The sequence below is a fragment of the Empidonax traillii genome, unplaced genomic scaffold (genome assembly GCF_003031625.1).
Source record: "Empidonax traillii isolate 1590-97213 ecotype Southwest subspecies unplaced genomic scaffold, ASM303162v1 scaffold575:size619451, whole genome shotgun sequence".
Taxonomy (NCBI): Eukaryota; Metazoa; Chordata; class Aves; order Passeriformes; family Tyrannidae; genus Empidonax; species Empidonax traillii.
In genome coordinates this window covers 463,080-595,443 of record NW_020955768.1, presented here as the reverse complement: position 1 = coordinate 595,443, position 132,364 = coordinate 463,080, and the positions used below count along the sequence as shown (strand labels likewise).

At 49.8% G+C, this 132,364-nt stretch overlaps 5 protein-coding genes across 7 annotated transcripts; 2 read left to right on the top strand and 3 right to left on the bottom strand.

The window, feature by feature from the left end:
* Positions 1-11,676: 11,676 nt before the first annotated feature.
* KCNS1 (potassium voltage-gated channel modifier subfamily S member 1) lies at positions 11,677-22,996 on the top strand. Of its 3 annotated transcripts, none has more exons than XM_027898034.1 (4): positions 11,677-12,561; positions 16,680-16,821; positions 17,101-18,093; positions 22,521-22,996. In XM_027898034.1, exons 3-4 carry the CDS (start codon positions 17,128-17,130, stop codon positions 22,977-22,979), a joined length of 1,425 nt encoding a protein of 474 aa, XP_027753835.1. In that variant the 5' UTR covers positions 11,677-12,561; positions 16,680-16,821; positions 17,101-17,127; the 3' UTR covers positions 22,980-22,996. The 3 variants fall into 3 exon arrangements, with proteins under 3 accessions (XP_027753835.1, XP_027753837.1, XP_027753836.1); XM_027898036.1 differs by lacking the exon at positions 11,677-12,561 and adding an exon at positions 12,935-12,988; XM_027898035.1 differs by lacking the exon at positions 11,677-12,561 and adding an exon at positions 13,968-14,238.
* A 4,810-nt stretch (positions 22,997-27,806) lies between these two features.
* Positions 27,807-71,285, bottom strand: STK4 (serine/threonine kinase 4). The gene is made up of 11 exons (XM_027898033.1): positions 71,179-71,285; positions 68,727-68,807; positions 67,744-67,872; positions 65,754-65,868; positions 65,047-65,211; positions 64,479-64,646; positions 63,803-63,940; positions 63,004-63,132; positions 61,409-61,595; positions 48,188-48,345; positions 27,807-30,952 (listed from the first exon to the last, which is right to left on the bottom strand). Exons 1-11 carry the CDS (start codon positions 71,208-71,210, stop codon positions 30,794-30,796), a joined length of 1,461 nt encoding a protein of 486 aa, XP_027753834.1. The 5' UTR covers positions 71,211-71,285; the 3' UTR covers positions 27,807-30,793.
* On the top strand, positions 71,179-74,822 carry TOMM34 (translocase of outer mitochondrial membrane 34). Its single transcript, XM_027898037.1, has 7 exons — positions 71,179-71,461; positions 71,574-71,673; positions 71,761-71,913; positions 72,470-72,630; positions 72,890-73,034; positions 73,136-73,262; positions 73,783-74,822. The coding sequence occupies exons 1-7, from the start codon at positions 71,209-71,211 to the stop codon at positions 73,879-73,881; spliced, it is 1,038 nt and encodes a 345-aa protein (XP_027753838.1). The 5' UTR covers positions 71,179-71,208; the 3' UTR covers positions 73,882-74,822.
* A 2,368-nt stretch (positions 74,823-77,190) lies between these two features.
* Positions 77,191-88,223, bottom strand: PABPC1L (poly(A) binding protein cytoplasmic 1 like). Its single transcript, XM_027898045.1, has 16 exons — positions 88,182-88,223; positions 87,170-87,381; positions 86,247-86,440; positions 85,596-85,711; positions 84,707-84,846; positions 83,810-83,904; positions 83,436-83,573; positions 82,919-83,014; positions 82,100-82,366; positions 81,509-81,599; positions 81,078-81,206; positions 79,937-80,070; positions 79,495-79,588; positions 78,695-78,825; positions 78,017-78,100; positions 77,191-77,481 (listed from the first exon to the last, which is right to left on the bottom strand). Exons 2-15 carry the CDS (start codon positions 87,360-87,362, stop codon positions 78,023-78,025), a joined length of 1,896 nt encoding a protein of 631 aa, XP_027753846.1. The 5' UTR covers positions 87,363-87,381; positions 88,182-88,223; the 3' UTR covers positions 77,191-77,481; positions 78,017-78,022.
* A 1,827-nt stretch (positions 88,224-90,050) lies between these two features.
* YWHAB (tyrosine 3-monooxygenase/tryptophan 5-monooxygenase activation protein beta) lies at positions 90,051-96,396 on the bottom strand. The gene is made up of 5 exons (XM_027898039.1): positions 96,066-96,396; positions 94,980-95,103; positions 93,838-94,001; positions 92,423-92,518; positions 90,051-91,953 (listed from the first exon to the last, which is right to left on the bottom strand). The coding sequence occupies exons 1-5, from the start codon at positions 96,357-96,359 to the stop codon at positions 91,897-91,899; spliced, it is 735 nt and encodes a 244-aa protein (XP_027753840.1). The 5' UTR covers positions 96,360-96,396; the 3' UTR covers positions 90,051-91,896.
* Positions 96,397-132,364: the final 35,968 nt, after the last annotated feature.

Genomic DNA, 132,364 nt, shown 5'->3' with positions numbered 1-132,364 from the left:
TGCTCCCTCTTGTCCTGAGGAAGGTACGGGGCCGTTCCGTGCAGGTGGGCACCCCTCGACCGCCCGGGGGGCTGGAGCTCTGTGGGGATGGTGTGGGACAGGGAGCCCATTCTGAGATTGTGCCCCCTGATGGAGCTGAGAGAGACACGGGAGAGGAGATGGAAATCGATATGGGATTGGATAGTGAGGAAAGGATGGAGATAGATCTGGAGGAGGATGTGCAGGGAGAGATGGAGAGGACACAGGAGGAGATGGACATTGAGCAGGAGGATGAAGAGGAGGACATGGTGTTGGGATGAAGACCCCCAGCAGCAGGACAGGCCCATCCTGGCCATGCCCTGCCCCAGGGACAGGGGGTCACCTGCCGCCAGGCTGGGGCTGGGCTGGGTGGCCCCGCTCAGGGACACGGTGCCCCGTGCCCGGGATTCTGGTGGCACAACCCCCACCCCCAACCTGCCCTGCGCCTGCTTTGGGCCACACAAGCCCCGTGCCAGCGCCTGGGGCCCGGCTCCCATCCCCAGCCGGGTTCAGGCCTGGCGCCAGAGTCCCGCTGTGCCCAGCGTGTGCCAGGCTGGGGGCACAGGGAACACCCAGCAGGGCCTGACTGCACTGACCGTGCTGCTTGTTCTCTTCCAGGAATGACAGAGATGGAGGACGTGGATGTCACTCTTCTGTACACGTGTTTTAGATTTTGTTTTGTAATGCCTCTGTAAATACGTTTCATCAACTGTTGTTTTTATGAGGATTTTTAGGATGTAAACTTGCTGTTTTTCAAAAAGTTCTTCTCTTATAAATACGCTTCATGGTTCATCATTTTTGCTGCTCTTCTGTAAATAAGTAGTCTTTGTATTTCACAGCCCAGCTTTCTTTGCATTTGTTTTCAGCACAGTGTTTGTAAAGTTGTGGCTTCACCTGCTTTGGGTTCCCAGGGCTGGAGGGGTCTGAGGGTGCTGGCATGGCCTCCCCAGGGCTGGGGGTACCTGTGCACAGGGGGGTCCCACTGACACAGGTCACACTCTGCTTTCATTTGCTTTGCACGCTCTTGGTACCAGGAGAGGCAAATCCCAGCGGTTCCTGTTCCGTAGGATCCCAGCTGGGACCTGGGCAGGGCCTGGTCCTGCAGAGCCTCATTAATGTCTCTTCACTAGGTGGCACCAGACACCGGCGCTCTGGAGGGTGCTCTGGGCTGCGGGCACCCCCTTCTCCTGGGCACCCCGGGGTGCTGGAGGTGTCCTGGAGGGGAGCAGAGAATCCTCAGCCATGAGCTGGGGAAGGCAGGGTTGGATGGAGGGGGGGATTGACAGATGAAGGTCATCATCAGGCTGAAAGCATTGCATCACCTGGTGGGGGACATGGGCTGCTTTGCAGGGCACGAGCTGTTCCCTGGGCACTCTGTGCTCCTTTCTAAGGCTAGGGGACCCGGAGCTATTGGTCTCATCCTTTGCATCCCCCCGGAATACGAACCGGAGAGCCTGGCCCTGGCTGGGAAAATGCGGCATCTGCCTCAGCATTCTCAGCATCCAACAGCTCAGGCCTTGCTGCCTCAGGAGGAGGCTCAGAGAGGGGTTTTCATGTAGAAGAGCACGAGCCATATGGAATAGAGACTGCTCTGAGGGACCCTGGGGCCATGGGTGCTGCACATGCAGCAGAGAGCAGCACGGGGCCTGCAGGCAATCCTGTGCCCACAAATGCCCGACTCCTGCTTACTCCAGGGGAGTTTACAACAGAAAGAGTTCAGACTTTTACCCCCTGCTATGAATAAAGCACTGCTGAATATGCTTCAGATGGATTTCTTCCCCTCCATCTTCTCTGCAGCTTCATCCAAGCCTTGTTCCTTAGTCTTTTTTCCTCCCTTGGAGGAACAGGTCCAAGCCCCACCTCAGCTGGATCTTGGCATCAAATGGGAGCACAGCATTGTCCTCTCCAGCCCCAACAGCAGCTGAATGCCAAAGGATTGCTTAAAAATTAATCCAATGCTTGTATTTCTCATTAAAAGTGCTAAATTGTTGGTGCACAGCCCAGAAAGTCTGTTTGGGTTGGCTATATCTTCTGCTGGTTATTTAATAAATGACTTTACAAAGAGCTAAATGCAGCCACAGAGTTAACAGGGAAATTGGACAATAATTAACAGACATCCAGGAAGTTAACGTGGCCCATGAAGACTTGAGAATGGAAAGCTGAAAAGGAAGCAGCACAGGGAGATGCCCACCGTGCCCTGGATGGAAAGTGGCGGCTCCAGAGGCTGGGGCAGTGCAATGGTGGGGGGCTCAGGGGCTGCCCAGAGCATCTACGGGTGATATTGGGCTCTTGCTGCTCCTCACCCCTCCTGGTTACAAAATCAGGGGCTGCCCCAGCTGCTCTTCGCCGGAATGGGGAGTGTTTGGCTGCAGGAGTTTCCCCTCCCAGGGACATTCCCAGAGCTTGCTTCCAGCACAGCTTGGTTACCTGCCAGCCCCACAAATGCCACAGAAGGGCTCCAGGAACCCCTTACACAAGGTGAGGGGGCCATTGACCCATCGGTGGGAAATGGAGCAACTTCCCATTGCCCAAGGGCAGTTAAAACAGTTTTGCCTGCAGGCTGGGGAAAGAGGGGTGAGTGTGTGCAGCATTTCCTTGGAAGGCAGGAACAGATGGAGGGCTGAACGCTGGTGGAACCTTTGCCCTCCAGACAAGGAATGGTGCAGGTGACCCCCAAAGATCATTCCTGGGAAGGCACACGCAGCCTCAGGCTGATCTGGATTGTGCTGGAAGGTTTGGTTTGCAGGTGCACGTGCAAGCAAAGTACAGAGGGCAAACCCACTGAATAGACCCCCAGAAGGGAACAGGGCACGGCCACCACAATGGTTTCTCCTGCAGAAGGATCCTTGCCCAGGAGAGAGCAGCTGCACTGTCTCCAGCATGCCTGGGGAATGATGCCCTGGACCATCTTCCCTTGGCCCTCTCAGCCCCAGCTATTGAACAATCCCCTTTGTGTCTTGTGCAAAAGCCTTCCAGAACGCACAACGCAACAGGCGGAGGGAAAAAAGTACAAACATCCTGTTGCCCACGCCCATCGTCCCGGAGGGTTTAAATGTCCGTGTGCCACAGCTCTCACACTCACACCTCTCAGGGACACGGCAGCATGAGGTCGGTGGCCGCTCTCCTCCTGGTGGGGATGCTCATCCTCTGGGCAGAACTGCCAACAGGTATGGGACGTCCCAGGGTAAGGGACAGGGAGGAAAAGCTCAGGGGCTGGGAAGGAGTCATGTTTACAAGGATCCTGTGGGAGGGGAAGGGAGAGGAGAGGGGTCTTTGCTGGGCAGCATCTCCCCAGGGCCCCTCAGCTGCCCTGGAGCAAACAAGTCCCTCCTGTTGCAGGCAGCGCCTGGTCCTGCCCACCCGTCCGCATCACCTGCGCGCTGCACAACCCGCCCAACCGGTGCTTCAGCCACCGGCAGTGCCCCCGCTTCAAGAGGTGCTGCCCCACCTTCTGCGGCAGGAAATGCATCTCGAAACCATCCGGCACGCACATCGGTAGGAGCTCAGGAGCCCCCCTGCCTGTGCCCAGCTCCCGGGGAGCAAAGGGGGTGGGATGATGATGGGCAGGGGGCTGTGACCAGCTGCCCCAACCTTCTTTCTCTCCCTTTCACCAGTGTGAGCTCCTGCTCCCAGGACAGATCGAGGGCCATCTCAGCATCCCCACGCCACCTCCGGCCCCAGGCCATGCTCAGGCCCCAGGATCACTCCATGACAGCTGCTGTGCAGTGCTATGTGCTACCTGCTTGCCCTCTCCCTCTGCCTCTCCACTGCTGTTTTACCAAATAAAAGGCTTGTCTCAGAGGTGCCTGTGGTGTGTGACTCCTTTCCCCACCTCCTCCTGCCCCTCTCTGGGCCCATCCTGGCATACAGCCCCATTGCTGAATTTCACTCCAGAATTTCTGCCCTTGGAGGAGAATGAAAACATTCTGGCTACACACCCACAGTGTGGTTAGGGACTGGCTTCAGGGAGAAAATCCATCCAGGGGCACACAGACCCAAGTGGTGCTGAACCCTGAGCTGGTGGGGAAAATTCAGCTGAGGAAACTTGCTTGGGAAAGCCTCAAGCCACAGCTCCAAGGGGTTCTTGTCATTTTTGTGCAGCTGAGTGCCGGGGATAAAAATTCAGGAAATGCCAAGAAATATCATCAAGAGAGAGCACGTGCAGCCTGAGGGACCTGCCGGCCTCTGCCCAGCCCTCTGCCTGGGGAGTGCTGTGGGGTGAGAGGGGCAGAACCCCAGCGCTCCCCCAGCCATCCCCACTCCCAGGATGGGGCTGGCAGCCACTGCAGAGCAGCCTGATTGCACCTCCCGCCATCATCAGTCACAGATCACAGCCCTCCTCCCCCGTCAGGACCAGCTATTATCAGCTATTAAGCAGGCTTTTCCATACAGCTGGCTAATTTGATAATGCTGCAATTATCTTGGTTTGTTAACAAGATTAAATTGCTAATTGGTTTGATTAAGCGCAGAGCTCCAGGCATGGGGTGTCTCCCAGCACAGCCCGATGGATGCCGTGCCCAGGGCAGCAGCTCCTCTGCACAGACAAGGGCAAGGCAGCAGGGGCTCATCCTCCCAAAAACTGCTGCGTGGGGCCTCCAGATCTCCATGTGACAGCCTGGAGGGGTCCCTCTTCCTGCTCTGAGAGAGTCAGCTTTGCCCATGTCACCCACTGTCACCCAGGGATCCATCAGCATCACAGGGGCAGCCTTGCTCCACACAGTGCACTTTGTTCCACTCTGAAATGTAGACAGGGAAGAGGAGGGAGAAGTCAGGTCTTACCCAGAGCACAGCAGAACATCTTCAATATTTTCTTGGAGCCTCTCCCTGCATGTTATGCTCTGGCTCAGGAGACTGGGTGGTTGGGGTCTGAATACAGAACAGTTTGGTGCACAAGAGTGATGCGAGACCTTTTCAAGAGATGATTCAAACCAGCCTATATAAGAATTACTACAGCTTTGACAACCTTTGAAAAGAGAGGCCTAGCCCAGGAGTGGAAAGCTGTAGACCCAGCAGGACTACACAGCAGCAATCACATCAGTTCCAGAGGGGAAAATGCCCTCGGGCTGAGCGAATCCACTCAGCAGTGGCTCTGCCCGTGGTCAGTGCTGTGCACAGCTCTCATCGTTCCTGCTGAGGAGCAGCAGTATTCCAGGTAGGAAAAAGAGTTAATGCCATTCTGCTTCCCATAAAATAAATAAATATACACCTCTGCAGAAAAATAAACCATCCTCACACTGCTGAAGGTCAACAGATGTATGAATTCACTCTGTGCTTTCTTCTGGGGGATGATTCATGCAGACCCAGCTCCTCACCTGGCCCAAGACACCCTCCAGTGGCAGCGAGAGGGTGGTCAGGGCCAGAGCTGTCTCATGCCAGCTGATGCCCTCCAGCATTTTCTTTCTGAAGACACAGGGATGCCTTTTTCCTTGGCTTACTTGGCCAGGGTGCACCACTAACCATTCCCAGTGCCCTCCCACCCTCCTCAGCGATGGGCAACACGCACCACCAGCCCCTGCCATGCTGGGAGGGCAGCGGGGGAGCCACACCCTGGGATTGCACAGTGGAGGGAGGCTGTGTCTGCCCCCGGGAAGCCTTTGAGCCAGGCTGGGAGCTGTCCCTTCTGCCTGGCTCTGGCACATCACCCCGGCCATGCAGTGCACACAGCCCCCTGTGAGGTGGGGGGGTCTGACAGGGGATGGGACCACTGTGATTTCTCTCCTGCCTGAAGTGCTGCCAAACGTCACAAGCTGCTTGTGACGAAGCCCTTCAGCCTGGCACAGGCCAGCTCTGCGTGACCCACGACAGCCAAGAGGCAGCAGAGCTGTGCTGAGCCATTTGGCTCCATCCCCCCTTCATCCCACCAGGAATCCTCAGCAGGCTGCTCTCTGCTGCAGCCACACACGGTTGCACACCCAGGAAGCCTGTCAGATGCTGGCAGGACTTCCCTGAGCCAGGGAGCCAAAAGGAAGGCAAAAAAGATGAGGCACTGACAGCACCCTGTAGCTGAGGGAGATCCTTGCGTGCCAGGAGTCCTCGTCCCCAGGAAGAAAGAGAGAAAAGGAGACAGAAACCTCTTCTCTCTGCAGCAAGCTGTGCTGCATGGAGGCACACGTGAGGGCTCAGCAGGAGACTGGCAGCTGCACAGGCAGGGCAGCCCATCTCCAGCACCCCTGCCCTCTCTGTAGCCCCATCTCTCAGGGGGGCACTCCCTCTGCAGTCCATCAGAGAGGCTGATGACTGCATTCAGCCAAGCAGCTGGGATGTTCCACAAATACCAGCTCTGGCAAAGGCTGGCAAAGTGCTTGGAAACTCACAGTTTGCAGAGAGCAAAGCATCTCCCATGGGCACCGGCCCTGCACCAGCCCCTGCTCACACACAGACCCCAGCTCAGAGCCCACACGTGCTCAGGGCCATAAACTCACCATCACCCCCCAAATCCACCAGCACAGGCATAGGGGTACCTGCCCACTCCTTCCCAAGTGGAGTCACTCATCTGCAGAGAGCCCCTCCCCGCCGAACCCAACACCTCCCTGAAGCGAAGTGTGGACCAGAAGGGTGGGCTATTTCTGCTGTAGGGCAGCCCAAGGAGCTCCTGCCACACCCCAGCTCCAGCTGCGGAGGGGAAGCCATTTCCCAGCTCCCTCAGGTCCCACCAGCAGCACTGCAGGGGGAATTCCTGTCTCTTCAGCCCTGCCTGTGCCAAGGCACACACAGATGCTCCTTTCCCCGACACTATGTAGGTTAATAACATGCAATGCGATGGCAAGACACGGGGAACCGCAACACGATGTCAATATTTAGCTTTTACACGTTTGGCTAATTAGAGAGCAACCTGTGATTCCCTCGGAAGGAGGCACGGCTGCTTCGCCCCCCCTCTCCCTCCCTCCCCTCCTGCCTGTTCCCCGTTCAGATGGGATAAACGTCAGCTCATTATTTCTGGAGTTCGCTGGTCGCAAACGGTCTGTCCCAAAATGCTATTCCCAGGCACTGGATGTCAGAAATCATTATACTAAATAAAGCCTCATGAATGATTCATGAGGCTGGGTTTCACATTAATCAGGGAGAGCTGGGCACAGGCAGCAGACCCGCCGTGCCACGCTCCCGCACAGCCCGGTCAACGGGAAGGTTTGGACCTTCAAGGCCCAAATCAGAGACGTGGTGGCAATCAGAGGAAGACCCTGGCCCCAGCACGATCAGAGCCTGACCCAGCAGGGGCCAAAAGAGGCAGCAGGCCATTGCCCAAATACCTTTCTGCTTCAGGAGCTCCTGTGACTCGATCACGTTAATGAGCCCAGGGCAGGCGGCTGCTCTGAGCACCCTGAGATGCACGACTGCTTTCCACGTGAGCCCTGGTGCCCAGTACAGGGCTGGGCCAGTGCTTGGGACTCATGTACTGACTCCCTGGCTCCGTGCACCATGGCCTCTAAAAATAGAAAAATGTTTTCCCAAAATGTCATTGGGAGGCTCCTTCCAGGGCCCAGGCAAATGGGGCTTCTGCCTGGATCCCACGCTGCATCCCAGCACAGGCTGCTCACCAAAAGGTATCTACTTGGAACACAAATGCTTCTTCCACTGCTCCAAGACTTTGGAAAGAAGGTAGATGTCTCCCCTCTCGGTATTTAAAAAGGCAAGCCCTGAACTTTGTGGACCAATCAAAGAACAAGGAGTGCCCTCAACACAGCAGTTTGTGGAAGGAGGTGATGAAATGTATTCATTTTGCAGGAAAAAGTGCCCATGCCCCTCCCAGCCATCCAGGCTCAGCCAGCGAGCTCTCATCCACCTGCATCCTGCATCTTTGGCTTCTCCTCCGCTGCTTCCTCAAAGATTCCTAGAAAAAAACCCCTAAAAACTACAAAAATATGGTGACAAGCAGCCAGGCCAGCTGTACAGCAGGGAAAAATCCACAGCCAGCCCTGCAAACCTGGGCTCTGACATGGAGACAGCAGTGATTCTCCATGCAGCAGCAGAGGAATATCTATCAGGAGGCCGAGGAGCCGTCAGACATCCCTGCCCCCCCCTCTGTGGCTCTGCAGCCTTCCCAGGGCTGGCAGTGAGTCACCAGCCCTGACCCACGGCAGGGCTGAGCTGCTGCCAAGGGCACCTGGGGGAGTGAGGGGGTCCTGTGCCAGCCTGGGCCCCCAGAGCCACCCTGCAAAATAACTGTAGTGATAATTCACCAGCTTTCCCTTGAAATTTTCAGCTGGGCGGGGACTGAAGGGCCCCAAACCCATCGGCCCCTCTCTGGTAGAGATGCAAAGCCTCAGGGCAGGTTTGCTGCCCTGCTTCCACCAGTGCCAGGCCCTCACCTGGGTTTGCTGTAGGATGAAATCATCCACAGGATCAGGTCAGTCTCAGGGAAATGGCACCTCCCTTTGTCCTTGCCCCCTCTGTTAATTACTGCTCCATCCTGCCTGGACACACCAGCAGGAATCAGAGGCCACCCCTCGCTCCCTCGGTGGCCGTGGCTGTGCACATCTATCAAAAGCAAAATGCAGGGCAAGTGTCTGCACTGCACGAGCCTGTGGAGAGTCAAAGCTCGCTGCACTCTTGGTTACCCACATTATTCAACCTGCAATATTGTAAGGTTTAATTACAATTAAAGTTGTGCTCCATCTTCACGTGTCTCTCTCCTGGCGGAGGAGTGAGCCCGTGCTGCCTGTGCAAGTGTGGGTATGAGGATTGTTTTTTGTGGCTTTCTCTGTACTGGTAAATGAAATGTGCTTGGGCTGACCGGCACCAAAGCTGGGTGTCAGGGAACAGAGCAAGTCCTGCTATTGACTTTTCCTCTGACACCACACTGCCCTTCTGCCAACACCCCTGCCCGTGACAGCTCCTAGCCCTGCTGGGAATGGTCTGGAAAGGGCTGCCTGGCCCATGGGAATCCCTGGCCTGGGATATTCCAGCAGATTAATGATGAGCCTGGGAATGGCCCTTGGTTTTGTTGAATTCAGTTTTGGGGTTGTGTCCTGGGTGTTGGAGGACAGTGGAACAACCTGTGTCAGAGACAGAGCAGAGGGAAGGGATGCAGCACGTGGAGATTGCAAGCTGCTGTAAAATGGAGGCTCGAGGCAGGTGGGAGCCCTCCAGGTAGTAAATCACTGCTCTGAAGTGCCTGACCTTACACTGCAGCATCTCCCTGCTCCATCTCTGGAGGCTCTCCATCTGTATAAAATATAGCCCCCACTGCAGTACGACTTTCCTGGTTTCCTCATGTTTCCAGTTACAGCTTCAGAGTCCAACCGCAAGCCAAGGTCTCCAGCAAGTTCAGGAATGTTCATTAATCTCTCCTGGCTCAGGCACCCAGTGGGCTCAGTAAAACTCCAGTCCAGGAGAGTTCCAGGCTGTCAGAGGCATGGGCTGTTGCAGGCCATCCACCATAATCCTACCCCATGCCTGCTGCAGATGGATGGCAATGAGTCACCTTACTGCAGGGGGCTGGATGTGCAGGTGTATGCAAGGGCTCCAGAGAATGAATGAGGCTGGGTAAATAACTTCCAGCATGAAACAGGCTGATATCCCCCCGGCAGCAGCACCTACAGACACCCTGTGTGGCTCTGGGAGGAAGATGGGGGTTGTAGGGAGAGGATCCCCCAGAGTTTGTGTCCCCAGTCTTCTCCTCCTGCTTAGAGGATGCTGCCATCACAGCTGGGCTTTCCCTCCCCGTCACTCCATGGGCTGGCTCCAGAGAGAGGCATGGGAATGGGGACAGCTGATGGCACAGGAGTGGGAGTAGCCAATGGCATGGGAAGGAGAAGCCCAAACCCCTCCAGTTGGAGCAACCCCCTCCCAGAGCTCGGGGGATAAACACACCAGCGAGCACAGAGAGACTGCTGGGGAAAGCCCATGGATTTAGTATTAAGTCTTTGCCGCTGAGAAACACAAGACCAGGCTTTTGCATCTGCCCTAATTTAGCTCTTTCCCTCTGGAAAGGACTATTTGTGAAATGCTTTGTGCTCATGTCCCCGGCATTAATCAGCCCCCGTCAGCCGCTGGCTCCACGGATCCACCCCGAGCTTGCAGGTGCTCCGCTCTCTCCCACCCTCCCACGTGGCAGGTACCCAGCAGCTCTGGCCTTTCTCAAGAGGTATCCAAGGGGCTTGAAAAGTGCTTGAAGAGTTTTTTTTTTTTTCTCCTTTAATTAAAGGAGCTCTGCAGACATGCTACATTAATATATATTTTCTGCTATTTTTTAATTTATTGCTACATCAGCTATTTAAAAAAAAAAAAAAGGCAGAAAGAAGAAAGGAAAAGGGAGCTGCCACAAGCTGAGCGCCTTTTGGGATGACTCACTGCAGCACTGAAATGGCTGCTGGCTTCAGCCTCACCCTGCCTCTGAGATTCCCTCCCAGACTGCAGGAGGGACCACGGCAAGAGGTGTCGGCCCCATCCCCGCGTGGAGAATTGGCCGTGTGGTTATCGACACAACCCGCCCCGGGCTTCGAGGGGCGGAGACCTGCCTTCCTCAGGAGAGGGAGATGGGGGAAGATGTGAAAGGAAGAGATGGCGAGGCGTTTCCAGCTGACCTGATTTTCTGCTGGTTCCCATCTCCACATCACTGACAGTTAGCTCAGGAGGGCGGTGGGGGCATGGGGCTGGCCTGTGCCACAGGGAGCTGTGCCCTCCCAGGGCAGTGGCAAACCCAGCTGTGCCGAGGAAGGGCCCTTACAGCTGGGAAAGAGCCTTAAAATGTGAGTCTTCCTTTCCTGCCACAGCTTGCCAGTGTCAGTGCAAAGTCAGGTCAACAAGCTCTGGTCAGCTCATGGCAGAGTCGGGCTTTTTGCCTCCGAGTTCGTGCAGAAAAAGGAAAATTCACCTCAGGTGCCATTGATGCTGCAGCCAAGTCCCCTCTGAAGGATTCTGTGATGCCAAGCACAAACCTGCACAGGGCCTCTGCAGCCTGGGAGGTGAACTTCCCTCTTCTTCAGCTGCTTCCAGCCAGGGCTTTGACCTGCAGCAGGAGACATGGAGGTGTCTCCCCTCCCTTCTCCCAGAGTGATCCCTCCAGCCTGAGGGCAGTAGGGGCACAGCCCCAGCAACTCCCTGCCGTGCTTCCCACTCAAACTACAGCTGCTCCACATGGCCCAGGGACACTCAGCAAACCTCCTGGTGCTGGGAGAGCTGATTCTGGGGGACAGGGTTCAGACCTACTCCGTGGCAGAGCATAAGTGGGGCTCTGGTGCAGGCACAAAGTGCCGGATGGAGTGGGCGCCCTTGCAGTGCCAGGCACGGCTCCTTCCCTGAAAAATGGCTGGATGAGAACTATTTTCAGAAGGGAAAAGCAAATTCACCCTGATCACCGTATGTCAGTGACAGGCGGAGAAAGCCCCACGTGGGAGCCAGCCCTCCTCCCACCCTGTGGGCTGCACCCCCCTGTCAGCCGGGCTTGCATCTGCCTGGAGCAGACAAAGATGGGCATGTTTATCTTGCAGCTTCCAGGGATGCTCAGCCATCCCTAATTGCCATAAAAATAAATGCTTTTTTGCTTCATATCACAGAACAGAGGAATTTCCCCCTTTTTTTCCCTTTTTTTTTTTTTTTTTTGTTTCTTTTCTGAGGCCTCCCTCAAAGTCATCCCTTCCCCCTCCCTCCGCTGCTTCTTTCCCATGTAAACAAGCACAGGCACACACAGTCTGACACATCACACACATGGAGACACGCTGATGGCCCTGCAGCGGCCAGCGCTGCCTGGCACAGGGACAGGGCTGGCAGCACACGCGGGAGGCGGGCGTGCGGGCCGAGGGGGAGGATGCTCGCCACCAAAAAGAGCTCTCAGTCCGCCTCGTGCAAGCCCGGAGAAGGCTGAGAGCCCACGGGCTCCAGCCCCTCGGACTGGAATCAGCGAGCCGATGATGGGATGCAGAGGGGGGTGTGAAGTCTCGCCCCGGTGCGAGCCGCCTGTCTGACACAGCTGCTCTGCGCTGGCTGCCGGAGCAATGAGCCATCGCTGCGGGGACATGCAGCCCCGGCCGTCACCCCGGGAAGGTCTCTTTCCCATCCTCTCCTTCCCGTCTCCCTGCTCCAGCAGCTGACTTCTGGGGGAGTTGGTGTGTTCGCAGCGCTCCCCAGGCCGTCTGGGGATGGCCCCGGGCGGCGGCGGCAGCTCGCTGACCTGAAACCCAGCGTGTGCCATGCCCGGGACTCGCTGCTTTCACTCACCTCCCAGGGAGCCTTTAAAGAGACACTGGGGAGCTCAGCAAGCCAGGGAGGCTCTTCCCTGGGGGGCTGCCCCGGTGCCCTACACACCGCCCATTCCAAGGAGCAAGATGGAGCTGGATCGCGTGGAGGGAGACTGCGAGGGCAGGGGGGCATAGTCTGCCCAGAGCAGGGTGGCACCGCTGCTGGGGCCCTGCTCGGCCTGAACGCCCTCGGCACGGGACCGCCCGGGACTCCCCAGCTCGGGGGGCTCGGCCCCAAAGGCAGCGCTCGCCTCTTGGGCAGCTTCGCAAAGAACCGGGGTAGCCCAGGCCGAGTGGGGCCGGTACCCCCACCGCGGCTCCCGCAGCCAACCCGTGAGCTCTCCCGGCTGCCAAGGACTTCCAGCAGGTAAGAAAGACATCGGGACAGGCAGGGGTACCCCACGCCTGGTCCATATTCCCGGCTCGGCTCCGCTTGACAGCCGCGGCGCTCCTGAAATGCCAAAATCAGGTACCCGCTCCTGTGATCCGGGTGGGCTCCTCCGGGCATCCTCAGCCCTCTGCCCTGCGCAGATCTCGGGGCCGCCGCGGAGGAACCGGGGGGAAGGTGGCAGAGGCATCCGGGACCGGGGGCTGGGAACCGGGAGTGGGGGACCGGGATCGCCCGCACTGCTCCCGCGCCGCGGTGCCGGCGGGCGGGCGGGGGGCGGCACCGGGAGGGGCGGCGGGCGGGACCCCCCCGGGCCCCGCGGAGCCTCTGCCGCCGCCGCCGGCCCCGCAGGGCTCTGGGCTCCGCGCCGGGCGCGCTCGCTGCGGCGGGGGCGGCGCCGAGGCAGGTGAGCGGCGGAGCGGGCCGGGCCCCGACACCGGGGAGCTGCGGGCACCGGCAGCGCGGGCACCGCGGCACCGGCACCTGGGGCGGGCGGGGGAGAGGGCAGTGGCATCCCCCGGGGCGGGGCGGGGGACCCGCGGCACCGGCATCCCGGGGAGTTGCAGGCGCCGACATCGCTGGCATCCCGGGGCGCGGCGAGGACCGTGAGATCGGTAACACGGGGACCGGGGCACCGGCATCCCGGGAACGCGGGGTACCGGCATCCCCGGGCACCGCAGGGATCGGCACCCTGGGGCGCGGCGGGGACCCGGGGCACCGGCATGCCGGGGTGAGAGGGCAGCTGGAGCAGCGGCACGCAGGGATGAGCGGGGAAGCGAGGCACCGACATCCCGGGGTAAGCAGGGAGCCGCCGTGCCAGCACCCGCATCCCGGGATGCTGTTGGGACCCAGGGCGCAGGGACACTCCACGTCCCTCTGCGGACGGGTGTAGGGGAGTCCCTCTCCCCGGAGCTGCATCTCTCCCTCCCCACGGAAGGAGCATGGTGCGGGGTTCCCTCTGGAGAGCTGTGCACCCGCTGCGTGAGACCTGGGAGCGGAGGCTGGCACAGGGCAGGGATCATCTACAGCCGGCGCTGAGCTGCCCGCTGGCAGCAGACAACCGAGCTGTTGGTAATCACCCCCTCTTGCACCCCAGGCGAGCAGGGAGTCCCCCCGTCATGTCCATCCCCAGCCCTGGGCATTTTGGTGGCCTCTCATCCTACAGCAGCAGCTTACACTCCGCCTGCAGGGAGCAGCCAGCAGTGGGAATCCCCCTTCCATCCTCCCCACTGCCTGCCTGGTAAACCCTCACCGCCCAAGACAGGGCTTGGTCTTGAGCACATTCAGGCTGATGTGCACAGGGACGCTCAGAAATGGGGGCAGGGCTCTGCAGGGGCAATTTTGGATGACCCAGTGCATGGGGACACCACCCTACAGGAGCTGGGCGGTCACCCAGCCCCAGCACACCTTCAGGTACCCAGCGTTGGACCCCCAGCCCCACCCCGGCCCCATGGACATCCCGCACAGGATCTCCTCAGTGGTTTACAGCCACCACCCTGGCACACCTGGGACGTGCAGGGTCACAAGCCCGGGCTGACAGGGCATTTAGGTCTGGGCTACAGGGCGAAGGATAAAGGATTCCTCCTCCTCTACGAATTTCTAATGGTTCCTCTGAGACAAGCCACACGACCCCCTGCTGGGAAGCCTCACTGAGCTGTAAGTACAGGGTTTTTTTATTTGAACTGTTAATCTAAATCCACTGTACCTGGTTGGAAAAGACCCTGTGTGCAATACTCCCTGCACTTGCTGCCTCCTCGCTTGAATGTCTATTAGCACCTTCCTTCCCACTCCCTTGGGTCCCCTCTGACAGGTAGAATAAATATACATAACTTCCATCTGAAAGCCTTTGAGAAAAGAAATATGTTGTCAAGGGAAACTCTTCTAGCATTTCTTATAGATATGCTTGATCTGGTTTTATATTTTTTTTTTTTTACTGTCATAAATGCATGTATCAGACATTTTTCTTCTCCACAACACAGATATTCAATTGAACGCCCAACACCCAGCTCACACTGGGCTTGTGTAATTCTGATGGTTGTCTCAAAATAGCTTACAATATATTTCAACATTTATCAGAGAGAGACTGGCTTTATCTGTTCCATTTTTCTGATAATTCGTGGAAATTTTGGGTTAACTAAAGGAAAATTTTGCAAATTCACTTTGTTCCAGACAGACACATTTGTATTCTCTCTCTGTTGTGCTTTAAAATCAAAAATCACCCAACCTTCCTAAAGTGAGCTTCTGTTTCCCGGCTGATATCCCTGCAAGTGTGAGGGGGGAGCACAGCGAGGGACATCACATCGGGTCTCAGTTCAAACCCCAGTTTTGTTCCAAAGCTGAGCTTAGCTGGTCGTGAAACAAGTAGGCAACAGCCATAAAACTATTAATTGCTGCTTTAAGATTCCTGGATGAAAGCTGCACGTGGGCAGAAATAATTTGTTCTATTCAGAAGCGAACATCAGAAGGGAGCAGCTCTGGTGGTTCGTGACCCTTCTCCTCACTCTGCTTCTGGCACAGGAGGGATGGAGGGGCTTGCCTGGGGTACAAAGGCTTGCAGGGTCCTGACACCCACCTTTTTCTTTTGAGCTGGGAGAGAGGTGGGAGCTGGCTCCCTCCTGGCCCCCAGGGTTTGGCACAGCTCACCCAGAGCCACAGCTGTGCACTGGGGATGGTCCTTGCCGAGCTGGAGCATCGCTCCGGGCTTGTCCTGCTGTCCTGGGCTGCCCTATGCCTCAGCCCAGCCCCCCAAAAACACCTTGCCTTTGATTTTGGTGGCATTTGGCCTGACCTCTCAGAGTGGCTGCTCTATAGGGAGAGTGGGGAGACAGTCTGAGGCTGGTTTGGGGACAAGCTGGATCCCACAGAGCACCCCCAGGGCCCCGTCTGTGTGTGTTTGTAGCCTGAATGCATGAGCATCCTTCTGGAAGGAACCTGGATTAGTCATCCACACCCCACAGATGGGCTGTGTGATGTCTTCTCTGGGAAAGCTAATCTGTCACTGAAATTCCAGTTTATCCCTGAAAAGGAGTGTTTACATCCCTTTTTCTCCCTTGCTTTTTTCTGAAGCACTGAAAGAGTTCTCCTCCTTCCCTCCCCTTTCAAGACAATGAGTCCATTAAGCTCTGAGGTTTATCACGTTGCCTCCTCCAGCCCTGGTGTAATGGAAGCGCTGGCCTTGTGGTGCAAAGCTGTGTGTTTAAGGAGCCCTGGTTGGGAGGTGCAGTGGAGTTAGCAGATGCCTTTGCCAGGCTATTTCACGCAAATCTGGCATTTGCTGCACCCACAGCCCCGCTCAGCTTGAAAACAAACCTCTGGGGTTTAACCACCACTCGGTTACCTGCCTCTAAAAGTTTGAAAAATTCTGTGCGTGGCAGAGGACAGGAAAATCCCTCAACCAAGAGAGCAACGCAGTGTCCCTCAGCACCCACCATCCCATCCCAGGAGAAGGGGACCCCATGAGTACAGGGCTGCTCTGTGCATCCCCAGGTGTTCTGATGAATAAGGGAGGTGAAAAAAAAATCTGATTTCAAGGTGATACAGAAAGATCACAAACCTTTTATTTGCCCTTTTTTTTGCTCCCAGTCAAGACAGGTAAATGCATCTGAAGGTGTGGGAATGCTGCTCTTTCTTAGATGCTATAACTGCTTCTCATTAGAAAATGGAATTTCTGCTGCACGGAAAAGCCCAGCTCCCCAAAACTTATAAATTCCTAAAACACAATAGAAATCAAAACTTTGGGTTTTTATTTCCCCGCTGACATACAGACTTTTATTCAGGCATCGATGATTCTGAATCACGCTTTTGTTATGTTTCAACATTATAAAAATAATATTAATATTTTACATGACAGGACACACAAGAGGAAACAAAACAGGCAGTTGAATTGTTTTGACACTTCTTCCTCTGAAATTCTCCCTAAAACTGACACCTTCTGTGACAATACTTTGATTTCGGCAAAACCGCCTGTGCTGCTGGGAGAATTGCACCATCTGAGGACTTTTTGACCGGGTCTAATTAGCAGCGGAGGTAGTGGGGCTACAAAACACTTGGGCAGAATCACAGCAGCGGTGGTTTGATGAGGTCTAATTTTTCCTCAGGGATGCTTTTTGGGGGATAAATCCTCTCTCCGGTGACTAATTACCTGTTTGAACAAGGAGAGCCCCATGGAGGAGGTGCTGGAGGTGCAGTGAACTGCCTTCTTTTGGCATTAACGACCTGCAAAGGGAGAAACTTCAAGAGGTAAACAAAGCAAGGAATAGTTTCACCTGCAAAAAGTCATTGGTTGCTTCTTTTTTCTTTTCTCTTTTTTTTCTTTTCTTTTTTTTTTTTCTTTTTTCTTTTTTTTAGCTTCCATACCACAGAAGAACAACGGTCTAAAGCTGTTTCTCTCCCCTCCCCTCGGTCCTCACTTTCCAAAATTCCAACATCCCTCCTCACTCCCCGGGGTGCTCCCGGCCCCGCCTCACCCACACCGGGGGCAGCCCTGCGTCCCCTCCAGCCCCGCCGTCTCCTCCACAGGTGGAACCAGCTCCTGCTCTGCTGATCATGGTCAACAAGACCTTAAATTACTGGGGTCCCAGTTTTGAGGAGGACGTTATCAACATCAACGTGGGGGGTCTGAGGAGGCGGCTCAGCTCCAGTGCCCTCTCCAAGTTCCCTGACACGCGCCTGGGGCGCCTGCTCTCCTGCGACTCGGAGGAGTCCATCCTGCAGCTCTGCGATGACTACGACGTGAGCGCCAGGGAGTTCTACTTCGACAGAAACCCCGGCTTCTTCCTCTACGTCCTCCACTTCTACCAGACGGGGAAGCTGCACGTCATGGAGGAGCTGTGCGTCTTCTCCTTCTGCCAGGAGATCGAGTACTGGGGCATCAACGAGTTCTTCCTGGACTCCTGCTGCAGCTACCGCTACCACGAGCGCAAGCTGGAGAGCCGGCACCACAACTGGGACGAGGAGAGCGAGGTCAGCAGTGTGGACACGTCCCCCGACGAGATCTCTGACATCAACCACGACCTGCTGCGCTACAGCACGCTGCGCTGCGGCAACCTGCGCAAGCGGCTCTGGCTCACCATGGAGAACCCCGGCTACTCCATCCCCAGCAAGCTCTTCAGCTTCGTGTCCATCAGCGTGGTGCTGGTTTCCATTGCCACCATGTGCATCCACAGCATGCCCGAGTACCAGGAGGTGGACGAGAACGGCAACGTGCTCGACGAGCCCATCCTGCACAAGCTGGAGTATTTCTGCATCTCCTGGTTCACCTTCGAAGTGTCCTCCCGCCTCCTGCTCTCCCCCAACCCCAGGAAGTTCTTCAAGCACCCGCTGAACCTGATTGACATTGTCTCGGTGTTGCCCTTCTACTTCACCCTGCTGGTGGACGTGACCATGGGCAGTGACTCCGAGCTGGGCAACCTGGGCAAGGTGGTGCAGGTGTTCCGCCTCATGAGGATATTCCGAGTGCTGAAGCTGGCTCGGCACTCCACTGGACTGAGGTCACTGGGGGCCACCCTGAAGGTAAACTGGCTCTCTGTCTCCTTTTCTACTCCTTTAGTCTCTGGGGAAGGAGGACACCCCTGGTATGGCCAGGGGATATGGAAGTCCCCTTTCCCACTGGGCTCCCAGCTCTGGGTGGTGCCTGGCAAGCTTCCTTAGGGGGGTGGGCTGGGCTGTTGGTGCGTCTGCTAAAGCAAACAAGTGTGAGGAGCACTGCATGAGTCCTCGTTTCACACACACCCATCCAGCCCGGTTTGCTCCATGCAGAAATCTGCTTCCAGGGACTCGGCCATCCCACCATGGCGTGAGGGCCTCATTGCCCAGCACTGGAATGGACTCAGCCATGTGTGGGTGGATGGGGATGTCCCCCCAGAAACGAGTCTGTGCCCAGTTGGGCTGCAAATGACCTGCTGAGCAGGTACCAGGCCGGGCAGCAGCTGCTGGGTCTGCCAGCACCAGTGTTTGGGGTCAGAGCTGCTCCTGTCCCTAGTCTGGGACAAGGGGGAGCCTCCTAAGAGCAGGCTGCCAGCTGACTGTTGGTGTCTGCCCATCTAGGGAGACACAGAGATCCTGGTCCAGGGGAGCTGACACTTGGATGCTCCCGGATTCAGTGAGGTTGGGACTGGCACATGGGTAAGCATGTGTGGCACAGAGCAGCAATAGAAAAGCCAAGGGTGAGCTGCAGAGCCCAGGACAAGCAGCCCCAGGCAGGGTCTGTGCTCTCAGCACAGCCCTCAGCAGAGCCTGGGCCCCTCAGAGTGATGGAAAACTCAGCATGTAGGGCTGGGGAAAGCCGGACCCAGGACCACACTGTCCTGGGGAGGAAGGGTTGGATGAGGAGATGCTGAGACAGGACTCAGGCATGCTGGGAGGTGGCACCCCTGCAGGTCTGGTGAGAGGGTGCACATCCTCCATAACATGCCCCAAGGCTGTGTTTCTCCAAACCCCCTCCACAGCACCCCCAGCCTCTTTAGACAGACCAAAGGCAGCTTGAAATCTGTCACGAAATTGTCACCATCCCGGTGCTGCAGCCAGACCTGCATCGCTGCAGCTCAGCAGGGTGGCACAGACCAGCCTCCACATGGTTCTGCTCCTAACAGAGCCTGAAATTCAACCAAAGGGACACTCTTCCTACTGCCTGGCATGGGACAGAGCTGCAGCTCCTGGTGCTGCTGCCTCTGAAGGGCCATCACAGGGATGAGTGGCTGGGGACACCCTGTTTTCACTGCTGCAGCAGTGGCAGAGCCAGCATGGGGTGTCCTGGCATCGGCAGGACTCGGCTGCCAGGGTTGGACCCATTCCTGTGGCTGAGTCATGGAGAAAAGCAAACCCTGAGTGTGGCTGGTGTTGAGGATGGGCAGCAGGAAAGGTCTTCTGCACAGCTTCTGCTGTGGAGCGAGATCAGCCCAGCCCAGCCCAGCACTGATCCTGCAGAGCCCACAGAGCATCAAAATATTCCTGGGGAGAGTTGTTTGAAATGAAGGTGCCTCAAGTCCTACCTGCGTGGTGCTTCCCAACACTCTCCTCGGAAGAGCCCTGACAAGCGACAAGCACCGTGTAAAACCGCCGGTGAGATCTGCAGGAACCCGCACACGTCCGGGCTCCATCTGAGCGTGAACAGCAGGCTGCAGCACAGCAGGGGCTGAGGGGCTCATCTGCATATTATTAAGCAGCAGACGAGATCCGGGGAGCCGGCAGCGTCCCGGCCTCGGCTTCTGAATCAGCCAGTGACGTGCTGGAAAGCGCCGCTTCCCGGGGACTCCGGAGCCAGCTGCAAACGGGGATGAGCGGAGACACAGATCTGACGCAGCAGCTTGGCGCGGTGATTTACTGGGCACATAAATTACGACGTCTCGTTAATCATAATTTACTTCCTATCGCAAGAGCAGAAATGGGGAGCGGAGCGGTGAAGGCTGTTAACAGCCAGGAAGTGGGAGTGATGGCTCTGGCGAGCTGTGTGATTGTTCCCCTGCCACGAAAGTGCTAGCGGAGGGAATTCTGCCATTTGTGCATCACGAGCCCTGAACCATCCTCAGATTGCTTGAGGCCTGATCCAGGGTCTGTTTAATTTGAAGAGAGGCTCCCTATGTGTCTCTGCTCTCCCTCCCTGCTGTGCAGGACATCCATTAAAACTATTGCAGCTCCGTGGGTGTGGGTTTGGAGTCTGGCTCCCACTGGCAGTCAATAGGTGTTGGGCCCTGGGTAATTACAGCATCTGCAGGGATCCACAGGAGCTGCTGGCTGTTCCCTCAGGAGCCTAAATACACAAACAGGTTGGAAGAGCCAGAGCTGCCCGACCCTGGACAGCAGATGCATCACCCTGCTGCTACCACGGGCCATCTCTGCTCGGTCTCCACACTGGTATCTCTGGCCAGGCTCAGGCTGGGGGCTTCCATTCCAATTGTCTTGTTCTGTACTGCAGGAAAAATGTGCATTCAGCAGGACCCTGGAGAGATTGCTGCTGGGGGGGCTTTTTGTTGGAGCCTTGTATTCCTGAGCATCACCTCACCCGAGCCTGGCTACTTGCTAAGCCTGGATCCCACCTGAACCGTGGGCAGACCTGCATCCCACCCAAACCCCATCTGCAGCTGCCTTCCCCCTCAACCAATGGGCAAACCAGAAGCTTTGCAGATAAATGGCTGCAAAGAGGTGGCAGCCAGTGCCAGCTGGGAGATTCCTGGAGCCTCCTTTTTGCTGCAAGCCCCGACCTTGCTTGTAAATTGAAGCAGCAGGAGCTATTGAGCTGCCTGACTTCCCCCTCCAACACGTCCCAGGGCCAGAACCAGTCCTCTTTAAAAATGTACGAGGTTATTCGGCGCTGCTGCTGCCCCGCTGGGATGCACAGACCTGCTGTGAAGCCCCAACCAGGAGCAGGTCCCTCATGCCAAGTGATACCTCCCTGAAACTCAGTGGCTCTGAGCCGTTTGGCCTCCTCCAGGGGCTCCCTGGGAGCTGCTCCAGGGCATTTGCCCCGTGTTAGGTGAGGGAGGAGGAGGAGGTGGTGGTTATTTCCCCTCGGTATTACTGGCATTAACTGAGCAGCTTTTGCCAGCAGTCTAAACAAAGTCTCCTCAGTCCCTGACATGAATCCACCTCCCTTAGGTCTTGTCTTGACCACAGAAGCCTTTTCCCACATCTGTGCTGTTTGCTTTGCTCACGTTGTTTCCCTTAGTCATTATGTGGTCTCCAATAAAGCATTCTCTGCCTGTTAGGAGACTGGGAAAAAATCCTCACCATCAAAGCTCTGCTTTCTTTTCCCGAAAAGATGAAGAGCAAGCTGGCAGGTCAGCGGGCAGAAACATCCAAGAAATTCACTTGTGACAGCCAAAAAGTGCGTGGACAAACCACGCTGGGAGGATGGTGCTGGCAGTCTGTCCCCTGGAAGTTCCCTTCCTTGTCCTGCAACTGCACACTGCCTCTTCCCCCCTGCGCTTCTGGCACGGGTTTATATTTTGCTCAGATATTAAGAATACTCAAAGAAAGATTGTGGCACAAAGGTTTTAGTTTGAAACCAGAGGAGTGATGGCTTCTTCAAGGAGCACTGCACACCCCTGCTGTCAGCCTGTCTCCCCAGGCCCTGCACACCCACCTGAGAGCTTTGGGTGTCCCACGGCTCCATGAGGGGTCTGGGGCTCATCAAGCTGGGGATTGGAACACCCTGTTGGATGGGTGCCAAGACCAGCCCATGCTGGTGCTGGATGGATCCCTGCACTGACCAGATGACCAGGGCTGCTTGGATCCACGTCAGCTCTGAGGTTCACTTGTAGTCTCCCATGGAAGGGCAGCAAAATCAGAAAGCAATGTAATTATCATCACAGAAACAACGATTTCTGCAAGAAAACCACCCTGCACGTGTGTAGCGAAGGGTTATGTGGATGCTGGGACTGTCAGTGGTGGGGGGATACAGCAGGGACAGGGCCCTGGGGCTCTGGCTGTGGGGTCCCTGGGGAGCCTGGGGCTGAGACCCTGGGGAGAGCTGAGCTGAGCCTCAGCAGAGGCCACGTCTTCCCTGCGAGCACTGCCAGCGGCTCGGGAAGGTACAAATTGCTTCTCTTAGCGGCTGCCTAATAGGTGGTTTCTGGGGACCTGCCAAGATAAAAAGGAAATGTGATAAATATTGTTAGCTGAGATCAGGTTGGAGGGAGTGCTGGGTATCCCTGGCTGGGGAGCACAGCCGTCCCTCCTGGCACTTGCAGGCTGGTGGAGTGCAGAGAGGTGGCTCTGGGTGCCAGGAGTGACTCCCAACTGCACCACCCGCTCCAGGCGTGGGTCACCCACACACCTCCCAGCCCGTCCCAGCCCACCCCTACAGCGGGACAGCCCAGGGCAGAGATGGACAGAGGCACGGAGATCCACGCAGGGCTGTATTTGCACTGTGGGGTCCCCGTGCCCTGGCTGGGGATGGGTGTGGCGGCTCCCACCGACCGCTGCTCTGCTTTGCCTTCCAGCACAGCTACCGGGAGGTGGGGATCCTGCTGCTCTACCTGGCCGTGGGGGTCTCTGTCTTCTCTGGAGTGGCCTACACTGCCGAGAAGGAGGAAGACGTCGGCTTTGACACCATCCCCGCGTGCTGGTGGTGGGGCACGGTCAGCATGACCACCGTGGGCTACGGCGACGTGGTGCCCGTCACGGTGGCGGGGAAGCTGGCTGCCTCGGGCTGCATCCTGGGGGGCATCCTGGTCGTGGCGCTGCCCATCACCATCATCTTCAACAAGTTCTCCCACTTCTACCGCAAGCAGAAGGCGCTGGAGGCGGCCGTGAGGAACAGCGGCAAGAAGGACCGCGAGGAGGTGGAGAGCGTCTCCAGCCGCGACCGGGAGGACTCGGAGGCCCTGAGCGAGACCTCCCTGGGCAGGGGCAGCCCTGACCGCCGTGGCCTCACCCCCGGCACCCACCCCAGCCCCTGACCCACCCCCCGTGGCACTGGGGCACGCGGGACCCGCTCGCTCGCGGCGAGCACGGCGCGGCTGCTGCACCGGGCGCGGCGGAGGAGCTGGGCTGCACCTCGGCTGGCATCGCCCCGGCCCTGCCAAGGACAGGAGGGGATGCAGGAGATGCCCAGTGGGTGCTGGCTGCTTCCAGCCCCTGGGATGCAGTGGCTGGGCCTGCCTGGATGTGTTTCAGCCTTCACCCTGCTCCCCTCCCCGGCTGCAAACGGAGGCTCTGGTGCTGGACATACTCCTGCCAAGAGGGGAGGGAGGAAAAAGAAATACAGGTGACCCCTTACCAGGCACTGCCCCAGCTGGGTAGAGGGGGATTCTCCTCTGCCACGAGGTTGTGTGTTGTCCAGGGTGAGGCTAAATAGCTCAAGGGTGAGGCAGTTCCTGACCAGGCTGGCTGCCCCTGCAGGTCCTCTGCCAGGTCAGCAGCAACTCCAGCCCCAGCCTTGTCCTACCCCCGGCTGGAAACAGCCTCAGAAGGCTCAACTGGCCCCCCAGCCATAAAGGAAACGGGGTTGGAAATGAGTCTGTATAAGGGGAGAGGTGGTATCAGCTCAGGGTGAGCCCCACTGTCCTCAGTCCCTGCAGTGGGGTCGACTGGACCTCACCTTCCTTCCAGCTGGGGTTTATCTGCTCGCCTGTCCTGCCACTGCTGGGATCCCCAGGGATCTGGGACATGGCACAGCCAGGAGTGCTGTCCATGCAGGGGGCACCAGCCAGGGATGAGAAGGCAGAAGGGACATTGTCCTCTGGGGCAGGAGCAGCTGAAGGGGATCAAGCTGGGGGACCTGAGGAGCCATCCCCAGTGGGGCTCTCCTGTGCCACGGGAGCCCAGGGGCTGCAGCAGGCCATGGTGGGGCAGAAGGGACAACCAAAGCCTGGGTTTGGCACACAGCCTGTTCCCCCTGACCACAGCCCCCAGCCTGGCCTCATTCTGCCTCTTCCTTCCTTGCCTCAGGGCCAGGCAGGGCAGGAGGGCTGGAAAGAGTGGGGGGTCACACTGCCCTGGGTGTCCTCGCTGTCCCCCTAGGGAGCTGAGCTCTTGGGGGGCTGATTCACTCCCCTTCCCTCTGCCAGAGGGGGCACCCCCTTGTCCGTGGGACAGAGGAGACCTTGCACTGCTCCTTGGTGACCAAGCACCTCACAACAGGGCAGGGAGGTCCACCTGGAGCACCAGACTGCCCTCCTGCCTGGACCCCCAGCCCACCTGAGCACATCTGGGGCTGCTCCCAGCACAGCATCAATTCCTTGTGGAGTCTTTCCTTGCCCCCATGGTTCTCTGTTCGGAAATCGTGCAGCTCTGTCCTGCACAGAGGAACACACCCAGCAATGCCCGTTCTGAGCAGGGCAAATGTGCATCCTGCAATCCCCAAATCGGCTCCAAACCACGCTGGAGGCTGCAGGGTGACCCTGGGTACCTGGGTTTGCTGCTGGCTGTCCTGGCTGGGTGTCGGCACAGCCGCAGTTGCTGATGCTGGATCTGCTGATCACGGGCAAGAAAAGCCAAACCAACACCAGTGCAGGCCCAGCCTTCCTGAACCCCTCAGGGAGGGTCCCCGAGGAACAGTGGTGTGGGATAGCAGGGTGTTCACGCTTCTGGCATCATCAAGTCTTCCAGTATCGATGGTTTGTGGTCTGCTCTGCGCTCAGTCCTGCCGTGAGCTGGGACTGGGGACCGGCTCCCGCTGCACTGTTACTTGAATAAAGGAAGGAGTTTCCCCTTCTCACCATAAATATTCCAGTAGCAAAACGTATTAAAATGTGAAATTACATCTACTAATGAAAAAAGCATTATGCAAATAATTAGGAGCATGTAAATTGATTTTATATCTATGCATGGGATGCATACTGTATATTTTATTAAAGACCTCAGTGACCTGCTGGGGACTCTGGTTTCTGTTTCGTGGCAGCTGCCCATCCTGATGCTGGGTGTGGCTCTGAAGTGAGGGGGTATCTCTGGGCTGTTGCTCTGCAAAGGCTGGCTGGGGAGGGCAGGACTTACCACTGCTCTTCCTGTGTCAGGTGCATTCCTCTGCTGGGTGTGATAGGAGCCAGGGGTAAAAACAGAATTTAATCTCTATTCCTTTGAGAGCTTTTCCATTAAAAAAAATCAAAATCCACAAGCTGCTGGTTGTTCCAAGGGGCTATAAGCAAGGACATCCTTCGGGCCCCTCTGGGGCAGCAGCTCTCGGAGGGGGCCGCTGCACAAGAGCTCCGAGATCGGGTTTGGGGAAGCCATGAGAGAGATGTTTTCTTTTTTTAGCCTCCTGCACCCTGCGAAGACATTAGGATTTGTATGGCTCTGAGTAACTGCACTGGGAAAATCCTCCCACTGCTGTGCAGGCAGATCTAGCGGAGCTGGAGCTGTGCAGAGCAGGGAAGAGCCGGGTGCAGGAAGGTGCCCAGCAGCAGTGGGTGAGCACAGCCCACGCTCCCGCTGCAGAGACACGGCTGTGCTGCCAGCACGGGGCTGGCTTACTATTTCTAAGGCAAGGAGGAAACTCGTGTTCTCTCGCTAATCCCTCATCAGTTTTCCTGAGTTGACTGCCTTTTTCATTTGGTACAGTGGGTAAATCAATTACACACTTTATCAGGTTATTCCTACCGAGCTGCTTTCCACATTCACAAAATGACTGATGAAAGCATGACTCTCCTGCCTCCAGGGAATGGTGATTAAGGAGTGACCTTATTAAGCTGTTTAATGCAGCCGAGAATTAGACAACTCTCCTCAAAGAGACAAAGTAAACTTCATTACTTCTGCTGGAAACTTCTTTTCCTTTGCCAGCCCTAAGCACCGAGACTACCCTGAGCACGGTCTGTGCACTCGGGAGGTTTTGAAGGGTTTGATCTGTAGGAAGGGAAGGCTCCTCACTGACACGTTTCTGGGATCTCTCCTGCTCACAGGTTCCTACAGCCCTGCTGACCTCAGTCAAAATGCAAGCTGAGTGCTTGAGCACACTGCTTGATGTGTTAAACCAGTGCTACTGGTATCTGCACTGTGTAAGGAGATCAGTAAAGACAAACAGTGCAGTAATTCTACTTTTTGTTTTACAAAGCAATGCTAAAACACTTCCTGCTGGTAGAGGTTTACCTGAACCACAGCTGTTAACTCGGTTACAGGAAACACAGAGTCTCGAGGCTTCCATTCCAAGCGTCTGAGAAAGCCAAAAGAACAGCCTCGAAGGCACGGAACTGAATGAACCAGATATGCCTAGACAGGCCAAACCACTTCTGGGAACGAAAACCACAGGTCAGATGTGCAGGGAGGCACAAAACCAGTGATGTTCACATCATGTGCATGTTCACACCCAGACCTCGAGTCTGGTGAGAGCAGAGGGGGAAAACTTTTTCAGGACCATCCCCTGTGTGGTGAAGCAGTGAAGGCCCAGGGCTTGTGAGCCCCTCGGGCTGAGGAAAGCCCACCCCCCAGCTCAGCCATCTGATGTCTGTGCAGAGGTAAGAAGCTGCTGTGACCACTCAGGGTGGGACTCAGGGCTCCCTCCACTTCCAGCACCCCGTTGATTTGAGGAGTGACAACCTAGAGGGGAGCAGAACAGACTGTCCTTCAGAGTTGGAACTGTTCTCAAGTTTATAAACACACTGGCTACCTTCCTGGGCTCTTAAATTAAAGGCCAATTAACTTTCAGTCTAGAAAGAGGTGATGGCTGTTTCCTGGTTTGACCCTTCAGGATTTTGCCAGAGTGATTAGCGCAATGAGAAGCTGTCAGCGCTCGAGGCAGGGCTGGCAGCCAACGCTCAGAGCGTTTATCCAAGCTCACACTCCTCTGGCCTGTGCACAGGAGGAAATGGGACAAAATGAGGGTGTAGGAAATGAGTAGCTGGGCATTCAGGACACTGGCACAGCAGCCCCTGCACTTTAGTGCTGATAATTGTTAATAAGTGCTGATCCTACAGGTTTAGTGGAGAGTTGACTTTTCCCCTTACTGGGGAGAAAAACCTGGCTGAACATCAGTCCCAGCGCTCAGGCACCTGTCAGTGTTGGTTTTGTTCCTTATTTGCAGCTAATATTTGTGCAGCAGGTGCAGAGCTGCCGCTCCATGGTATGGCAGCACTGGGAACACAACCCTGCCTTTGTTCTGGGGCTCCACAATGTCCTGGTAGCATTGCTGAGGATATGGGAGAGCTCCAGGCTTTCCCAGTTACTAGAAATGCCTGCAGCCTCCCTCCCTTTGATTTCCACGCTCCTTCCCAGCATTTAAAAGCTCCCATCTATTTTGTTTCTTCCGGGATTGCTAACCAGAGCTGACTCCTGAATGAATTCTGTCTCTGCTCCCGTTAGTCATCCCCCCAGGACAGATTTAGTAACTGCTCAGGGAAACCACGTCGAAGCCAACAGTTCACCATGGGAAGGCAGCACCCACTCACTGTCAGCTTCATCTTTTTCTGAGCTAGAAAGCTCCAAGTGAGCCAGAATTGGGAGTGAGCCTCCAGCCTCACCTGTTGTGTAGGAAGGTGGATAAATTGATCTGTACCCAGTCCCAAACCTGACTGCAGGCTCAGGGAAGTTGCTGCAGGGACAGCAAGGACCTACAGCAGAGTTCAGCACCCCCATCTGCCAGAGCACAACTCTCCTGCATGACTGGGGCTGCAGGCAGGGCTGCCCATGCTCCTTGTTCCAAAATGTTTGTCTGACATGTTTACTGCCTGTGTTCCTGAAAGCTTGTACTCTCCTCCAGAATGTTGCATAACACTGGCTGACTGGAGGTACATCGTGTTTAAACTCACCCTGATAAGCAATAAACACACCAAAGCATTTTAATGCACAAACATGAGTCATGACACTACCTGAGGCTTTCAGGTAGGGACAGTTTATTTGCCCCTTGGAACAAATAAGGCAAGATGTTCGAGAAAGATCAAATAAAATCTCCTGTATCAAACTGAGAGGAATGCAATAAAAGTTACTATTTCATACATATACAAACTAAAGACCCAACACTATTATATACAAACAGCCAGATCTTACAAAATAGCATTTCAAGTCAGCAGTTTATGCCAGTGTCGCTAATTTCTTTGTTACAAAAAAAGTTAAAGCTACAAACTTCACATTTGTAAGTCTCACATGACTGACATCATCAGTATCTCTGGGTTTTAGAAGCAAAGAGAACAGTTTGTCCAGAACCCTTTCAGCAATGCAGATGGAACCAAGGAGCACACAAATGTAGCTTCACAATTAAACAAGTTTTTTTTTGCTCAAAAACTTTGTCAGAACAGCCTTCCCTTATGTCACCAGCCTTGGTCTTAGCCTGGAGGGACTCTGAGGAGTGAACAGGTACTGTCCTTCCAGACCCTCTACAAAGGGACCAAAAAGGAAAATATTTTCTCAAACAGACTGAAAATCAGTGAAGAGAAAATAATTCCCCTGCACTACAGCTCTAAGTGCAAGAAACATCATTAAGTCTCAGCCACTGCAAGCATTTAAGAAAGGTTCAAAGACAGTTAAGCCATTGGACCAGTTTTACTTATTTTGGTTCATGTGCTATACTTTAAGACAATCGTGTCAGCAAAGCAGAGTATTTCAAGAGTGCTTACATTCAGTTACAGCAGTCACAGGTTGCATATTCTGTAAATAGACACCACCCCGTGGTGTTTCACCTAAAACCTGGGAGTTCTAATGCCCTCTGATCACTACAAAGTTACCTACACAGTGCAGAAGTAAAACTCCTCCCAGCAGACCCCGTTTGATCCCCATCACACACACACAGTGCACAGTTTACCATGTCACCTGTCTGTGTGCCCATCACACCAGAGGTGCTGGGCCAGACCCGTCCCAGTGACTGATACAAGACCCAGCACTGACCAGAGAACTCCCTCCTCAGCTGGGGGAGTTTCTCGGATGCAAAGTGTTGCTCATAATAAAGCCAAGATCGTATTGCACAGATTCCAAGGAGCACGGTCTGAGCCCTGATGTTCCCCAGTTCCTGGGACTATCAAACTGCTGGTTACCCCAAGATGTGCTGCTCCTTCAGCACCCTACATACACTGCTCACTGACTCCCTTTTCCTCAGGGGCAGCTTGCTGACCTCCAAAACTGCTGCGACCCCAGTGCACACCAGACAGAGACAAACTGATGCAACCAGACCTGCAGAGGGTGAGAATGGCTTGGTTCCTTTCACAGCTACGGAGCAGACCTGTCAGCACAGCCAAGAGTCTGCTCTAAGGGGAGAACAAGACCCCCCAGAGGCACGAAATGAACACTTCACCTCTCTAGCAGCACTTGATCCAGGAGACATGGCTGTTTTATTATCTGGGTGATGTACCAAGGCCTGTTTCAGAAGATCGACAGGGAAACTGTTCCCTCCATCAGAGCAAAATGAAAATAAATTGGTAGAAATACTTGCTCTGTCCAAACATTTCATCACATGCTGGGAACACCTAAAACTCCAGAGCTCTGCTGTTACAGCCCACGGGGCAGAGGCACTGCTCAGTCTCTGCCCTGCAAGGAGGCTCTTTGCTGCTTCTGTTTTGCTCTCCCCTCTCTGGTGGGAGCTGATTGCACCATCCTCACAGCGATTGTACACGCTGGGGCATCGCCACTGATTGACCTTAACTGGGCAGGAATAGCAGGGAAATAAAAAACAAAACCAAAACAAAACAACAAACAAACACAGGAGCATCCAGAGGAACTGGAAGAGATTGAACCTCTTCCAGCAAGACATCAGTAATTGTTTTCTCATCCAGATCACCTCCGCCTCGGCTCCACCACCATAAACGCACATCTTTGTTAATTCAACAGTCTTTACTTTCAGTTCAGCTCTCCTGATGTGCTAAACCTTGCAGAAATGTGAAGGATTGCAAAATCAAGTTTTTATTCGAGCGTCTAAAGATGTAAATTTGAAATGAAGCCCATAAAATATTTCACAAGCTGTGGAGACTTTTAAGTCCTCTCAGACACAGCTGAAGTACCCAGTTCCTGAGAGTATTCCTTCCAACCATTCAAGTGCTGTTTCCTTTCCTCAGCACTCCATTGTCAGCAGGGTCTCCCTGAAGGACATTTCCAGACAGACAGACAAAGGGGAATCACTGCTGGCTTTTGGTTTTAAGTGGGTGTGGATTTTAAGTGACAGAATGTAACTTCTTATGGAGGCACAACATGCTTCATCTACTCATATAATTTCATAAGGGACACAAAAAGAGGACAAAACTGAGGTCTTGAAGAAACCACACTTGCTTAAAGCACACAGTGTAAGGCATGGGGCTTATTACAGGCATTTTAAAAACTGAGATTTCCTTCCTAAAGGCTGGAACAGTTTGTACAAGTTCTCACCTGCTCTCTTCAGTGACCTAAAACTTATCAGTACCTTAACAGTAGAAAAAGACAGTTAACAGCTTGAAATTGAGTCTGTGCATTCACAAAGAAAAACAAAACCAAAAACCCCACAAGAGATGCAGCCGTTAAAATACCACAATCCGCATTAACTGAAACCAAAACGGACTCCTGGAAGTTCAGCTGAAAAGAGAGTGAGCCAACTTTCCTCAGCCTATTTCTACCTGTTCCTCTGGTTTAAAAACAATCCTCCTAAAAAACAGTAACAGAACTCCTCCGCAGCAATGTCTGAAATCCCTGTCTAACATTTAAACACAGCGCCAGGATCCTGCACGTCACGGCATTCCTGAGTTCACCAAGGTGCTATGGGGAAAATAAACGAGCAGAAGGATTGCCCTCTACTTTGCTAGCATATTTCAATAGAAATCGATCTGTTCAGTAGTCATAAAAGCAAGGAGCTGATTGTTTGAGGCTGGAAGAACGTGCTACCCGTGGCTCAGAAGTTCTGCTGCCGCCGCTTCTTGGCTTCGATGGCGTCGAGGATCGGCTGCCGCTTGGACTGGTACTTCTGGCGGATCTCCTCGATCTCCTGCTCCATCATGGGGTCCAGGGCCGAGAGCCTCCTCTGGAGCTCATCCACGCTCCACGTCTTCAGCTGAGCAGGAGACAAAAGCAGGACAGACAGCGGTGTCAGCGCAGCCGCCACCCCCAGGTCTGCAGGGATCCCCACGGGCACCACGCACCTTCCAGCGGGAAGGGGTGGGAGAGCTCTGCTCCTGCCCGCTGCTCTCACTGAGGCTGGATGAGCCTGGGGACACTGGGCTGCTTCTGCTCGTTTTGCAGGTACATTACATGCTCTGTTTAGTGGCAGTGTGAGCGTATAAACAACCAGCGAAATGTTTCCCCCGCTGAGCCGTTTTCCTAACGCTTCATTTTGCAGGCTGAGAGCAGAAATACTGCACTGAGATGGAAGGGCAGCAAAGTTCCCTTCCCCTCCCCTCTCCCTGCAACTAAACTTCCTTCTGCTAAATGACAAAAGGAGACAGAAGGGAACAGAAATCAGAAAGTACAAAGTTGACAAAAGTTGCATTTGAATAGAAAAGCACTTCTGTACAATCAGGCTGAGGCTCAGTCAGGGTGAGGGGCCAGGCAGCAATCCCAGAGCACAAGCACACACACCAGGTCTTTTTGGGTCAGCCTCTTTCTGACACAGTATGCAAGTACAATTTGTATTTTCCTGCACATGTGAAGATGTCAGACTACTCTGGACAATCTCCCTCTCCCTGAATTCCCTCTCTGCCTGACCTTAGTTTAACCAGATCTCTTGTCCATGCCAATTTGCTGAGAACTGGCACAGAGGAGTTTTACTGTGTGATTAGAGATGCCAAGTGTGGCCTGGACAGTCTAGATTGTCCACAGCTACAGCCTTTTGGGACAATGTTAAAATATATGGACACTGGAAGTGCTTCAGATGTTCACTTAAGCACCAGCCCTTTTCCCATCCAAAACCAAGTGACCATCAGAAACACACAGGAGACACTGTTTCACAGCCACTGCAGCAGGGCAGGGATGACTGTGCAGCACCTGCCATCACTGAGCACCTGCTGTGGATGCTAAGGACATGCAAAACAATTTGGGGATTTTTGTGCACACAGAACTGTCAATTTTTTTTTTTTTTACTTTCAACAAATGTCTTAACTGAGTGACTTATCTTTTTATTTCAGTTACATGCAAGTGGTGCTGTCCTGGTTTAGCTGTTAATTAGTCAGCTGTCATGGTTATTCTTCAAACCACTTCTGAACCAAAACACTCAGTGAAATGTTTGCTGCCTACTACAAGGCAACAAATGAAAGTTTAATGGCAGTTTGCATCAGTTCCTTAAAAATAATACTAACATACAGAAATCTTGATCCCTCTTCTTGAGGTGGAAGAGATACCAGTCTCCAAACCACAAAGTCACCTGCTAGCTGATCTCTCACATGGTCTTTTGTAGTTCTTTAGATCATGAATTCACTTTAATAATCCAGGCACACGTGAAACACAACCTTTCTGCTGAGGATATACAGTCTTTGGGCCTCTCCAATCAGGCAACTGTTCATTAGAAAGACAAAGCACTTCCTCTGCAAAGATATACATTATTTATACACATTAATGCAACTTTACCAGGCAGCAGTTTAAGTTGATGCATGGCATCAGTTGCCTTTTCACACTAATTTATTATGGAGCAGGTGATTACTCAACATTCCCCTTCCTCACAGTCCAGGGAATTGAAGAGCCAAACGAAAATGCAAAACAGAAGAAAATATTAATTCAAGTACTGAACACATATCCTGAGCAGCTGCAGTGGAGCAAAGGGCTGTCAGCTCCCCCAGCATACCCAGTGCTGGACTGCTGAAAGAGAGCACTGCAACACATCTAAAACACCTTGATCAAGGCTTAGGCCAACTGTTAAATGCCAGAAATCGTCCTAGGGCTCCAATCTTCCAGGGATGCCCTTGGAGCCTTCTCCACCACGTCCCAGAGCGCTGGGTGCTGCTTAGAGCCCAGAAACCAAGTGCCAGAGCTGGCAGAGCAGAGGGCAGGGCAGCTGCACAGCCACGGCCTCTCCATCTGAGGAGGTGGCACTAAGAAAACCCTGCCCTGCTGCTGCTCTGGAACACGATGGAGCATCTTGGGACACCCTCGGTGGGGACTGACACACAGAGCCTTCCTGCTGACTGAGAGAGCCGCCTGCCAAGGGACACGACGCCTGTGACAGCTCCCGGGACCGCGCTTGTCAGGACAGATGGCAAACAGCATGCAGGATGCTGGAGTGCTGCTAAGTCTGGAGTGGGCAAAAGCCCACAGATAGATATTAATATGAGCAAACTGGGAAGTGCGTTCCCTGCGCAGACGCAGAGCAAAGCTGCTGCTCGGGGAGCTGGTCACGGGTTAACCAGCACAGGGGTGCTGGGGGTGGCAAGGCAAGGCAGTGCAGAGATCTGGGAGCACAGGAACAGCCTGTGTGCAGAGCTCTGTGCTGGGGAGGACGAGCTAAGCACGGAGCCTTCCCCTGGAACAGCGGCAGCCTGGCTGTGAATGCCACGCTGCTGCTCCTGGAAGAGGCAGAGAAGCCAAAGGGCAGCCCTGCTAAAAGGTCCAGAACGTGAGTGCTCAGCACAGATGAGCTGAGGAGACACTGCCAGCAGCCAGTGGCTGATGAGAGCCACACACCCACGCAGTGCAGAGGGCACCCAGCCCTCTGCTCCTGCCCTGCTGCAGGCTGTGACAGCCCAGCCCAGGCCATTACTCAGCTCATCCTTCCACTCACACACACAGCTTTAGAATTTAGAAAAAAAAGAAAGAGAAAAAGGAAAAGAGAGCTGTTTAAAATGTGCCAGCCTCCATTTCACTGTAAGCCAATGCCACAGCCAGACTTTCTGTCAGCGATGAAGTTGCAGACTCCAGTGTCTGTGTCTCTGCAGTGCCACACTCCTGGGACACCCACATTATTCTCTTCGTGAAACGCCAGCAGCGAAATAAGACAAGAAGGACAAGGACAGCATCTCATGACAGACGGTTACTCGGGGTAAAGTCTCAGTGCTGAGCAGCTGCAATTAGAGCTGGTTTTAGCCACGGGCTCAGTCCCACTCCTCTCCTCACTTCTCAGCAATTCCTCTGCTGTGAGAAGTCTGAGTGTCTCTGTAAAAGCTATCTATTTTTGTCCACACTGGTCAAATACTTAAGACAAAGTTTAAAAGGAAGGAATCTCATTTCAGATGTAAAGACAGATATAAAATACTTGTTCTAAGGTTGGTCAAACACACCTCTCAAAACAGAGAGGAGGCAGCGCAGTGAAACCATTCCAGCAAGGTTGTATGTGCAGAAAGCTAAATATTCACCATTTAACCAGTTGTATTTTGACTCAAGGTTTAGAGAATGACCCTAACCCTGTAAAAATGCCCAACTAAAGGCAAATGTCAGAGGTGCAAGTGTTCACCTGAAAGCCTCTCAGCCCTAGATGTGCTATTGCTCTTCAGACAACACTGACAGCAATGTCTCGTTTTAATATGCTGATGATTTCTACTGTATAATTCAGAAGGACATACATAATCATATCCTTTGGAAGGACATACATAATTACATCCTTTGGAAGGACATAACCTACAGCCTTGCCATGCATGCACAGCAATGATGGACAAACCAGGGAGCACATCATTTGAAATACAGTTTCTTCCTCAAGGAGAAGACTTGTAAGCTATTCATGACATCCCTCTGTCAGCATTTCAGACAGATTTGCAGACAACTACCCCTCTGAATAATGTTCAACTCAGCAAACTGCTTCTGAGTTGCCTTCCTTTCAAATAAGAATTTTAAAAAGAGGGACCCTCCCCTCCCCCAAACACTTGCAATTCTTAGAGTCAGGTGAAGTGTCACAGCAACATGATATTCTACTGAATGTAAATGAACCCAAGCAGCAAAAGGAGAATAAATAAAAGCCACAGGTTTGATATTCAAGGGCACCATGATCTGAACTTTATCCTGCTCTGTCCTAAGCAGGAAGCAGTCTAAAACCCTGCCACAGTATTTTTAAACAGACCATGCCAGATTTCTTATTTACAGAAAACAAAAAAATCCCTTGTAAAACTCAAAGCCTGGAGAATTAACTCAGCCCCTGCCCTGTCCCCACAAAACCCAAACAAACAACCCAAGCAGTAAAACCTTCCTGAATTAGAAGCTGATGCAAATGATTTACTACAGGTCCTCCTGGTACCCACAGTCCTCACCCTGAAGAGCATCCCTGCTGGTTTGCCTACAGCAAGGGCTGCAGCTCGACCAGTTTGGGACTTGGCACATTCCTCTGGTCCCTCAGCAGCCCTTCAGCAGCACAAGGTCACCACTGCCTGGACCAGGCTGCACTACTGACATAAATATGGTCATCCACTAACCCCTGGGTCACTTCAGCTATCATTCTTATTTGCTCCTCTAGCAAAAACACTGCCAGCAAAATCCTCTTGCTGCATGAATTATGAGCATCAAACAGAGAGGAGCTGTTTCCCAGCAGCTTTCACACGTTTCTCCCCCAACAAAGGGTCTCAGTAAAGCTCCAGCTCACTGACTGCACAGGAATCAAAAAACATTACCTGGGGGCAAGTGGGAAAGCATGTTCCTCCTGAAACCTTCTTTTGACTTGCTGACACTGAATCTGATCCCTGGATTTAGCACAAAGCCTTTTCCTTGCATGTCTGCGACGTTTCAAGCTATCTGGGCTCTGCTTTCAGATGCTGTCTTTGAAGTCCTGGAGCTTGTGCCAGACAGGAACCCTCCATCCCCAGGGAGGGGATGCAGTTGTTCTGCCACCACTTCTCAAACGTGCAGATACTTCTGGAGCATGTATGACACTGATGGGATGAGGTGAAAGCACCTGAACAGCTTTGCAGGGGGAAGATGTTTTCCCAGTCTTGGCACTACAGCCAGTCCTAGAAACAAAATTAGGAAGTTGTTCTCTCCTTCCCCAGCTCTCTAGTCACATCCCTCGACCATAACTGCTCTGAGTTTGAACACTTGTCTTCCACATGCTCAGAGTATTTTCCGAATATCCTCCCACTGTTACCCCCAGTTGGCTTTTCAGTAAGGAAACACCCAGCTGCAGCAATCCCTCTCCCTGCCTTTCACCCAGATATTCCAGGTGGCATTTACTGCTCAACACAACTTGATGTCAAACTTTTAAGTTTTAAATAGCCCTTAGAAAAACTGGCTTCAGCAATTATCACTTCATAAGGGGGCAGTGGGAGTTTGAAGACTAAAATACAGAAGTAATAAAATTGCAGCTTCCCACGCTACACAGGGAAATAAATTCTTAGTAGAAAAGATATGAGCTAGATGGGAACTGGAGAAAAAAAACAAATTAATTGTCTATTTAGCAGAGCTTTTATTGTTATAACTTCCTTTTCTGCCTAGTTTTATGCTGCAATCTAACAGTTCTTGACTGCGTGCCCGGTGATCAAAGTCCCCCAAGGAAACTCATCAATCATATCAGTAGGGAGCACAAACTCATCATTTGCTGTGTATATTTAGAGAGGCAAACTCTAAGCATGGCTTGAGAAGGGGTTTTATCCAAATCGAGATACCCAAGCTATGCTAAACATTAAATGCCAAACAGGAATTTGCTGTTGGAGAGCATGAAAAATATTTCCCCTGTGACACAGTAACAACAGGCTACTCTGGAAAAACAAAACCAGAACAACCAGCTGGGACTGCAGTTGTATGGAAGCCCCTCACAGGAGGCTATGGATGATCACAGCCCACAGCAGAAGTGGCTTTGTATCAGAGACAAGTGAAAAAGAATTCCTACACAGGGTCTGTTAAGTGTTCAGATGTCCTTTGGGAAGGGAGGCTCTTCACAGAAGAGACTAATTAAACTCTTGCTTCCCTTGACCTTGGCTATCAGCGCTGCTATCAAGATGCTTCCCTTCTGATAAAACCAAGGGCACACTCGTGCTTCCTCCTCCAGGATCCTGCCAGATCAGCCTGTGCATCCACCTCAGCTTCTGAACTCTTCTCCTGTCACCTCCCCGAGCAGAGTTTTATTTCTGGGAGGTGATCACCCATCGGGTACCACTTGCCACGACTATTTGTAGCAACCACCCCTGAGCAGGGCTCAGCCTGCGGCACATGGCAGCGCACGGGCGCCGAGAGGACCACGAGCTGGGGAGAGGTGCCATCTCAGGGATTCATAAATGTGAGCTCTGACAAGTCTAAGGGCTGAGATTATTCTGGAATTAGCATTCTGCAACTTTCAGGCTGGTTAAGCACGGTATCAATTCAATGCTCATATCAAATACACTCTGAGGGAGCACATTACTCAATAGTACTACGCACTTTTTTTTTTTTTTTTAAACCAGCAAAAAAAAAAGTATTCCATTTCTCTGGCCAAAATTAAACGTGGAAGGTGATTTCTCATGCTAAGCAGACTTTAGGTCTTGAGGATGGTGATATAAATTGGTGTTGGAATAGCATGCCATTTTTTTCCCATAGCATTTTTCCTGAAATGCTGCCTCGATACCGCCTGGCATCCTTTCAATCACTGATCTAAAAATTAAGTGCCTTGTTCTCATTTATGTTTCCAGCATAAGGAAGCCCTGATGTAATGTATGAGCAGGCATTAACTATTTATTCACTTTAAGCTGTCAAATGCAAAGGACACGAGAACCCAAGAACCTACAGGCACTTTCTGCCCACTTTTTTCTCATGACTGTCAGGTCCCTACAACTCCACAGATCTGCCAGGCAGTCGTTCCACAGAGGGGCTGCAGTCAATCAGAATAAGCCCCTGTGCCTACACAAATACTAATTATCTTGATTCCCCCCTCCCTCTTTTGGCATCAGCACATCAGTGAAGTTTCTCACTGTTATGAAAGCAGAGGATGAAATGCACTCACCGTGGGATTTCATGCAAGATTCAAAATACAGATATTAAACTTTCAAAAGATTTGAAAAATAAGTCTCAGCAGCACAAGCTTCTGCTTTTAATGCATCTTAATTATTTAGGCAATGTACTAGCAAAACACATCCTGGGCTGCAGCCTCCAGCACAAGTCAAAACAGCACCATGGCCAGAAACTCCCAAAGAGAAAGAACAGGATGTGTGATGAGCGCACATGTGGAGACAGGGGTTTCAGGCCACCTCATCTGAACACCACATGGCTCTCCAGAAATAAAAAATATATTTTAATAGAGGGTTATATCAGAGGAGACCCAGGGCTCCTCAGATGAGCTGTTTCTGTAGCTCTACCTTACTTGCACAGGTGTGCAGTTTTATGGCTAAAGATCTTACTGCTACAACACCAGTGAGGATCTCAAATAATTTTCCATGGAGCCCTGCTTATTTGATTAAAATACAGGGGCATGACACCAGACCATTTGATTTGTATTGTCCCTACAGAATTACCTCCACCCATAATGTTTGGTCCTGCTGGTTCAGCAAGGACCTTCCTCAAGTGTTCTTTGAGCAGAGAACTCCTGTGGCTGCTCTGGAAGAGACACACACACACACTTTGGGCACACAGCTGCTCCTTCCCCAGCTCAGAGGCATCTTTGCCTTCTCACCCCCCCTACAGTTTGGAAGTTCCCCCTCCCTTTATTCCTTGAAACGAGGGAGCAGCTTTGCTGTTGCCAAGACGTCAGAAAATTCCCAGTTTTGGAGGATTCCAGCCAACATTCAGCTCTCCCTGGCTACCCAGCCAGAACTGTGCAGTGCTTATGCAGGGTGATTACCACGGGACAGGGATTGCAGTGGGAACAGCACAGCCTGCATCCCTGGGCTGCTCTTGGCCAAAACCTGCACTTCAGTAACTCTCACTGTAATCCTTCAAAGGCTCAGGGAAGTTTTGATGTCACAGCCAGCACAGGCACAGAACCACTGCAGGCTGTCACTACCTCAGCACGGTGCTGACGTTGTATTAAGGAAGAAAACCCATCCAAAGCTCTACTCACTGATTTGAGTGGTGAGTGGTCATTAAAAAAAAAAAGACCAATTCATTTTAATCTTCTAAGATCCAAGATGAAATTTCCTTTTTTTAGCCTTAGTGTCAATTATGCGTATGAATAACGCCATTCACTTCCAAAATCATCCCAAGTACTGTACACACTCAATCTAAACAAAGGGAATGACAAATTGTGTCAGTGCTGTTCTGCAGCACTGAACTTCAAGAAGTCCAAACCTTAAAATCCTTTAGGGACTCAGAAAGTGGATGACTAATCCTGCAACCACAAAGACAAGTTATCTCACTGTTTTTTTTTTTCCCCCCAGTAACTGAATTACAAACCAAGATAAAAGGTCAGCCTGTCTGAACAAGCAAGCAAAAAAAAAGTAAAGCAAAGGAGCATCACTTGCTTTTAAAAAGCACTTGCTTGCCAGAGGTTTGATTAAGAAAAAAGACAGCAGAGGGTTTTTTTCCTTCTCTAAGTGATTATGCTTTAATTTTCTTAAGTAAGAGTATTAAAATACCTCTGAACATGCTAAAATAAATCATGTCATCGGGCTTTGAGGATCTGGCTAGCTGCACAACTCAATTGTAAAGGCTGACCAGTGTGGGGGTTTTCCTTTTTTTTTTTTTGTTTAAAGGAAAGCAATCTGTCAGAAAATGCTGATTCCTTAACCCAAATAATTTTTTTTCACAGATCCGAAAGGTTTCACTAAGTTCTGCCAGGAAGGGTACATGTGTCTGTAATGCAGATTCCTTCCAGTCCCCCCTACCCTTTCCCTCTCTCTCCCCTGCTCCTCAGGGCTCTGCTTGCTGAAGGACTGACAATAAATTTCTTTATTCAGGATCACTTATCCCAAATAAAGAACAACAACCAAAGAAGTAAGAATACCTGAACTAGGAGTGAATCATCCACATGACACTGCCCAGCACGAAACACAAATGGAACTGAAGTGGTAACCGATTAGTTAACACTAAAGCAGTCCATGAATGCTGCCTTCATTAATGATGTGGAGTAAGAAGCTTCTTACTGGTGTCTCAGCATCATTAACACATCAGAAGAATTCACACACTCAAATCTGCAATGCACAGTGAAGGCTTAAAACACACAGTTTCACATTCAAAGCCTTAAGAACTACATCATCCATGGCAAGGAGCCATGACAGTTTTAAATAACTTGGGCCTATTTATATTAACACTTACGAGTATTAAACATTATTCAATAAATGTTTTTAATTTCAGCTTTTAGTCTCCCATTTGTCTCTGACTCCAGGAGTGCTGCTGAAGGGGATTTGTTTCCAGGAAGACCCCACCAATTGTGTACCCAAAAGTGTTGCAAAACCTTGGTCCAACACTGCTCTGCCACTGGGGAAAGGGGGCAACAGCTGCAGATTGAAGGCAAAGAAGACAGGAGAGAGAATTAAAAGCTTTCTGGGGAAAGACTGAACTACAGAGATTTCCGGGGCATTCTGAAAAAAACCCCAACAGCTGCATGCCCATGCAGTCATCTTAAAAACCAGGGGCATGTGTTTAATATTTCAGAGACAAATATTTTTTGGGACAGTCCCCCAGTGAACCATCTCCATAAAATCCACGCCTCACAAAGCTGCACACTTTTGCTATGAAAGGTTTTCCCAGCTGTTCACTGTTACTTGGGAATCCATTTATAACAATCCTGCACGGTGGCAAGGCACAAAACAGGCAGGAATTAAACACTTAATTTTGGGGATAATAATCCTTTCAGACTGTATCAGTCTACATGTGTTAAGCTGCTCTTTCTCCCTCTTCTTGCAGGTCAGAGCTTTGACTCTGAATAACAGGATGGTTTGTGTTGGAAGGGAACTTACAGACCACCAGGGGCAGGGACACCTTCCACTACCCCAGGCTGCTCCAACCAGCTACACTGGCAGTGAGAAACGCTGGGATGTTTCTGCAGGTTTGACAGTAGCAGAAGAAGAGGGGGCACAAAGGCAAATGCACCAGGTCCAGCAGGCAGAGCTGAGATGACAGAGCAGCTGTAAGAGGCTCCTCCAGCAAAGAGTCTCCAAAAGGAGCCTTTTTTGATACAGATGAGAAAAAACCTGGACAAGCTTGTCTTTTTAAGCTACATTACCCTTTAAAACATTTGTACTGACAGATGAGTTGGAAGAAGATTTTAGAAGCGTTTCAAATAGATCTGGTTTGAGCAGGAGTGTTCCTCCTTTAGGGGAGACGCCGTGCCAAGAACACATCCAGCCCTGAAAACTGATCTCAAGGCATAACAAGGCTCCAACAGGTTTTCTAAAGAATACAGTATGCTCAGAGATAATTTTTCCAGCATCACACCTTCGATTACTAACTCCTCTTCCCTTTCTCCCAAAGCAGAAATGCACGCTGCAGCCTGACCCTAAACATAGAGTGGAACAAATCCAACGATCACAGACCCTGGATGGTGTTCTGTTGGTCACTTAGCTCATCCACAAAACTTTCAGTCAGTGCCTCAGCTGATTAAATGCTGCAGCAGGAAAGGGGCCTCACAGATAGTCCAGGATGTTGAGTTTACAAGTCTGAGTATACTCTGATATAAAGCCGCTTTCAGGTTACGTTATTTCAGTCTCCATTAAGGGCTGTGACCTCAGCAATTCAACACAAACGACAGCAACTCAGTTTACTTCCCACTCACTGCAAGTTTCATCTAAAAGCCTCGTGTCACAGAAGGCCTGCTACGTACAAAAATACAGCAAAAAACGAAAATCTGACAGCAAGTTGCGGCAGTAAGTGCTTTGCAATCCATGTCAGCTTGCACCAAAGTGAAAGCAGGTGGTGAGCAATGACCCTGTTACCAAATGCAAGAGAGCAGGAATCTATTCTCTTCCCCAGCAAGATACAAGAGTCACGTCACTGAGCTACCTTTGTCGATTTTAAATATTGCTAACTAATTTTAAAACCAAATGTGGTATATCTTCGGGGGGGTTTTGTTGTTGTTGTTGTTGTCAGAAAGGGATTTTGGAAAGGTTTATAAAACCTACACACAGAGAGTTTGCTGTAAACCACGTTGGTTTGCAGTAAGGTTCAGAGTGTCTTCCTCATGCAAATGTCACAGAAGATTCAAGACCACTTCACAAACAATAAAAGAGAGGAGCAAGCTGTTCCTGGGCTTATTTTTAAAATAACTGTATGTTTGACTACCAGGTGACAAAATGAACCATTTGTCCTTAATAAAGATGTCATAAGTTAAAAGTATTTGCTGGGAAGAACATCCTCAATATGCTGAAAAGGTAATGCTTAAAAGAGACACAAACAATTAACAGAGCTTTAAAAATTCTTGGCAGATGGCTGAAGGAAAAAAAAGGAAATCCATTCAAGGGACATCAGGGCTATGAATCAAGACAGGTGACATTTAAAACCAATGAATAAAACATCACAAAAACCTGCCTCTTTTTATAAATCCTACTTCACAGTGGAATTACATCCAGATATTACACTTCTAGATCTTCCTCCATAAGCAGGAGATACCATGGGGGTACGATTCAGGTTTGAAAGTTAATACTTGTCTACCCTGGACTGCCTTCTGCTGTCAGAAAAATGGTCTTCCTATTTATTTGAGTCTGTTGCTCTCTCTCCCATAAAAAAAAAAAAAAAAAAGTTACAGCCCTTAATGCTCTCCCACAGAAAGAAACCTTTATTTTAGGTTCAGCACAGCAGAAACAAGTTTTCTTGCTTCCCACCTAGGAATATGCCCTACTTCCATAGGGCTAGACAGGGATATCTGTCAGCCACCCCAGATCTGGCTTTTTCTCTCAAACTGATGAATGCCCCAGCAAATAAGTTCACTTTATGTTCAGAGCAGGACTATTGGAAGCAATCAGTGCCTGAGAAGTAATTTTTATTCCAGCCACCAGTGGGAAAAAGGAGAGCTCATGATAGATGAAGGGCAGAAACATTTGGACAGAGAACTCCCTGAGGATTCACTCAAAGTGTTTGTTTTAGTCTTGGAAAAATGTTATTGAGACAAGCTCTACTTTAACCAAACTTCTTTTCCTTCTATGCAAAACTGTACATATTCAAATGAATTTTTGGAACAATCAATCTTTATTCATCACACAAGGGTCAGAGAAACTTGCTCTCCTTGAAAATAAAGAATGTATTGGAAGTTTCATAATAATTCACTAGAAGTCTCACGATTATTTGCTTTTCAATAATGCCATTTAAATGACCTACAAATGTGCACACTCTAAAAAAGCTTTTTTTTTTTTGCTCCCATCCATGCAGACAGACTTTCTGGAGTCTCAGTAACCAGCTCAGATTATTCACTTGAGTAATCTGGATGGGAGAAAGGAGGAACAGGAAGATTAGTGTGGAGGGGCCTGCATCTGACACCTTTAACACACTGCTGAAAAGAGAGAAGTTAAAAGAAGGATCATAGCAGAGTCAGGAAACACTATAAAATGATAAGCTATAAAAAGTCACACACCAGCAGCTCACCCATATAATATAAGTACTTCTAGCATCTGCCTTAGCCCTGCATCCTCAGCATGCCTTCTTCCTACTGCTAGCAAAGACCCAAAGACCAATTCCAACAAAATGAGAGTCAATTATTCAGTCTGCCATCATTTTCAAAGCCGGCAACTGCACACAAAATACTCTCAAGTTTTTAATCGATTGAACTTTTAGAAGGACAAAAGGTAGTAAAGCTATAAAGCATCAATATTAGATTGCTAATAAATGCTATCCAAATGGATGTTCAAAGAAACCAAAGACATTGAATGTTCCAGGTACTGGCAGACAACAAGCTGCTCACAAGATAAATGACACCTCCACAGAGAGAATACAATAAATTAGAGACTCTGGTCATTGTAAAGCAGAACGTGTTTACTGTTATTGATAAGCAATAAATCACCTGCCCTCTAACAGTTCCTCCCTATAAATAACTTCCAGTGAAAGAAACAGATGGTTCCAGTATGCAGCCATTCCTCAGCACAGCCCTGAGCAGGGAGAAGGAATGTGCTGGGCTGATGGTGCCCATTTTTACCTGCAGTTGTTCTGGAGTGGTGTCTGGAGGAGCAGTGGGGCAACGAGAGGGACATAACACCGAGCACCTGAGCTCCAGCTGTCACTGCTGCTGGGCCATGCAGGGCTGGGCAGCACATGGGGCACAGTGGAATCATCACTGCACATCCCTGCTTTGGGCTCCAGCCCACAGGATCCATCCTGGCTGGATCCTTCCTGCCTGGGCCACTCCTCACGTGCCAGGCAGACTCGGATCTGCAGGCACTGTCAGGCTGATCTACCCCCAGACTCAAAAATACAGCATGATCCTGACTGTGCAGCCCTGACAAAAGTGGTAGCTGGTCAGCACTTGCATTCTTCCCCCCAATTAGAGGCAATTAACACCTCTGCTAATCCTTCCTTTGCCCTGGAAAAACTTCAGAAACCACAGTTCTATTGTTTGCAGGACAGTCTTCCCCAGCAGTAGAGAAACAGAGGTGACACTGTGCACTGAAAAGTGATAAAGTCTGTTTTGGAACCAAGGGAAATCACAGCAATCTTTCCTGTCCAAAGGAATTCCATCAGCAGCCAAAGAGACACTGCTCAGAAGGAGCTAAAAGGACGAGCTGGTGCAGGGAATGGCACTCACAGCATGGAGACACGAGAGCTGGACACAGGTTCACTCCCAGCAGACTGCAGTGTGGTGACACTGTGAACAAAGGCCCTGGCAGCAGCCACCTTCCACAGCCCTTCCACTGAAATCTGAGACACTGCCTGAGTCTACTCCTTCCACCTCTGCAAACCCTGACACTCACAAGGGCGTTTGTTAATTTTCTTTTTGCAAGGAAAACGGTTCTGCTCCCGAGTTTTTTCTGCTTCAGAGAACCTGTGAAGGCAGATCCTCTTCGCTGAGCCCAGGAGTGAGAAGGAAAGACCAGAATTACAGCTGTTGATAACTGCAGGAAAGGGAAAAGTCTGACTCACCAAGCCCTCGCAGATCCAAGCAAATCAAGGTCTTCCCGAAGGAAGCAGCATGTTTCTCAGGAAAGACACAAACCTTGTTTCAATGTCAGCTTCCTCCCCAGAGCTGCAGCAGCAGGGTGGAGACTGCCAGTGCAGAAAACAACTGCTGCTGGTGGCGGCTCTCCACCGAGATCCTGCAGGGGAATGGCACTGCCTTCCTTCAACAGCCCAGCTCCCACCTGCTGCTCTGCCAGGGAAGCACCAAGAGCAGCTCACACACTGGAGAAGTGACTGCAGCAATCCAGCTCTTGACAGGCTGCCTTACACAGGGCAGGAATGGCTGGCAGATGCACAGGGGCTGGAATCAAAGAGGCCTTGGAGCAAACGGTTTCTGCTCTACGTGGAAAGATCTGATGTCCTGCAGTGCCATTGCTCTGGTCTCTGTTAGAGGGTCAGGTCCTGTTTGACTTCACATCCAAAACGTGCCCCCAAGGATACCTGACCAGCAAAGACTCACTGATATATAAAAAATTACGACTTAGAGTTACAGTAAAACCTAAGGTTAATAGAGGTGTTAAAAACGCAGCAGTTGCATCATGGGGGCAAAATTTGAGACTGGGGCTCTACTGCCACTGATTTTCACCAGTGAAACCACACTCATGAAATCAAACTGAAAAGGTTTCAGCGTTATCACAGCTCCCATAAGCCAGGAGTGGCTGGCACCTGCTAATTTGTTAACAAAACAGGCTTTTAATGAAAGGATTAGCTTTGTAATACAAAGCAGTGGTGACTGGCTGATCCACAGATGTGTGCTGCTACAACAGCTTTGGCAAGACTGAATAGCAGGGCCAGAATAAAAAACAAGTGATCCCAGTTTAGCCACAAGTGGTATTAGAACACTGACCTGCTCAGAGCAGTTAAAAGGCTTTTAAAATAAGAATAAGTGAAGAGTTTGTTGTGTCTAAGGGCAGGAAACACTGCACAACTCATTTTCCCTTATGTTACAGTAGTACTGAAAGACTAAAGTGAAAAAAGGTAGGGCATTGTCTAAACAAATCTTCTAGCATTATTAAGTCTGTGCAACAGCATGTGACTAATGTTCACTGGCAAAATTAAATTCAACTACAAAAATTCTGAGATCTGATTATGGCAATTAGGAATTCTCCATACAATGCAGCCTGCCCATTAACAGCCTACCCCTGCAGCAGTTTCCTGTTAAGAGTTTATTATATTTTACCTAAAAGCAAGCATTTTTGCCCATAATTAGTATCCCTTCCACCCCATGTTAAACAAATCAGAATGTTGTTGAAAACACTGTCTGCAATCAAGCAGGGCTTAAACCTTTAGAGATCCTTGTTCAAGCGTGAGTGGGGATAAACATTTACAGCATCAGGCACTGACTAATCAGTTAATAACAACTTCTACCTCAGAAATCCAAGGCTGGAAATACTCTGGGTTAGTGCCATCTCTGACCACAACCAGGACACAGCCAGAGCATCACATCTGGGAGGAATGGAGTTCACCAGCCCTGCAGTGGACGGGGTTGACTCAGTCTAACCCTTATCCAACGTGACATTGCCATTGTGATATAAATAGTGTCTTATTTGCCTGCTTCAGAGGAACAATGTTAGTCAAGAAAAGGTCAAATGGTTTTGCCACAGGGAAAAAGAGAAAAAAATCTTTTGTATTTTAATATTGCCCTTTTTTTTTTTTTTTTTTTTTTTTTTTTTTGGAGGACAGGAGACTCCAGGTGCTGCTCACATAGGAGGGAGAGGAATACAGAAGAGAAGGCACATTTATCCAGTCTCCAGCAGCACAAAGCAACAATATTTCAATCATTTCTTAAGGCCCAGAGGAACTAGTATTTACCCAGCATCTCACTGATCTCATCTCTACTTGGAAACCTGCAAACTCTATAAAAAAAGGCCGCTCAGACCTGCCTGTTTTGACAATGCAGAAGTAACTTACAGCTGCAGGCAGGGCTGGGACAGATGTCCTGGATACACCCAGCGAATGCATTTTTTTTCTTATTCCACAATGCTCATTTGCATTGATGATCTCAATTAATAAATCATTAATAAACACGAATTTAACTCACACCTAGATATCAAACTGATCAATTTTTGGGCGAATGGGAAAAAATACAAGATTTTAAGCCTTTGAATGCATCACACACCGTGAGCTTGCTGCTACAAACCCTCAGATAAGGGCTATGCAAACACCCACATTATTTGTTAAGTAATTTTCCAGTAATTTGCTTTCAAGCAATTTTCTTATCCTACAGAAAATAAAGCAGCTCTGTTCCAAAATTTACATGCAAGGCAGGTTGGTGTATTCGTGTGCAGCTGAACTAGAGAAATGCACACAGCTGGGAAGCGAGATTTCTACAAATTATTACAGGAAGGTGACCCAAAGGCCGATTTATTGCTCACTTTTATTGCTTCCAGCACACTGCTAACCTGTGCACACGGCAGTGCTGCAGTACTAGTGGAAATCAGTAAGCAGGGCCACGTGTGCCAAGCAACTGCTTTGCGTGTTCGAAAAATATTGGCAGGTGCCGTTTGCTGGGGTGGCACCGACCCTTCCTCGTGGTATCCATGCTCCCTGGGTGCACCCTGCACCCACCCACAGCTCCCAGGGTGCACGGTGGAATAATAATAACAACACATCACCCTCCGTGGAAATACACTGCTAAACCTGTTATCAACCACATCAGAAAGGAAAATAATTACAGCAAGTTTCCCCTTGGGCCACCTTCTGCAGACAACAAAAGACTTCTAAAGATCCCCCAAACCAGCCCATCTTTCCTGGGAAATACCACACACTGGAAAACAATTATTTATCATTAGATTAAGGTGCAGGCAGGTAAGGTGAGTGAGATAAATGAAGCACCTGAGTCGACTGGAAATGTGTTTGGCCCAGACCCTGCGACACACAGGCAGCGTGAGGACTTCTGAAAAGTTCATGAACATTCTGAGCGTGCCAGTCTTAGTTAGGGAGACTGAAAAATTAAGGATTTGAAAGAGAAATTAAAAGACCAGCTTGATGTTTATCTATTAAAACAAAACCCAGCGCCACAGCTTGAGAAAAACGAGGGAATTCAGTGGTTCTAACACTGTTCTTTGTCAGGCATTACACATTGAGGATTTGCATTTTCCAACTACCATCTGGATTTTTTTTTTTAATTTTTTTTTTTTATTTTAAATGCATAATGGGGAAGTAAAGCAAGACAGCTTGTACCCTCACGTCCTCAGGCAGTTTTGTTCGTTTTGTTTGCTTTTAACCAGGGGAAGTACAGAGACAATGACTGGTTATGATTACTGAGAAATACCTAAAGAAAACGAGGTTTTCAAAATGCCCCATCCAAATGCATTAGCCATTAGAACCTCCTCAAGTTTCCATTAGTCTGTCAAAACAAGAAATAATCTTATAGCAGCTCTGACTAAAAATTCTTAAAAGATTGTCACACCGATTGAATTTCAAAGGATAGACTTACAAATTCGTAGTCTCCATCCTGTGGTACTTTCCAATCAGATGAATTTTTTGTCTGGCCAGACACATTCTTCCCAAAGCTATTGATTTGATTCTCCTTCTCCTTCTGCTCAAAATATTCCAGGAATGATGGTTTGGCTGGCTGCATGGTTTCATCCCTCCCTGGAAATATGAAACATAACAATAAAAGAGTTGTTTTGAAAAATGCAGTTTTGGTTATACGGCCCTACATCACGCCCAAAAGTGATTTAATTTTTTTTAGCACGCGCTAAATCACACAGTACTGCTGAAGCACTTGCTAAAATACTATTTTCCAGCAGCTTTTCAATCATAAAACTGACTGTACAGTGGGAAAACTGGAGAAGGGAAGCTGAAAGCCCAGCACACAACAGATTGCAACGCTGGAGGCCTTGGCCTCTAGACCTGCAATCCATCATCACAGCACGCTGCCAGGTAACACGATGCCCTGAGTGCTGAACTGAACTGAACTGCTGCCCACGAGACAGGCTGGGCTCCTCCATCCCAGCCACGTTCCATGCACTGCAAAAACGAGCCGAGTTTTACAGGCAGAAGCTCACCTTTATATTCATGAACAGAACGGGACAAAAACGAGGCTTTCCAAGACCACAAACACCTTATAAATACCACATAACTTGCCTTGGGTAGAAGTGGTCAAGTTCCACACTGTGCAGAAAGGCTTAATCAGCTGACAAAGCTTTTTTTCTTCTTTTTATAAGTAGGAAGTTTTCAACTTTGCTGCTCTAGTTTTCTTTTCAGAAATTAATTCTCCTGAATCCACTTTCCTAGTGGATTGCTCAAGTAAGCCAGATATACTGATTAACCTCTCCATTCTAGGCTGTGTTTAAGAAACTTGGGGTAATAAGAAACAAGTAAGAGTATGAAGAGAGACAGAGGAGTCAAAATAACCCTGTAAACGTGAATACTTTGACTTTTAAAACCAGGTCTCACAAGCCTCCCAAGCACCATTCTCAAGGAGCTCACCCAACCCGATGGGAGAAGCAAGGATGTGGCCAAGAGCACATGGCTTTAGCACAACTGACATTGTTCTAATTTGCCTAAATTATTCTTTACAACAAGCAGGAGTTAAAAGAGAAGGGAGAATGCTGGTGATCCATGAAGAGCTAATAAAACCACATTCTCACAGGGCCCACGAGTAGGTTGGGTAGCTGGTGGGATTAGGGATATGAGCAATTTATTCTTCTTCCTTTAGCTGTTACACCATCCAGCCCCCTGCTCATGTGATTCAAGAACCACTGCATACAAATAAATCTATCAATCCATTCAGCAAACAGGTTTCCATCACTGCAGGGTCACAAGTCCCCAGAGCAGAGCAGCTCCCCAGGGCTGTGTGGAGAAAGCAGAGGTGGCTCCAGCCGTGGAGTGGAGGCAGCACAAGAGGGAAGGAAGCGATGAAACACGAGAGGATGGAAATGCTGATTTCTAGCACAGACAGCAAAAACAAAACCCCAACACGGGAAGAAAACATGACATTTAACTTCACAGCAAGTCAAGATCAAAAGGCTTTCAGTATCTCCAAAGGAAGATTTCTTCACTAGTGCAACCAGTGGCAAACTGGTCAGTCCTGTGAGATACAGCACTGCTAATATCTTGTGAGGAGTCCCAATCCAAAGGAAGAAGCTGTCTTGCACAGCAAACATGCTTTAACAGGGCTGCAAGACAAGGCCATGACAGCTGCAAACACAGCTAAAGGCTGCTCCCAGCTTAATGCCACTGCACTGCTCTTGATGACAAAATGCTTCACCAGAACCTGGGAGCACCATGCAAGCAAGCACTGAAACCCAGGAAATGGTTTTGTTCTGCTAAGACAAGGTTCTCCAGACACTGCAATAGGTTACTCATACTTGAAACATATGTTGTAGGCGATACAGAAACCACCATTTTCAGAAAGCAGGGTCAGGACTAGAGTTAACAGAGAACAGCATCAGAATAGCCTGGTTCTGGGCTGGGGAAATAAGTTCACTGCTGAATGCCATACGTTTGAAATAAATATCATCTGTCAGGCAGGCAATCAACCAAATTTTAGAGCTTCAGACAAACACACAGGGGGATGTTCTGTGATGGGTTGGTGGGGTCTGTGCAGTGCTCTCTCCTACAGGAGTCTGTACACAAGGCAGGCTGCGACAAGGCAGTCCTCTCTAAGGATACTCAGCAGTGCTTTTCTCTTGAAAAAATATTAGCTACTCTGGAAAGCCATTAAGATTTAATCACTGAATATTACTCTTGCACATAAAATTGCCATCCAGTGATCCAGAAGTTCCCTGGCAGATTCTGTCTGATCCCCAGACAAGCATATGAATTCCTTGGTCCGCTCCGAGATACTTTAAGGAAATTATTTGTCCACAGACACGTTAAACACAGAATAAATTTCTGCAAAGTATGAGAAATCTTGGCAGGATATCTGGGTTGTGATACTGAGAGAAGTGTGGTTCTACACTGAACCCGAAATGTCACGATGCATTTTGAAAAAGCCCTGCATGGCGCTGCCTCTCCAGGGTCAGCTAAAAGCTCCAGCATGAACTGAAGTGCTGATACTTTTGCACCATGACAAGTGGAGCAGAGACAAATTATTCCACCCCTGGCAGCAGTTTCCCCTTTTCTAAAAAACAAAACCAAAAAAACCTCATCGGAGAGAATTAGATCAAGAAGGACACCTTCAGACCAGCAGCGTGAAGGTCAGGCAGGGAAGTGGAGAACAGATCTGCTGTTGGGAATAATTACTGTAATACAATCACAATCCAATTACTGCTGAGTGATAAAACATTTATTTAGAATGAAGTAAACACACCCCTTGTGCTCTGCTGCAGCTCAGCCTCTTTGAAGCAGGAGGTAAGTTATTATGGACAATCACGGTAACGTTTAACACCGACTAATTTTGCAGAAATACAGGAACTCATAACTACCCAGGCTAATCTACACACAGCTCACTGACAGCCAGTCTGGGTCTTGGTAATTCAGACTTCCTAGGGGGAAAAAATGAAAATCTAAATCATGATTGTACTCTCTGTTTTGAAAACCATTGTTTGTAGCACAGGTGGCTTTGAAAGCAAATGTTTCACTCCAATGATATTGGCTTATTCAGTGCTTTCTTTTCATTTTCTTAAAGACTGTTCACTCATAAGAGGGCTTAATTCAGAGTGTCAGTTAAAACAATCGTGCTCATTTCCCCACATCTTGTGTTTTAACAGGAACTGCAATATTTGCATTTGGCCTCGTTGAATTTCCTTAGATTTGCACAGTCCCACCTCACCAGCCTGTCAAGGACCCTCTGGATGGCATCCCTCCCCTCCAGAGTGTCAACTTGGTGCTGCCAGTGATAAATGGAAGAAAAGGGAAAATTATGTACCTACAGATGCTTTTCTTGCTGCCCTTGATGTCCCTGGCCATACTTATTTCTATCAGGGTTTTAGCTTCCCCAGATCCCTGTCTGCTCAATCTCTCTGTATTTCTCCCAGGCCACCTATCATTGCTTCTACCCTCTGTAGGCTTCCTTTTTGTGTTTGAGTTTGTCCAGGAGCCCCTTGTTCACCCACACGGGCATTTTTGCCTGACTCCCTCTACGTTGGGATGCACTGCTCCTGAGCTTGCAAGATGTGATCCTTGGATATTAACCAGCTTTCTGGGGCCCCTTTTCCCTCCAGGACTTTATCCCATGGAACACTACCGAGCTGATCCCTGAAGAGGCCAAAATCTGCCCCCCTCAAGTGCAGGGCAATGAGTTTGCTGCGTGACCTCCTCGCTCCCCCCAGGAAAAGCAGGAGAGGAACGGTGCTAACTGCAGGAAGAGCAGCTTGGCTGAACACGGGGAAGAAAGTGTCACAACAGGGATGGTTGTGCAACAGAGTGGGGCTGGAGTGACTGTGCAAGGCCTTGAGCAAGCAGAGCTGACATTGCACTTGCCCCAGCCATCACACAGGGACTCAGCCTGATGATCTCCAGAGGTCCCTGCCCAAACCAGCGCCTCTGCAGCTCATGCTCTCCACACACCCACTGTCAGACACCTCTAACCCTGCAGTCACCTTAGGCCTTGCAAACACAAACAACATTCGGCCACCAATTTCAGAGCGTTTTGTCACCAATCTGAGCACATTTCTATGCATCGACATGTAGCACTGCGTCGTCACTCAGCGGCGCTTTGTTTTTTTGAAGTGATATAAAATAGAGAGATTGCTAACTGACAAAAAATGGGAAAGGAAAGAAAATATAAGAGGAGAAGTGGCTGGAATAGAAATACAGATCTAAGATATCTGAAATTTTAGTTGCTGCTCTGATCTCAGTAGGGGTGCATATGCAGTAAGACCAACAGAACCGTTCCTGGAGACAGAAAGACATTACACCAAATCAATTATCATCCCAGCACGACTGAAATTCTTTCTGTCAATCTTAGCACTTAACAGCAGTGTCATCTTCCCAAAGATGATCTGCTATTAATTCAACACAGGAGTCACACCGCTATATCTTTAAAATTTTGGTAACAGGCAGTTGAAGACAAAAATCGATCACTGCTATTTGCAGCAGAAGATGCCGCTGAAAGATGACACCACACCAAACGGGTCCGTGCCAAAAAGCATTTAACTTCCTAATTTTATAGGGTTAGACTAAAATATGAACATTTGACAGAAAGTGAGATCACAACTGTGGCAGAGAAGAGCCTTTTATGAGAAGGTCACCCTGCGGTGACAAGAAAGGCTTCACTCTGCATCTATTTTGGAATCTAAAGAGTTGCTTTATAAGGACGAGCCACGAGAGCTCCCCGGAGCCATTAAGGGCCTATCATTTAGATACGCAGTCATCTTTTAGGAGCTATATTAATTACACAAATGGAACACCACAGCTCTGCTGGGGCTGGTCCAGCTGACTGCAGAATTGCAGGTTCGGGGGAGCTGTGCAGAGCCACAGGCACTGGGAGGGCCTCCGAGAGCTCAGCCCGTCCTGTGAAGAACAGAAGCCCTCCTGGAAAACCCACAAGTGCTGCCTGGTACAAAGTCATGTTCAGAAAGGATAAAGACATCAGTATTGTTGTGAGAACAGCAGAAGGTGCCAAAGAATGCCCTAAGTTGCGCACAACAAATATCCACGTGGGTTTTGATTTTTGAAGGAATACCATGCTAAGCTGACTATGATTTCACTAACAGTGGCACAAACAGCCCAGACAAGCCAAAAGACAACCAACAGGTACAGGCAGGGCTCTGCAAGAAGCCAGTGAGGTGACATCAGCAACAGCCAGTACTGGATCCTCTCCTCTGCCAGGCTACAGCAAGGGCAGGGTGTAAGGAAAAACCTGAACAACACCTGCTCCTTTCCAAAAAATGTGACCTTTCTGAATAGTGGAGGGAATGGAAGAGGTCAGTTTTAGTGGCTGACTGCAGCACACAGACCTCCTCACATCGAGCAAAAGATGACAAAGAAGGTGTGCAGAGCCTCCAAGCCATTTGCCTTTCCATATGATGCTGCAGAGAAAGCACAATGATAAAGAAGAAACAGCCCAGTCAATCAAACCAGCAAGAGATTTACTTTTTATTCCCAGCAGTAAAGAATATCCCTGAAACCAGATCATTCACTATCATCTAGTCCCAGAAATCAAAGGACTCATTTCGTTGATTTTGTCAAATTAGCTCTCACAATTGAAAATTTTCAGAAGCTTATGAGCTTCAAAGGACGCCTTCAGAAAGAAAGTGGGATTTACAAAGTCCTTCTATCTATCTGAACAGGCTTGCTGAGTAATGAAACTAAAATTCCTGCTTTTCTCTAAAATTATTCTTCTCTACTCAGACTCGACATCAGAAGAATCCTTGTTTTATTATTCTTTCCTCTCGAAAGGGATTGCTATGATCTACCTAGGGTGAATATTCTAGAGTCACAAAGCTTGCCATGAGAGAGTAAGATAACCTAAGGAACACATTTTGTGTGCTCTTTACTCAAGTCAGTTTATACAGTTAATACTTAAATACCTATTCTTGAAGCCACAATGACAGATTTCCTCCCTATACCACAAAAAATCCCAGCTGGGGTTATAGCTGAGAACGGGCAGGGGCATCATGCTACAAACTATTTTACAAAGATAATGTGAATCAGTAACAATGAAGTGATCAACTACTACATTAGCAAATACCAAAATAAACCGTGATTTGTCAAGATTTCACAGCAATCTTTAGAAAGACAACTGGCCCCAGCTGTGGAGAATATTTGTGTGGATGACAATGGGGCACCAGGAGCAACAAAACAAAAAAATGTTTAAGTTGACTGGTGCTCAGGAAGTTGCAACCCCTGTGAGCAGGAACTCAAAGCAGCTCTGCAGAGGCAGGGAAGAGCACTCTGAAGGAAGCAGAGCCATCACTGCCTTTATTCAGACACAGTGACAGAAAGGATCCCCTGGGACAAGCAGCACTGCCTTCTGCTATTGTGTATAAGATTATAGAGTCCCTTTCACAGAGGGATCAGGATCTATTGTGCAGCAATTGGTTTGCTTTGTCCTCGCTGTTGACAGCCCTGCTGCTCTCCCCGAGTTCGAAACCCTCTCATTTCCAGTCAGAAGTTCATGGGTAGCCGGTGCATATTCACCTGCTCTTAAATAAGGCTCAGCTTTTCGGCATTCCAACCACCATCCCCTACACTGTTCACCTTCTCTCCTTGCCTTAAATTTATTTTCAATTCTCATATCCAGTGACATCTTTCATTTTAGTGGTCTAAATAAGCACAGATTGTCCACTGACATCTCACATAACAGCCTTAGTCCCCGGCAGTCTCGGTAAGTTGCTGTCTGCTTTAGATTCAATTATGTAACCAAGACTGAAAATACATATTTAGGAGGCACAAAACAGTGCCTGATGATTATGTGCAAGCAACACTTCATTAATATTAAATTTCAATTGGAATCGTGCGTTATTCGCTCTGGGCTGTTTCTTAGAGATCACAGATGAACTTTAGCAGCTGGGCAGCATAATTTGTACAGCATCAACAGGACTGAGTCATTCTGAGCAGCAGAGCAGAGAGATGTCAAATTATTCAACCAGAGCAAAAACTGCTCCATCATTAATAAGTTCACCCCGTGGCAAGAGAAGCTGAGATTTCCTCACATTAAAAGCAGACCACATAACACTTCCTATCTCCTGAAGCTTATGAGGACAAGTCTCCCCATAATTATGGCCTATCTCAAACTAAATCAAACCAGAGCATTCCTGACAGGTTCTGCTGTTAAGAAGAAACTCCTAAATGGCCATAAAAATCAACATTAGGTATCCTAAATCTCTTAACAAATAAGATATGACAGTCATTAAGGAGAAGAGTACCAACACTCATCCAAAGCTGTAGCACATACAGTTGAGAACCCTTTCAGAAAAAGGGGAGGAAATCCTCACAGCCATAAAAACTCTTTAAGACCAGGTTACCTCCTCTGGGATCTCTTTTACATAAAATCTCAGACACAATTATAAATATATAGCAGTTTTCCTCCTCCATCACAAAAGCTCAGAGGACACCTTATGTCTTTCACCTCATTAGCCTGAATTGTTAATTCAGTCCAGCAAACACAGGGTGTGACAGTGGTGAGATGTGAAGGTGCATCAATGAAGAAGTGAACATTTCACATTCTGCATCATCTGGTTCAGGTTCTGATGAATCCTGATGTGAAACAACCCCACCAACAGGGGGTCCAGCAGGTCCAGCACCCGTGGGTAACAGCTCAGGCTTCCCAGATGCCACAGAACCAAGTGAGCACTTCCTAACTTCCTTCCTATTCATAATCCAGAAACTCATTTGCTTATCTAGAGAGAACAGAAAACAACATTGCAATGAACATTTCACTCCCCCCTTCCCCCGAAGCTTGAAAATCTGCTGGTAAAAACAAATTTGGTTTGGAACTTTTGCAACGAAGGAATTTCAGATTTTACAGTTTTCCCTATTCCCGCTCAGGAGGGAAGCTTTCTCCAGCATTTACTTTGATCCAGCAGGGAGTGAGTTTATTCTTAAAAGAGACAGGTAGGTTATATTTCTCTGTATGTGCAAATGCATGGGACAGAGATGTACTTACTAAGTGATTTACTACTCCTTTGTCTCTTGGTTGGGTCTCCTGAAGCACATTGCCTCCTGCATGGACTCTGTAAGTCACATTTCCCAATTCCCATCTTCTCTAAGACAATGTTTCTGTCCAGAAGAAAAAAAAAAAAATCCCCCCACTTTCTATCTATGCCCCACCATCACAAACACAGGAGTGCTCAATAATAAAGTGTTAGAAACAGCAAGAACAGCTGTTAAACACATACATCCTTGCTCTAAGTCTCAGAAAATATAAAAATTAACAGATGGTTAACTTTGTCTCAGTGTTAAAGCTCTGTCAATTATGCAGGCCAACCAAAGGTGGACAAACATCCCACTTAGACCCTGGACTTTAATTCTCTTCGTGCTTCAGTCTGAGCCACTATTTCAATTACCAGAGCCAGTACTCAAACAAAAACCCAACAGCATTGCTCAAAAATGCTGTCTGCATGTCCACCCAGCTTAACAGTCTGCAACAAACCCTGCAGCCACCGTTTATGTCAAGTTTGCCAGCAAGGCTGCCATTAAAAGTCAAAAAAAATAACAGAGCTGCAAGACTCATCTGTGAAGATTTGTGTTCTCCACACCTCAAGAGTGGCAGTATGATGATTCTTTCAGTTTGAGAACGATTTAATCAATGCAGGAGTTTCTATAAGCAGCGTGTTATTTAAATGCATAATGCTAAGAGTGTTTTATGGTCCAATTATGCCTAAATGGACCAACTTACTTTAAACACAGGACCGTACCACTGGACATGAATAACATTAAGTAGCGGGAAGCTGCTGCAAAGAGCTATTGTCTACAGAGAAAGTCAGAGGCAACACACAGCCGGTGTCTCTGACGTACACCTGATGTAAATCCTGAGCAGCCGAGGAGCTGCTCTCTGCAGGACCTGCATCAGCACTTTGGATAACATGCAACTGCACTTTTCTGGACAACTAATGATATTACAGCATCTACAGCCACCTCAGCCACACACCAGGAACACTTTACTCAATTACAATATTAATGCAATTGCATAAACCTTCTGCCACCCATGCTCAGTCTGCTGCTCACGTTACAGCTTTTACAGTCACTGCTTTACATGAAAAATCTCAGTTTAATTTGTGGGGAAAAAACTGTTTCCTGAGTCTTGGCAGTAATGTTTCTCTGGCTTAGGTTTAAGTGTCACCCACTGGCTGTCTCACAAAGCCACCAAGACTAACAAGCTTACTCTGAATCATTTTTCTAATAGGAAATTGCTAAGTTTGCCTCTTAGCTCATTTAATTTGCTAATGAAACTCAATTTCTCCTCAAAAGGGGAAATGCTTTCTTAAAAGGACACAACCACGCTCAGCAGTGTGGGCATGGTAAAAACATAACAAAACCAAACCAGCCAAGCTGTGTTACAAGAATGAAGCCTAGAAATGTTTAAACACTCACAAACTATTACCTGCACATTATGTTATCAAGGTAGATGGCAACAGGGCTGTGAAAGCTTCTGCTCCACCTCTGCACCAGCTGCTTCACTGAACAGAAACCCCACACCCACAATCCTTCCATCATCTCCAGATCCCTCGTTCATCTCCACCCGAAAACCAGACAGCCCAGCTCACAGCACTGCTGGCAGTTCTAAATTCTCCAGTGTCATTTTATTTCATGCTTAAACAAGCAAGAGGCACTTTAATACAGAAAATAGGACAGACTATAGTACCAGATCCTATTTTGCTTGGATCTGATCATATTGCAGTGTCCAAGGAAGGCAACATGTTCATCTGCTTTATTATAAAATTACGTTCCACTCTTTAAACCGAAGAGACAAACCCATGCCAAGCCTCCCCTACCTAAAGACCTACAGGAAATAAAGCAGAAAAAGCATAAATAGCACAGAATGCAGCACTGTTTACTTGTATTATACATTCGCTCTCAGGAAAAACTTAAAGAAGATGATTCCAGACATATTAACAGTTATTCCAGCTCTGGAGCACGATGGAAACGCCTGTTATCACAAATCACTGCACAAATCACATAAACTTCAGTTATGCCCAAAGTTTTTCCTGGAATAGTTTGACTGCAATCCATAACTAATCTGCTGGCCATCGATTCAGAACTAAAATGTGTCGCGGCACGATTTAGGATCTGCGGTTCCAGGCAATCACTTGAGTGCTTTCAAAGCGCGTCACAGAAATGTCACTGTGACATTTTTAATGCTGCCCGAGTATTTATATTGAGTGCCCCAGAATAAAGCCAAGCAAATGAAAGAATTTAAGCAAACACAATTACGGCTCAATCGACTGCAAAACAAAACTTCCCCTGCGATGGGGAAGAGGGGAATTTAAGAACGTTTTTCCTCTGAGCCTTAGAAGTCACGGATTGATTTATGCAAGAATCACTTTGAAGTCTATTGGAAGTTGTTTGCGCTTTCAAGGCTATTGGAAGTTGTTTGCTAGAGATTTCTAAAACAATCCTATCTGTAAAACATTGAAATACGATGCTCTAAACACTTTTTACGGTAAAAAGAAATACAACCAAACAAAAAAACTAGTTCAGATACAGATTTATGGTTTTTTAATTAGAAGGAAGGGCTTAGAACACAAACTCAGAAACCTGCAGTTGAACAGCCCAAGACACCTAGGGAAGCTAAATTCTCCTAGTAATGCCATCAATCAGAAGTTTTTTATTGACTTAAAATAGGCTCTATTGTGAGTCATAACACAAGCTGCCAAAAGAAAATATAGATGTCTTTTTAAAATATGCATCAATAAAGCTTCTTCAAACTCAGTGGTTTCCAAACAGTGTTATTACATTTATGTTTAAGATTACAAAAAGAATTTGCTCCAGAGGGTTCTGCAGCAGGCTGATGAGCTTTAGGGCTAAATCCATTTAACTGAACGTTATGAATATGGAAATGGAAAGCTGAAAAATGGAGCTATAGGCAATTCTCACAAAGGGCAAGCTGCTCAGAGACACTGCCTAGCAGTGCATCCCAAAAACAAAGAGAGCTGCTCTGTGCAGCAGCCAGCATTTCAGAGTTATCCTACCAAGGAAGGAGGAGAATGAGGTGTTAAAGACCACTTTCATTAAATCAGATTTCCTGGAATCAAGCTACAAGTTATTAAAATGCAGCAGAACCTGGAGCAGAGAGTGCTGAGGGCAGCTGGGGTTTATCAGACATGGCTCTGTGAAGCCCATGGACATGGAAGTGGTCCCTGTGTCAGCCACCACCCGCACCCAGGACCTCCCAACGCTCCCTCCAGCTGCTCGAACCCCTCTGCCCACACACCCCCAGCCCTGAATGTGCTACACGGCAGCAGCTGAAGGAACAGGGTGGTTTTAGGAAGCCTTGAAGTCCAAGGAGGGTTTAAAATAAAAACTCGAGTTTCCTTCCAGTCACGGAGATCTCGAGGTGCGGGAGCTTGTTGTGGAGCTCCCTCTCGAGGTTAGAGACGACCCTGAAGTAAAGGGATTGCTACATCCTCATCACTGATTCTGCTCAGAACCAGAGCATGTCCTTGCAAGAGATACTATCAAAGGCATCTCCTCCGAGCTCTGTACTTCACAGACAGCGTCAGGTGCTTCTGAGTTACAAGCCCTGCAGTCTTAGGAAGATAAGCACGTGTCAAACACAGGGAGATAAACTCAGAGACACTTCATTTACACAGCGCTGGCAGCCAGTGCAGGAGCACCAGACAGCAAAACCCCCGAGAATGCGAGCCATGAAACGGAACAATACCCACTGATGAGGAGAAAATAACAGTGCTGGCTGCTTGTAAAGAAACTGCAGCTTCACCAGGTTTATTTAATACTGTTCAAATGTCCCTTTCTTGGGATGACAGTTCTAAGCATCCATCCATCCATCCATCTGTCCTTGCTAGACTGACCTTGTTCCACAGCACCTGACAGCACTACCCCGTTGCCTTTGTTGCCACAAGCTGCCACATGGGCTGACACCTCTGGGGTTTAATGTCATGAATCAATACTTGCCAGAGTCTGGAAAACTCTTTAAAGGAATTCTGCTGAAATTTCACTCTTGAATCCAGTATCAGAGGGCCCCCACAGGGAAGAAGCTTTCAACACAGAAATTCCTGAGGAAAGGATTTCTCCAAACTCCTGTCGAGAATTTTTTTCCTCTATCACTTGAGCTAAAGGTCCAAAATCAGACTGCCAAGGAAGTCTTTGGGAGCAGTGCAAGAGACAAAAGAACAAGCCTTGCCTGTGATGGTCATATTTTAGTGCTGCTGAGCCCCTGCTCAGCACTTTCCTCAGTCCTTGAGCAAACATTCATGCTGGCCAGCTGAGTCATCCCTGACTACTCTGCCTCAGGACTGGGAGGCTAACAAACCTGTGGGAATGGATTTCTATGAGAAACCAAAATTCAGAAGAGATTCCTCTTCTTCTAGTCATACTTTTCCAGGAAGGCTCTCTCTGCCATTTCTTTAACCAAAGAAACATTTTCACCTCTTTTCCAGCTCAAGCTGTAAGGTCTTCCACAGACTATCAGTCACATCATGTTAAATCTTACATCCTAAGACAAGGTTTGTAGCTTTAGTAAGCTCTCCTGTTTTAGGGCACAACTTGAAATGTCTCAAACAGCAACACACAGCTCATTCCATTGTCCTCAGTGATTAAAGTAACACTAACAAACACACCACTCGAGAGAGATGCCAGCTCCTCCCACTGCATGTCCTGTTGTGCTTGAAACCTGAAAGATATTTGCCATTTCATAAATCTTCATTGGATGCATCAGTCCTGAAACAGACTTGCTGCTTTCAGATGCCAGGTTACAGCCAGATCATCTTCTAAAGCAGCACATGCTTTTTGGATTAACCCTCTACTAGAGTCCCCCTCCTCTTTATTCTGTGAGAAATACAAAACAAGCAAGAAAGAACTGACCAAAAAAACCCACCCATCTAGAATCAGATCTTACTCAATCAGCACAGAAACTTCTGGAAATTGTGCACAACTCATCAGCTATACCAAGTGCAAGACTAAAAAGAATGAAACTCGGACCCTGAAAGGTTTCTCTACTGCCAGAGGGCATTGACCTAAACGTTTTAGCTCCCTACAACCAAAAGTCACAAGCTACCAAAAACATCAAAGCAGGTTGGGAATATATATAATAGCCCACATGAAATCTTAAGGAATATCTTACAAGTCAGAGATGTTTCCTTACTTTTCATGGTGCCCTCCTCCTCTTCCTCTTCTGTGTTTATGACCATTGTACCCAGCTGGGACTCCAAGGTGCCATCGTGCTCTATCATGGTGTTGGCTCCATCACTCATGGTGTTCACAGCTCTTATGGTTCCTGTTTCATCTCCACTCGCCCTCACCATGGTGCCTGAATCGGTTTCATCTTCCTCCTGTACAAAGATGCCATCAATACATATTTTACACATGGTGGTGAAGTCCCATGAGGAATGTCTGTATCCGAGGACACTGGCAGGTCTCACTGATTCAGAGGTTTTTACACACACACACAAAGCCACATTTGGTTTATGCACTTAATTCTCTCCCTGTCATCTCCAAACAGGTAATGAAAAGTGTTCATACTTTTCTGCCAGCGTGACAAATAAGAGAACAGATAAAATAACCCAGCAGAAGCTCCTCAGTGCAAGTTGTATCTCGTTTTCTCATTTCTGACCTGGTGATGCGTCTGCACGAGTAGATTACAACACTCATTCGGTCATTAGTGTTTTTATTCACGCTGCCAGTTCTAAGAGCTGACCTCAAACCACTATCTCAAGTGCTACAGTTCACTGAGGAGTCACCATTTAATGACAGCAACAGGTCTAAGTTGGAGGAGTACGTGGCACACGCTCTTCTGCTCGCAGACATGGAGCAGAGAAGCTTTGGGAAAACACACAGACCGACAGAGACGACTCAGCTCTGCCACCCAGACACCATCCCTCAGCAAGGTGACCCCAGACCAGTCACAAATGCAGAAGGGAGCGGGGACAATACTCAGGGCAGGGACAATACTCGTAGAGTCGACATCATGGCAACATGACCAATAAAGTTACATCCACACTGAATAAATACACAGCCCCAGACTGGAAAACCAGACGAAGAATGTGTTCAGCACAGACACTGTGGACCATGCTGCTCGAGTCTAACCCTGCTCAGGGCTGGCTCACACTGCCTGGTGTGGCCCATTTCATTTGTTCAGGCTGAAGCAGGCAGAGGCTCAAAAAAAAACAGCTTTCAACATGCTTTCCAAATTCACATGCTGTAACCACCGAGACAAGGAGCTGAACTGCAATTCACAGCAATCCCCTGAACACTTGCCATGCCCTCACCTCAGGCTTCTGCCGGTTGCTCTTGTGGAGAAGAAAGTTTCTATAAGGGAGGTTCTAAAGCACAACAATAGTAAAACAACACGACATACTTATATCATAGTGCGTCACAGATGATACCATCATTTCATACTAGCAGAGCAGTTTAAGACCTGGATCCACAATAAAAAATTCTTATTATTGCATAAATAATCTAATCCAACTGGGAAGATGTATCAAGTCTTCTGCATACAGTTCTTTGTAGCCCTACTCAATCACAGGTCTGTGAGGCAGACAGTAAGCCTCACATGCTGCCTTTCCCACCCAAATATAGATTGAGCATCAGGTTAAACAGTCATAAAGCAGAAAACTCCAGAACTAAGTCAAATCCACTGGCAATCGAACAAAATATTGCAAAACCAAAAACCAGAGCAGCTAAGCCTTATGAAAGCAGTAAGAGTTTGGACTTTGTACACTGTTACAATTAAACACTCACTGAATTTTCTTCATCCTCTTGATCCAGTTCACGCTGCTGAGCCTCCTGACGTTTCAGCTTGATGTCCATCGCTTCGTTAATCAGGTCCCTCAGAATCGACACTCCCTTGGCACTTTTAACGAATGGGTGCTGAGAAGTGTTTTAAAAAACAAATAAGCACTGCATCCGAAGCAAGGTGTAACAGTAAAACACTATTACTGTGGCCTACTTCAAATCAAATTGAGGTTTAACTAGAAACATTACTGAAATAACAATCCAGTCCTTGTGTCTGGCACAGGAAGGACACAGCCCACCCTCCAAACAAGCTCACGCTCCAAAGGCACTGCTACTGTGAGACCTTGGGCTCTTTCTTCCCCCCACAACTCTGCTTACTTCTTTCCTTAGCAGCTCAGCTGTCAAGAACCAATTAGACAGACCATTTCCACGCCTAGACCATTCTGAGTAACCACTTTCCTTTTGCCTCCCCTGGTCAGTGTTTTAAGAGGCAGTTTCTTGGCAGTGCTGGTGAGAATTCGAAAGCAAAACCAAACCAAACAAAACCAACATCAGACTCCAAAAGCCAAAACAATAAAAACAACCCAGAGAAGGCAAAGGAAGTTGAAGTTAGACTGGTTCTCAGAGAAGAAGTGAAAAGCTGAAGTTGAGCGTAAGATTTTTAAAAACTGAGATGTTAAAGAGTAAAATCTGTAGCGAATAGGAGCGGCAAGAAAGGAAACCAACACCCCAACAGCCACACAGCACTGCCTACCCTGGCAAGGCTTCTCTAGAGCTTATGATGTTCTTGTAAGAAAAGGCAGACCTGCAGGAGCTGTGTTGCAGTGGCACGCTGCTCCGGGCTCTTCACGAGACACTGTTTGACAAAGTCAGTAAAGCTGTCTGACCACAGCTCTGGCTTCCGGAAGGTTGGAGGTGGATTGGTGGGAATCATGAAAATTGCCTGAGAGCACAAGAACATTCCGGATTTCCAACCGAAGCTTAAGACTTTCCAACAGTGCAACATAAACACGCCCAAACACACTAAAGGACGATGGACATTTTTGAGTTTGCTGCTTCTGAGGAGCTTTTTGCCGATATTACACACAAATCTGCTCAGAGGGATCAAGGAGCAAGAAAACAGACTTTTCTCACTAGGTGCTTACATCTGGCTGAGCCAGTATGTGCTCCAAAAGGTGTGAATATGCTAACTTTACATCTTAAAAAATTGTGCTTGCATTAAAAAAAAGAATCCAGCTGAAAATACATTTCTTCACACCCAGCCCTGAGTTTCACCTGTCTTAAAAGGAGAGGATTGTGATTTTTTTTTTTCTTCCCACACAGATTCTTCCTGACAAAGACCCGTTTTTCATTTAATAAACACTACAAAAAACTGGCAGAAAACAAACAACTTGCACTAAATGAAAAGCAAATGGCATGCTGATACGTTACTCAGCCAGCTATAACAGCAAACCCTTTCCACAGGGCAATACAGTCCTTACCCTCATGGGATGAATATCTGCATATGGTGGCTTGCCTTCAGCCATTTCTATTGCAGTGATTCCCAGAGACCAGATGTCTGCCACACAATTATACCCAATTTCCTGAATCACTTCTGGAGCCATCCAAAATGGGGTGCCTATAACTGTGTTCCGCTTGGCCATGGTGTCCTGAGAAGAGGAGAGGGATAAAGGGCCAGACAGTGGCAACTGTATTAGCCACAAACACTCATTAGTGAATTATCACCCTAATTATCTTGCACACACGCACATTATTAGGCTCAGCAAGACTGGGATCTGGAGGGCTGCAAAGGGGAATTAAAATGTCCTCACAGAAGTTAAAAATATCCTGAAGAAAACAGCAAATACTATTGCAAGCCATTACTTAGGTACCACAGCTTCCACTGAGCAAGCTCTGCTCTAATCTGTACTAGTTTACAATCTCATTATGCTGATGTAAAATGCTAAACAACAGCTACAAGCAGTTTCTCAGTCTCCACAAGCCCATCACACTCACACACAGATTAAAAAGACAAACTGAAGTGCACACAACCCTCTTGGTTTTACTTACTGTAAGTTGTCCTGCCACTCCAAAGTCTGCAAGTTTAGCGTGTCCCTCTGTATTTAGCAATATATTTCCAGCTTTGATGTCCCTGTGTATTTTCCTCATAAAATGCAGGTACTCGAGTCCTTTCAGTGTTGACTGCACTATTGTGGCAATTTCCTCCTCTGTGAGCTAAAGAAGAGAAGAGTTACTGCCAACCTGTCAGTGCTGAGGCACAGCACTGTTGTGCTTTGGTCTGTATGTTACTGAGATTCACTAATTGCCATTTAATTGCTTTCATTAAAGGATGCCACACTGATGGGGAATTAGTTTATGACTAAGTTTGCATTGTGTAGCAAATTAGATTACAACCAGCATACACATACACACCTACCGTGTTTCACACACCATGACCTTTTCCCAATTTGTATTTCCCATCCCGCAACAACAAAAGCAAGGCAAAGTGGAGTCTTGCTTGGAATCAGTCTGGCTTTTCAGGAAAGCCAACACACCAAAATCTGCTCCTCTGACTAAATTATCCAGACAACCAAAACTCAATCAGTGTAATCGCCCTTTCCCATTTCCAGAGGGACAAAGGGCCCGCATCTCGAGCGGTGGCAAATGGTTGTCAGGCATTGAACACGGTGAGAATTATGCCCAAACTGCTCAGTTTGCTCGAGCTGCTGGACACCCACACTCCCCATCCACACATTCCAAGGAGAGAGAGGACGTACAGTTTTATTTCGTAACCGAATAATGTCAGACACGGATCCAGCGCCGCAGTACTCCATGACTATCCACAAGTCCGTGTTCTTAAAATAGCTGCCGTAATATTTCACCACATGAGGACTATGAAATGTGGAAAAAAAGAAGAAAACAAAGGGTAAAATGCCAGTAATCAGCACCACTAAATAAGCACAAGGCACTGCAGAACCTCTAAGGATGTTTTAGAAGCTCAGCGCTGAAATGCCACTGAAACCCTGAGCAAAAGTGTTCCAAGCCACCCTGAACCCACACAGGGCTGCCACAGTCCTGCCAAGCCTGTTTCCACTGCTCATATGACCTGCCAGTAAGTCACTTCAGGGAGCTGAACTGTCAGACAACAAATCCTACGGAAATGAGGAGCGATTAGCCTTCAGTTTAACTCCCTGGACAGGGTTACCACAGGGTCAGTGCTGGGGCAAGCAGGAAGGCAGGACAAGGGAATGGGAAACAAGCCACAGCAGTCCCTGGTAAAGCTGCTGCAGAGCATTTGCAACCAAATGGAAACATTTAATAAAGTCCACAGTTCGTTGGAAAACAGCTACCATATTCATTAGAAGAAATGTTCCCCCACTGCCACATGCACCTGTTTGTTTCTACAGTTTAGCCCAGGATATATTTTAGGATCTCAGTACAACTGTCTCTCTGAGAGCTATCTGGCTGCACAAAAAAAAACCAAACAATCTAGTCAAGTACATTGGTCTGAAAAACCATCTGTTCTCTGGAAAAGGTAAAGCTGAACTAACAGAAGGAAGGTCCCTGATTTTATGGCAATGGAACTAAAGTGTATTTAATCTGTTCTCTGCTGAACATTTTCTAATGAAAAACTAAGAACTAGCAGGTTAGTCCCACTGCACAGTGTCCCATTATGCTTGCACAGAAAATGTGATGCTCCAGTGATTCACTCCCTCTGCTGTTCACAACCGTAAGGTCTCATTTTAGGCCTTAAGATATTAATATTTAATTTAAGAGACACCTAGTAATGCTTTCCAAGTTACACAGTAAAATTTTTCACAAGAAATTTCTATTCAAGCTACATTTTGTTGTCTGCCCCCAGTCACCTTCATTTAAAGACAGGGAGAGTGGACTGCAATAAAGTGACTGGGACCACAGTTTTATACTGCTCATGTAATTTATTTTAAATGGTTTTCCATGCCTCAAGTCCTTCAAAGCAGTGTTTTTTAAGGCCAGATTCATAACACCAGAAGAAACGAGTGTATTTTAAACTTTCAGCTTCGGGCACACTTTGAGAGGGTCTTCCCTACCCACAGGCTCTTCATTAGCTAAGTCCCTGCAGCATCTTTTCCCATAAAAACATGCAGAGACAGCCCGGAGAGCCAACCATCAGCCCATCAGCAGAGCTGCAGCAAGTTATTCTGGGGATGCTCAGATCAGCTGGCCCTGCACTGGAGCCTGCACAGGCAGAAAGCAGCCGGGAAGGACAGTCCTGCCCCCCAAGCAGGTGACGGCACGAAGGTCGTGCCCATGCAAGAGCAGCCATGCGTTAGCGGCTCTCATCCACGTGCCCCTTAAAAACCAAACCAAACCAAACAAAACCTTCTTCTAACACTGTTCTACGCCTTGTTTAGAAGCCACCCCCACCCCCTGTGGATGCAGGAGCTGCTGTTTGGCACACAATCAAGTTACCACTGTTCAACAAGCGGCGGTGCACGGGCAGAACCGCAGCGACTGCTCACGCGCTCGGCTCCTGGCTGGGCAGCAAGGGCAGGGTTATCCCACTCGGTGCTCTCTTGTTGCAAGCTGAATTTTTGTTGTCTTACCTTTGCACTACCCAAATGGCCAGTTAACATGGCTCAGCTGATACGAGGTAACTTGATTGTTCAAGTCCGGCCTTTTAAAAAACATCGAAGGCAACATCACGGCTTTTATTTGACTGAGCGCCACACGACAGACGACACTTTTCCCTGCACCCCGATGGAGGGTTCTGCAGCACACACTTACCTGTCACATTGCTGCATTATGGATATTTCCTTTATAATCTCCTGCAGGTCAGATTCCACAGGAACTTGTTTAATGGCAACAACTTGACCCGTTTCTTTGTGAATGGCTTTGAACACGCTGCCATAGGAACTGGGGAACCAAATATAAAACAAAGGCTGAAATGCACTAACGTTTTAAAAATGCAAATGTTATGGCTTTGCTTTTTGCAAGTGTAACCATCAAGTAAAACACATCCTTCTGTTAAAAATATTTTGTGTTTTAATGTAAACAATCACTCCGCTAGTTTCTAAACACTGTAATACAAACAAGTCTCGGCACACTGAGATGGTGAGAAAAGAGTCAACCATCACTACACTGGCCATAGCTTTGGACTGGCCTTTTGCACAAATCCAGCAAATAAAATTCTCTCTTTCCAGCATACAGTACAATCTGAGCACCAGTATGAACTACAGCTCTGGTCAGAGAGGTTTGCTTGTTCTTGTCAGATATTATCATTCTTATTTGCAGCTTCCTTCATACAGCAGCCAGGCAGATTTATAACTCAGTTTTTCCAAATGAACTGCTTAAGGCAGCAAACATGCCACTCACGGACTGTTCCCGTGCTGCTCTGCCTCACCAAGTGGCACAATGCCACTGAAGTTCACCTTCCACCAAGTAGATCTTCCACAAGCAGTACCCAGGACCAACTGCAAAACCTCTTTAGTTCCCACAGGATTCAGTCAACTCCAGGCTGGCATTTTTCAACACTGCTTCAACTCCCTATTCCTGAGCCATAAGCTACTGTTTGGATTAAGACATCACACTCTTGGGAAACAAATTCTTTATCCTGTTACTAACCAAATACCATCACTCTGTTAGTACATACCTTTGCAGAAATAGGCTCACAACAAAAATGAAAGAGCAGAGACCACTGAACACACCCCCATCACACAGATCTATCCTTAGAGATGTGTACTTTGCGCCCACTGGAACAGAACACGTACCCTTCTCCAAGCTTCTCCAGTACATCAAATACTTCTTCAGGCTGTTTGGTTAAACTGTCTTCATCTAACTTCTTCAGCTGCCTGCATGGGCAAGAAGAGAGAAATTATGGCACTTCATTTTATGGCAGCTTGGGCTTTGCTGAAACAGAAGAATAAACAGCACAACTTAAACGTACAAAAGGCTTGGTGTGAAGTAAAATGATTATGAAGCAAGTTTATTTCACCTGACAAGAAGAGTGAATGTTATTAGCATCCCACAGTAAAAATGGACTGGGAATTACAAAGAACAGAATGTTCTACAGCTCCTCTTGATAGAAATGCATTCCAGGATCTCTGTGCTGCTGGTCATATCCCAGCACAGTACAGCAGAGCCTAACAGCTATTGAACATACCTGCTAAACCTCAATATCTGGAATGAAAGGATACCTACCAAGGGCAAGCAAAGGGAACATCATCTTCCCTGATGCTAAGAGGATGTGTGGGATACATTTGTTGGGAGATAGGAGGCAATACTGATCTCACCTGTACATTTTTAACATCAGAAGTTCAGCTCTTAACTTTCTGGGCCTGGATATATATACTAGGAAAATTCTATCAGGAAAAAAGGAAAGAGGAAACTGTATCTGACTCCTGCAGTATCTTAATGCCATGCCTCTTAAATGTATTGCTAATAAGAGTCAGCTGAAATATGTTCTGAGGAAAAAAACCCCATGCCATGTACTGTGATCCTTCACTTGGCCCCCTTCTCACCCCGTACAGCTTTTAGGGAGATTCCACGCACAAAGCAACAAGATCAATCATATTTGTTTCTGTCCACATGGAGAGCTGTTCACCAAACCTTCTGAAACACCCAAGGACTACATAACAAAAAGTATTTTATTGTCGATGATACAGTGTTCAACTGCCCACAAACAAGCTCTTTCCACACGAACTAAAAAAAAATAAAACATCTGAAACAACAACAGAACACGCAACAAAAACCCCTCCAATCTCCCCAAACCAGCTCATACGAGTTTTTGAAACACAGAAACTTATGAGACTCAGAGCTCTCAGTACTGACTGCTCTCACAGTGATCAGTGTTTAAAAAGTGAAATACACCTGGATGCCCGCAACTGTAAATTACTCCTGAAAGCTCCAACCGCTACTGTTAAATATCAAGAGTCCAGTCACAGGCATACTAATTTTTAAACTAAGTATATCACTTTTCCCCCCAATTTCTTCAGAAGCAGAGGGAGAAACCGCTCACTGATCCCCAGCTATTATTAAGTTTATGTACAAAAGCCACACGGGGGGAGCAGCTCGCACATGGAGCACATACAATGGCTTCCTGCAGCAAAGGAAACATTATATAGAAGCAGACTCAGGAAGTGGTGAAATACTGAAAGTAGTCACTAGCTTCCCTGCACAGATAAGCATTAAACAGAATGCTACTTGCCCTTGTGAAAACAGGCAGGGAAGAAGGTGTGGGAAGAGGGGAAGGGAAATAATACATGCATCAGCAACCACATAAGCCTCATTTCCAAAGCGCCCAAAAAGTGGTGATGTGAGTGGCAGACCCCTCTTGCTGAAGTTGAGGCCTAAATTCTATTTACATTAAAGCGAAAAAAACCCACGGCTTTTAACACAGCCAGGCACGATAACCAGACAACCACCGTGCCTGCAGCAACAACCTAATTTCTGCTACAGACCAGGAGCCGAATCAGTGGTTCGTGCAGAGCACTCGCTGCTGTCAGACTCACGCTGCCTTCCCTCCTGGGTGTTTATACAACGCGGACCGAACAGCAACGCAAACCAACCTCACCTCTGCTGTTATTCAGATCTAATCTGAATCACCCGCCAGCTAAGCACGGGCATATGCAACAACATGAGCAAAACCCAGCTTTTGTTTTTTAACAGCAGGTCGCTGTCCGTTTAACGAACCGAGCCAATCTCACCGAGGAGCAGCGCCCGCAGCTTCCTTTGTTCGCTGCCGATTCCCCGGGCCGCAGCTGCGAGCCGCTGATAGGGTTCTGACAGGGACGCTCCATCCGAGCTGCCGCCGATCCCCGGCTCTCCCCGCGCAGCCCGGCCCGGCCTGGCGCTCCGAGATAGGCGGCTCATGGAGCTCAGCCCAAGCCCCGGGATGCTCCGGGCCCGGCGGGGCGGCGGCGGTGCCAGGGCAGGGCAGCCACAGAGCCGCACGGAACTCACCCGGACACAGACGAGGAGCAGAGCCAAGCGCCCGCCGGCACAGGTGGGCACAGCTCGGTCCAGCCGCGGCCACCCGCAGTTAGAGCATCCTCCCCAGGTCAGCACTTTAAGCCTTTTCCCCACCACCTGCGCCCGGTGCTGTCCCAGCACCTGCCGAAGCCACCGACCCCCGCGGCCCCTCCGGCCGGCTCGGTGCCCCGCTCGGAGCGGCCCCGCTCCCGAGGCCGGAGCATCCCCGGCGGGGGCTCGCCCCGCGCTTACCGCCGCGGGTTCCGCAGCTGCACCGTCTCCATGTCGGCGAGTCGGCGGTCCCGGCGCTCCGTCCCTCAGCGCTCCATGGCTCCCCGCCCCGCCGCCGCTTCCGCCCGCCGCCGGATGCCGCGGGGAGCGCCCGCCCCGGCCCGCCGAGGGCGCGCCTTCCCCGGCGCGATGGCCGCGTCCCCCGGAGCGCTGCGCCGGGCCGGCAACGAGGAGTTCCGCCGCGGGCAGTACGGCCCGGCCGCCGCGCTCTACACGCGGGCGCTGCAGCAGCTCGAGGCCTCAGGTACGGGCGGGGAGGGGAGGGGAGGGTAAGGGTGGGAGGACCTGGCTCGATGCCGGCCGGATCCCCCTGGATCCCCGCTGGATGCCGGCTCTATCCCGGCTCTCCCGCGCAGGGGATGCCGCCGCCGAGGAGCGCAGCGTGCTGCTCTCCAACCGCGCCGCCTGCCACCTCAAGGACGGCGCCTGCAGCCTGTGCGTGGCCGATTGCTCCAGGTGAGCGGGGCCGGGCTCGCCCCGGGCCGGGGGGCGCTCGGCGGGGCGGCCGCCCCGGCTCACCCCGCTGTGCCCCCTCTGCCGCAGCGCCCTCGAGCTGGTCCCGTTCGGGATCAAGCCCCTCCTGAGGCGGGCGGCGGCCTACGAGGCTCTGGAGAGGTACGCGCTGGCCTACGTGGACTACAAGACGGCGCTGCAGGTGGACTGCTCCGTGCAGGCGGCGCACGATGGGGTCAACAGGTAACACCGGCAGGATCGGGGTACGGCAAGCTGGGCCCCAGCTTGAGTGAAGCAAGGCCTAGCCACCCTCCCTCTGTCTACCTGAGCCCATAGGTCCTTTCAGGATGCTGGCTGAAGGTTGGAAATTATTCCTCTGGGACTGTCTCTGCTCTGCTCAGTGTCTGGTCTAAGGGAAATAATAAACTACAAGCTCTAGTGCCCTATCCTTTAAGCCCCCCAATGCTGACTGCATTTACAGGCTGCTGTAGTCCTGTTTGCTTTGTGGTGCTTTCTGTTTCAATTCTTGGCTTGCCAGACCGAGGAGTGAATTGCGTGTCTCTTACTCACCCGAGCACTGACAGCCTCAGCCCTTGTCCTGTGATATTTTTAGCCCTGCTGACCCAAAGATCTTTTCATAAATGCCCTGTCTGTAGAAGGAACCTAGTTGAGATGCATGTAAAAAGATCGGGGGAGAGGTGCTGTCCTTGGTACACAAGCTGGGTTAAAAAGTGACCCTGCTGGCTATCGTGTGGCCCATCCAGCCATCAGCCGGGGTGACTGGGAGCGTCTCTTCCAGGATGACTAAAGCCCTGCTGGAGAAGGATGGTGTGAACTGGCGTCAGAAGCTGCCGCCAATCCCCACAGTGCCTGTTTCTGCCCAGACGAGGTGGAGCGCTCCTTCTCCCGGAGCCCCTGGGGCAAACGCTCCTCCTGCAGCTGCACCACAGGGAAAACCAGGTGGGAGCGTGTCCTTGGGCTGGGCACAGAGCCCTGCAGCTCACCAGGGTGATGGCCAAGACAGCTGCCACACCTGCTCGGTGTGTCTGCAGCTGGGGCTGGGGCCTGGAGAGACCCAGGCCAGGTTCTGCCACAGCCCTTTTGGTTGATTCTGGTCCCTTTGATGTCTCACCTCTGGTATGGGGGTGTTTGTTTTCTGGGAGGCTGTGATGTTCTTGTTGGTTTTATGGTGTTCTGTGTCCTTTCACACTGTTTCCAGACCAGACCGCTGCTGGCATGGAGAGAGCTCGAACTCTGAAGGAAGAAGGAAACGAACTCGTAAAGAAAGGAAACCATAAAAGAGCGGTTGAGAAGTACACTGAGAGTTTAAAGCTCCACCAGGAATGCGCAACTTACACCAACAGGTACCGCTCAGCTCTTGTGCTTCCCTGGGACCTGCTCTGTGTGCTGCAGCAGTGGGTGCTGTCCTCAGCCAGAGGTCTCTAGCCAGGTGTCTGTTCTGCAGAGCTCTCTGTTACCTGACCCTGAAGCGATACCAGGAGGCAGCACAGGACTGCACAGAAGCTCTCAAGTTAGATCCTAAGAACGTGAAGGCACTCTACAGGCGTGCTCAAGCGTTTAAAGAACTGAAGGTAAGTCAGCCGTTTTTGAAGGGCTTTAGGCTAGGACTAGATAGATGCCTGTTTGTGCATGATCAGAGCCATAGGTGCCCTTTGGAACTTGTTTCTGTGCTAAACAACATCTGCCAACAGATAGCTGAGACCTGTATGGACTGAGAGGGCATTTTCTTTCACATCCGTATTTGGATCTCATGAGTTTTTCCACATCAGGTCCCGTTCCTAGAGATGCTGAAAGCAGCTGTGTGTTGTGTTGAGCTTTATCTTTTTGTGTCATGAGAAGTTCAGGAGACAGTACTGGACTATGCAGTGCACTGGTCTTGGAGTCAGAATCCACCTGAGTCATGAAATTATCTTCTCAGCCCTAGTCTAAGCATGTTTTAGAACAGCTACATCAGTGCCAGTGCTTGAGCAGTTACAGAGGGGGAGTCACAGGCTTACTTGTGGTGCCTTTGCCTCTGTTGCTGAGTAGTAGTTCTGCAGCCTTAAACTGCATTTTTAATGCACTAACCCTTAAAAAATGCTCTCCTTCTAGGATTACAAATCAGGTATTGCTGATCTCAAGAGCTTGTTGAAAACTGAACCAAAGAACACAGCTGCACTGAGATTACTTCAAGAACTGAACAAAGCCTAGGGTAACCAAGCAACAAGTGTTTCCCACTGCAGGAGAAAGCTTCTTCCCTTCTGATGTTGTTACAGGGACCAATCTCGATGCAGGATCGGTATTGAAATCTATCTTCCACTGCTGCTGAGATCTAAGAGGTTCTGTACCAGCATAAGGAATGCTAAGACACAATCTGTATCAAACTCTATTAATCTGGCTCTAAGATCATGCATAGTTTTCATGCCCCTCCCTGGCTGGGAGGTTTAACTTCCCTGGTTAAAGTCAACCTGCCTGTAACTATTGGCCTCAGGGACTCTTTCCGTGCTGGCTGAGATACACGTGAAGTGGCTGTTCTTTGTGGGGAGCTGCAAACAGAGGGGGGTTTTGTCCTTATTCAGGTGACAGTTTTGCTGCATTTGTGCTGCTATTACTGAAATAAGGTGGCTGCAAGAACCGCTGTCGTTGCCAGAGCACCACATACCCTTCCTGTAACAGGGGCACAGTTACCTGCACGGGGCTGAGCTTGTTCTCTTGCTCCCTCGATGCCTGCTGGCCCTCAGCTGGGTTCTGCTGCTTAGTGTGGCTGGGCAGATGTTTACACTAGCAGCTTCCTTTAGTTATTCTGCACATTTAAGAAAACAGCAGCAAGTCAAGCCTGCCTTGTTACACTGTGCACTATTACAGATTCTGGGTGCTTGGGAATTTTGCAATGGTTTTTTTGTCTTTTGTTTTTGTTTTTAAACCACTTTAGCTCCTCTGTGCCTTTTGGAGCAGTTGCCACGGGGTGTTACAGGAAAGAGAATATTTGGTAACATCCCAGCCGAGGTCTGGCTTACTACTTCAATGCATGTTTGTGCTTTTTGGTCTTCTCCTGATCTGGTATTGATGGCACTGATTTAAAATGGTAGTTAAAGAGATATTGGGAGTTACTCTCTGAACTGTTAAAACCATTAAAGCCATGTTTATTTTCAGTTTGGAGCTGTGCTTTTTATGGGATGGGGGATAAGAGGGGAACTGAAACACTTGTTTGACCACTTCATACTGTCCCCCTCCCTTTTTGTCAGAGGACTTCAAAACCCTGTACAGGGCCTTGCTCTTCCAGACAGTGGCCTCAGCTCTTAGTGGCCATTAAAGTTAGGGCTCAGAACAAGAAAGCCTCCAGCTGCAGGGACACTGGGGCTGGGAAGGGCATGCCAATGGGAAGCACAGCACTGCCTTAGGGTTTCTAACCACTTTTCACTTGCACACTGCTTCAACTAGTAAGTCCAGATGCTGGACAACACTAGACCTGATCTGACTCACAATAAAGGCCAGGAGACAGAAGCCAGCCCTGAGGTCAGGGTTCAAATATCTGAGTTTCCCACCTTGCTTCTCCCAGCAGTCAGCGTTTGAGGCAGGTACTGCACCAAACTGAATTTAGAGAGCAGACAATCCCTCTAATGCCATTAAAGACAAAGACTTCTTCCCTTAGCCTGACATTAAATAGCTTTTTGTAGGTCCCAGGGCTGCACTCCATCAGCTGTAATGGGCCAGGGCTTGAAACAACTCCTCCCTGAGGGGCACGAATGGCTCCATTCACTCCACTCCTGCTTCCAAGTGTGGCAGCTCCATCGATCCCACAGGCAGCCCTTGCCCAAGCTCCTGGCAGGCGTGCTGGATCTCAGGGAGGGGGAAGCACACAGCAGCACCCAGAGAAGGGCACAGAATCCAGAGCTATCCTTCTAGACCCATATTTGCATTGCTGCTCCTGTCTCCTAAAAAGCCTCAGGCTTCCCCAGGAGTTCCCCCAGGGAGCTACTCCGAAAACATTCCAGTATCTCCAGGGATCCAAGCGCCACCTTCACTTTTTGCTGATAAAAAGATGTCAAGCCCCTGGTCCTTGTCGGGGTCCTTTCTTGGGCTGTTCCAACATTCCTGTGTTCCTGGCCCCCACCCTGCTCCCCCTCTGGCTGTACAGAGCACTCAGCCAGCCCAGCCATCTGGCATCGTAGGTGGTGTCACAGGCACACCTGAAAGAGAGGCTGCAGCCAACCTAACCTACAGCAGGAGGAAGTTTACCTGTACAGGCCCATTCCAGCTCCTTACATGCATTACACTCATGCAAACAAACATTTTTCCTCTAGAGACAAAGCAGAAAAAAGCTTCCAGCCAGTTACACTTCGAGAGAAATAACAACTCAAATGAAGGTCGGGTATATCGAGCTAATTAAAGTCCTTCATCAGCATCTCACTGAGGAGAAGATCCCTGAACAGCACACAGGTCAGGCTGAGGCATCCACTAAGAGGAAAATAAATGTTTAAGGAGGTCAGAGGAAGAATTGGCAAAATGAAGGTGAGAAAAAAGGAACGACGAGAAGCCCCAGGGAAGAGTCCCAGCCGAGCAGACACCGTGCAGGAGCAAGTGTGTAAATGGTTCTATTAAAATGCTGGAAGGAAAACAAGAGGTAGGAGGGGTGACTCAGCAGGGAGCTGAAGTGAGAGTATGATACAGCGCAGAAGGAAGATTGAGACACCACCAGCAGTACACAAGCTGCACAGAAAGAGGGTGGGTGGTGCTGGTGGAGGTGTTCTGCTCCTGCCAGCTCAAGGAAGCAGTCAAATGAGGTCAGTGCAACGCCAGCCTCGAGCACCAAGGAGCTTCTAGGGACTGAAATGCCTTTCCTAACTAGGAGAGCAGAGGATTAAGGCCAGCATGATGACAGCAATAACACAGCAATAACAGGTCCCAGCTACTCCTGTGAGCAGGGAGCATCCCACTGGGACACGATGCAGTTCAGTGACTCCTTGACACCATTGGTCAGGAACACACACTGGAGAAGCAGCTTTTGATTTACAGCTACTCCACAATACCTCAAAAGCTGGGTCTTGTGCACCACAGACACACACACAGCCCTGTGTGACCAGCAGAAGACATTCAGGGCCAGTCCTGCAGGAATACGAAGTCCATTATAAAAGCAGAACCACAGGAAGATGATGCCTTTTAAAAGGAAGTTTAAAACAGGTATCTCGAGCGGATAAAATCCAGGTAGATTGTATGAAATTTGCTTAAATCCATCCACCTAAGAATCAGAAAGAACCAGGGGAACCTGCTGGTCAGCAATTTGTTAATGTAGCCCTGTATGTCCCTTCTGTCAGCTCTCAGGACTGCCACCCCACCAGCATCACAACCTTCAAACACTGATTACCACAGCCTGACCCAAGTCCATCCCTCCCCCTGCCTGAAACAAAGCCCTGGCTGCCTTTCTGCCGAGGGAACTAACCCGTGCTCTGGGGGTGGAAGCATCAGTTCTTTATTAGTGTCAACCACGTGAACAAGCAGAACCACATAACCCAGTAAATTCACTAAAACGATGATTCACCAGCAGTTGTTTCCTGGGCAGCTGACCCAGGCTGGGTGCCACACTGCATTTCACAGGGTGCTGTCAGTGGTGAGAGGAGATTTAAGGTGGGGGCTTTTACAGGTGCAGGAGGAAGCAATTCTACAGGGTTTGCAACACACACAAACAACAGGATGGGGCACTGAAGACAAGCCAGGGTCTCTGTACAGGTACAATTCCAACAACACGGTGGGGGATGCTGCTCCTGTTCTTCAAAAGGCAACATTCTTAGGGCTCACTCTCAGTCCCGGAGTCTACAAGAAACAGAGAAGCCCCAAATACAGTTTTCAACTGCTAAAGGAAGAATTTCAACCAGACAAGATGAAATTCACCTGAACTCATATGACACAATTTCATTTATACCACAGGCCAAGTGAGAGCCTCAGTTGCTTGTTAATGTGTCAGCTGCAGGGCCAGCTCTCCTGATAAAGCCCACAAAGGATATTTTAGAGGGTATCTACTGCCAAGATTCTGATTTTAACAAAAAAGTCCCAGGAAAGATCGTGCTGGTCCCCACTAGACCCACAGAAAAGCAAGGTCCTTTCCCATCTTCCTTTCTGGTTGCACAGCCATTGCCCTCATCAGCACAGAAAAGGCCCACCCAGAACCAGGTCTCTGCAGAAGGACCAAGCCTGGGAAATGGAGGATGCAATTTAAGGAATGGAATATTACAAAGATACTTCTGTTACTCATCAAACCTGGCTTGGTCTGCACGAGAAACTCAATCCCCAGTTACAGGGTGAGAAACCAGAGACCCCGAGCACATCATGCACAGCTCCCAGCACACACCTGGAGTCACTGCAGGAAGGCACTGCCCTTGTGGGAGGTGTCAGTGGCCTGGTGTGCTTGGAGAACAGCGACTGCTTCCTCGATCTTAGGACAGAACACAAGGAAGGGGAGGTTGAGTTGCTCCAGTGGAGGAGGGCACTGCACCAGGAATTCAGTATTCCAGGTCCCCACTTGGTCTCTGCACAGAACCACTTCCAAGAGGTAAAGGACTTAAATGATAATTATAAAATCCAAGTCTGCTGCTTCTGCAGGAGACTGATCAGCCCAAAGACATTTCCTGTCTCTTCCCAAGGGAAATTCTGGAGCATCTCTCCTTTTCTATTGAGTCAGAACTTGCCAGGGAGAAGTCAGACTTCTCTGCAGGTAAAGCTGCCTGACACCACCCAGCAGAGCCCAGACTCCTTCAAAAAAAAACAACAAAAAACTTCCCCAGTCACCTCCAAACCACCCTCAGAGCTTGGCCTGTGATTTCAGGGACCTGCTCCAAATTTCTCCTTTTGCTGAGGGTGGGTGACACCGGGTGTGGTGACACCAACCTGGGGCTCCTTTTTTCACTTGAAAATAAAACCAGCAGCTCCTTGCTCTTCCCACAGTGATCAGTGTCCTGGGGTCACCTCTCCTTGCAGGGAGTTAAAGCCCTTGGGAAAGGGATTTGTTTGGGCACCGAGTGACTCCTACCTTGCAGTGCAGGGAGTCAGGGGACTCCATGAGCAGCAGCAGCTCGGAGTTGTCGATCTCCAGCAGCATCCCAGTGATCTTGCCAGCCAGCAAGGGATGCATTGAGTGGATCAGAGGGTAGAGGCGCTCACCTGCTCCAAAACAGGAAGGACATCAGCACCGTGCAAGCCCTCCAGAGTTTTCAAACCCAGTGCAAGCCCTCCTGCCTTCTCAACTGAAAAGGGATACAAGGGTGGTGATGGTGGTGGAAAAGTTGCTGCTCACAAGCGAACCAAATCCAGCAAGTCAGCAGCAAGCACCTGCCCTGGGAGCAGGGCAGTGGAACAGCAGGGCAGTGGAACAGTGATGCTGCCCACACCTGCCCACCAGCATGGAGGTGCCAGCTCCTGCAGGAGCAGTTCCCTCCTGGGGAGGAAAGAGCCAGCCTGTGACCTGCTGTGCTTTGGCCAGGCCAAGCCCATGGGGCAGATGGAGCAGGGCTCAGGGGAATCACAACCACCTTGGCATGGCCTGGCAGCACAGGCAGGATGGATGGAGCTCTGCCTCTCTGCCAAGCCTTGCCAGACACCGTCTCACTGCCAGGCAGCTCACGCAGACAGGGAGTGGCTTTGCTGCTCCCATCCAGTTCCACCCCAGACTGAATTTATTGCTATCTTTTTTTAAAGCAGCATAATACCAGAGCAATCCCACGGGCCTGACAGCTTCTCCCAGCAGTCAGGTTTTCCCTGGTGCATGCAAGCACACGTGCCCTCACAACCCCACAGCTGGAGCCACTCCAGCAGAGCAGCTGTGACACCCACCGATCATTTGCTTCTGCTCCTGAGGAGGGGCTGCTGCGAGCATGGATGCTGTCAGTGGCTCCTGCCCCTGGACGTGCACAGCAGGTTCTACCACCTGGAGAAAAAACAGGGAAGAGCAGCAATCAGAGGCTGGGAGGATGCCCAGGTTACCTGGCTCTCAGGAACGCTGCTGAATCCTGAGCACCGTGGGGCATTTCACCCTTCCAAGCTGCTGAGGGAGGCTCTGGCACTGTCTGCTGGCATCCAAACACCAGCTTCCAGGAAAGCTGGAGCCAGGCATCACCAGCTGCGTGCCATGGGGATCCACAGCCCCAGTCACTGCAGCAGCCCCCAGGAAAGGTTCCCATAGCACCAGACACAGAGCCACTGGGCTGCCTGGGATCAGCAGCTGTGTCAGAGCAGGACCAGGGCTGTCACACTGTGGTGGCTGCAGAGCCCTTACCTGCGGGGGCACCACGGGTGGCAGGTGCCCCACGGGCACGTTCCTGACGGCTGAGGAGTACTTGTAGTGGGAGGCACCCCGTGGCAGGGAGGAGGAGACGTCCCGAGTGCTGACCGTCTGCGTCCCGATGTTGGCTGCAACGGGGACAGGAACATTGGCAAGGCAGAGCCCTTAAACACACGCCTGGGCCAAGGAGGCTGAAGCCACAAGGGCAGTGTGTCCATCCAGAGGGCCTGAAGAATCCCTCATGGGCTGAAAGCAGCCCCCAGGTCAAAGAGAGCTTCTCCAGGATGGGTAGGGCACTGTCATCCTGCTGGCTGGGCTGATGCTGAGCACAGGGCAGGAGAGTTTACAACAGCACCTTGGTGCCACTCCTCCAGAAACACCCGTCTGCATCAGAAACCAGAGGATGGGAACAGCACTGAGAAGGGTGGGCTGCAAGACCCCTTCCCCCAGCTCACCCTGGCTCCCCTCCTGCAGGGAGGAGAGGGCAGAGGAACAAGGGGATGAGGATGAGCCACAAACAGCCCTCCTGGTCCCCCTGCTCACTTCAGCAACAAGGCACTCGGTGCCAAGGATGACCCTGGGCTAAATCCCATGAAGCTGGGAAGGCTGCAGGCAGATGCTGCCCCAGCAGATGGTCCTGTGTGGAGGGGACACGCTGGGACAGAGGGACAGCCCCAGAACAGCGAGGCCCTGGGGATGCCAGCAAGGTCTGGTTGCCAGCTCCAAACATGCCTAACACGTGTGTTTTATTGGAGGCTTAGCCTTGGCAGCAGTTCATCCAGAGCCTGGAAGATCTCCTGCCTCTTCCCCAGAGGTCCTTCTCCACCCTCCCCCTCGGCACTAAGCCCAGGGTGCCATGGCTGCGTCACCATCTGCTTTAATGAACACGTTCAAGGAGCAGCAGCCAACAAAGCCAATGTGCATATCAGAGACCTGACCCACCACCTGTAAGGCCACAACCTTCCCCAAAAGTTACACATTTTTTCACTACAGACACTGCTCCAGGCCCATCACACCCGGGGGCACCATCAGACCCCTCCACGATCAATCCCACGAACCGATCCATCCTCACGGGAGAGCTGAGCTCACAGTGAGCACCTTTGCCACGTCCCAGCCGGGTCCTTCCCCCACTCACCCATTCTCTGGGCCTGGGGGAACACCCGTGGCACCTGGGTGGAGGCCTGTCTGGTGGTGCTGATGTTGGACAGCAGGCGCCGGGGCGGCATGGCAGCCCTCAGGAGGGGGGTGGCTTCAGGATACACCGCTGTAGAGACAGAGCATGCACATGACAGAGCTTTTTGTACACGTGTAATAAAGCTTCTTGGTAGCACAGGCACGGAAGGAGACACGGGGGGAGTGACTGTGGCTGGGGAAAGCTCAAGAGCACCTCACCTCTGGTGTCACGGCTGACATCTCATCACCCCGTGCCCATCACCGTGACCCCTCCACGCTTCTGCAAGACAACTGCCCGTGGCCACAGGCTTTGTGCTGCTTTTAGAGAACCTTCAGACCCTGCCCAAGCCCAGCTCGTGCCGAGAGCCCCCAGGGAGAAACAGGCTGACTCACTGGGAGGCCGGGAGGGCTGAGCGCTCCAGCGAGTGGAAGGGCGGACTGGGACAACGGGGCTGGGGCCATAGAAGGCAGCTCTGGCTTGTGGCTGGGGAAGGACAACACATTATCCAAGGGGACTTGGGAGCTGAGCTAGAACTAACCCAGAGCCTCTTGGTGGCTGCTGCACACAGACAGAGAAGCCAAAACCACGTTCTGCAGCATGCCAGAACACTTTAAAGACCAACCTCCAGCCCTGCTGCCAGCAGGTTCTCCAGCAGCTTCACTTTTCTCTTCCCCAGGAGCTTTTGCACCCCTGTAACCCTTCTCCCTCCCCTGGTTTCATCAGCAGACTTGCTCTCCGTGCTCACACCCTCCCACCCAACTCCCCCTTGGTTCCCTCCTCTGAGGGGCAGCAATAGCTGCTCAATCCTCAGCCCATTGCCTGGAACACCCACATCCCCCCCCGGCACATGGAAACCTGGCACTGATCCCACTGGTCCCACATGGGCTGCCCAACACAAGCTCTGCTTCTCAGCCTGACCACCACCCCCACCCAGGGCAAATTTGGGTCCCTGTGCAAGGCTGCCAGTGGAGAGCAGGTCTCACCTGGGGGATGGGGGGCAGGAAGTACCCTGCAGGGGTCTGGAAGGAGCCCAGGAGAGGGCCAGGCAGGGCCCTCATGGTGGCCAGTCTCTGCATGTACTGGTTGGTGAGGATTGCTTTCCGCTCCTCTTTCCTCTGAGCGAGCGCAACGTAGAGAGGCTTAGTGCTGATAATCCTTCCATTCATCTCTGTCACGGCCTTGGTAGCCTCTTCTGGGGAGGAAAAACATACAAATCCAAACCCTTTGCTGTGGCCACCCTCTGTCATCACCTAAAATTGGATTAGAACAAGACAGCTAAGTCCACAGATCACGGCAGTACCCACGGAACACGGCGCAGGGAGGGAGGGGTGGGGTGGATGGGGCTGCACCTCTCCAACAGAGAGGTTTCTCTGGGGAAGGGGAAGGTTTGCCCAAGGAAAACCAGTAAGTTTGGGAAATTAGGATGGCAGAGTCTGGACCAGCCAGAGATCTGGAGCCTGTGATTGTCCAGGGGGGAGGGTCTGTGCCCCACCCATGGGCCAGCAATGCTCCAGTGCTTAATGCTGCAGGAACCAGCAAGGGATGGGGATCAGTGGGACACTGTGCCCTGCCAAGGGCCAGGCAACACTCCTCCTGGCAGGTTACAGGTAGCTGACCTTAAAGCCAGACCACCTCTGCACCCAACCAGGTAGCCTTCGAGAGAAGCCTGACACCAGCCTTGATGACAAGACTGGCACTTGAGTCATCAGCAAGGAAATGCAATTCAACAGGATGATAACCCCAATCCATTTCCAAGGGCTGAGCACGCCAGCCAGCTGACCCCAGGAGCTCCAGTTCCTCACCTTGGCACTGGTGATGGTGCCATAGGGGGAGAACTCCTTCCTCAGCTTCTCATCATCTATCCCATCATCCAAGTTCTTCACATACAGGTTGACCCCCTGCAAACAGGTGGAAAAAGCAGCTTGGGATTCCAAAATTTACAGCAGCTCAGCCAGAGAGTGGGACATCCCACAGAGACACCCTTGCAGGGACAGTGACATGGAGAGGGGCCAGGACTGTGTGTGCTCCACAGCCCGAGTGACGAGGGCACCCAGGCCAGCACTGTGAAGGTGCTCCAGGGCCTCGGGAAGCTGCTGAATTCCCAGGCTAATATTTTCATTTCTGCAAATGAGCAGGAGCATTTGTTCATCTGTCTGCACCATCCTGGGTTTAGATCTCTCTCCTGATATTGGAGGGCCCCAGCACAGTCATCTGTTCTGGAGAGCCCCATGCTGTCCCCAAGCCGAGGATGTCCCTGGATGGCCCAGGGCATGTCCCTGGTGCAGACCTGCAGGATGGAGCATCCTGCTCTCCCCTTACCTGGTACCTGCTGACTCGCTCCTGCCTGATCTGCTCAAACCTCCTCTTGAGCTCGCTCTGGCGCTCCAGCCGCTTCTGGGCTCTGCCCACGTACACCGGCCGCCCGTTGATCTCCTTCCCGTTCATGTCAGCCACTGCCTGCCGGGGCAGGGGAGGGCTCTGGCCTCAGCAGGAAGCAAATGGCCACAGCTCTGCTCTTCACCCACCACCCCAGTGCAGCCCCACCACAAACAGACCCCGCTCCGGGCACATCTGGGTGCCCCGTGCCAGCACCCAGGCAAGCACAGAGCCGGCGAGGTTCCCCCTGAGGACAGGTGGGAACAATCAGCAGGCAACAATCCCAGGGCCAAGAGGGGCAGTGAGGAGCCTCTTGCCTTCTGGGCTTCTTCGTGCTTCTCAAAGTTGACGAAGCCGAAGCCCTTGGAGCGGCCGGCGCTGTCCATCATCACCTTGACGCTCAAGGTCTTTCCTGCAACAGGGGAGGAAAGTGCCACCTGAAGGGTGCCCGCCCAGGGGGTGCTGCTGGCATGTGGCCCTGTTCTCAGGAGCCACTGTAAGGTGCCAGCCCAGCAGGAGCACAGACAGCGGGATCCCCACGAGGCAGGGACAGGAGGATGCTGTGCTGGTGAGGGCAGTCCCTCCCACTCGGGGGGCTGCTCTCATTTTCCCTGGCTTTTCCGTCTCTCCAGCCACTGCACTGAGCTCCTTTGGCCAGAACTCTCGTCCCCTTTATATATGAACACATGTATTGGGTTTGTAGGACAGATTATCCACAAGTTGTCTGGGATGACTGACCATGGACAGACAGTATGGTCCATGGGTTGGAACAGTACTAAACCCCATCACAAGAGGCATCCTCCAGTAACAGACTAAACTGACAAGCCCTTCAAAATTCAGACTCAACATCTCTTATTCCCACGCTATACCCAGCCAGCACACTGGTTTCAGGATAATTAAAACAAACAAACAAACAAAATAAAAAAACAACTAACAAAACAAAAATAAAAGTCGACCTTTGTTACTCAAGAAAGAAAAAAAAGCTATTTTTTTCAAGAGAGCACCTGCTACAAGCTATCCTCCATCGTAGCAGGAAAGCACATCCAACATCCTGGCAATTGAAGTGACTGCAGTCCTTTGTGGGGGATGTTTAAACAAGTCAGATCCCTCTGAGAGAAGGGGCTGCTATTTCAACCAAGCACTCTCCCCAGTTTCCTTTCCAGTCACCCCAACTCGGGGATTTTAGATGAGGATACTTTGCCTCAGCCACTCACCAAACTTGGAGAATATTTCCCGCAGTCTGTCGTCATCCATGTCATCCCCAAAGTTTTTGATGTAGACGTTGGTGAACTCCACCGCCCTCACCCCAATCTCTGCCTCACGCTCCTTGCGGGATTTGAAGTGGCCAACAAACCTGCAGGAGGGAAGGGAAGGACCTGAAAACCCGATGGACACAGGCACATCTGTCTCACTGCAGGCCACAAGAGACCCCATCACCTCAGGTCATGCTTTGCTCACCCACAGACCCCTCCATGTGACTCACATCCAGCAACTTCAGCACGTCCCACTCTGGGGGTCCCCCACCCAACCACCCCTTGGCTCTACCAAAAGTAGGGATGTCATCCCAGGGGACATCAGAAGACCCCCAAAGGATGCCACCACGCCAAAAGACCCCAAAGAATGGCACCAAGTGCCAGCTCTCTTCCTCCAACTTATTCCCAAGCCCTCTGGGCATCCGCTTGCCCGCGTGGGAAGTAAAGCACGAGGTGATGCAATGCAAGCAGAGAGCTGAGCAACAACAAAAGCTCTTCCTGCCCAGATTATCTGATGCCAACAGCTGAGATCAAGGACCAGCCCTGCTTTGTGGGCACTTGTCACACTGCCTCAGCAATAAAACCCAGCCTGGGGTTGGACTCCTTCCCCAGCATCGGGAAAGGCTCCAAACCACTATCACACTTCCACCAGGATCGACCAGGAGTGAGTCACTCGTGGAGAGCAGCGGAGCTGCTGTGCCCAGCAGGGATGGGAGACAGGGAGAGCGCAGGGAGCAGCAGGAGGGGGCACCCGAGCAGGGCAGGCCTTTGCTCCCAGGGGTGCAGCAAGGCAAGGGAGGAGCAGAGCCAAGTGCAAAGCCCAGGAGGGATTCTCCTCTCCGGCACTTACACCTTCCGGTCGTTGAGTAGCATCCCATTCATGGTGTTGATGGCCCGAGTCGCTGCCTCCTGAGTCTCAAAGTGGACAAAGCCATAGCCACGGGATCCGTTCTCATCACAAACCACCTGCAAATGCAGTGGGGTGGAGGGAAGGGGGAAAAAAAAAAAAAAAAAAAAAAAGCAATCAAAAAATCCAAGAGGCAGACACTCTTTTTCTCCATGGTTGCACATGAGTAAGTCACAGAAAAACCCACCCTCGTTTTCCAGAGGCTTCTTCCCTCCCTGACACCCTGCTCCCACTGAGGCTCAGCTGTGCTGGGGTGTTTGCAGCACGTCAGGGAGGCAGGAGATCCCAGGGCCAGATCCACAAGTGATACCCAGGAGCTTATGGCTCCTCAAGACCCCCATACCACTGATGCACTTGGACAGGATGGCACAGGGCATCTCTGTGCAGGCACTGGGAAGAAGGTGAGGTGGGGGAAAGCCCCCATTCCAAGGGGAAGCATAGCAAGGCTTTTTGGCTTCAAAACAGGTGGGAATTTAGAGGTGATGTTGTGGGAAGTGAAACGATAAAGTGAATTCCAGCTGGCTGGAGATGCTGCTGAGAGCAGGGGCAGCTCTGCAGCAAGCCCTCTCCTGCAGGGCCCCTGGGGGTGTGTACCTTGCATGACAGGATGTTCCCAAAGGCAGAGAATGTGTCATACAGGGCTTTGTTATCAATGGAGTCATCCAGGTTCTTGATGAAGATGTTTCCAATCCCCGACTTCCTGAGCCCAGGGTCCCGCTGGGACCACATGATGCGGATGGGTCGGCCTTTGATCACCTCGAAGTTCATGGTGTCCAGGGCTCGCTCAGCTGGCAAAGAACAGGGGGAGAGGAGGGCAAGACAGAGCCCCTTCACATCCTGCAGCAGCTGAGGTGGCCACAGGAATCAGGGAGACTGCTGGAGAGGGGCTTGTTAACCTAAATGAGAAGGGCAGCTCTGCCTCCCAGGGGAGCCCATGCTCTCCTCCCCTCTCCTCCAGCCACACCACTCCTTCCTAATTAATTGGGTTGTTTCCTCTCCAAAGCATGCCTGACTCCTACAGGATCATCCATTTCCCTGCAAACTCCAGTTTGGCAGATGCCCAACTAATTTACCCAATAAGGACTTTTGTCTCCAGAGCAACAAACCAAACACCTTCCCATCGCTGCTGCCTCACTTCAGCATGGAACACCTTCCACTTACAGCTCAGCATCGTGGCAGTGCCTGCCAGGAAAGGGCTAGAGGGCAGGGGGCTGCCCCAGGGAGGGGCATCTCCACAGCTCATGCAGGGGGGTAACTCCTGGAAGTCATCTTCCTCTCCTGGAAGCCCAAAGCCCAGCTGACACATCCTTTCCCCAGTCCCCAAGAAGAAACTGGAGTGGGATGGGTCCCACTCATCCCATGAGTTGCAACTAGAACTCCAATTAGTGGAATATTGCCCAAGCCCCAACAGCTGATGCCTCTATTCAGGTCCTTCCCCTTGCACTGCCCACCCTTGCCCCTCTGGCCCAGCCCAAGGCCCCACTGTGAGGCCATTCCCTGTGTCCCAGGGAACAGACCATCCACGGGCTGCTGGAAGTTGATGTAGGCGTAGCCCAGCGACCGGCGCGTGGCGACGTCGCGGCACACTCGGATGGACATGATGGGCCCGGCGGGGGAGAACTTCTCGTAGAGCATGGCTTCGGTCACGTCCGGGTGCAGGTCCCCCACGTAGAGAGAGGCCAAGGGATAGCCAGGGCCGCTGGCGTTCATGGTCACCCACGGAGCTCAGCTGCGGGGGGAGACACACGCGCGGCTGCAGAGAGCAGCTTTCAGATCATCTGCAGCAACCACAGCCACGCCCTGCCCTTCCCAACAGCAACGGTAGGAAAAGGAATGCCCAAAAGAAGTTGCCAACCAAGTTTTTCGGCACATTTCAGTTTTGGTGCAAAAGCCAAGCTGGGGTGGCCTGCACATCACAGCCCTTGCACACCCTGGGAGCGTGCAAGGAGGGACACAACACACACCACACTCTTGCTCCTCTCAGCACTCAAACCCCAAGAGAAATAAAAATGAGTTTAATCCCTCAGAAAGTAAACACCCTTCTCCACCACAGAATTTTTACTCTTTAAGCTCTCTCCAGCCACAGCAGACCCAGGGAATGTGGGTTTGCTTCCATGCCCAGGGAGCAGACCTGCAACCCACACCACTCCCTGCAACCGACTCCATCATCCTCAAGGCAAACACAGGGTTTTTAGCCAGCCCTTCCCACTTTCTCAGCTGAAGCCCCTGGAGTAGGAAACCTGATGCTCAGTCTCTGCCTGGTTTCAGCTGTGTGCGGAGATGAGAGTCACTGCCTGCGACCAGCCAGGTACTGCCTGGGGACACAGAATTGCCTCTCCTGCCCTAAAAGCTTATGAACCCACCCTTGGGGACTCTTACCTGAAAGCTCAAAAGACTCGAGACGCTTGTTTAGAAACCTACAGATACCCAAAATAAAAACACACACACACAGAGTGTGCTCGCCCTGCCCGAGCCCCCTGGCACCCCCGGCCCGGAGCAGCCCCCCGGAGGGTCCGGTCCGGCACTCACACCCGCTCGGCTGCAGCTCCGCTCCGGCTGCGGCCCCGGGACCCGCCCGCCTCTTCCCCGCGTTCCCGGGGGCGGGACGGGACCCCCCGCCCTCCGCTCCGCCCTCCCTGCCCCGCCGGCTGCGGGCACCTCTGGGGGCGTCCCGGGGATCCCCCGGTGTCCCCATCCCGCGGAGATGAGGGGCCCGAGGGTTCAGCGGTTGCATCCCCTCGTTTTTGCGAACCGCAGCTGGCGCAGCTCCAGCACTTCCCGTGTCTTCCCAAACGAAGGGCACGGGGATTGCGCCGCGTGTCGCCCTTGGAAGGCTGACAGCGCTTAACAGCTCCCACCCACGCAGCTTTAGGAAATCACATGCACGTTCTGGTGTGTAATTCCCTGAAGGAATCGAGGCAGGAGTCTTATGCAGCTCGGTACAAACCCTTCATCGCTGGGCACTCGCACACTCCCGGCCCCACAGCAAGCTCGCTCAGCACCCAACAGAGACCCGTGGGGTATGGGATAGGGACCTGGCCTCTGCCATCCCCTTTGGTCCGTGTGGCACACGAGTGCTGTCAGGGCGCTTTCACCCACAGAGATGGATGGAATTGTGCTGCTGAAGCACTGGGTGAAAGCACAGAGGAACCTTGAGCCCCTGGCAGCAGCTCCCCAGCTCTACCCCAGCCTGGACCCTCGGAGGGTCAGCTGTGGGGCAATCAGGACAACCTTACAGTTACCAAAGCCTTCTGGGGGTTCCCGACACTGAACTGCCTCACCCAAAGGTCAGACAAGCACCGGTGCCAGGAATGAGAAGCCACAGCGATGAGTTAAACATGTACAGTGCGTGTGGAATCTTACTGTGGCTGGGCCCGTGGGAGTGTCCTTTCCCAAAACAACAAAATTAATTGAATAATTGAGATATTCCCTCAACTCATCACTGCGCAGACCAGGCTCCTAGGTTCATGATTTCCTGAAAAGGGAGAGTAAGGATGGGAGATGTTATGTGAAAGGACTGAGGCAGAAGTGGTCCATGAACAGGATCAGCTAGCAGAACACAGGATTTTTCTTCTCAGAGTTGACAATGCCATCAGCACGAGTCAGACTGGCAGTAACTGTACACTGTATAATCATTTAAGAGCACGTATGCCCATAAAGGCTGGAAAATGACAAGCAATAATCACAGATAGAGGGACCCCCATCCAAAGCCACGGCACAGGGCTGAGCAGTGCTCCATCAGCAGCTGCTTAGATTTTGGCCTAATGCCTTCGTAGTGGTCAATCAAAAGCAGCCCAGTGACATTTCCCACCCTGCACACTTTGTGCTGCCCCACTGCAGGCGGCTCTGGGAGCAGGAGAGACCAACCTCCACGGTGCTTTCAGGCTGCCTGGCTACTGCCACCCATCCCTCCAAGGGCTCTTACATCTAGGAATTCTCCTCCACCTATTTTCCTCTCCCAGTGTTGGTTTGCACACCAGAGGCTGAGACCAGCAGAGCTGGGTGTGCAGAGGTGGGGCCAGCCCTGCACCGGAGTGGGCATTGAAAAGATTCCCAAGGAGAAACCTTTAAATGTAACCAACAGGCTTTTCTCCTTTTACAGTGTGTGTCCAACCCTACAGCATGTAATGACTCATGGCAAGTTAAAGAGTTATTTAGAGTTGCATTTAAGCCCTGCAATGACAATATATTGCAAGTATGACCTAACAAAAAAAGAAGAGAACCAGTGTTTTCTGGGAGAGTGTGTGGGGAAGCCTCTCGGCAAAGGAATGAGTAATTTAGTATTTGGAAACCACGAATCGACTCACACAGTCCCCAAACTGTGAGAATTTAGTCCAAGTGGTGATTTTACTACCACAGGTTTTGCCACTCCCCCAGCGAAGACAACAGACACAGCCAACTGATAAAATTTTTTTTTTATTATCCACTTTTGAATTCTTTTACACTTTCCTGATTATTTTGTGTAAGGTGAAACTAGAACTGTTTAAAAGACATACACAAATCTAGTACATCAATAACCAGGTATTTCTTTTTTGCTATACTATTCTCACAACCACGTGTGTGCTAGGCAATATAACCGTCACAGAAGCAAACTTTAGGCAGAATACTGGTCAGTAAAAACAAAGCGAAAAGAGCTACCAGATATACAGACAGGCTCGGTTCCACATTCACTACTGCATTTATCAAGCGCCAAGTATTAACTGCACAATTTGTTCAGCTAGTAGAGGGGAGTTTTAAAATCAGTGCATGAAATTCTCTTCAGCAGACAGATGGACAAACAGATGGGTCCTATACCTAAGTGGAATGTGAAGGCAGGGGATGATACCGCGGGACTGACAGGTGACTATTCCTAATCTTTTCCACTGCATTATTCACGCAACTCTCATGAGGTTTTGTTTGATGGGACATGTTTGAAACGTGGCTAGGTGAGGATGCTTGGAGATCAAATATAACAAGGTACAAGCGTTACAGATGTGTAGGTCTGCATTCCAGCACGAGATGGGAAAGCCTGAATATCTGAGCCAGATGCTGGTACTACCGAGGAATGGCAGGCAGGAGCTGAAGGCTGCGACAGCACTGGCAGCTCTCAAACATCCAAGGAAGAAACCTGTCCTCGGTGAGGCTCAGGCCTCAGCCACCATCCTGACATCACCCACAGCCAAAGAAAGGATGACGCGCACGTGGGAGTCCAAAATCGCTTTAATGGAGTTCAAACAGGTGAGAGGGTCAAGGATGAACAGAGTCCAATGGGAGAAAAATTTCTATAAAGTGAACTTAAAGATGGCTCAGTGGATTACTTAAGAGGTTTTCAGGATAAATTCAAAGTGGGAATACCATGGAGATTTTGACTCACCTAAGAGTAAAGTAATGCTAAAGTGGCAGATCACTTCATGGTATCATCCAAACTAATAAGGCCATTCAAAAAATTGAATCTTTTCCTATTGCAAGTCCATGGCAGTGAACCAAGAATTCTCACTACTGAAGAATATCTAAGGTGTAGTAACTAGGTAAGTTATTGCTGTGGGAAGGGGCTTAGTCATGCATGTCGTATGAGCATGAAAGCACTTTTGGAAGTCAAATCCCAGTTATCTGCCAGTGTAAAGAGTTTGGAAATCAAGCTGCTAACTCCCCCTTTACCCTCCTCCCCAAAACAAACCCCATCCCCAGAAAGACAGGATTGACAAAGTGAGCTTTTGACTGAAAGCGGTGCCTCAGACTCGGTTACAAATGTCTACAGAGTGTGCCTGTTCAACTACCTCATAGCAGTGTCCCTAACTGGAATGCCGTACGTCGGATTGGTTCCTTCCATGCCCCAGTGTCACAATAGAATCTCTATAACTTTCTGTACAACTTTACAACAGAATCGTACTTCGACTGTTTTGGTGCCAGATTTAAGCTCGCCAGAGTTACATAATTGATGTCTACCGTCCTACCAACGGGGAGTTTTGCGAGGTCAGTCGCGATCACAACACCCGTTATCACAGTGTTCAGTTCAAAAATACAGACACGGTAAATCGGAGCCGTTAAAGTGTTCATCATGGGAAAGCTCGGAATGCCACTGGAATAACCAACCTCCTCTGCTCTAGGTACACAGAACACCAACCAACCGCTTTTACCCCACAGACAGTTTTTTTGCTACGTTGAGGTTGTGAAAGTCGATGTACTATTCTTTTTGCTCGTCGCACAAAGGGATTATGTGTACGATACGGGGTGACATTGAACATAGAGTGAAGCGTGACAGCCATTAGTTCTCTCCTTCCCCAGCGTCCCCTTCGTCTCCCTGGTTTTCCGACGTCCATAGCTGTAAGGAAAGACAAACACGTGTTTGTGCTGAAAGCACCCAGAGAATTCCAGCTGCCAGGAAGAGGAGGACAGTGTAACTAGCTGTGCAATTTTCTCAGCTAAGAGCAATAGAGAACTGAACTTAACAAACAGTAAAGCTAAAGAATAACAAACTGTCACACGAGTGAGATAACAAGGAAGAAACCAGCACAAGCTGGCAACCTACCCATAAAACTGTCTGTTGAGAACAAGCTTCACTTTGTATTACAAAAAAATATCTGAGTTTGTTACGGTGGTTAACAAGTGATTTCTGGTCTGAACAAGCAAGTCTGGCTGGTCTGGTTACAAAAAGCAGTGAACACATCCAGCCACCAGGTCAGAAAAGGCCTGTAATGGCACAGACTGCACCAGCTTTCAGCTGCTGAGTCCCACGTCAGGGAGAGCAGCAGCCCAGAGTGCAGTGGTTTGGTTTGCCCCATGGTACTTACAGTGAGGTTGTCCCTAAGCAGCTGCATGATCAGAGTGCTGTCTTTGTAAGACTCTTCATTCAGCGTGTCCAGCTCTGCTATCGCTTCATCAAACGCCTGCAAACATCCAAGACAGCACTTTCACACTCTGCTCTCTGAAATGCTTACCAATCTGCCACATTACCATTCCAGTTCTGTGACAAAAGCTTCCAGTATTTTTTTTGTTCCACCACGAGAAGAAATGTAAACCAAACTGAGCACCAGACAGCCAGGGGAAAATAGAAATCTTCAGGGGTGTCCAGATTAAAGCCCAGAACAACTTCACTGCCATTCAACACCAAATACTGAAGAGGCAAGAGCACTCTGTGTCTCACTGAAAAATGATTCACGTAGCTTGAAGCCAGGTACAACAAGAACAACACCTAAAAGCAACACTTCCATTAAAAAGGAAGGTCTCACTGGTCTAAACTGGCAGTGAAAGATAAAGGAACCATTACACTTACATATATTTATACTGTACATGGGTAACTTGGCAAGACAATGGAAGACAGGGATTTTTGACAGTGGGGTGGAAGGTTTTCAGTTTCTTTTCAAAACAGCAGAGAAAATCAGGTGTGTTCCACTAGAGCTTAACAAAGCCATTCTTCCCATCCATCTGTGACTCGTGAAAATCAATGCTGCAAGTCTGAGAGCCATGAATAAGTGCTATTTCTTCTTTCAGGTTTCAAACATATGTAAGAATTTTAACTATAAAAAAAGAGCAGGAACAGCAGCAGCATTTTATAGCAAAACATCCCTTCTTGTTACAAAGTCTTACTGAAGTGTGTTTTAAGAACACAAAGATTCACCTAATGCCATGCTATTCAAGTTACTACCAGACAATTTTCACGGGCACAAAAAGCTCCACTTAGAAGGTTCTAATCCTGTTTTAGAGAAAAGGCCAAGAAAAAAATGACTCACTATTTGTTTGGCACAACCCACCACACAAGCTTATTTTGGTCTCTGGAGAGAGGGGCACACAAGCACAGGGACACACAAGGACATTCAGGGTTACAAAGACGGACACACAGACAACACTTCACGTGCATTTCCCAAGAAGTGTTCAAATTCGAATAACTATTTCACTTCAGAAGTGCTAAATTAATTCAAGTGTTTTCAAACAAACGCATTCTAAGAGAATTAGGTGGGCATTAAGAAGAGGCATTTTGTCTTCCCTGTCACTGGAACAGCTGCAGTAGCAAATTAGCTTCACCTAAAGCTGAGCCAGACCAGCAAACCAACTTACCTGAAAACACACGATAACAACAGCAGTTTAATGACAGCATTTCTAAGCAATTTGATACGAAAAAAGCATAATCATTTACAAAGTGCTACTGCAACCACGTAATTATGTGCTCAGCCTCCACAAACACTGGTGATGTGGAGAGTCTGCTTACCGTCTTTGCCAGATTACAGGCTTTTTCAGGAGAATTTAGGATCTCATAGTAGAACACAGAGAAATTTAAAGCCAAACCAAGTCGAATGGGGTGTGTTGGCTGCATCTCTTTCTTGCTGATTTCAAATGCCTCCTGGTAAGCTTGCTGAGAGTTTGCTACCGTTGCTGCAAGAAGTAATTACAACCGTATTAATGCACAGCACATCTCTGTACTTCATGGGGAAAGGGATTCTTTTCTCTGTGCCAGCAGAGATTCACACAGCTACACATGCACACGCTTCTTTCAGTGTCTGCAGATGTAAAAGCCTTGTGAAGGCAGAAATATGTCCTCAGCTAAAACTCTGACACAGGGAAATTAAGCTGAGCAGTTCAACAGAAACTTAAAATGACATTTATTCAACATAAATTCCGACCAATCTGGATGGACACAAACTCTCCCAAAGTCAAAGTGTTCTGGTGTTAAACGCTCACTCCCAGCCCAGCTGAAGGAGTCACAATTATCAATAATAAATTAAGACAAACCACAGGAGGAAGACGACGTATCCAAACTACTGCAGCTCTAGGTCATGAACTTTGTATTTCAGGTTGGGGTTTCAGAGGAGAGCCAACAGTCCCTTCCTGGCTAATGAGTAACAATAAGTTCCATGCTGGCATGAAACTAAGTTTGCAAGACATGGACTCCATCAGACACTCACAGGAGTTCAGGCAGAGTCCAGCACTGCTTTACCATTTCAGAATTAACTGGTTTAGGACCCAGGAACCCAATAACCCATATTTGCATGCAGAAAGTTTGCAAACAGTAAAGACTTGAGCTAAATTCTTAGCTTAAACAAGAGGTCAAGGGATTTTCCATGAGGAAAAAAAAAGAGAAAAGGATTTTATACTGCCAAATATGCTTGAAAATCAGCTCCTGTGGTCAGGAGCTGCAAGCAGAATTCAACTGGATTGATGAACATCTGTCAGTAACTTCTACTAATTTCAGTGAAGTCTTTCTCTAGAAGTGACTTGCACTGCACCCATCTTGAATACTACAGAGCAGTAGTGAAAACAAATGAACACTCCACCTTAGGGGAAAAGAACACAAGTACTTTTTACCCTTGATTCTGCTTGGCCCCCAGAATGAGAGACTTCATTTCTACTTACTTTGCTTATTGTCCCCAGATGCCACCTCTGAGAGGTATCTGTAGTAATCACCTTTCATTTTCAAATAGAAAACCTTGCTTTCTGGCTGTGTGGCATTGACAATAAGGTATTTATCCAGGAGCTCCTGAGAAAGGAAACATCACCTCTTTGTAAATGCAAGCTGTAAAAATGATGTCTGAAACAGAGCCTTGGTTACAATGGCGAGCATGAACTGTTCAGACATTCACAATGACTTGTGTCACAACTTACACAGACTCGTCGTGCCTACTGTTGTCTAAACTTTAAAAATAATTAAAAAAAGAGAACCTCTGTACAGCTGAAAACTTGCTCTGTTGAGGCCACCCACCATTCCCTCCTGCAGAATTTAATGACTATCAGGGTTTACAACTGCGAAGATTTTCCTTGAGACACCCTGATGCAAACCTCTGTCTGTAACCAAACTAACAAAGCCGGACATCAGCACATCTGGTCACCTCTGCTGCCACAGACCTGAATTCCACGCAGAGCTGTGAAATTACCCACAGGAAATGGATTCTATCTGCAGCTCCAGCTGAAGAGCTCAGCAGTGGCACAGTCAGCACAGGTGAACTCAGAAAGATGTACAGACTGACTGCACTGACGGCGACCGCTCCTGACTGATCTTACACAACCTGAACAGCAATAAAAGGAAGAGCAAAACCAGTTTGGGGGAAGATGTACAGACCTCCTCTACTCCAAAAAGGTACTAAACAAGCCTCAGGATGTCAGCACTCATTAGTAGAAGAATTTAAATGGTCAATCAGCCTTTTAGCAGGACTCACGCCAGTACCCCAGGTGAACCACCCCCCCCAGCCAGCAGCCAGGGGGCTTCTGTGTGGCCTTGTTTGCTTTTTTCTGCTAAAAAAAAAAAAAAAGCTCTTTTATAGCAAATTCCCCAAGAAACAAGCTAGATGCCTGAGATGCTGGAATTGGATCCAAGTACGTAGCTAAGCAAAATTATTCCCCTGCTAAGGTGCAGCAGTGTCTACAGCACTACTAAGATTCCTTAAGCCTCTCTGAGAAATGCTGCAGTACTAACTACTGTTATTTTTGCTGTTGGATTATTACCAGAACATCATTGCAGATATCCTGCAATTCAGCCTCGATTTTCTCACGATATTCTCTTCCCATCTGCTGTTTCTTCTCGTTCCTCTCTGTTTTCTGTTCGATGCTGGAAATCACACGCCAGGACGAGCGGCGGGCACCGACCACGTTCTTGTAGGCCACGGAGAGGAGGTTCCTCTCCTCGTTGGACAGTTCATGTCCCTGCTCGGTGACAGCCTTCATAGCAGCAGCCATGTCATCGTAACGCTCGGCCTGCTCGGCCAGCTTGGCCTTCTGTACCAACTCACTTTTATCCATGGCTCTCCTGCAATCGGTGGGGGACAAAAAGAGAGAGAAAAAAACGTCTCCTGGTTGTCCACATTGTGGAAGTTCAGGCTGGAGGGTGAAGCAGATCTTACAGTCGCTGATAAAGAGGGAAATCTAGAAATTCTAACGGAGTAATACAGAGGGGTTTCCTGTTAAAAAATTATGGGACCTTTTGCCAAACATGTATAATTTCTATGTGTAAATGACTAATCACTATCCTGAAGATATGAAAGCATCATTCTTCAGAATGCAGCAGAAGTCATACTGGCATTAAGCACAGCCCCGTGTGAATCTTTCCCCTTTCCTATACTGGCCACAGCTCAACTTGGGAGACACTAATCCCCTGTTCTGACCCAGAAACAACCAGTTTTTGTTTTTTTGTTTCCCTTCCCTGCTAAACATCTACTTGGGAGCACTGGACAGCTCCCCCTGACAGTGAGGAGCTTTGGCAAGCTGCAGGAGGTGTTCCTGGGGGTTTACATAAACCATACCCAGTAAAGCTGTAGTTGTTGGCAACTATGGAAAGCACATTTATACTGTTCTGCCAGAAAATACGGCTTTTTTTACACATGCATCAGCGTACACATCATGGATCATTCTACACAGCTACGGGGCTGCAGCCTCGGGTTTTCAAGACCTTTTAAGTAACAATAACATTCAGAAAATCTGAATGGGACGTGGCCCACACGGTGGTCACTACTGCAAAACAAACTGCTTACATGGAAACAATTTATCATTTCTGATAATGCAGTTCAGCAATTGGAGCCAAGAAAAACACCCCACAGGACCACGAGGCCACTGAAGAGCTTAAGCAATGAAAGGTGAAGCGAGTAAGGAAGGTGCTGGTGAGGCAGCTGGAGTGGTGCTTACTGCTCCACCACCATCCAACATGCAGTTAACTCAGCCACTGAGCCACCAACCCAGGGCCTGGCTCCCAGGAGAAATTAAACAAGTTCCTCTGCCTTTATCAAAGCAATGCAGACCTCGATACCTCACAAACCCCAACACACCCTGAATTCATCTGCAGAATTCTGCAGGTTTGCAAATCCACTTTTGGACAGACCCAGAACTGTTATTCTCATCAGCACTACAGAGCAATAATTACCCTCTGCTACTCTCTATATCCTAGTCAGGATTTTCACTGCCCGGGTAAGTTTTCAGGCCGAGACCAAACAGCCTTAAAAAAACTTCTAAAAGAAAAATAAAAGGCAGACAAGAACAGTAACTTTACAATTGCCTTCAAAGGCTTCTGTTCATTAGAGAAGCATCTGCAAGCCCTATTAGAAAGCACTAATAGGCTGAAAGTGATTGCTGCAGCCTCTTCCCTGGCTCTCACCTTCAGAGATTCCAGTCTGACAGGCTTCTGATGGAGAACATTTTACACACACTGCTCAGCTTGTATTTTACTCCAAGTATCACCTACCACTCTCTTACACAGGAAAACCAGTCCCCTGTACTAAATCCTGAACCAGGACAATGAGATGCAGACCCAAATTCCCACTGTGTGTTTGAGCAGTTTCATACACTGCTCACACTGCCAAGGACGAGCCCTAACTACAAAATTATTTTGAGATGAGCACATTCCATCCCTCCAGCTGAAGATATTCCACTTTAGCAAAAAAAAAAAAAAAAAAGAAAAAGAATTAATTACCAAAGATAACAAGTCAAACACTTATTTCACATGAAAGCTCCTGAAGTAAATCCAGCAACCAAATGTACCTGCTCCATATCTGCAAGTCTAACTCACTCCTGCTTGCCTTTGATCCCTTGTAGATCCTAATGCATCTACCCACACAAGGCACTCAAAGTAAGCACATGGAATGCTAAAACCAGCCTCCTGGAAAGGGACCTCTTGCAGACTGGTAAGTACAGCTGGGCTGCAGTTCAGTCCCACTGCAAATACTGTGTTCAAACTAGTGGATCCTGGGATCTACTGAAAGGTGACACACACACTTCAGATGGAAGCCCTCAACAAGCCAGAGTGACTATGGGCAGCAGTGTGACAACCTCTGGAGGTTAATCTGGTTCTCTCTTCCCCAGTAAATTTTGCCATGGGGATATGCTCTACTATCCCTGGCTTCCATGGGCTTATCAAAAGGATAGCTCCTGACTGTAAGGGGGTAAGTGGGATTTGTGAGGTGCATTTCTTCTCTCTGCTCTGGAGTTTATCACAGGAACAATGCAAAACAAGCCCAAGGAATCCTCAGACCCCTTCCCACTGAGAGAACCCATCCCATTTTTCCCTGCTGAGCCTATCGAACCTCATAAACCATTCCCTTAACTCAGCAGTAATTGCAGGCTGGGTGCTCAAGGCAGGCAGCAGTTTGTGAGTGGCATTTCTCTACCCACTCAGTACCATCTCAACGAGAGCAAAGTACACCTGAAGAATGTGTTTTACATTGCAAGAGCCAACTTTAAACAACTGGACATTTAAACAAAACAGTTTCAGAGCAGTTCTGGTTTCCCCACTGTCTGCACAGCTTCTAGAAGTATTTCTATGGCAAGCATCTTCTCTTTTTCTTATGCAATGTGATTATAATGTGGAAGCAGCCTGCTTGTTGAAGTCCAGAGGCAAGCAGCTCCAACAGAGTTTACATTTTGCCATTGAGAAGTCAGTTTGATCTTTGATCTGCACTTTGCCAATGGTGGTCTAATCTCTAGACAAGTCATCTGTGCAGAATCCCATTCACAAACAACACGGAGTTTAGTTTTGAACGGGTGCAGAGTTTGTTTTATCAAGCTCACTGACATATTTATATTTAGATGCAAGACAGTTCACAGCAGTCAATGGGTTCATACAAGGACACACGAAGGAAATCACAGAGGGAACTGCAGGGGCACAAAGACCTAGAGGATAAAAGAGATTCGGCAACCAGTTTAACACATCAATTATACAAGTGAAATACCAGCACAAAGATTAGAATGTTGTTTCTCATGAAGCAACGTTCCTCAGCAATGCACCCGATTTATGCACGTCTCAAATGTAACTCAAACAATCACTGAAGATGGAGCTCCTCAGAACTTCACTGGCTTAGCTTTGACATCAGAATTCAGTATACAAGGACTTGAGTTTAGATAATTCATCTTCATATCTGTACTGTTAGCAGGTTTGCTATGAAACACGAAGTATTACTCAATAATATGGATTTCACAGAACTGAAATGCATTGCCCACACCAAAATATCTGCCACTGACAGTAAGCCTACCGTTATTTCCTCCCCAGGGTGCTGCATAAAGAAACACTTAAAATCCTCATTTGATTCTCCATTGCTTACCTTGTTAGAAGCTTGGAGAGAGCTTTGCAGAGCTATGCTGGCTTGAACTCCAAAAGAGGGAAGTGTTTGCCAGAAGGAAAAAAGATACAAGGAAAGGAGTGATGTTTGAAAAGGCAAAGAAGCAACTATCAGTCATGACTGGTCCCTCCCAGAGAGGAGATGAAAGCCACGCTCTAACAATGGATCAGTGTGCCACAGTCTGAGACAAGCAAAGCCTAGAGCTAAAAATACTCCTAGGCCACACACAGAAGCTATCTACCAAAGGTTACCTGCAGCTAGGAGCAAAACACACAGAGGTGATGAACGGGAGGCTGACAGGAATGATCTATTCTAGCACTAGTGAAGCCATGCCATGGTGGCAAGGGGGAAAAAGGGAAGGTGGGAAAAGGTGCAGAGACGTGCAGATCACAGCCATGGAGGAGTCCTGAAAGTTGCCTGTTCTAAGCAGAAGATTCTGATATTAGATGCCATTAACACAGTTCAAATTCTTAAGACACTGTCTTCTTAAGAATCTGTTAAAACCACAGCTTAGTAGCCCTCCAAGAAGAAGTGGCTGGCCACTGTTCACAGCAAGGAATTGCCAGCCACTACCCAGCTGCCACAGCCAGTAGTACCAGCTGCCAGAAATTTGAATCACACTAAGTCCCACATTTCAAATGTAATTTTTTTGTTATTATTTTTCTCTGTCTCCCATACAGCCTGGAGCTCTTTCAATCTCTCTTGCAAACAAAGAAGAGCGTGTAAGCAGGCACGAGAAGTTACAAGTATTTACTCCGACCCTAGAAAAGCTTTACACCCGAGTAAAGAAGACTGAAATATATCACAGAGCATCAAAGGTAAAGGTCAGAACCTGTAAAACTCAGTTTGTAGCTGCCTGCATCTTTCAGTGGAAGATGCAGGGAGAAGGGGATGGTGTGTCCACCCTGGGAACAGACCCTGGAGTCAGGACACCCACGGATCTTCCACGAGTAGACATACCCAGAAATGGATGTTCACATCCCAACAACAGCTGAGGAGTAAAACATCCAGCTACTGCTCTTCAGAAGGCTGCAGGATCTTGAGAACTACACCTTACCATCTGCTCTGTAGCCTTTATTGTTTCCCATTCCGATGGGCTGTTCAGGACAAAGCCAGAATGGATCAGAACTAACCGTGTTTCAAGTCTGCAGAAATGAAATGAAAACTGGCACTGAAAAAAAAAAACCACTCTGCCTTATATAACGTATCGAACTGACAGGACAATACTAATAAGCTTCTGTTGGTCTGAAGTCTGCTGCTCCTGATGACCTGCTCTTCTCATGCTAATTAAGCCATCGATTTTTGGGCGCTGTTTTCCTCTCTATAGCGAGCACGAGACCCTATCAGACAAACACCTCCCCTTTGTAAAATACTGGTGAGAAATCAGGGTGGGCACTGGTTTGACATGCTGGTCCCCGCTGGTTAACAGACCCGCATGTTCCACTGGGAGAAGGGAATGTGGAGCCAGATTTGGTGACACGGGTGGCAACCCTGCTTCCCAGGCACAAGCTCCTTTCAAATTCTAACAGCAAAAGCAGCAGACTGGTACAGAAATTGCAGCTCAAGATTTCAACAACAGGTGAACGTACCTGGATTTGATCTCTGGATGGGCAATTCATTCCGAAATTAAACGTTCATGCGAGGTGAGTGGGATTTCAGATTAGAGTTCTACAACTACAGAGAGTAAGAGCTTTGCAGACAATGTTTCTAACATAAATGGAAACTCTTTCTCCATAACTCAGGTACACACATGCTGACACAAGTATCTGCGTGATGGGGAAGGCATTCCCTGTCAAGAAAACACTGCCCCCAACATTTATTCACTACAGGAAATCAATCAACTCTTTCCATGCAGTGCAAGAAACTTCCCTTGCTTTACTGCAGTATTGGGCATTTGATGTCATTCCTTGTGTTTCTCTATTTGGTTCCCTCAGTGGCTACCATGCATTGCTAAATAACTGACTAGAAGATGAATGGGTCTGGTAAGATCTGAACAGTAAAATCTTACACAACTGTCAGAAGCTTGGGTATAGCCAGATCAGTATAATATCCTGCAAAATAATTTTCCCAGCTGTGATATTCTTGCTGGCCTCGTGCAGCACATAACTTTGGCCTTCCCTGCTGTGACCATCACACCTGCATCTACCCTGGCCTTCAGCTGACACCCTTATGCAAATGCTCAGATAAATTAATGTTCTATAAAACCATTCCTCAACCTGCTCTGGTCACCTGCCATCATTATCTGTTGCTTTCTAGATCTGACCAATGTAATTTTTGAATTAAACAAAAACCAATGGTTTTCCATCTCCACAGAGAATTACAAAATGTCTGTGACCAGTCCCAATAACGTGGGAACACTGATACTTCACAGACACCTTCAGTCTAGTGACAGGAGCCTTGTTCTTCCCAATGCCAGGCTGAAAAGCCCAGCTCTGCTCCCTGCCCATGGCCCTCACTCAGGTGGAGACACGCTGGCACTTCCACAGCACAACACACTCACGTGGTAACACCTTTTTGTTCAAACTAGCAGAACTGTTTCTGGCGAGGGTCCAGGTGGAAATAGTGAGTTAGCCCGAAAAATCTCCCCCTAGGCATAAAGTTCATGCCAAACTAATGTATTCATATCACAGGTAAATCACTTCTGTTAATAATAAACTGTCAGTATTTATATTACAGGGTGGGGCAAGAAGCGTGGCATATAACAGACACACTGCTGGTTTTAGGATACCACACGGATCAGAGTACGAGCCTTCACCTCATTAACCAAATAATTATTTACCGAACTCCTCCTCATCTGAGTTTATTCACATGCAGCACAAAACGCTGCATACTGGCACAGGCCTGCTCAGGAAAAAATAAAAAGGCTCAACATCAAAATAGGAGAGATCAGAACATGCGGTACTGACATAATGAGGTTGAGAAAACTGCACCAGGCCCATCTGTGCAAGGAGTCTATCACTTTATTGGTACCAATTTAATAAAAAAAATATCGTACTGGGGGATATTTTTGCGGCCCTTCGATAGGAAGGGAGAAAAAAGGCACTCGCGTTCTTCTTGTCTTTTCTAGACCGGATTACAGCTCTGAAATAAGAGTAAGTTCTCTTTTCCATAAAAAAGCACTTGAATTTCTGACTGAGGCGTCCTGCAGCGACACAAACATCCTCCCCCTCCCGCCGCTGAAGTTACCAGACCTTAATACCGTTCTCAAAGCCTCCCAACATTTTCCCCGCAGGAATTTTATTTTATTTTATTTTATTTTTTTTAACCGATGCGTGCTTTTTTTTTTTGCTTTCCCACCCCGAGGGAGAAGAAGAAAAGGCATTTTTTAACTGAGAAATACACCTGAAGGCAGACAATTCACCTGGGATGGGGAGGGAGGAGGAGGGGGGGGGGGGGCGAGGCCGCCGTCACTCCACCACCACCCGCCGGGGGGAAAGAAAACGATGATTTTATTTTATGATTTTTTTTTTTTAATACCTACCTCCATCCAGCTCGGGGTGGTGGGGGGGAAAAAACGCGGCCCTGCCCAGGTGAGCGCGGCCGCGCCCCCGGGGGCCCCGAGTGACTCACCGGGGCGGGGCGGCGGCGATGGGCACACCGACCCGGGGGTAAGGGGAAGGAGAAGCGACCCCATCGCAGCCTGCGGGTGCCGGGGAGAAGGGAAGGGGGGGGAAAAGGGAGCGGGCCGTTCGGCCCGCTCCCTTTTCCCCCCCCTTCCCTTCTCCCCGGCACCCGCAGGCCGCGCCTCGCCGACGACCCCCGATCTCCCTCCCCTCACCAACCCCCCCGACCCGCAGCCCCCTCACCTTGGCGGCGATCGCACGGGGAGGGCGAACGGCCGCTCGCACGGACAACACTCTCCTTTCTCTTTCTCTCTCCTCTCTCTCCCTCACTCACACACACACACCCTGAGGGCTCGGCCCCGCTTCCGCCGCCGCCGCGCCCGCCCTTTCCGCCGCCGCCACAGCGGGCACCGCCCGCCCGCCCGCCATGGCGGGGCGGTTGTCATGGAGATGGGTGTGGGGCGGACAAGGCCCTGAGAGGGGTGGATGGGGTTGATGAGGGCTGGAAGAATGCACAGACACACACACACACACACACACACACAGGGGGAGCGGGGGTGGGTGATGCTGAGGCGCACCGGGAAGGGGGTTTGTGGGTTCTTTTTGTGTCTCCGAGCGCTGAAGGAGGAGGTGCGCCCGGGGGAGATGGGAGAGCTTCTCCGGCGGGAAAAAGGACCGGAGTTCCTGGTTTTCTTGCTGTTTCCCACTGTTGTGGGTTAAGAGTTTTTTTTTTGGGGTGAGAACCACGGGATCGATTAGGCTGGAAAAGAGCTCTAAAATCATAGGAGTCCAGCCCATGACCCAACACCACTGTGTCAACTCAGTGTCACCCGGTGCCAGCAACAAAAGAAACAGATTTCATGATTTGTTGCTGATTCTCACTAGTGTGGGTTTAAGAGTTTTTTTGATAAGAATCGCAGGATCGGTTAGGCTGGAGAAGACCTCTAAAATCATAGGAGTCCAGCCCATGACCCCAAACACGCCGTGTCAACTCAGTGTCACCCAGTACCAGCAACGAACCAGAGTTCCTGGTTTTCTTGCTGTTTCCCACTGTTGTGGGTTAAGAATTTTTTTTATAAGAATCACAGGATTGGTTAGGCTGGAGAAGACCCCTAAAGTCACAGGAGTCCAGCACATGACCCAACACCACCATGTCAACTGAGTGTCACCCAGTCCCAGCAACAAAAGAACCGGAGTTCCTAGTTTTCTTGTCATTTCTCACTGGTGTTTTTTTTGGATAAGAATCACAGGATCGGTTAGGCTGGAAAAGAGCTCTAAAGTCACAGGGGTCCAGCCCACGACCCAACACCACCATGGCACTCAGTGCCACATCCAGTAACGCCTCAAACGCCTCCAGGGACAGTGACTCCACCGCCTCCCTGGGCAGCCCATTCCAAAGGGACACATCCCCGCAGAGCACAGGCAGTTCTGTGCACCCTCATGAAAGTTACAATTTCACAAATGCTTTGAATTGCGAGATCACCTTGAAATGCTGTTTTAGTAGCAGCTCCTCCTTACAACTCAAATTGCATGTTTTCACTGAAAAAGCAAGATCCTTGTCGGCTACATAAGTTTTATGCAACTGTAATAAGCGACATTTTCTGGAGGGATGGCGAGAGAAAGCATTTTTGGGGCATGAGGAAAAGTCTGGCTTGGTCTTCAAGAAGGAGTCCAAGGAAAAGAGCTCAGTTTTGTAATCCGTATAATCCTTCTGGATAAGAAGTGACAGGACACACAGCCCCGTGCTCTGCTCCCATGTCTCGAGTTTATGGCAGCAGCACTTGTCAAAGTGTTATTATTGGGGCTGGAGGCGCTCGGTTCAATTACAGCATCCCAGAGTCCAATTTTCTCCTCTGCTTTCAGATACAATCCTGGGCCCATCAAAGTGACTGTCAGATTCCTTTTCGGTGATGGAAGGACTTCATTAGTTTCCTGCTTAGTCTTGGTCCAAAGGTTAATTACTTTGGAAAGTCAGAAGGAAAATTACTTGGCACCCACAAGTTATCTTAAGCTGCAAACACCAATTCAGCTCCATCAGTTATTGTCATCTCTCTCTCTTCTTTTCTAGACGAAACTTGTTTTTTCCCCTGATCTTCTCCACAGCTCCTATTTTCCCAGTTTCTGTCTGGGCCGTTCCCAGTGTTCCTGCTGAGGCCTTGTGAGTGCTGATTCATGGCAGAATCACTTGTTTTCAACACTCCTATAAGTGTATCTGTATATCATGCTCTGTTTGTGTGGCTGTGCTGTCGACACCTGTTCATTTGTCTGCTGCTGTACCTCCCCCAGTCTCCTCACCTCTCTGCCCTCGTTGTCACAGCTCGTGCCTCCCACTTCAGTGAGGTGCACCCAGCTCTCTCCAGTTGGTCCAGTTCAAATTCCAGTCATCGCCGCTGAAGTGCCTGCAGTCCCTCTCAGCTGGTATTTTTGGACTGTGCACTCTCCATCTCAGCATCCAGGCAGGACAGTTCCACAGTGTGGAGTGGCAGAGGTGAAGTTCCACCCTCTGCTTTCACAGAGCTCCTGTGGCTGAGTCCCTGCTGGGCCGGGGGCCCCTGAGACATTTGTACTAAAATACTGGATTTCAGTTGGTAAACATACAGAAATACAGTCCTGATGAGCTGCTCGATTTTGGGGTAATTTTTTGTGGAAAGCAATAGGTCTCAGCTGCTGTGGGTACCACAAGCAAACAGTTGATGGCACTGCATGATCACTGTCTCCCTGCAGCCTGCCTGTGAATGGAAAGGGAAGGTGTTAACACTTCCCTGCTGTAGGAACGACACTCAAAACGTGACCATCACCTTCCAAAGGTATTTTATTTCTTCAATCTCCCGGTGCTCCTTTTCTCCATGTTCTGCTGTATGTATGAGAGTGCACAGCCTGGACATTTCAGTTGTTCCAGAGCTGGATCTCGTGGATAACCACATAACGGATTAGGTGACGGATCCCAAATGGAAATGGTGTAGTGGTTATGGCAGCTGTCACGGCTGCCTTGCTGGAGCTGAGGGCTGGGCTGGATGTCTACCACAAGTCTCATCAGTATCCTGAGAATTCCATCATTTGTCAGTGCTGGTTGGGGTGTGCTTTGAACTGTACGTGGTGGAGATAAGCAGGAGACTTGTAAGGAAGCAACAAGGAACACAAAAAAGGAAAACTATTTTTCCCCCCATTAATATTTCTGCTATAGGAAATAATAATAAAAAAAAAAAGCTCCAAGGGAAAAATCTCTGCATTTCTTGTCTGTCTTGTATTTTCTCGGTACATAAGCTGCTTGTGGCATTACAGACTGCTGTGATGAAGTTAAAACTCAAATTAGCTTTGTTAGAATTAAATTTACAACCGAACTGGGATCAGGGATAAACATCTTGCATAGGATAGAACTATTATTAACTTTAATTAAAGCAACATTTAAAGCAAAGAGCAGCAGGTTTTCCTCCTGGTCCCTGCCAACTAAATGCTAGACTAAATAATACTTTGGGCATCCTTCAGTTCTTCCTTCTGTCCAAGGAATGCAAGTGGTTTAGGGAATCTTCTCCCTTAGATGCAATTTGGATCGAAGTCAAATGGCTTTTTTTAATTTGAAGGTGTTTAAAGGTCTGAAGGTGACTTTAGGGAACACAGTTAAGAGCATAATTGCAAGGGGACTTATAAGAAGTAACTGTGGGAGCATGAAAATATAAATGCCCTAAATAGTATAAAATAGTATGATGGGAAATATGGTTGGAAGAAATGCCTTGGATGGGATAGGAATTCATCTCCAGGAATGCAGTTTTGGCAGTAGTGTCCAAAACAGAGAATGCTATTTCTGTGGAAATGCACTGAACTCTGGGTCATGAATTAGACTCAGGTAATTTATGTTCTGCTCATAAAAAGCAGCAGTGCAAAATAAAACCAAAACCAAGCAGCAATGGAACAGAATATATTGCTGTAAATTTTGTAGCTGCTGAGACCTGTAGAGCTGTCGTGTACATCTGATGCCAGGTAATGCCTAAGAAAAATTCAAGCCAAGAAACACAGAGCAAACCCTTCAGAGCTGCCAACTCAGTGACCTTAAGGAAATCCAGTTTCAAAGCAGCATGTGAAGAGGGGTTTGAAGAGGTGGCTTCCCAAACCCAGAACTTTATTTATTAGCTGTTTCTGTCAAGCCCTAAAGAAAGGCAAAGAAATGCCTCGAAATGGCAACATTTTCGAAACTGCATGGCAAGCATTCATTTTAGAGGAAACTCTGATCTTTAGGAAATACCAACAGTGTTCCATTTCCTGCTTTCTCATTCCTTTCTCCCTTGCTGTTTAATGCCAGTGTGCTGTGAGAGCTTTGTCAGCTCCAAGGCTTGGCTGCCTGGGCCCCGCAGAGCTCCAGCTTCCTCACAGCCACCCATCTTCCAGGGGCCTTGGAAGCGGGATTTCTGCTGGAAGAGGAGCTAGGGAAGAAATCATCCTGCCTGTGGTAATCACAGCTGGGCCTGCTAAAATTTTGCTACCCTGGGTGGGTGCAGATCAGCTGGGATTCTTCACGGGGAGACACATCCAGAGGAGAACCCTCCATTCAGCAGAAGGATGGATCCCTCTGGGGTTTGGTGAGATCAACTCAGACAAGTCCAGGCCCTTTATGGCAAATGTGGGAGAAATCTGTCCTTAATACACAGACTGGTGGAGCTCCTTCTTTGGTGCAGCACGAAGGGGAGCCTGGCATGACGTTATCCCTGGGTGTCTCCAGGGAAAGGCAGCTCCTCTCCCAGCAATATATTTCTGTTGCAGGGCACACTTCAAAGTCCAGCCTGGGTTTTTGGTGTTTGCTTTTCTCCTTTTAAACAGGAACTGTCCAAAGGGCTAAGATCTGAAGCTTTAAGAACTGTACAAGCCGCCTGGAGCTCCAAAGAGTCTCTTTATAATTAGTATAAATGCATGAAATATTTAACCTTCATCCTGTGGAAACCCTGACTTTTAAAAAAAGAATTGACAGCGTAGGGTGGAGTTTTATCTGCTCCTAAATAGGACAATGATTTCTGCCCCAAATCTCAAATTCCAGTGTGCAATGAATCAATTGCAGAGGAGGAGATGACTGTTCCTCCATCTCCCCATGTCATTGACTCTCAAAGACTTGATTTTTCTCGGATGAGTCAGGGCGAGAGCTCTGAAGTAGCAGGGCTTCAGCTGGATATCCGTTCTTACTCTGGTTTGTGGTTCAAGGTGTCTTTTCTTAATAAGCACCTACCACTACACCATTAATAATCTGACAGTCCACAGCTCCCAAGGAAATGCTTACCAGTGCTCAGAGCTGGAAAATAACTCAGAGAACGGCATAGGCCTGATAAAAGGATTAATAAATCCCAGCTCCGAGAGCTCTGAGTTCACTTTTGTCTGACACTGGCTCTAAGGATTATTTTGTACATCCACTGCTCTTAATTGCTTTTTCTCCCTGGAAGTTTCTGTGCGGCTCTGGGATAAACTTTGGAGAGCTAAACCAAACCAACTGAACTAGGTTTCTTCCTAATTTATATTTAAACTCTGGTCCTTGCAGCAGACATTTGTATCAGAGCTGTACTGAGGCGACTGACAAAACACACAGGGTGTGGGGTGACGCCTTCTCTCACTTCCATCACAGCAAAAGGAGAAGATTTTTGCAGAATAAAACCGCTAACCATTCCAACCTAGCTCTGCTATTCCACTTGTACTGGAATTGTTCCGTCTGTTTCTCTGAAAATGAAAGTCTGTTTTTACTCCTGCCACCTGCTATTTCCATATGAAAAAGCTGCTTCGTTATAATGAAGGTACCATTTCTCCCAAGGGCAAAGTAAGGACATTTCGTCACACCGCTCTTCCTGAAATCTCGGCAACCAGATTCAATATGTTACTAGATTTGATCTACTTTTCCTCAAAGCTAAAAGCCTTTCAGGGAAACCTCGAGTTCTGTCTGTGGGTATTAACAAAACAAAATGTCATTTCCCTGCTGAGCCGTAAGACAGCTTGATCTGGCAAAACAAAAAAGAGAATATAAAACCAAGATTCCCTTTAGCTTTGAGGCTTATCCAGTGACGAGCACTGGGAAACCACCATATGATTTCCAAGCACAGACCGTATTTTTATCCCAGGTACGAGTGAACAGCACTGCAACCAAAATGCTGACCTCTTGATGGGAGCAGTGGTGGGCAGCTGGGATGGCCAGAACTTGGTCTCCTGTGTAAGTCAGCTCTCTGCAGACTCACCTGTGCTTCATCAGAAGTTTTTCAGTTTAAACTGTCCCTTTTGGAGAGAAACTCTCCAAATGAGTCACTTTTGACACCCACCTTTTAACAAACCCCTTGACATCATGACCCCCTTTCTCCCAGCAGTGTGGGTTGGTCCCATGTTCCAAGAACAGAGCAAGGAAACAGTCAGTGGGCTGATTGTGGGCCACCTGAGTTTCTTCAGCAGGATTCCTAGAGAAGAATCAGGGAAAACCGATCCTCCTCTCAGCACTTGTGAAGATGAAATGAAATATCACCCATCAGAGAATGTACTCTGGAGAGCACAGGACACAGAGGAGTTTATAACACAGTTAGTGTGACGTTGCAGGGCTGGATTCACTGCAGGAGGCTCCCAGCTGGCTGCCCAAAGGCTTTGGTGGGGACCATTTGCTGGACTTTCAGCTGTGCCTCAGGTCATAAACACGAGTCAGAAAAGATTTCCACGGTTACAAAGCTCCTTTCAGCTCCCTGTCCTTTCCCCTGGCAGCCTGGCAAGCCCCTGGGCTGAGGTACAGCCTCTCCCCTGCCCAGGGTTAATAGGTGTCATCAGGGATGGGAAGGACCAGGCTGAATTGAAGGCTGAATAGAAGACTGAATAGATGGGTTTTTTTCTCAAATTCCCAGAAAGCCATCAACTGTCACCAGATCACTGGCCAGGATACTACAGCTCATTGGAGACTATCCAGGTTCAGAAAACCACACTGGGAGTGTTGCTGCTTCTTTCACTCCTTTGGGTTCTTGCCTAAGGTGAATCCTATAGGAATAAAGATTGGGGCCCATGACAGCCTGAGGCTTTCTTGAAAATCCCAACTGACAGTTCCTTATTTATATTAAAGATCTGCCTAGTTCTGCAAATCATCTTTATTTCAGGCCTGATTCATTTATCGAATACTCACAGATCAGCCAAGGGCCAGGGCAGTAAATGGGAACATGTTAACACGTTCACTCTTGGATTGCCAAAACGTTATCCAATTATCTGTGCTAATGCCAGCTGCCTTGGAACACAGAAAGCCCTTAATAAAGAAGCAAGTGTGGTAAAGAAATGATAAAATGAAAATAGCAGAAGATGGCTCCCCAGGCTGGGCGAGATGGAGATGCAAAGCAACAACAAAACCATCACAGAGGCATACCTAAACATTTTGCAAACGTAAATATATCAAGGGACGAAGTCATTTTAGCCCCAGGAACAGAGACAGAGGGTGCCTTTTGGTTTTACATCAGTTTGGCAGATTCCTTGGAGGAAGAGCCACTGAACTACAAGTGCTACCAGCCACTAGATGTCCCAGAGCTGCACTCAGACTGCACCCATCGGCTGCAGACAAAGGGGAGGCAAACCTGGTGGAGCAGGAGAGAGGATACCCTTCAGCAGGTTAACTGATTTGACTGCAATGAGCATGTACATGCCCTTCTTCAGGCCTTGTAGCTGTGATGGTGTGAGGAAATAAGGAATCTGGACAGATGGACCCGAGGAAGAGCTCCCACATCCCAGAATTGGAAAGTTGTGAACAGCTCACTAAGAGTCAAGACAGAGAAAATGGCTCAAGCCTGGCTCGGGCTCCTTCCACATAAAAGTGTTTTAGAAACAAAACCTGTGATATTCCCAAACCTGCCTCTTTCCTTCTGCACTCTCTTGCCACTCAGTTGCTTTTTCTTCACAGTCAGAGCAGTAATTTAATCACACGTACCAGGAACCAGCCAGCATGTCCAATAAAGGAACAGAAGCAATTTAATGTGATTCATGATCAGTCACAACTAAGCAACAGCACTAATTTTTTGGCATCCATTCCTGGGAGTAAGGATTCAAGGAAAAGAAGATAATCTTGATTAGGTTCAAAGGAAGTAGAGGAGTCTGAAACCCCCTCACAGGCAGAAAGGAAGGGAAATGAATCCAGCACATCGTTTTTGTGACCTGCTGCACTGCTGGATGAGGAGGGAGACAGGGTTGTGTTGGAGAGCTGTGGTGTTGCCACTTGCCTCCTCCAAGCTATTCCTGCCAGAAGGTATAAAAAAATTTCACAAGACAAGGCTGGATGTGATAGTATAAGGTTTCTTGAAATACTGTGATCTCTTGCTTCCTTCCCATGGAATACATCAGCTGCTAAGCAGGGTGAGATGGAAACGGGGTTTTGGAGGCAGGAAGGTTGTGTGAGGGCATTTGCCCTCCATTCTGGTGCAGAATGGAGGTGCCAGTTGTGCTTGGCAGGTCCTGAGGATGAATGAGAGAGAGCTAATGAGAACATCAGGAAGAAACCATTTATTAATGCTTCCCTTGGTAGGAAAATCCATCGTGTCCTTCTCCTGCTCCTTCTACCTTACTTACAGCTCAGTGGTACTGGGTGACATTTTTAGCTTAGTCATTTTTTCAAGGCTGTGAGATAAATTACTGCCTGGAGAGGGATATGAGCTCAGCAACATTTATAACAGTGTGGGGTCTCATGAAATCTTAATTTAATGACCTCTGAGTAAGAATAGAGGCAAATCTACACCCCTGTCAGGGGCCATATCCGGGACTCCATCAAATCCTGTCATCTACTTCTCTGGCTGTTCTGAGCCGGTGCTGCAAACGGGCCCAGGTCTCAGATGATCCTCTCCTCTGGTCTAATGGGAGTGCTCAAAGAGTTCATTTCTGCAGGCAGAGCTGCAGGCAGAGGGATGAAGCCTTTTCCCAGGATGCAGCAGTGCCGGTCAAAGAGCTGTCAGCAGTCAGGACTGCAGGCACGGGCTTTAGCAGATGCTTAATGCCATCTGAAAGCAGGCGGGGAGGGGAGAAGGACAGGCTGCAGTCTTGCTCTTCTGAAGCTCGTCTGTGACCATAGGAGCCACAATCAGGACCTGTTACAGCTTTATCAAATCACAGTCGTCCAACAAAGCTGTCAGTTTGCACCTCAGTCCTGGGGAAGCCCCGGGGTAGGCAGGGAGCAGCCAAGCCTTGATCTGTGCATGATCTGTGCCTGGAGGGGCCTGTTCCCCCTCACTCACAGTGAGGGGACTGGCATTAACCCAAACAACAACTGTGTTAGATCAGGGCAATGGCCTGGGAACTGCTCCCCAAAAGCCCAGTGATGACAAACTCAGACTGCAGCTGCACAGAACTTGTGACCAGCAGGCAACCAGACAAAGCAAGGTGTGGGCTCCTGAGCAGGTGAGCTCACACTGCCCAGGCTGTTCCACTCTTCTGGTTGTCAGAGGACTGCTGTTGCTATCCTTCGTAATAAAGCCCTTTGATGCCTCTTTATCTACCCACTTCTCTTTCTATGGCCAAACCTCTGTGGTCTTCTCTGCACATATATCTGAATAATGGAAGAAATCAGAAGAGACACTGAAGCAGCAGTGATGCCACTATTCCCCCTGATCATCATTATTTGTCATATCTACCATCAGTTATGGTTTGCTTGTGCTGGGTTTTGTCCAAAAGCATGGGAATAAGACATTCCTCTCCAGAGGGAACAGAGAGTGCAGTTTAAGATGTGATGCAGCAGATGGGGTTGGTCCAGACTGGCAGGGACCAGTGCTCCCTGTTCAGCTGTGTGTCAGATCTCTCTGGCCCTGGGCAGGAGGAGCCCTGCCAGCCAAGGAGCCTCCTGCCTGGGAGGAAGCAAAGATAAGGTGTTGGGTGTTGGCCCTGCCCAGAGACAGGGAGAGGAGCTCTCCTGGGGAGGGGGGAGCTGGCTGTGCCAGGCTGAACTCCTGGGCGGTGGGACGCGGCTGTCAGGAAGCCCGGCCAAATGTCTCAGAGAGCTGGTGACGTGGCACTGCCTCGCCACCACACACACACCATCTGCCACCAGCCCTCCCCAGGCACAGCCTGAGCACAGAGCTGCTCTGCAAAGCTGGGCTTCAACTCAGCGCCAGGAGAAGGGGGCTGGGAGCAAATGCCACCCCCACGGGGGCTGTGACAGGGGGCGGGTGGGCTGCACGGCGTGGCCCAGGGCTGAGGCTGCTCAGTCTGCCCAGCACCCATCACCCAGCAATCACACAACCACCACGGGGCAAAACGGCTTCATCTTCAGTGGCTTCCTCGTGGTCAAAAGTCTGAAGAAACTTCCATGAGGAGGAGGAGGAGGAGGAGGCAGATCATGGTGACACCACTGGCTCCGTGCGGTGCTGGTGTGGTGGAGCACGTGCAGGTGTGACCCCCCCACACCTTGATTTGCTCCAGCAGGTTTGGAGCCCGAGTCTTCTGCTGGCACAGGGTCTGTCAAACTGCCAGTTCCTCTGCTGACCTTGCTCCTCTTCTGCAGCTCAGACACCTCTGGGAGGCTGCAGGACTGAGGCTGCCTTCCACCCACAGCATGGCCAGGGAATGCACACTGAACCCTCCCACAGATGCACAAAAAACCCTGGCATTGGTGTTTGCTTTCGATAGGGCCTGTCTGCCACATGTGGCCCTTTGCCTTCTTTCCATGGAACTAGAGGAATTTGCCATTTTAAGAGGAAACAATTATTGATGAACACTAAGGGTGCCAAAGATTTCACTCTTCCCCACCCTCTCCCAGTCTTCTCGCTGTTGGAGACAGCCATCTGCTCTGCCTGCCCCGGGACTCAGCCCTTGGGATAATAATATCTGCAAGCAGTCCTGAGCACAGGAAAGCCATGAGCCAGCAGAGTCTGCGAACACCAGAACGAGGAGGGCTCGTGGGAACTGAGTGAGAAAACAGGCCCAGCCTAATCATCCTCTTGGAGCGCTCCCATCGCTCGGGAAGGGGAGAAGCTGCTCTGGGTTATCACTGCTGCACACAGAGCAAACCTGTGCCAGGCAGCTTTCTCAGTTCCCAGGCTGCTTGGCACCTGTCTGCCACCCAGCTCAAATCCAGAGGCTTTGCATAAAAAATAGAATGCCAACCTTCTTGAAGTGCTTACTAGTGAGTTCCTTCCCAGGAAGGAAAACATGACTTTCTAACGCAGCTCCCATTCTCTGGTGTTCCACAGGAACCAGCTGCAGCCTGGCAGCACCATGAGGGCTCCAGCAAAGCCCAGGCTGTGCCACAGGAAGCAGAAGCTGGGCAGAAGGAGCTGGCAGCTGTAGCATTGCCCCTTGTCTGACCCTCTGCAGACTGGGACTCCAGTGCAGCTGTGTGGGGCTGATAACCTGCTGCACTGCTCAGTGAGCACAACAAAGCAGAAGGGATTGAGCCCCAGGGCTCCTCGGATCAAGGGGTTGGAATGTCAAGCCCAGCCTGGCCAGGAAAATTGATTCCTTCCAGCTCAAGGGCAGGGTGAGCTTAGCAGGCTGTGCAGCAGTCAAGGTAGCACTGGAAAAAGTGCTTCTTGGAGAGCAGGGTCGAGTTCCACCATCCAGGGCATTTCCCCTCCACTCTCAGGGAACAGAACTGTGCTCCACTTTTTCCTCTAAGAACTTTCTTCTTTCTCCCTGCAGCTTTTAGCTAACATAACTCTGTTTAGCTAACAGAGACATCCCTGCTCTAGAAACTCCAAAGAAAAAAAGTAAAACTGTTGCCAACTTTCTTCGAGGTTCCTTTGCAGAGAGTTCAATAAAGCACAGGAATAGATCTGATTTGCCAGAAAGTAGGACTTCTTCCTCCCTAGAGCTTGTTCCCATCGCCATGGAGAAAGCTGCAGCGTGGTGATCCACCTGCACCTGGGAGCGTGGTGGGAACAAGCCCAGGGACAGGTGGAGAATCCCCAGCCCTGCCTCAGCAGAGCTGCAGTGCTGGCAATGGGCTCCGTGCTATGCTCTGTTCATCATCTCCTGGTGGGTTTTAAAGTAGGGCAGATGTTTCAGCCCCGTTTCTCTTGCCCTCCTGCCAGGTGGGTACCCAGCCTGCCAGGCTGTGCCTGCTGCAGATCACGTCTGTCAATGGTTAATGTAAAGAGAAAGGAAAGTTTACAGCAAACAAGAAGAGGTGATGTGGTGTGAACCACAAACAGCCTTTTGAAGAGGGGCCTGGGTGGATGGGAGGTTTCTCAGCTAATGGTCCAGGCTGAATTTTGTTCTACCGAGGTGGGGATGGGGACTCTGCTGGAGCTCCACACCTGCACAGGGCAGTGTGTCCAGCCCAGGAGGTCCTACAGCCCAGCTGGGGAGGGCATCTGCATAATTCCATGTTTACAGAATGCCCACTTAGTGCTGGAGCTGGACACCCTGGGACGGCCTTTGCCAGGGAAATGGGCTGGCCCAGGGTAAGGCTGCCTGCAGCACTGCCCAGGCGTGGGGGACAGGAGAGCAGGAGAACAAATATCCTGTTCAAATAAAGGACAGCGTGTAATTACCTGAGCTGGGAGCTGGCCAGCACTCCAGGACTGAGAGTGAGAGTGGTGCCAGAGCAAAAGAGATGAGAAATGTGAGGGAGTCATGGATGGGGGAGGCGGGTACCAAAGAACCAGGCTTTTGACTTTTTAGGAAGGCAATAGCACAGAATCTCTGCACTGTGCCTGTTGCTGGAGCTTTGATCTGGCACAGATGGAGAGAGATACTGTCCCCAGTGTGCCTGCTGCACCCTTCCCAGCCACTCCACTGCCCTGCAGAGCTGGGAACACTTGCACTTCATATCATCCCTCACTGCTGTGTCCCAGCTCATGCACAGCCCACAGCAGCTCTGCTGGACTTGGCGGAGATGTAGGACCAGAGCCATGGCTGGCAGCGCCCGGGCACGTGGGCAATGGGCTGGCTGTAGGGAATGTGTGTTAGGATCCAGGACTTACTGTCAGCCCTGAAGTTGTGTGTCTCCCAGGGGATCTCACAGCTGCTGTTGAACTGATTCAAAGGCCAGCCTGGTCCTGTGAGCTGCATTTCAGTGTCCTCTGGAGCACTGGGCTGTGCAGCTCCCTCTGCAGACAAGTGAGCAGCCACCACCATCCCCTCCTTCCCATCCACATCTCCGCACATCCCATCACGCTTTTCAAGAACAATTTTTCTCCTTAATCACCAGCCCCAAGTTTCAAAGTTAATTGGGGCTGGCGAGGTATAAATAGATGGTGGACCAGATGGAAACTCTGTCGTGATTTATAGCTCGCTGAGCCATCACATGTTCCACTTGTGCTCTGAGCAAGGGCGCCATTAATTACGACACTGCCCGGGCAGATCGCAGGGCGGGTTACGACAATGACATTCACGCTGAGCACTTAAATATAACCAGGCAGTGACGTTGTGCTGAGCGAGCAGGATGCAGACAGGACCTGCCTGTTGCAGTGGCACAGTTTCCAGGGCACTTCTCCAGCGAGCCCCAGGGAGGCAGGTGAAGCAGGTATTTTGGAGACCTTTGCACGGACAGAGCCAGCACAGCCGGTCCTTTGCAGGATCCTGTTTTTGTCCAGGCAAGCTGCAGTAAAGCTGAGGGATAAGTTCTAAGCCCTGGGAAGGGAGAATTGTGCATTCCCGGCCTAAGCAAGCCCTAAAAAGAAAGGCAGTGTGGACATCCCACCCCACAAGCCCCGTGTCCTTGGCTCCACAGCTCCAGTTGGGTGTGGACCATCATCAGGAGCACACACAACCCCTGAGGGCTGCAGGGAGAGGGACAGGGGGATATCAGGATTAAAGGACTTGCTGGAGGTCATCTGGAAGGGTCTGGTGCTGCACCAGGTCTCCTGAGTTTCAGGTCTCTTTTCATCACTGCCTGTTTCTTCTTGTAGCCCACGCTTAAAACTTCTATTCAGTTATCCATTGTGAATTGGGGTTTTGCTAATTACTGGAAGAAAAGGAAGCTCAGGGCAGAGGGGGTGATGAGTCCTGCCTTTCCCCAAGCCCTTTCTGCCTCAGGAACACATTCCCCACCATTTATGAAGCACTCAGTTCAGCAAGAGTTTGCAGTTGTCCTGATTTTTCTGGGACCTGCTGCTCAGTGGTAAAATGGGAACAGGAGCCACAACCTCCTCTTGCTTTTCCAAAAACATCGACCCCTTGCATTCCCTGCACTGTGCAGCTTCAACACACCGACACATGTCACACCCTACTGCCAGACACGAAGAAATCTTCACAAAAGCTTCCTTGGGAAACTCTTTGCATGACAAACTGAAGAAGATGTGCAATTACAGAGCTGCGGTTTAAGAACTTAAAACCCAGCTAAGCTTGATAGAGGGTATCAGACTTAAAAACAATACGTAGGGAGAATTTAATCTTGCAGAGACTGCAGTTATTTGAGGGGAGAGATTGTGTTTGGGATTAAGAGTCAAATTACTCCACAAGTTTTTATTAAACCTCTATGTTTTCAGCCCTACCTTCTTACGGCTGTTTTGGGACAGGAGCTCGGTTTTATGATGGGCATAAATCCCCAAAAAATAGTTTGAATTCACTGAAACAGGAAAAACATGAGCAAAATGGATTTGGGCCTTATCAGGGCTGCTGATGGCTTAGAGCCCACACACTGGCATTTCATTAAGGCATGCATTTTTTCAGACAGCACCGAAAGCCAAAAAAAAAAAAAAAAATCTAATTTCCCGAGTATTCTTAAAACCCCGAAGAAGCCCTGAGCACACACACACACCCCCCTCCCTGGGAGCCCCCCTGTTCTGCATGCACACTCATGCTGGGGAGTGCATATCTGAGTGTCCCTGGTTTGAACTGATCCCAGCACCTCTGGTGTCTCTGCACCTCTGGAAGTGGGGTGACAGATGCAAAGTGCCCCGAGATGCTCTGTGGGAAATAACTCGTTCCTATCGCTGGACCTGAGCATGTGAACATCATCTGATCCGCCAGCAATGCAGGTCCGTGCCAGGTGAACATGGACACGGCTCACACGTCATTAAACGAACCACAGAGGGCAGGAGCAGGGAGGAGGATGGAGCAGTGTGAGACAGGCAGCAAAACACCGAGGCCGCAGTGAGGTGCGTGCAGGTCAGATCCAGGGCACCAGGAACGCTTCTCTGCCGTGCCTGTGGGCCGATCTGTGCCAGCTCCCCGTGGGCATCGCTCCCGTGGCGGCTGCCGGGCCCCGCTGACAGGGCAGATGAGGGACGGTCTGTTCGCTGTCACCCCGTGCTGCGGTGCTGCCGCTCACCCGCTGCTCCCTAATGGCTCGCTCTGCCCTCCTCCCTTTGCTGCTCTGCCCTTTCCAGCCCAACGCAATTGCTTTATTCCTGCTGGGATTCACATGGTTTCCTAAACTGGCTGGGTCTGGGCAATTCCAGCCGGCGCCTGGGCCCAAAGACCTTTCCATCTTTGCGCTTTCTGTTTGGAGAGGATGGGGGAAAGCTGAGGCAGCACCGAGGTAGCTGAGGTGGGTGCCAGGGGGCTGCACTTCTGAGAGCACCACGGGCACCATGGACACATGTGTTAAACGTGATTCGAGGACTGGTGTGGTAACACGCTGCAAGTGTCCTTGTCACCCTGGCTCTGGTCACCTGCCACTGCAGACTGATCCAGGAAAAGGCCCCTTTCTGTCCAGCAGCTTCACAAACGCTGGCTGCTACCCCTGGGCCAGCTGGGCTGGCCTGCAGCATCCTCCCAGGGCAGCACCATCCTCCCTCTTCCAGGCAGCGGGAAGGCAACGGGCAGGGAAACATTCAGCAAGTTCAGGGCTGGCTTCCTTTTTGGGGGGAAGCCTGGCAATCTTGGCAGGATGAACACTTCTAATTTATGGTGACAGAGGGAAGTGATTTGATGTTTTCTGGCGGCTGCACTCCTCTGTCAGCCCTAACCTGCTCCCCGAGGTGGGAAGCGCTGGCTCTGTGTGGAGGGGGCCGGCAGATGAGGCTCCCCAGAGGGAGATGGTGCCACTGAGGCTGACACAACACATGGCTCCCACAAGCAGCAGCTCGGCAGCAGACAAGGAAAAGTGAGGGCCCTTTCCTCCAGCACCACTGCCCAGGCAGCACCATCCCTGCTGGGGGGCTGCCTCCCCCTCCTGAGCCATCAGCTCCTTCCCAGTGACCCGGGCTCACTCCCACTGCGGTGCTGCCGTTCTGGGTGATTAATTCACTGTGAGTAATTTTGGAGCAGATGATCTCATTCACGTGGTTCCTGCTATTTCTCCGGCGAGAGGAGAGGAGAGGTAAAGGGAGAGGGAAGAAGGGAGATGGAGAGGCAAAGGAGAGGGAAGGAGGGAGATTGAAAGGATCACAATGTCCATAAGATTCGTCTCTCGGGAGGCTCAGCACCAGCCTGACGGCCACTTAGTGGTACAGAGCTACAGGCAGAGCAGAAGAAAATTTGCTGGCAAATTGGTTTCTCTCAATAGAGGGCAATTTAATCATTCAGGATGATAAGAGCTCAATTATGGCTTTGTAACGAGGCCAGAGTTTGGGGCAGCAAGTGGATGCTGTGGCTGAAGAGCAGTGTTGCTTGCTGGGCTCCTGGGAGGCTGAGGAGGTCCCCTGATGTGGGATGAGGTGCTGGAAGGCTGGACCACTGGGAACTACCAAGCTCTTCCCCCTACCAGGGGTTTGGGAGGTTTTGTGAGGGGCCACAAGGGACTCGCTGCAGTCCCCAATTGCCAGGGGGGAACCCCAGTGGATTTAGCAGCCTCCAGCTGCCTGCTAAGACAGTCAGAGACATTAAAGAAGTCTGTGGGCCCATGTTTGGAGGGACAGGACCTGCTCAGAGGTGGCTGCCCCTCTCTCTGGTGATGGGAGAGCTGCCAGCCAGGAGAGCGAGGGCAGCAGCAGTGCCCTGTCCCGGCCTGCACCGCCAGGAAACTGGAATGAACCCTATGGAATGGGATGAGATTAACAAAGCAGCTGAATTATTCTAAGCTAATAAAGTACCAGGTCCAGATGGCTCCCACGATGAATACTATTAAAGAGAAGAACTCAGGGTAAATTAGGAGATTTGGAGCTAACTCTTTCCATGTACAGAAGAAGCTCTGTGGGGTGGGCAGCAGTCCCCTCTCCCTGGCTGCCTCCAGGGGCAGAGATTTGGTGCTTCCTTGCAGCCCTGAAAAGAGGAGGATGTGCTCCTTCTCACCTGATTTCTGCTGAATTTCCCTTGGAAACCCATGCTGGGTTTATCCCTCCCTGTTTATCCCTCCCTCAGCCTGGGAAATGGAAGCCAGGGACAGTTAAGTGGCTGCAGAGCTGGGGTGGCTGCAGCCCTGAGCTGCTGGAGGGAGCGGGGCAGTGCTCACCAGGGTTCAGGGCACCTGGGACACCCGTGCCATGCAGAGGGGAGTGACAGCTCAGGGCATTTCCTGCCCACCACGGTGTCTGGCTGAGGATGGACATTTAAAGCACATCCTTATTCCAACAGGGAGAGGGAGAAACTGTGGCAGAGAGAGGAAAGAGCTGGTTTTGCTCCATCTGCAGTGACTGGGTCAAATAGGATGGCTGATGTGTTTAGTTTCTGAATTACCCTGATGAGATGTATAAGCTTGTTATTTGTTTTAATTAACGTGAAGGAAACTGTGAGAGTGCCAGAAAGTGTGAAGAGAGGGGGAGCAGGGAGGGGAGATGGGGACATTTGGAATTGAAGCATCCTATTAATATCTCTGCTGTTGAATGAAAGGTCATTAATGAACCAAAGAAAAATGAGTGGAGAGGGAACCAAGAGAACTGAATCCCTCTCTGCCTCCCCTCACCCACAGTATTCCCAGGACACCTTCCAAGCCCTGCTGCACCCCTTGTCCTGTGCCTTCCTCTCCTGTCTTCAATCTGCCAGAGGGAGGTGCTCCTGTTGGTGCTGGATGGGCTGGGAGGGTTTCAGGGAAGATGAGAGCTGGTGCCTCATAACACTGACACGAGGCTGCTCAAAACTGCACCCATCTGCTGACACCCAGAGCGCTGTCCTTTGTCCCAGGACCTCACCTGGACAGAGCAAGCCTTGGCCTCTGCTGAAGGCATCGAAACCCCAGCCCTGGACTGATGTTTGACAGGGAGAGGTGCTACAACAGGCAGTAAAACATCACTTGGTTTATTTCTCTCATTTTTTCTGCTCCTTTGGAGGTTACCATGACCAGTGCATGTTCCCAGCCCTGCAGCGAAGCTGTGCTTGCCCAGGAATTGATTTGTCACTCTTGAGATGGAAGCAAACACAGATTAAATTTAAGCTATTTGTTCAGTATCTCAGTTATGCAATTGGACATCGTAGATTAGGGAAGGTGACCTCCTGTAGCACAGGGGGATTTACTGACATGTACAAGCAAATATTACACTTCCTAGGATCCAGCACAGCTCAGGATAAAGGAGAAAAGGGTACTGGCCAGCTGCCTCCCCGCCCAGGGTGATCTCTGCCTTCTCTCAGAGCTTCAGGCTGGAGGGCCCAAGATCAAAGCAGGGACCAGCCTTGCTTCCTCCTGCAAGGAGGAAAGGAAGGAAAGGAAAGAAAGATAAATGGGAGGGGAAGGGGTGAAATGAGTCTTTGAAGGGTCTCAACCACCTGCTAAACACGACCAGCCCCAGGAGATGGAGGATTTTTTCCAATCTCCATGGCCCACATTCCTGGCTCCCGAGAGCTTCGTGGTGTTAGCGGAGCCAAGGCTTGGTGCTCTTGCTCGCTGCAGGGAGGCTCCTGAGGGCTGTGGCAGCAGGCAGAGAGCAGGCAGAGGAGAGCACACAGCACTAGGGACCACGGGAAGGTTCATTTGCTCAGGAGGCCAGCGATGGATCAGCAATTTAAAATTTAAATCCGTGCGCTTAAAAAAAGAGAAGAAGGGAAAGGAGCGGGCGAGGACTGGTGGCTGCACTGCAAACTGTCACTGTCTGTTTGTGAAAAGGCTTTTGACTGACAGCAAAGTTGTCAGAGGCGTCTGACGTCAGAGCTCTGCAGAGAGGTGTCGAGGGGACGCCTTGCCAACGGCAACAGCAGCAGCAGCCGCCTCTGGGCAGCTCTGAGCTCCCCTTCTCCTCCTCCTCCTCCTCCTCCTCACCTGGCTTTCAGAGCAGACGAGCAGGCTGCCCCAGCACTGACCTGCCTGCTGCCTGTGGAACTCACCAGGTGGTGGAGGAAAGGGGAAGATGCTTCCTGGATGCCACACGGCTCCAGAGCTGCTGGATGAGCTCCTGGAGACATCCTGACACAGGCAGGGCAGTGCCCCCAGCGCCACCTCCCTCAGTCTGTGCTGGGAGGGGGCTGGGATGGGAGCTGGGATGGGAGCTGGGATGGGAGCTGGGATGGGAGCTGGGATGCTTGCAGCACCACTGAGCCAGAGCAGGGTCTGGCTTTGCCCTTCCCAAACCCCTTGCAGTCTTCCAACCCTCACCTACTGAAGTGTTCCCCACTCCTTCTCTGGCTTCAGGGAATTCATGACTGTGCCAAGTGCCAGACTGCAACACTAACCAGCCCCTGGGCCTTCCCACTCTCCTTGGAGGGTTCTGTGCCACCTCCAACACGGCCTGGACAAAGCCAGGGCTCTGCCTGGACACACCAGGCAAACCAGACAGAGACCAAACCTGTTCTCTCACGCTTTGGCACTGAAACATTACAGTGGCTCTGGCCATGGTAAGGGCAGGGCAGAGCTGAGCATGGGTGAGGGGAGGCTGGGGTGAAGGCAGCACGAATGGCTCATGTTTGCTCTCTTGATGTGAGGTCTTGCAAATGGAAATGATTCTCCAGGAGCATCTGTTCCTCAGGCAGGGGCTGTACCACTGCAGGCATCCACCAGAGACATCACTGGCACTTAGTGCAAATAAATAAATCAGTAAAAGCAGTGTCTACAGCAAGGAATTTGGCCTTCTGGTGTTGGAAACACCTGAGCTGTCCAGGAGAATCACCCTGTGGCCGTGGATGGATGGGTTTTCTGAGCCCTGGGACACCTGCTTGCTGCTGAAGTGGTTTAGCCCAACTGTTTAATGCTGTGCTAGCTGCGAAATTGTTTCTCTGCTTCGGCTTTAAATGATGAATTTTTGCCTGAAAGATTATCCTTTGTTTATCTCTGTTCCAGTGACCCTCTTTGCTGCCTCTCCTCTCCCCTCTCCTCGAGAGCAGAGGGAGCAGGCGATGTGAGCCCTGAATATCAGGCTGTTGACCTTTCCTCCAAGCCATCCCATTCCCAGCTAAAATCCTGCCTCCTGTCCAGCTCATGGTTTCTCCAAAACACAGAGCAGGGTCTGGCACTCCTGAGACTAGAAAGGAGCACCAGAAATATGGAATAGCTGGAATTAGAAAGGTGGGGAGGAGAAGGACCAACCTCTACATTTCACCCCACTCTCCCTTCATCTCCTGCCTCTCATCTCCACTTCCCTGGGAAGAGCTTGGGGTGTTCTCTGTGCCTGCTCAGGAGGGTCTGTGTGTGCTTGGGGATGGGGCTGTGGAGGCCCCACACTCCACTGAGGGCCAGGGGGTGAGCTGGGATAGAGGGACACAGGGATGCCCCACCCTGGCTTGGCTCAGGCAGACTCTGGTGGGACTGAACCAGGCTTTTGACACACTTGTTTGCTGCTGGTGAGGCTGGCACGGGGTGAGAAGAGCTGGGCTTGGAACTGGCTGCAAGACTCTGTGTGGGTGCTCCCTAAGTCATCCTAAGCCAGCTGGGTCTCTGACCCTAAATTGACAGCCCCCAAACCACCCCTGAGAGCTCCCATTTCATCTGGGTGCTTCTGAGAACTGGTGCCTGAGCTCCTCTCTGTTTCCTGACAACCTACACCAACCACCTGGGGATCAGGTTTTCATGAATTCACAAAGGCAACGAAGGCGTCACAAAAACGAGTTGAATCTCACTGAGGGAGCTTCATGCAAGAGCAAAGCAATGAACTGACAGGGTGGATTAGTTTGTAATTTGGTTAAAGCTGGGGTGGGAAATCTGCAGAAGGTCACAGTGACACTAAACAAGTGTCTTGTATTAAACCCAGCTCAAGTTTTCATGTCTTGGTAAAAAGAGCTGGAGCATCTATAACTAGTAACGGGTTATTTTTGGCATCCCAACCTATTTTGTAGCTCCCAGGAGGGCAAAATTGCTTCTCTTTGACTTTGCAAAGCCTGGATGTCTTTTTGTGTCGACAGAACGCTGGGATGTGCATTTAAATTCTTCTGCCACTGCCTGTCTTAACGAAAATTCACAGGCCCAGGGAACCACTGCTCTTGCTTGCTTTGCACAGAGCAGAGAGCCCACAACCCAGATGAGGGCTGTGCTGTTCAGAATAACAGCACAAAAGTCGTGTTGAGTCACCATCCCTGGAGGGATGCAAAAGACATGCAGATGTGGCACTTGGGGACAGGGTTTAGTGGTGGGGTTGGCAGTGCTGGGTTAAAGGTTGGGCTCAGGGATCTTAGAGGGGGGTTGCAGCCCTAAAAAGCCTAAATCCTCAGTAGACACAGTGGTCCAAGGGGTCACTCTCTTATTGCCTCTGTACAGGTCACAGGGCCACAGACATTTGCTTGAGGTCCCTTGGAAATCAGCAGCAGAGGTTGGCACCTCTGGTTTACGTGGCCCTGCCATCAGAGAGCTTTCCATGGCTCTCCCTCTTCCTCAGCCTGTCCCTTGCAGAGCCCCAGCTGCACCCACCCCCTGCTCCCACTCCTCGGGATGGGTGCCAGCTCTCCAGCTCCGCAAAGCATGGTGTGACATCTGCTCTGCCTCCCCTCCTGCTCCTCCCAACCGGAGATAGCCGGAAAAAATACTGAAGCCAGCAGCCACGGGTCCGTGGAAACCAAAGTGCTCCACAAAACCGACCGTGTTTCGCTGGAATTTGGTTTTGAAACGAAACAAACAAACAAGGAATCTGGCAGGATCGAAACATCTCGTTTCAGCGTTTTGGGAAGAAAGGAAATCTTCCTGTTCTATTCTGAAAAGGCTTTTCGCTGCTGAGATTGTTTCAGAAAATAGCTAAATCAAGCAGAAAGCAAATTAAAAAAAAAAAAAAAAATCAGAGTCTCTTGGAGATGGATCCAGTTTCCGGATTTTTGTCTGATTGGCAGCCAAGAGGAGCAGTGCCCCTCGGGCATCCCACCACTGTTCTTGTGTGTGCATGGAGGGGACAGGGAAGAGCAGGGAGGTGACCCAGGGATTGCTAAAACATGGGCAAACCAGGCAAAGTTAGGGAAGCCCCATCATCAGTGAGGAGCTGCTGCTCCTCTCAGCAAGGACCACCCTACAGGACAAAGTTGTGCGCTGGGGAGGGACAGAGAGAACCCAAGATGTGACAAGAGCAGATGCCTTAGAGGTGTTCAGACAGGCCCTGCCTCCGTCTCCTGCTTGAGAAAGAACTGGGCAGGTTCTTCCATTGGGTCAACACCCAGGGCAGGGACCTGGGGACAGGAGAGCTCCCACACTGGGCAGATGCCTGCAGAGCCATCAGCTGGGCACGGGGGAAGTGTGTGCAGGGGGAGCACCTGCTCCAGAGTCTGCCCAGGGCTCCAGCATCACGTGCAGCTTGCCATGAAAAGCAAGAATCAGCATCTGCTCCAATAAGTGATCTGCCCCAGGGCAGCGATGCATCTGCTAGAGAAACAGCACATCTGTGCTCAAGGTGAAAGTGGAGCAGTCAGTGGTGCTGGGATGATGCACGGGAACAGAGCACAGTCCCAACCAAGTGCCCTGGGAAACAGGAGATCTCCTGGGGCTGTGTGACCGGGGTACATCCCTGCCAGAGCTGAAACATATGATCACAACACACTCAAATGAAATTGGGCCCTTTGTTCATGAAAAAATGGAGGCAGATTCGAGCCACTGGACTCCCCCAGTGAGCTGGTGCAAATGTCATCAGCACACCGAGACCTTGGGCAGGTGGTGCTGGATAAAGAAAATCCATGTCTCCTTTGGTGATGGGGATTTTAGAGAGACAGGAGTGACAGGAACCAACACAGTGTTTACAGAATTAAAAAAACCCTAAACCTGAACCCCCAGGCTGGGGATTGCACTGTCCCCCCAGTCCCTCAGGGATCCCACGAGGAGCTGGTACAGTCTGTGCCGATCCCTTATCAGCAGTGAATGCCTCCTGACCATGTTCCTACATCCCCCACAACTTTATTGAAATAAACTGAAAGCAATCTTGGACCTTGTAAGACAAGGTAGTTATCTCTGCAGCCAGCCAGCCAGCAGCAGATTTATCGACCCCTGAGATGCATTCAAACCATATTTCCTCTCCCATGACAAGTGTCCTGCTTTATTGAAGCAGTTTTTCAGCAGTCCTGAATCGCTGCTGCAACTCCATTTTGTCAGAGGCAAACTGAAGATGCTTTGCACTGGAGTCAAGGCAACTGAGCACAGTAGCTTTGTGAGATCAAGCCTTTAATGATAAGAATGGAAGTAAAAAAGGGCAAGTTTTCGGGCGATGACGATAAACACTTTAATAGCTGAACTCTCAAGTGAGGGAGGCTTTTTGGCAGCAAAAGTAAAATATGGTAAACTGCCTTTTACTAAGTATTTGAATGAGTGGGCCTAATATTTTGAAGATGGAAAGCAATCTGGATGAACTGGAAGAATTCTCCTTGGCAAAAAGCAGGAAAGCCAGCTGAGCTGCAGTGGGAATGCTGGCAACCATGGCCTCAAACAGACTGACAGAGGTGAAGGATTTCATGAGGCTGCAGATGTAAAAAAAAAAAAAAGAGAGTTGAAATTAAATGTGAAGAGGGGAATAAAAACAAGACTGGTGAGATAAGAAATGCAGTGATATATTCCAGTACTTGGTGTGAAATATAGTGTCTGTAAAAACATGAAAACATTATCTGGATTTTCACCGGTGCTTCCAGTATATCTTTATAGACAGATGATAAGAAATATAATAACTCTGAGAGTACTAAACCAATCAATATAAAAATATATTTCCAAGACATGCTCGTAGTGAATTTTATCATATGCTGCTTTAATTTTAAACTTTCGGAAGATACACATTCTTCCCAGCACAGAATCCCCTTCATTTCCTCCTATAGTTTTCTATACTTGGAGATTCAAGAGAGGAGTTACCACACTTGCAGGAGCAGTCTGCTGATAGCATATATAGATAAGGCAATCTTGAAAGGTAGAGCACTTTATTTTTGGTTTGGGGACTGGTTATGTCAGCAGGCAGAATGGAGTTGTGAAGCTAAATGTGAGTTTGCTGGTGATAAACCACAGCAGGTTATTGAGATCTCTGTTTATTTTCAAGCTGATGCAACGTTTAGGGTATTATGATAAAACTTGTGTTATCACTTGGTTGATAAAAACTGGTCTTGCCTTCGGTTTGTAGTTACACAGTTTGAGTCACAGCTTCCAATTATTTGCCTTGTGTAGTGTTCTCAGACAATCTGTTCGGGGCTCCTTATGTAACATTATTCCTCTCAAGTTCAGCAAAAAATGCTGCATCGTGAAGAGTGTGCATAATGGGTAACAAATTTAGCCCCTCTGCCAACTGCAGACAAGTGAATCTTCCCTTCACTTGGGGACGTGGTTGTCGCAGCCTGGAGGGAGGAGGGAGGGAGAAGGCAAAGGCAAACCGAGGAAAAGGGTGCAAGAGGCTTTTGTGGCAGCACCATCAACACACAGACACGTTTTGCCAAAGTGGTGTTGGCTTTTGAGATGAAGAAGAAGCGTTTTCCCCCTTCTCCACTGCCTTGCCCAGCACTGCAGGGCACAGGAGCCCTTTTGGCTGAGCCCAACCTCAGGACAGGCACCGATGGCAACACATCTGAAGTACCCTCAAGTGCCTGCAGAGATTTCTGCCCCCAAGCTGCAGTTGTGCTGCAGCCACATCCCCTCCTCCTCCTCCAAATCTGTCAGTGTCTCTCCGAGGCCGGAGCAAATCCATTTGCTACAACTTTTTACAAGTGCTAAAGCCCATCTGTGGGAAGCCACAGACAGGATTATTTCTGTCCTCTTCTTATTACAGACTCAGCAGACTCGTTTAAAAGAGATATTTCACAAACCTGTTGCCTCCCAGGCTGAGAGTGTGTGTGCAGAGGGGCCATTAGTCTGAAAGCCACTGGCTTTGGCCCTGATGGGCCCCTGCTGCAGGGGAGCAGGAGTGCTGAGATGATAATTGCAGCCAGGAATATTTCATCCACGTGATTATATGTGTTCTGGCAACCGAAGGACCCAAATCTTAGCATTAAAACTAAAGTAAATTGCCATTTACTGAGCTGCTCAGAGGTCTGTGCTCTCAGAGAAGTTTATGCCACAGACTGCAGCAAAACCAGCAGGTCTGGGGAGGTTATCCCCCTCTACTCTGCTCTTGTGAGACCCCACTTTCAGTGCTGCATCCAGCTCTGGGGACACAACAGGAACGTGGACCTGCTGGAGCGAGTCCAGAGAAGGCCATGAAGATGCTCCAGGAGAGCTGGAGAGGGATGTGGGACAAGGGATGGAGGGACAGGACACAGGGAATGGCTTTCCACTGCCAGAGGGCAGGGTTAGGTGGGATATCAGGAAGAAATTCTTCCCTATGAGGGTGGGGAGGCCCTGGCACAGGTTGCCCAGAGAAGCTGTGGCTGCCCCATCCCTGGAGGTGTTCAGTGCCAAGTTGGGCTTGGAGCAACCTGGGCTAGTGGAAGGTGTCCCTGCCCGTGGCAGGGAGGTGGAACCAGGTGAACTAAAAAAAAATAACTTTACATTTTCAAAGTCAGACTATCAGAAAGATGAGATGTCTCTGATTCTATTTTCTGTATTCCTTCCAGGAACTGCTCCAGTCGCACAGGTAGCAGAACCTCCCAGTCTTGGCACTGAATGTTGACATTACAACAGGATTTAAACATTTCCTCTCCTTTCACAGACACAAACATATGTCTGTGTGAGAGCACAGGGGAATCAGATGGAGACACAGCCCTTTGAGTGTCAGTGAGAGAAGTAAGCCTGAGTCTCTCTAAGCATGGCCTGGGACGGCTGCCATACTATTAATATGTAATTTGGCTGGATAGTTCTGAGCCATCTTAATTCTCCAGCCATCATTACTTTGCTTGGTTATCATTCATACATTTCTATATGCTAGTCTGCTTGGAGCAAAGAGATTGGGCACTTAGAGCTGGAGTGGATGAGTCTGTATTTTTGGAATTGGAGCTAAATTACCCAGCAGTTGACGCATTATTGTGTTTTACAATAATTGCTGATTAAAATTCAAATGCACTAAATTCCACCTGTCATTCCCAGCACTGCCTCTGTTGTGACAATGCCAACGCCACGAGTGGGTATGAATGAAAAGACTGAAGGGATTGGTTTGTCTGCACAGTTCCATCCCTTCATTCTGCCACAATCTGCTGGACCCCGTTCCCAAGCCCTTGGGATGTTTGCCACAAAAATGCCTGCTCCACTGGGCGTTTTGGAGGATGAAGACACCGTGGTGCAGTTGCCAAAGCAGCCTCTGTGTTTTCACCCCCGGGCAGGACACACACCCACCTGCCTGAGCTGCACCCCTCTGTCATGGGGGGCCTGTCAACCTGGTGCTTTCACACAGCGATGCTCAGGACTCCTGATGGGGCTCCCAGGTGGGATTTTCTCTTATGAATCCTTTCAGAGGAGCTAGATGGGCTGTTCAGGTACGTGAGCTCCTGCTTTGTGTCTCTTTTTTTTCCAGGGCACAGGATGTGCCCAAGTCCATTTCTGCAGCTCTCTTAAACTTGCCTCTGGCTGCAAAACTTCTTTTGACTGGTTAAACTCCCCAGTCCTTTCCTGCTCCTTTTGTGCCTCCCACACTTCAGCATTTTTGTCCTTCTTCTTGCTTTTGATCTTCCATTCTCTTTTTCCCAGATCTCTCAAGCTCTTCCTCACTGTGCCTGGCATTTCCCAGCCTGGAGAGCTGGGGAATAGCACAGCCCCCGGGGATCTGGTGTGTTTATGATAAATCAGGGAAGTGGATAAGCAAGTACTTGCTCTTAACAGCACCTTCTACATGCAGGTGCTTCCTCTTTTGCTCTCTCTCGGGACTGAATATGGCAACAGACCATGTGTGTCTGCAAATCACCACTACCCCCTGCACTTCATCAGTCTGGCTTCACATTTTAGTCATTCAAAAAGAATCAGCCTGATTTAACATCCATTTACCCATCCTGGCTGGCAGAAACAGAAAGAGCCTGACCCCACACCCAGCATTTGGGAGGACACAGGGGAGCAGAAGATGGTCTGCTGAGTTATACCCCGTGGCAGTGCCCAGCCCATTCCCACGCTCCTGCTTCCAGAGGCTGAACCCCTCCAGTTTTAGTAGATGCCAACAGTAAAGCCAGAGTGCAGCCAGAGTGCTGTGAAGCCTTGAGCTCTCTCAGCTCGGGAAAATGCTGGCTACACAAATGGGAGAAGCTGCAGGGCTAGCAAGGGACCCAGGGCTGACAGCTCAGCGTCTCATTACTCATCCTCTCAGCTCTGTCTCACTAGTCCTTTAGCACCTTTGTGGGCTTGGTTTTGATAGCTAAAGAGGGAGTAGGAGAGATGTGACTTAAAACAACAGGATGTCAGCTTCTAGATGGGGTTTCAGGTTTGAGTGAGTGCAGAGCATTTTGACCTGACACTGCACACAGCGGAGCTCGGGGGCATGGACGTGGTTGGGCTGGATCCCAGCCAGCAAAGGATGTTCTAAAAGTCTGTCTGGCTTAAAATGTAATTTTTCTGAGGTTAGACTACTGTTTCTCTTAGTGAAAAGCAGAAGGTAGTCTTGAGATTAAGGCAGGAACTCTGCATTCAGTTCCTAGCTCTAAGGGAGCCTCCTTAGGCAGTGTTGGACAAGCCAAGCAAAACTCCCATGCTTCATCCCCTGAACCTGTGTAAGAAAAACTGTACTGCCTTCTGTTCCTTGTCTTGGCTATTTAGACAGTGAGGACTCAGGGAAGAGAAAGGCTTTCACTCTGTGTTTATACTGTGGCTGGTTCTCCGGGGCTTCAGCCTGTGATATTCCCTCAGCACAAACAGCAAGAAACGTTAAACAAGTTAAAATGTGTATTGCTATGCAAGTTCACAACAACCAAGCCCGGTGAAGCTGTGGTGCCTGGTGTGGTTGGGCACAGGAGCCAGTGTCTCTGAGCATCACCCCATGCTGATGCAATGCCACAAGGCCAGGGGCCCTCCCGTGGTGTTTATTCACTGGTTCTGTGTATCCACGCTCAGCCCATCTTCACCTCCTGCCCTCCAGCCTGCCCAGAACCACCAAGAGGAACTTGTAGGGGAATCAATTAGAGAACAGGGACGATCAAGTCTGCCTTTGCTTTTGGGAGCTGGAGAACAGCGTGTGCTGCCAGCTATGAACTGCCTGGCTTCGCTCAGGGAAGGGGTAGTATGAGACAGGGAGGAGCTCAGCTCTCCTCATCCTTAGGAATGCTGTATTCACGCTGAGCAGATTTATGCACGAGATGTGTTCTCACTAGCAGGGATTGTTTCGCTGCTGCATTTGAGCTCCCAGCACAGGGACTCTGTTTTGAGCAAGCAGTGGGCAGACAGAGCAGAAGGAGAAACATAAAACAAATCAGGTAGTTTGGTTTTATTTCCAAACAGGAACACACAGAACCGTAGGGAGTATGAGAGGGAGAGGGCAGCATATCCTCTTGCTCCAGTATATAAAAGCTAACTTCCTAGGCTGATCCAGACACCTAAGAGTGAAGGCAAAAATGTAAGCTACGTGACTGGTGGGAAGAGAAAGAGCCAGCAGGAAAAATCTATGAAAGCTTTCCATGGTTCAATCAGTCAGAGCCTGCTTCACTGGGGAAACAATCAATTAACCACTTCCACTAGAGCAGCCGCAGACTGTGCTGTTCTGGAGGTACTAAATCTTTGAGTTTATGTGTTCCCAGTTGCACTCCCAGCTTATTTACAACTTCACAGGAACCTTCCTCCTCGCTTTTCTTCACCTCTCCAAGTCCCTCCCAAGGATCTTTCTGTCCGTGTTGATCAGTGAAGAAGAACACTTATGGACTAACAGTTTCCAGCTTCACTGTAAATCTGTATTTCCCTTAAAGAGGCAGCCAAAATAAACAGTTTCCTCCAGGCATCTGGCGGGCATTATGCCTTGAACTGTCCCTCTGATTTCCAGCTGTCAGTGCATTTTGTCTCACTTTGAGGCAGATGGTTTTAGCTTAGGATGTTTTGGCCCAACTGATAATCAAAGAGCCCTGCAGGACACAGATCTGTCCCTGCCCTGAGGAACAAAATGTAGCAGGCAAATGAGGGGCAGATGACACCAAAGCCAAGGGATGATGCTGA

Excerpts from the sequence above, each read along its gene's own strand:
- YWHAB (XM_027898039.1), bottom strand. The coding sequence starts at position 96,359 with ATGGATAAAAGTGAGTTGGTACAGAAGGCCAAGCTGGCCGAGCAGGCC. Across the intron at positions 92,519-93,837 it reads CCTGTAATCTGGCAAAGACG|GCGTTTGATGAAGCGATAGC; the intron begins GTAAGCAGACTC and ends GGATGTTTGCAG. Across the intron at positions 91,954-92,422 it reads TGCTTAGGGACAACCTCACT|CTATGGACGTCGGAAAACCA; the intron begins GTAAGTACCATG and ends CTTTCCTTACAG.
- STK4 (XM_027898033.1), bottom strand. The coding sequence starts at position 71,210 with ATGGAGACGGTGCAGCTGCGGAACCCGCGGCG. Across the intron at positions 65,212-65,753 it reads TTCGGTTACGAAATAAAACT|CTCACAGAGGAGGAAATTGC; the intron begins GTACGTCCTCTC and ends TCTCTTCTTTAG. Across the intron at positions 48,346-61,408 it reads GGAGGAGGGCACCATGAAAA|GGAGGGATGAAACCATGCAG; the intron begins GTAAGGAAACAT and ends TCATATTTCCAG.
- TOMM34 (XM_027898037.1), top strand. The coding sequence starts at position 71,209 with ATGTCGGCGAGTCGGCGGTCCCGGCGCTCCGTCCCTCAGCGCTCCATG. Across the intron at positions 71,462-71,573 it reads GCAGCAGCTCGAGGCCTCAG|GGGATGCCGCCGCCGAGGAG; the intron begins GTACGGGCGGGG and ends TCTCCCGCGCAG. Across the intron at positions 71,674-71,760 it reads TGCGTGGCCGATTGCTCCAG|CGCCCTCGAGCTGGTCCCGT; the intron begins GTGAGCGGGGCC and ends CCTCTGCCGCAG.
- KCNS1 (XM_027898034.1), top strand. The coding sequence starts at position 17,128 with ATGGTCAACAAGACCTTAAATTACTGGGGTCCCAGTTTTGAGGAGGAC. Across the intron at positions 18,094-22,520 it reads CACTGGGGGCCACCCTGAAG|CACAGCTACCGGGAGGTGGG; the intron begins GTAAACTGGCTC and ends TTTGCCTTCCAG.
- PABPC1L (XM_027898045.1), bottom strand. The coding sequence starts at position 87,362 with ATGAACGCCAGCGGCCCTGGCTATCCCTTGGCCTCTCTCTACGTGGGG. Across the intron at positions 86,441-87,169 it reads CTTCCAGCAGCCCGTGGATG|CTGAGCGAGCCCTGGACACC; the intron begins GTCTGTTCCCTG and ends GTTCTTTGCCAG. Across the intron at positions 83,574-83,809 it reads AGCACGAAGAAGCCCAGAAG|GCAGTGGCTGACATGAACGG; the intron begins GCAAGAGGCTCC and ends CTGCCCCGGCAG.